Raw genomic sequence first — 144,179 nt, forward strand, 5'->3', positions numbered from 1 at the left:
TACCCGTATGTACTTCCTCTAGGACTTCTTCCTGCTACTGTGGTAGCACACATCGGAGTAACACCTCTGCCACCGTGCGGTAATAGAGCTTCCCCATAATGATCTCGAAATTCCTGCTTCTAATAGCCATACGTTTCCTCTGATGGCTGGTCAAGAAGGAAGGCATGTCGCCGCTGTCGAGAAAATGAAACATCTCCTCATACCATGTCCATGGAATGCTCAGAATGACCCTTACCTGACTCGGGACGGTAATATCTTCTGCAGCGACTCCTGTTAGAAACAGAGATGCATCCGAAAATTCATCAACGACCCCCGTCGCCGGCTCTCCAGAGTCTAGCCGGGATAGGTAGTCAGCCACCGCATGCTGAGCCCCTGGCCTGTGTATGACCTCAAAATCAAATTCCTGCAACAGAAGCACCCATCAGGCCAATCTTCCCATCAAATTTTGTTGCCTTACCAGATATAACAAAGCCGAATGGTCCACATGGAAGAAAAATTGTCGGCCCAACAGATAGTGCCGAAATTTCTTCACTGAATAAATCATCCCTAAACATTCCCTTTCCGTTACTGAATAATTTCTTTCTGCAGATGATAATCGTCTACTGGCATAATAGACCTGTCGAAACCATCCTTGACTTTGTTCCTGCATCAACACACTGCCAATAGCGCGATCCGAAGCATCCACGAACACATGAAAATCCTGTCCCCAATTTGGTGCCAGCATAATCGGAGCTTTGGAGAGCTGCAGTTTTAATCTTCGAAAAGCCAAATCACATTCCTGTGTCCATTCGAAATCTATAGCATGAGCTGCCTGAGTAATCGGGATTGCCAAATGCGCGACAAGCCGCAAATGCCTCCCATGCCATCGGGCTTGACCCAGGAAAATCTGGCACTGTTTCTGATTCCGCGGTGCAGGCGCTTCCATAATTGCGGCAATTTTATCCGGATCCACAGAAATGCCGTCTTTAGAGATGATATGCCCCAGGAGCCTGCCACTGTGAACAGCAAATGCACACTTCAAAGGATTCAAACTGAATTTTACCTCTCTGCATTTCGTAAGGCATAACCGTAATTGTTGCAAATGCTCCAATTGTGCTCCAAAAACACTGAGAGGAAAAGGATCTGGAACAGTAGCGGCATTCCATTTCCGGTAATCCACACAAATTCGGATTTGCTTATTTTTCTTTGGTACTACTGCAATTGGAGAAATCCATTCCGGATTATCAATAGGGGTAATAAAACCGACTTCCAACAGGCGATCAATTTCCAATTTAACTTGCTTTTCCACGTTCGGATTCATCCTGTATGAATGCTACTTCACAGGCACCGCATCCGGTTTCAGATTGATCGTATGCTGATAAAACTTAGGATCCAATCCCTGCATGCCCGCATATTCCCATGTGAAAACATCCTTAAACTCTGTCAGTAATTTGATCAAATCATCTCTAAAACTTGCTTCCAACTGCTTATTAATGTATATGGGCTACGACTCCGCTTGCTCCCCAAGAAAAACCTTCTCTAATTCATCTTCCTTAACCCTTGTAATTTTTTCCATTTGCGCCTCAAACGCTCGTTCTTGCTGAATCACGTCCTCCAGTGACTCAGGACTTGGAAGCACCTGTTGTTGGGGCTCCCCTATTCCTCCTGGAGTTCCTGAAACCCCCACCGAATGCCCTTTCGGAATCAGAGAAATATCCGCAAGATATAGAGAAACCAAATCCGGATTCGCTTTGAGAAATTGTTCCTCTTCATCCTCTTCTAATCCTTCCACCATATTAACTGTTTCTGCTATCACCGTCCATGCTGCCTGAGCTGGTTGTCAGCATGTTCCCAACATCACACGCACTTTTCTGTTACCCTTCTTTACTGTAAGCATATTTGCTTCCCAATTATGTTTTACCCTCGCTTGTCGTAACCAGGGTCTCCCCAAGATAATGTGATAATCCTGATTATGATCTTCAATATTCAAAACTACTAAGGAAACAGCAAAGGACAAGCCCGCTACATCCAAAACAATACATCGTTCTATGTTGCACTCTTCGCTGATCTGCCATGCGGACTACAAAGGGTGCAGGCTCCCAATCACTGAGAGCAAAACGCTCACACGCTGCTTGGGTGATAATGTTTACCCCCGCTCCTCCATCCAAGAGTACTTTGAGAAATTGTTCCTCTTCATCCTCTTCTAATCCTTCCACCATATTAACTGTTTCTGCTATCACCGTCCATGCTGCCTGAGCTGGTTGTCAGCATGTTCCCAACATCACACGCACTTTTCTGTTACCCTTCTTTACTGTAAGCATATTTGCTTCCCAATTATGTTTTACCCTCGCTTGTCGTAACCAGGGTCTCCCCAAGATAATGTGATAATCCTGATTATGATCTTCAATATTCAAAACTACTAAGGAAACAGCAAAGGACAAGCCCGCTACATCCAAAACAATACATCGTTCTATGTTGCACTCTTCGCTGATCTGCCATGCGGACTACAAAGGGTGCAGGCTCCCAATCACTGAGAGCAAAACGCTCACACGCTGCTTGGGTGATAATGTTTACCCCCGCTCCTCCATCCAAGAGTACCTTGTCAATGTATGTGCCATGGTGATGTGAGAACCTCTTTCCAAACTGAATTCCACTCCTCCTGTTCTTTAATATTACCCTTAATTCCAGCTTTCCCTTCCCTTATTTCTAGGCCTACAGTGGTTGGCATAGTCGATGGTCCAGCTGTCTTTACTGGTGGTGCGGATTGTGGCAACCAGGACACAGTCTTTTTCTGCACCTCTTCCTGAGCCGTCCAATCCGGAATTTTCACATCGGGAGTTGGAACCACATTTTTACCCGATCGCGTGATTAATGAAACCGCTGGGTCAGACTCCTCCAATCCTTCAATCTGAACCATAGCCACACTAGGCTGTTTCCCTGCAGCACGTTCCTGCTTTTTCCGATCGTATTCCATAGCTTCAATACACTCAGATCGCCAATGACCATCCCCCAAACAGAAAAGGCATGTCTTGGGGCGATTAGGATCTCGGCCACCTCTTCCGCGGCCTCGTCCTCCCCCTTGACCCCGTCCTCCTGCTTGACCTTGCAGAGGCGGCTCTGGTGTATGAGCATGAGCCATTGCCACAGTAGGCTCTTGTCCCTGCCCTATCTGTGGTTGTTGCCAGGTAGAAGAGTCCCCTCGTCTCCGACGACCCCGGCCATTGAAATAACATTCCACTGTATTATGAGTATTGGTCGTGCAAATCGCACACCACTTCTGATTCATTGCACATTCCTGAGCAGCATGGCCCGGATTCCGACATTGGGTACACCAGATTTCCTTCAGAATTTTAGCCACTGCAGCCGATTCCGTCATTCCGGAGGATACACCTTTCCCGTGAGCTGGGATTTTTTCCGTGGTGTCTCTTTCGATTCTTTTCCCGAATCGCTATTGCCTAAGTCCGAGGAATCAGATCCTGCGGATTCCGACTCCGAACTATCACTGCCACTATCCTGTGACTTCCGATGAGATTTCTTTCTATCTTTCTTCTTTGACTTCTTTGGATGTTCCGTATCCTCTAAAGCCTCTCCTGCTACTACAGCCCTAGCAATTACAGTATCCAGTGGAGTAGTTACCTTATCCATTGTCGCCATAGCTGTTCTGAGATCCTTGTTGAGCCCCCGCAAAAAATAGTCATTCAATACTTCCACTGCCGGTCTTTGTGCCTGAGGTACCCTCTGCAAAAGCATCCGAAATTTTGCAGCGTAATCCTCCACTGGCAATGACTTCTGCCGGAGCGTTCGAGGCTTCTCCAAATGTTGAGGGACTGTCTTTTCCGTTCGAAACCTTCATAGAAACGCTATGGATCCGTCAACATATGTCTGGAAATGATCATTAGGATATTCGGACAACCATTTTGCAGCTTTCCCTGAGAGTGTAGATTTAAATACTGGCTGTTGATGGAGAGAAATCACCACCCTAGGATGATTCAATCCATAAGCTTTATTGAATTGGCGTAAATGTGCATCCGGGTCTTCACTCGAAAAACCTTGAAACCGACTATACTTAATCTGAGGATGAGCCATCACTCCTTGCCCAACTGTTCCTCCTCCCCCCGGAAAAAGCTGACGAGCACTAGGAGGTGGGGACAATGGCGGAGATACTCCCGGGCTGCTTACCGGAGACGGTGGTGGAGCAACCTGTGTGGGTGAGGGTGAACGTACAACAGGAGGACATGATTGACTGCGCGGAGTACATCTCGCTCGCCGCAACCTCCTACCACGCACCGGGCTTGGTGATGGAGATACAGATTCCTCAATCTGCGATGAAGAAAAAACAAATTCATCTGAACCGCCTCTCCTCCGACGTCTTCCTACAATTGGAACCACAGGGTCAGGTGGACCCTGCGACCTAGTGCGCATGCATATTCATCACAGGCCGTTCATCACGCATCGTGGTCGCCAGATGTAATGGCTATTGCCCACACAACAGCAATAGGCATTACGGGAATGATTACCCGCAACTACATTATATAAACATCAACGCACAGAATGACAAGAGAAGGAAGTACAAAGTACACAGACATAGAACAAACCTTGCTTCATTCATCTGTAATCGAGACACAGAGTACAATAGATGATGCCACGAATATCATAGAGATTGGTTAAGTTACATCAAAAGACAAGTATGCCCCTCCATATACAACCGCTGCTACAGCGCAGATCGGGAACGGTGCACACACTCCTGTCCCATGATATCCTATGAAGAACTGCTGCTCCGGCCGCCGCATACCACATGACTCCTGACTCCTTATCCCCAGTGTCCAAACCTCCGCAAGACCGTAGGACCGCATGTGCGGCTAATGCCGTAACAGTGGGGAGATCATAGACCACATTGATCATAAAGAGATAATTGTGTACATGGAATGCCAACTCCAAAACAAAGTAGAAGAGTGTGAGTTGAATCCATGTGAGGATAATCTTCAAGAAGTGTTTGAGGATGTTGAAAAGCATTGGTATGACCCATGTATGTTAAGCATGGAGGAACCTATCATGCAAGAAGTCAAAGTTTTCACAAAATCAAACAGTAATCCATCAACCTTTGAGGTGGTACAATGTGAGGAGTTACAACCTTTCCAAAGGGGGGGCTTAGAAGGGGATGAAGAACATAGGAGAGTAGTAAAAAATAAAATCATAAAAGGAAACTGTCAGAAGGGTATCATTCTCTCCAATGGTGTTTTAGTGGGTGGCTCTTCATTCATGGGACAATCTCTTAGCAAGAAACTCCAAACTTTTGAAGCCCCAATCATCTTCACATTGGGTTTCAACTCTTGAAATTCAACTTCTCCTCTCTTTTCATATACCTTTCATCGGGGACACCATACCTTCTTAAGTGGAAGAGGACATGAATACTTGGTGATGAACAAATGTTTCCAAACCTTCTACATTTGGTTCTTTGGTGTATGGAGGTCACACATTGTGATGCTTCTGGTCTTCATCATAGATGAAAAACTTGTTGATTGCTACATGTGGATATTTCATCAATCAGTACCAAAATCTATTCTCTCCCAATGTGTTGGAAGCAATAGAAACCTTTGTCTATTATCTACTTATGTGGTAAACTATTTGCAATATCTTCCAATAGCAGTTGGAAGCATGGATCAAGATTTCCTAAATCATGAAGGTCATAGAATTTTTGACTTGATGAGCCTACCCAGGTTGAATAAATTTAATGAGCTACAATTCAGAAATTTGCTCATACAAGCTCTTGAAGATCGTAGCAGATACATCAACTTTACACAAGAGGAAGAGCAACCAATCTTTTATATCACATTCATAGTGATAGGTGCAATGCTAGACAACTATAAAATCTACAAGTTTCTTCAACCGAAATCAGTAAGTGATTGCATACCATACATCTCTCTTTGGAAAAGATATTTCAAGATCTTTGATCCTGGGGGGTGCTTATGGAAACTTTCTCAATTGAGGAGGTTTACTCAGTCACTTCATTACATCCTGCTATTGTCTCTGAGAACCTTTCATATCACACAAGGTTTTTTAATCATACAACAAAGGTTCTTCAAAGATGAGAGCAGACAAAGACAAACGTTACACAATCTACATGTTGTATAATTGGATAAATGGTACATAGATGTACCATTATCTAAGGGGGGGGGATAATGATAGCCGTTTTTCGGCTTTCCATAATTGCCATAGTAAGCTACCTCACCCTATCAAATCACTCAAACATTTTGGTTATCTCTACCATTTCACTGTACATAGGCATGTGTGAGTTAGGGGACTTTCCCCATATCTTCTTAAAAACCCTCAATTAACTAGTCACTGGGCTAGTTGAGCCAAAGAAAATAAAAAAAATAAAAAAATATAAGTATATTATGGCCCATTTGTGTGTAAATATTTTATTGTATATAGGGCCTAAATAAAATGATTTTTCATAATTATTTTGGTATTTATTTAAATATTTATACTTAGGTGTGTGTTATTTATGCTATGTACATTGACTCACCATTACCATATTTTTTCTTACCATTTTGCATACTCTTTATTCCATATAAAAATAATTTCATGCAAGCTTCTCTTATTTTTGGTGTAACTCCATCCCAACAAAAGTCCCAAAAAAAAAAACTAGTTCTATTTATGTGTATATTTTTTCACTATTGTGATTTTTTCCTTCTTACATCTATTCTCTATTACTCTCATAAATTAGACCACCAAAAATATTCATCTTTTTATGGTAGACTTATAATGAGAGAGATTTATTTTGACCCCTTTATATTTTTTCCACCTATATTATTTATATTTGACATGTACATATGTTTTTTTAGACCCCTCAATATTTGATTTTCTTAGTTGTACTATTCACTTATATCATGATTTCAACAATATCTTCAATTATAGACCTACCAAATAAGGTCAAGGGTATGTGGAATACATGCATGCACCATGGGCGGCTCACTCTTGGAGGTATTCAAAAGAATCATCCAAAGAAGGACCTCACAAGGACTTTGTGCAGTGGAAAAAAACAGTCGGTTTTGCTGAATTTTTAAAGATCACATGCTCCCTGAATTTGAAAAGGTGATACAAACAAATATTGTAGCTCGTGGACTGAACTTTCACCTCAAATTTTTTGGAGCTACGAGCTGTGAGCTATGATTTTATTGGTGGACCCCAGTTTGCCCATGCTATGCAGCCACACTCCCTCTTCCACTTTATCATTTTCCTCTTTCACACACACTTCTCCACTCATCATCCCCACCTCTCTTACCACTCCTCTCTACACCCTACTCACCTTCTTCTCAACCTTGAAGAATAAGAGAAACCATGGTGAACTCATGTCTCCTACACACACTTCCATTCCAAAATTGACCACCTAGTCTCATTTTTCCTCATCCATATTACCCATATCTATCAAAAAAACCACAAAATTCATCCTCTTCTCTTGAAAGACAGCATCATGGTGATTGATTACTCATGTTCACTTACCTTGGCTTCCAAGGAAGGTCAAGAGTGGAGAAAAAACGTACCGTCAAAGCTAGTGGAACGTCAACAAGCGTCAAAATTGACCCTACTCAAGACACTTGGAGCATCAACATTGTGAGAAATCCATGTTTTCTTATCTATTAAGGGTTTTTTCTTCCTTATTTGTATCCTAAATGGATACTCCCATTGTAAATATCCAATTCCATTTGTAAATCAATAAAAATACTAACTCTACTAATTTACTAACACTAACCTAGTATGAAAAGTCCTATCACCTCCACTTCTCTCCTCTCTCTCTTCTTCATCTATCCCCACCAACTTCTTGATAATTCCAAGCAAAAGAAATTAGATAAGTGATGAAAATCTAACCCAACCATGGTTAGAGGAGTAACCCTAGACCTCAAAATTGCTATAAAAGGAGGGTGTAGCTAGCACAAAAAGGGGGGAGCCATAAGCAAGAGCACTATGCTATAGCTTGAGAAGCCAAGCTCAACCTCTCTAAAAGGAGCTCTTGAGTGGAATCTCATTGTCTTATGCATGTACATGTGTTGTAATAGGGGTGATTAGCAAGGGAACTCTATGCCATTGTAAGAGAGAGAGTGTTCATTCAATTGAGAGTAGGAGATCTATCATTTCTCCTACTAGTGTAAGCCCAACATTTGTTGAATCAAGGAGGGTGGATTTGAACTAAGCTTGGATACTTTGTCTCTCTTCCAACGTGAAGTAATGGACAACAATGATGTGTAAGTGTCTTGGTGTTTTTTTTTTAAGTTCTTGATAGCTTGTCTCTGGGTGTTGTCATCAATTTAGCCATAAATCCCACATACTGTACGAGGGCGACAGGGTGGAGAGGACTCCCCTGGCCTTAAGACAGTGACTGGGGTGGCTTTTCTTGTGATGTGTTGTGGTGAAATTTACTCAAGCTATGTTGAACAAATACTAATCTCACTTTGATTGGTCATGACAGATTTGTAAGAAGGTATTAATGCAACAAGCACCCCCTCCCCTTTCTCTCTCTTTCTTACATATATAATTGTGTTTGCTTAATCATTGCCGATACATTTCAAAGCAGTCCGAGCACTCTCTCTCTCTCTCTCTCTCTCTCTCTCTCTCTCTCTCTCTCTCTCTCTCTCTCTCTCTCTCTCTCTCTCTCTCTCTCTCTCTCTCTCTCTCTCTACGCATCCTAGTTCGCATCCAAAACTAGGTGGTGCCCCAAATTTGTGTAGGGTTAGGTTGCGGGTTTGTGTGTGTGTTTGTTGTTTTTTTCCAACCCCAACCCAATTGAGCAGCACGGGAGCCTAGAAGAGTGCTTAGAGGCCACTCTTCTTGTTGCCCGCCCCGGACCGCCTCAGCATTTTATTTCGAGAGGTATAGCACCATCTGGTGACAGATGCACAGGATAGCCCTTATATTCCTAGCCTTTCCAGTTCCTTTTTAAGTAACCAAGTCGAACAAATTTCCTTAATTAAATTCACATCATCCTCCCTGAGTATAACCTTCTCATCCAACTATTGGCATCAGGACATACCTCGATTATGGCCGATTTCCAATAAGATATCGCGGGTACTTCACCCGGCCGGGCAAAAATAAAACAAACCCATTCATTCCTTATCCCTCGGGCATGAATGACATAGGTATAAAAACTTGCCGGTTACGCTACCCTAACCGAAAAGGGCCAATCTCCGACAAGTTCCCCAAGAGAATCCTCTCAATGGGCCGGCCTTTCAATCAAATTGACCCCCCAAGAAGATCCATCTTGGTTTCCGGTCATTTCCAGACAATCTTCAAAACTCCTAGTTAAATCTATGTTTTGCAATGGGCTATCCCTATCACCTCTCGAGATTCCTTTTTAACTCCTAGTTGGTAATTCCCAAGTTCATTCATTTATAAACCTTAATTCCTATTTTCATTAATGATCTACGAGCATAGTTTATTTAGAAAATACAAGCGAGTTTTTGCCATAGGCAGTTTGATGGTTAATGTCTCTTCGGAAAAGCCAACTTTTTAAGTTCAATCCCCGTTTTGTTGATTCCCAGGTTGTTACAATCCCTTGCCATCCATGGGGCATCTCCATGGAAGCTTGTAGAGTTTCCGGTTCAAACAACATGGAGATCAATTCCGCGAAGTTATCCCCTATCTCCCCCATCCCGTATTTGCAAACAAACTTGAAATTGAAAAACTTTAGAAATGCTCTTCAATACCAAAAATTGAACTACTTCTATCAAGTTTAGACAACTATTCTCTTATTATGGTGCCTAGCTTTCCATTTTAGGAAGTTAGAAGGTCATCCTATAATTTATGAGTTTTCGAGCTTTCCATTAAAGTTTAAACCTAAAATACAAGGTAGTCACTAAAGCTTACACCTAAATGAAAAGTTACCATTAATGCTTAGCTTAACTGTGCAAATCTACCTTTGAAACTTAACTTAATGATGCATAGATACTCTTAGCACTTAACCCTAATTGCGAGGTTTCCATTAAAGCTTAAACCTAAAATACAAGGTAGTCACTAAAGCTTACACTTAAGTGCAAAGTTACCATTAAAGCTTAGCTTACGAGAGCAAATCTAACTTTGAAGTTTAACTTTATGATGCATAAATACTCTTATCACTTAACCCTAATTGCAAGGTTTTCATTAAAGTTTAAACCTAAAAATGCAAGGTAATCACTAAAGATTACATCTAAATGCAAGGTTTCCATTAAAGCTTAGCTTACGTGAGCAAATCTACCCTTGAAGCTTAACTTTATGATGGGTAGATACTCTTATCATTTAACCCTAATAGCAAGGTTTCCATTAAAGCTTAAAACCTAAAAATGCAAGGTAATCTCTAAAGCTTACATCTAAGTGCAAAGCTACTAGTAAAGCTTAGCGTATGAGTGCAAATCTACCTTTGAAGCTTAACTTTATGATGCGTAGATACTCTTATCACTTAACCCTAATTGTAAGGTTTCCATTAAAGCTTAAAACTTAAAAATGCAAGGTAATCACTAAAGCTTACATCTAAGTGCAAAGTTACCATTAAAGCTTAGCTTACGAGTGCAAATCTACCTTTGAAGATTAACTTTATGATGCGTAGATACTCTTATCACTTAACCCTAATTGCAAGGTTTTCATTAAAGCTTAAAACCTAAAAATGCAAGGTAATCACTAAAGCTTACATCTAGGTGCAAAGTTACCATTAAATCTTAGCTTACGAGTGCAAATCTACCTTTGAAGCTTAACTTATGATGCGTAGATACTCTTATCACTTAACCCTAATTGCAAGGTTTCCATTAAAGCTTAAAATCTAAAAATGCAAGGTAATCACTAAAGCTTACATCTAAGTGCAAAGTTACGATTAAAGCTTAGCTTACGAGTGTAAATCTACCTTTGAAGCATAATTTAGTGATACATAACTACTATTAATACTTAACCTTAATTCCAGGGTTACCATTAAAGCTTAAACCTAAAATGATGCACATAAAGCTTCCTAGTATTAAAAACACATGGATTAATAAGCCTACTAGAAATGAAGATTACCTCCTCTAAGCAAGAGGGAAGTGGGGTTGAAGTCCTTCTTGAAGAGATATGAGGCTCAAGGAGGAAGGAAAGGGATTTAGGATGAAGAGGAAGGAGAGAGGAGCTTCTTCACAAAAACCCTCAAGGGTTTGGCCTTCAAGAGAGGGAGAGAGCAAGAGCAAGGTTTAATGGAAACCTTGATTTTTTTAGGCATAATCTTAAGCATGGCAAATGTGCAAGTAGTTCTCCCAGTTTTCGATCTAGATCAGTTCCCACGCGGATCTTCACGAAGAAGTATAAAAATAATCTTAATCTTTTTGGAAAAATATAGGGACGACGTAAATTCTTATCCAAAATATCCTTGTCTTTTCATTTTGGATTAAAGTCTCGTCCGCATGACTTCTTTGTCGATCTTGCTTCTTCTAAATTATTTCCTAGGCTGAAGAAGTTCTAAATGGCTCTAGGGTTTAGGGAGGGACCTTACACCAAATGCTTTCGCTAGGTCGATACGCGGTACTTACAATTCCTTAAGAGATATTGCTCCTAACACTGGATGGACACAAATGAATAGTTACTCATTAAATCTACATATCAAACGAGACTATTATCGATAAGCTAGTCAATTGGGCAAGTTACTAGAAGAGACATATGCCAATCACAAAGAGGTGAGTTAATGTAATACTGGACCCATTAAGAGATGGCAAGTAGTTTGGGCAATTCGTACAGATACCCATTAGGTATCAATGTAGATCTATAAAAGACGGGCATTTTTTTACATTCAGAGTGCATAGTGGGAGTCTTGAGTAATTTTCAAAGAGTTGACAACCAACTGATTACTTTGTCTTAAGGTGTGTCATACACATTATACTCTATGACTTATAATCAAGATCAGGTTTTAGCCATAACCATTGCTCATCTTCAGCAGCCAAGTGAGTCTACTAGGAGAACCACACTACTTCGTTATGAGTGTCTTTTATTCCCCCAATTAGGAACATCAGTTATGCAGATGAAGTGGTGGACATATCAGGACAGAGTGACGCAGGTGACCCTTTGGGGTCGAGAGCACTTCAGGAACAATATCCGTCTGGAGATGGTAATTGAAGCCATGGGCTTAGGGCCACAATGTTATTATGTGGAACATTCAATGAAGCGAGGGTCTTCAGAGCGGTTATACCTGCTAGCGCAGTTTCTTCCACACCATAAGACTTTAGAGAGAGACAGAGAGAGCACATGATATATGTGGTTCACCCAATGTGGGCTACGTCCATGGGAAAGCAGCCACTCGATGGCTTTAGTACTTCAAACAAGAAGTAGTTTACAAAGGGATTATACCCTTAATAGAGCTCCCACCTTGCTTCACTCTCACCACCTCACACCCACCTTATTGCATGAACTTCACACACTGAATGTGTGTAGAAATGGCCTCCTTCTATAGGCCAAAAGTGTTTCCCTCTCTCATGAGAGGCAGCCTTATGTAGCCGCCCTTGTGTAGACAAGTCCAAATCGGACCCTCCAATCCACCCATGTGTGGCCGCCCTTGAGAAGATAAGTCCACCTTTGAAATCGGCCGTCGGCCATCGGCCATTGACTTTCGGCCATCAGCCACCAGCCATTAACTACCGGCCAAATGATCAGCCATTTTTTGACCACTTTTCAACCACCATCCGATCATAATATTCTGGCAAATAGGAATATTCCAACTTTGCTCCTGACTGGCCGTGAAAATTTTGGTTTCCGGCGAGTGATTTTTTTTCAGGCACGATGGCTTCTCCTCATAATGGGGGCCTTACAAATGTGCATTTTTAATACAAAAATTTACAAGGGGTAAATCAGGCTTTATACTTAACAGTAATCTAGTTTCAAGTGGATATGTTTGGCCCAAACTTGAGATGTAAGATGTACAAAATTATGTCTACAAACTTATCAAGTTAAATACCCACGTAGTGAAGGATTATTCAGTATTGAGATACTCATCTTTTCTTAGCTATGAAGAGTTTGACTATGCAAAATTGTTTACAATGATGAGTTATAACCCCCAAAAATTTTGGTTCAATTAAAATTTTTTTGCTTACCCAAAATGCCAGTTTTTGAAGATGAAGAGAAGGTCCAAATTTTATCAAACTTCACCAATGGACCCTATTTGACATGCATGTGCAAAGTATACCCAAGTTAACCAAATTTTCTCACTTTTTATCCAAAAGCCCATATTGCAAATTTTCAAATTTGGTCCAAAATTTGCCCAAATTTACGAGAGTGATAGTCCTATGCTTGGTGAGTCCAATGATGTCTCTTGTGGTGAATTTGGATCTTGTTTCAAGCAATCCTCAATAGTTTTTGGTCTATTTGCATTTTCTGATTGGTTTGCTTTATTAGTCTCAGCCTTAAAGTCCAAATTATCCAAAATTTGGTATGCAGCATGTACACAACACATATAGGGAGTGTACAAAGTCAAAGTCAAGTTTTAGCCCAAAAGTCTAGTGTCGTGATACCAAAACATTAGTGTCAATTTTTAGATTTTTGAGCATTTATGGTTTTCATTCATTCAATTAGTGATTTAGCAACTCTATCTAGTATCAAATTTTCAAGAAAACTTCCACATCACACTTCAAAGCCACAAAATTGAAATTATTTCTAGGAAATATATCAAGGCTGGTTTTGAATGGATCTAGGGTTTGTTCATAGATTTAGTGGTCTATCTTACGTACCCTACTCCTATGAAAGTTAAAAAATGTGCAAGATTTGAAAAATAATAAAAACAACATGGATCACTCTTTGACTCAGCGAATATTGTCCCCACTCATCCAAGAGCTCAAAACATACCCCACTCGTCCATATCTGAATAAAGAGGTTTCCAGTATGTACCCCAGTCCTCAAAAATCCCTCACTACAATCAACAGAACCAACTACTACTGAGCTATGTGCTAAAAAGAAAATAAAGGTGACTACTCTACAATGATCTAGAAGAAGCTTTAAATAATGAATCTAAGTACATGGTTTTCTCTAGTTTTCTAGCAAGTACCCCGGTAGTCAAGAATCTCTCATCATGGTCAACAAAACCAGTTACTAAATTATGTGCTAAAAATAAAATAAGGGTGACTACTCTAGAGCAATTTAGAGGAAGCTCTGGATAATGAATCTAAGTACATGGGTACTCTAGAGTGATCTAGAGGAATCTCTCGAGATAATGAATCTAAGTACTTTCTCTAGTTCAAATACCTCAGTACTCAAAAATCCCTCAACACAGTCAACAAAACCAACTGCTAACTATGTGTTAAAAAGACAATAAAGCTGACTACTCTAGAGTGATCTAGAGGAAGCTCTAGATAATGAATCTAATTACATGGTTTTCTTTAGTTTAGATTGCGGCAACCCCAATAATAGTACCAAAGTTACGAGGTTTTCCAACTTCGCTAATCTTATTGTAGTAATAATGAGAACCTCATACAAAATTGTCAACCCAAGAGATGTGGGTGACTGAACAAGTGAACAACTAGTGTATAGAAAGTATGAGAGGACGTCAGGCTCTTAAAATCCCCCAATCACAACATGCTCCATTCAAATAATGATCTCAATACCCAAATTACTAAAAGTTGGTTTATAGTCGCTTCTCTAACTCGTACATTTCACCTTGCAAATGGTGTTTGATTGCAACCAAACTTGCCATGGAGATAGATAGGGACCACCCTAGAGTCTCAAATATATCACAAAAAATAACACCAAATAGTAGACCTAAATTTAGCAAGTTAATCTTGGTAACAGATACACCTTTATAGCTTTCTAATGTTAAGCTATATCCACAGCTACTCTCTGATTCACAAATGGGTACTTAAATCACAAGCTATAACTAAATAGCATAAGGAGGTCCACACCCAAAACACAAAAATAGAGTGAGTGGCTTACATTGATGGATAAAGGTTTCACCAAGAAACATGATATCACTCTTGGATTCAAAAACAAGCTTTGTGCAAGGGAGATATAAGCAAGAGAGCATGTAGGTAAACAAAAGTACACAACACGCTAAGTGCTCAATTCATTATCTCATAAACCTGTGTTTTATTTAAAAAATCTGGCCTTTATACTTTGACAATGGTCAAAATATGGTCATCTAGCTAATATGGATCATAGAACTAGTAAATTAAGTGCCTTGGGTAAATGAGTTACAAGCTAGAATCCATCATCCCCGATCTAATCCACGGAAGCCCACATCTACAACTAAAATAAAAGGACCAAGAAATTGTGCATGCTCCTCTCTCCACCCAACAACCTCCTCTTACAAGACTCTTAGCCTATCTTTAAATGACCCTTAAACATTACATGCCTAGTTGGCCTTTCTTAGGAGCCATGTCCCCCTTGGTCCTACCCTTGTCCTAACATTACTCCCCTCTTAAAATAGAGTTTTCATCCTCAAAAACATAAATGAAATTTTTTTACCTAAGAACTTTAATGTTTTCCAAATCTAAACCTCCATTAGGTCCACTTGTCCACTTGGCATATACCAAATCTGGTACTCATGCATGGATCTATGTGCTCATAGCAAAGTTTGAATGTTGTAAAATTAGATGATTGCTATCAAAATATCCTTTAAAGAGATTGTTCCTTTGGCCAAAAGGTACCTTGGCCTAGAGATCAAACTAATACTAGATCCCACCTCAAGCAAGATGCTCTAATTGGGAAAAACTTATTGCTCCTATGTCTCAACAAGAAATTCCTTTCAGAAACTAGAATGATTACATACTATTGTTGGTTAGTCAAGAAATTGGTTAGAATTTGGCCTTTTCTATGAAAATTAAAGAAAAATTGCACCTTGTGTCCAAGTCCACACGTGCATTTACTCTCCAAATGTTCTCCTAAAAGAAGAAGATCCTCTTGTGAAGTGCCTTTACTGAACTGAACAGGATCCCTAAAACTTTAACTCCACCATCTAATGGATGTTACATTGTGCTCAATCCTGGTTGCACAAGAATTGAACCTACATCCCTTTGCTTAAAAATGTGCCTTTATGGATGCACATTGCTTTAATTTGAGTAGCCAAAGGTGACCATAAATGAGATCGAGACTAGTATCAACCTTCATACTCATAGTGTTTTTGAATTAATTATGGTGATAAGAGAAACACAAGCTTAGTAGCACCTTCTATACTTGCTCGTAGGCATATATGCATCTTAGTATTTTGAAATAAGAATAAGGAAAATTTCCCAAAATACCTCTGTAATATGTGAAAAATCTCAAAATACCCTCAAATTTCAAAAATTCCAAAAATACCCTTGCATCATTTTGGGATGGCTTTGCCCCTATTTTTCATATTCTAATGTTTATGACAATGAAGATCTATTTTTAGCATCTTAGAAAATATTATTCACCAATGAGCTCACAAATAGAGCCATTTGTATTCAAAAATGAAGAATGATTTTATCAAAAGAGCCCTCAATACCATCTAAATCCTTGGTCTATTATCTTCTATTGAGGAGAACCAATCTTCCTATGAGGAGTTGAAGAAAAATTAAAGATTTATAGATGTTTGTGAGGCTAATTAGGGATATTTCTGAAATTTTGGCAAGTTTGAAGGGCGTTTTGGGAAATTTTGGCCAAATCTGAGGGGTTCATTGAGAATTTTTTAAATTTAAGGGGTATTTTGGAAATTTCCTTGAAATGAAGTGCATGTTAGCATGGTTTTCACGTAGAAAGTATTTAGTTCTTTTCTCGTGAGTCGTGAGCATAACATTATCCATAAGCATTGGAAAGTACGACTATGGATATGCAAGTTTGGATTTGGTGTTGGGCCCTAGTGTTTAGCAAAGGCTGATTTGGAGTGGCATGCACATTCATGATCTTAATAGCTTATAAAGCATTTCACACTCTATGTGTAATATCTTTATGAGATTAATTGTAGATCTATCAATCACTAATAGAGGTCATGGCTCGGTTTGGATACTTGTAGATCATCTCATTACAATTAACCAAGATGGTTGTTCCTAAAAATTATCAATTATCAGTAATAATACATGGAATTGTGATTCTCGTTTACCAGTCATTTTGGAGGACTGTTTGTAAATATGGTCATTAAAATCATATAGAGGGTGGTACCCTATGGTTCCACAACCAAAGGGTGTCAACATGGTTGCTCTAGAAGGACACCTATTCCACCATTATCCTTGGGGCCATTGGATACTTTTCATATGTATTATGTTATTCTCTTAATGGGCACCTTGGCCACCCTATGGTCTTAGTTCAATAAGGCACCAACAAACATAGAAGGCACCCTTTGTCCTTAGGATCTACATAATGCTAAGTAAATAAGCAAAGGAATTGTTTCACTAAATTATATTTTATGGTCCAAGCTCTTGAGATTGCAAGTATGCCTCCACAATCAGTTTTATGAAAAACAACTTGTAAACTGCAATCGCACATGCAACACTCGCACGGACCCAAACTGTAAAAGTTTTTTCATTCAAGTGAACTACCCAATGTGATCCCATTATTTATTTTGGATTTTAGGTATTTATTTTACTTATTTGTCAAAGTCTGGGTAGGGCAATTACTGAGGCTGCTATATAAGCAACCCTTTGCCTCCATTGTATACACATTCAGCTATTCATTGCCAAGGTTGATTGGTCTAGGAGACTCTCTCTCTCTCTCTCTCTCTCTCTCTCTCTCTCTCTCTCTCTCTCTCTCTCTCTCTCTCTCTCTCTCTCTCTCTCTCTCTCTCTCTCTCTCTCTCTCTCTCTCTGTCCCCTCGATCACTCTCCTTGGTCTCAACACTTCTACATCATTGACTTTGACATGATATCAGAGCCGTGTCGTGCTTGAAGAGCCTTGGTGGAAGAAGAGTAGCTTGGAGAAGAAGATCCAAACCCCCTCATCATTGGCGTTTCATTCCTAGCCATCGTCAATGTCCCCAGTGTTTTGGAATTCCACTCGCATCGTTGCCTATCTACATGTGTCAATTTCCCATCCCTCTATCTCCTGCAAGGTTTTGAAATGATGACTGCCCAGCCTTTTGGTGTCACCTTCTCAGCCATGTGAGCGTTTTGAAAATATTGTGCATGACCACAAGTCTCCAATATCATCAAATGATACTTCTTCTCTAAACCTGACTCCTTTCTTGTTAATAGGCTCAAACTTCAACCCATAGGTGGCTGCGTTAACCATTGAGATGGCATGGCTAGTAGCCATGTCCTCAACTAGCTTCTTCATCCAACCTTTGCCAAAGTTTGTCCCCAAGAGCTTACCTCTTTCACTTAAGTGAATCTTGCCATCTTTAAAGAAAACAAACTCCTTCATTAAAGCATCTACGAAACTTTCACAATCCCTCCTTCCAACTTGGATTGGTTGCTGCTCCTTCTAAGCTTGGCTTGACTGAGTTGGAAGTTTGATTTGAAGTTGTTGCTTTGGGTAGCCATATTTGCTTCGGCTTGGTTTCCATGATGGATTTCTTTACCCAAACTTGTCTAACTAGCTGTTCCCGACTTTTTGGTGAGTGCTTAGGCTTGATTGTAAGTTGTGGTTTGTGTGGTTCTTGTTGTACATTCCATATGTGATTTGTTTGTGCCAAGGGAACTTCTTTATACGTATGCATCCATGAAACTCCCAAAATGATTGTCATAGAAACCTCAAAAGTATTGGATGCTCAAAGTTTTAAAAAAATTGAAAGGGTGACACATCTTTAATATGTTAGAAAAACATCTTCAAGAAACTAATCAAGATCAAAAAATTAAAAAGGAACCTTTTTAAAATTGCAAACACATCCACAAAGTTCATTAATAGGTTTAAGCTTTGCACTTCAAAGCATTTACTCGTCTTGGATTTAACCACTAAATATACAATCCAATTTACGAACTTAAACAATTTTCATACATTATACACCATTGCTTTGCAATAAACCTTGATACAATGTTCTAATTACAATAAGACAAGCTCAAAAACTATACCAGTCCTAGCTGCCCTTTATTGAAACAAATTCAAGATATCTATTTTAATTTTATAAATCATCCAGAAGAGAAACAAAACCATAGTTCTGACCAAGATACACACACTTTCTATCTTTTAATAAAATCATGTTGCAATTGAAGAATTAGATCTTCGCGTAAACCAGTAAACAAATGCTTTATAAACCATGTGTGCTTTAATACTTGATTGTCTAGGCAAGTATTTGACATTTATAACAAATGCTGAATATACATTTAATCTAGCTATTTGCAATACAGAGATAACTATTTGAAATTCTTACACATCAATTCACAATAAAAGAATTTACACTCAACCTAAAATAAGAATTAAGATGATTATAAATCAGCTATTCACATTCTCATTTTATAATTTTACAGACAAAAAACTTTTATGGCTTTTTTAGCTCATTTTATTCTCACAAAAATATTAAAACCTTAATCACAAGTTAGGGAATCTATGTCCCTATCGTACATGACCCCTATGATTCCAAGGCAATAAGTTGGCATATCTTCTCCCATATCTTCTTTCATAAGTTTGGTTTAGAATCAACACACTGTGACCCTAAGATCTTTAACAAGATAGTTAGGCCAAAGGACTTTTTTTTTAAGACTCTGAAACAGTCTTTAGGTGAGCTAGAATAACCACCCTATAACGTGAAGGCCATAGGGTGTCATGTGATATATTATAAGGTGTCTCCATAAAGAGCCAAGTGATTTTCACCCAATGGCCCTAAGGTCGTAGGGTATCCCAAATGCTCATGTGCCCTTCTAGAGATTCTATATCATCACCCTATGGTCTTAAGGTTGTAGGGTAGTCCAAATGCTTTTGGGGGATCCTAAGGCCCTCTGGCCGTAAGGGGACATGTCTACAAAGAACTCTATGATCCTCAAGTCATAGGGTGTAATGGTAATTGATAATCATCTATTTATTTCAATTGACAAGTGGAAAAAGAGTTAGTAGCTAATGGATTATGCAAAAGGATATTACAATTTATTTATATTTGATTCAAGTGCTCCTTATGAGCTTTGGCCATTTATGACCGGCCGGTCGGTTTGTACTCATTTTGACCATTCAAGAAATCTATAAAGTAAATACGTGCAAGAGGGAAGTAGTCACTCTTGCATGGGGGGAGATTGCACCTAGTGCTTGTGTCTTCTTCTCCCCTCTCCTCTCTTCTCTCTCGCCGTGGCGCCATATCACTCTACTCTAGGAGGTGCGCCTGCTCGTGCTCTCTCGCTCTGTTTGGCTCTCTGTCTCTCTCTGTTCGCGTATATTGTCAATTATGTGCTTGTGGATGTGTCAGGTATGCAAATTTATCGGTTTTATGCCTTGCAACATGTCCCTTTTGGTATTTTGCAGGGCCATCGCGCATTACCATGCAGCAGCAGTATCAGAGCTAAGGCTACGTTCTTGGATTTTCCACAATCATGACTATCAATATTGTCATGACCAAAGATAAGTCATGCATACCTACACTTAATTCTTCTTGTTTAAAATTATATGCATGTGATTAATTATTATTAATCTACCAAGTTCACATGTGTGTTTGGATTATTTAGGAATCATAGAATTGTCATGGTGTTGTGATCAATTATAATAACAATTTACTTAGAGAGAAAGAGTTAGCTATTGTATTGCTTGCAGTAGTTAGATCTAGGACACTGGAAAGAATAAGAATAACAAGACCAAAATAATCTTAAGCAGCGACCCCAAGAGCAGTAGAAGAAGATTTACGTCATAGGAAAATATATGAGAGATCTCAAAGATCTAGCCGAAGCGGCCTTGATCTTGTAAGAGGCTAGACTCCAAATCTACTACACTAGGGTGATGTATGAGGAGAAGAGCAAAGATAAAAGAAAAATATGAGGAGCCCTGCCATATATGTTCAACAAGTCCCCAACTCAAGACCTCTCCCTCGAGGACGCTACATCGCAACTGATGGCTACGGGAAACCACCCTAAGACAAAGAGTTTATATATGCATGAAAAATGGTGACCCTTTGCTATTATCGTCAAATAGCTATGCGAAAAGTTATAGTCTTGGACAACAGCTTTCTCGATAGCAAAGTCATTGCAGTCGATGACCTCACAAACAGTGGCGCCATGCAATAGGTGGCCACGAACCTCAGCTAGAGAAATAGTCACTCTCTCTCTCTCTCTATCTATCTATCTTCTCATGTAACCCTCACTATCCACCAACCCCCTTGTCCATGTAGAGTGGAAGCAGCCCCTTCTTTTAAACTACAGCTTTTTCTCACAACCACCCCCTTTTTTATGGCCCTCCAGAGCCTTGCTTTTTGACTTTACTTTCCCCCAGACCCTGAGAGCGGCAAAGCCATGCTCTATCAGCCACCATGCAAACTTACTCTCTTTCGCTCTCCAGCAGTCATCAATCCCGCATTGACACTCCTTTTTTATGCCATTTTGACATAAAATAACCACCAACATGCACACACCCACCCAGACACACACACGCATGCAGTCAAAATCTCTATATCTCTCTCTCTCTCTCTCTCTCTCTCTCTCTCTCTCTCTCTCTCTCTCTCTCTCTCTCTCTCTCTCTCTCTCTCTCTGTGTGTCACGTTCACAAACCGCCCTCTACACCTGTGCCTACGCCAACCAACTCGTAGTTCACCATGTAGCAATTGAAAGCACCCCAACAAACTTGTAGCTCTTCATGCAGCAATCAAAAGCAACTCACGGCTTGCCCATAAAAAACACTTATTTTATTGTTATTCTATCTCTACTAATTTTGCCAGCATGCAGTGATCTTTCTCCCTTGTTTACAGTTGCAACACACACACATCTACATACGCACTCAGGCCAAACTATATCACACTCTCTCTTTCTTTGTGCCTGCAACAATCGTATGGCGTAACCTCTACCATTCACTTCACATTCAATTGCCCTTGTTGCTCAATCATAGGATCTTAGGTGAGCTGTTTGCTTGAGCTTACAAGGGAATTGCAACACACACACTCTCTCCCCATTGTATGCTGAATCTGACACCCACACAATAGTGAACGGCCCCCGACTACTTGCAGAAGCTTACATTGACGAAGATCTTTTACAGACTAATGCAATACTTCCTATAACCACCTCCCCAATCGTCATGAGATGCTCTTGTCAACGCTCGACAAGCAGACCTCTTTGTAGTGATTCGGTTGTGTCTGTGCTTCTAGCCGCCCCTTTTGTGGCCGCTATCGGCTACCTAGCTAGCCTACTTCCGGTTAAGCAGCTACAACAATTCCGTGACTCCGAAACAACTTTCTCATGGCCCTACATGACGTTCCGATTTTCATCCTACAGGATTACGCCATCAGCACTGACATCTGCTGGGGTATCAATGTCTGTCAATATTTTCCCAATGCCCGATCAACTACAGACTATTTGGTACCCAATACCCTACGTGCCTGGCATGAATACGTGGAAGGCCAACCAGAATTTTGTGGCCCTCCGAACTTCATCACACCCCACCTAGGCAACATCGAGTGGGCTAAAGAAAAACTTCGCACGGGGGAAATACACATCACAAATAAAATCATTTACATTAATGCATTCGACCTACTGCACTCACCGACGATCAAAACCACTTGGTCACGTAAAGTACTTACCCTCAACCAACAGTGGGGCTGCTTTCCCATTGTTATGTTTAAATTTTGGGACATTTTTGTCAAGAATAATGTATATCAGTCTTTTCATTCTGTACCACTTGACCACTTTCACAATGTATTTGGTAAAATTCTTTGTAATAACCCTCACCATAACCTCATCATGTATGATAATTACCACAAACCACGTATGTCTGCGGACTTTCAAGACATTTTCATTGGGAATCAATGGGATGACCAGTCACCCTATCTATCTGACCATCTATCGGAGGAAAGAGCTAAAATCCACACACGTGAACACGTGCCAGCTAAAAATCTTACCTTACATGCTGCTTAGTACGAAAACTATAAACCTTATTTTTTGCACCTTGAATATGGCCCGTGGCTATCTCAAGAACCACAACACACCCACACTTAATGGAAAGAGATGACTCCAATTGCTGCATGTTACAACTAGGAGGCAGACGTTCACCGTATCTATCGTGACAAATGTTACCATATACATGTGGTAGTGATGTGTGTGGACACACTCGGACTGCCGAGGCATTTTTCCCCTCTTTAGGAGGTTTTTTCCCTCGAGCATTATATATACGCCCATCACTCTAGGGCTATCTATCTTTCCATTGCACACTAGGTAACACACTCTCTATTGTATGCCTTGAGCTTCCTTTGTCTTCTCCAAGCTGTGTGAGTTTCTCTGCAACCCTAATTCCAACAATTGATATCAGAGCAGGTTACGTCCACCCGGGCTTAGTTGCCAGCTACTCCAGCACATGCTTGCTCACTTTCTCCGATTTCAGTGAGCTTTGGCAAGCGTTTGCAGGTCGACAAAATTTTTGGGAGAGCTCATAGAGTGCAGTCTGCTCAGATTTTTTATTCGAGCTCATTTCGGCCTCCGTTTTCACTACAGGCAGCCTGCATAGGCAATTTTGTCATTTTGTGCAAAATTTTTGCCAGTGCCATTTTCTGCATAACAAGTGCCTTACAGTCTTCTACGGTTTGTGCTATATAGCACGTGTTGTTCCCGCTCCGTTTCTCCTATTTTCGGGCAGTTTTCACATCAGGTGCAACATTTACCATGGCTGACAACAACATAGATGTCTTCAAGATGTTTGTTGTTGAGGATAGGTTGGATGGGGAAAATTACCCTATGTGGGCTTATATGGTGCAACACATTCTTGTGTCAAAGGACGTCTGGAATATTGTGCAGGGCATTGATGTACGTCCTGGTTCTGAGGATGTAGGCGATGTTGAGGATGTTGCAGATCTTGTTGCAAGGATTGCTGCTATTAGAGTTGTTTTCCCTACGGCAGAACAATCTTGTTGGGATGTAAAGGATGCGCAGGCTCATGCATTGATTGTGTTGTCTGTGAAGCGCACCATTGTTCCTCACATCCGTTCAGCAAAATCTGCAAAACAGGCTTGGGATATTTTGGTTGGTCTTTATGCAAGCCGCAATGAGGCTAAAATTTCTTTGCTGCGTAAAGAGCTGGAGTCGAAGATTATGCATGACGAAGATGATATGGACACTTTCCTTGCTACTATCAAAGATATCAATGAGCAACTTATTTCTGCAGGTGAAATTATTTCAAACAGTTCCCTTGTGCAGACTGTTCTTGATGCCTTACCAGATTCTTACCAGACTTTTGCTAGTACTTGGAGACTTATGACCCAAGGAAATCCAGAAGTTGTCAAGTTTGATGCATTATGCACATTGCTGTTGCAAGAGTCACTTTCCAGAAAAAACAGGACTAGACAACGTGCAGTTGAACAGGCTTTTATTGCTTCTCAAAGAAAGGGTGGTAACAGCAATGGAGCCACTTCTTATGGTTCTGCTGTGAGTGGCAAAACTTTTGTTCCTAATGCTTTTTCTGGCAGCAACTCGTCTGGAAATTATGGTGATAAGGGCAAAAAGAAGATGTGATGCCATTATTGTAAAGCTAATGATCACTTGATCAAGCAGTGTCCTAAGTTGAAGGCCAAAGAGGCTAAGAAGAAAGAGGGTGGTTCCACTACAAATGCTGATTCCACTACAAATGCAGCCATTGTTGAGTCTTCTGTGAAAGGAGACTGTGTTGTTGATGTTGATGCAGAATGGGCTTTTAGCTCAGAGTGCACTTACAATCCTGCTATCCATGAATGCTTGTCAGTTGCTGCAGATTCACATATGTGGTATTTTGATAGTGGTGCTACAAAGCACATTACCTCACATCGTGAATTGTTCACCTCTCTCGAGTCTGTCCCTCATGGGAATTTAGTCACTTGTGTCAACAATGCCTCTTATCCGGTTCAGGGACTTGGAAAGATCCGGTTCATAGTGCACTTACAATCTTGCTATTCATGATGCATGCTTGTCAGTTGCTGCAGATTCACATATGTAGTATTTTGATAGTGGTGCTACAAAGCACATTACCTCACATCGTGAATTGTTCACCTCTCTCGAGTCTGTCCCTCATGGGAATTTAGTCACTTGTGCCAACAATGCCTCTTATCCGATTCAGGGAGTTGGAAACATTGTGCTTACTGCTGCAAATGGCAGTTCCTTCACACTTGTTGATGTACTTTATGTACCTAGGATCAAGAAGAATCTCTTGTCTGTATCCGCACTTGCTAGACTTGGACTTGTAGTCAAATTTGTGGATGACGGATGTACAGTTCATGATCTCAGTTTTGGTTATGAAATTGTTGCATCTGGCCTTTTGTGTCGTGGGCTGTATAAGCTCACTTTGTATGACAAGTGTGGACAAAATTTTGCAAATGCAGTTGCGAATTCAAGGGCTATTTTAGATGCAAAACTTTCACATGCACATTTTGGTCATCTGAATTTTGCCAGTTTGCTGCGTTTACAGAAATTTGATATGGTTGCTTCTTTGCCGCCTCTATCAAACATGTTTGTGAAGGTTGTATTCTGGGTAAAATGCAGCGTTCTAAGTTTCCAAAGGATGGTTCAGTTAGGGCCACATGCAGGTTGAAGCTAGTGCATAGTGATGTTTGTGGGCCCATGTAGACTCCGTCCTTGGGCAATTACCTGTAATTCGTGACTTTCATTGATGATTACTCCAGGCATGCATGGGTATTTCCGCTTAAAGCGAAGTCCGAAGTTTTTATGTGCTTCAAACAATTTCTGGCTATGGCTGAAAATGTATCAAAATGTACTATGGGCACCCTCCGTTCCGATCGAGGGGGGGAGTATATGTCTCATGAATTTAATGCATTTCTGGCTAGTCGTGGGATAAAACACCGATGTAAAGTGCCTTATACACCTCAGCAAAATGGTGTTTCTGAGAAGAAAAACAGGTCACTTCCGGAAACGGCACGATGTATGGTCAATAGTCAAGCTTTGCCGCATTCTTTTTGGCTTGAGGCCATCATGTGTGCCACTTATGTACTAAACAGGTGTCCTACGAAAGCTTTGTAGTCTATTACTCCATATGAAGCATGGCATGATAGAAAGCCTCCTATTGAGCACATGCATGTTTTTGATTGTTTAGCATATGCTTTGGTGCCACAAACACAGCGAAGAAAATTGAATGATAAGGTTGTTAAATGTATTTTTGTTGGTTATAGTGCTGAAAGCAAAGGTTACAGGTTGTATCATCCGCAAACAAAACGTATTCTGGTTTCATGGGATGTAGTTTGTGGAAGATTGTGTTCAACCCTTGCTGTCATGTACTAGAGATAGTAATGTAAGCTCACAGGACATTTATGACAATTTGTTGCCTCTTTTCGGTGGTGGAAGTACGAATGTAAGTTCCAATGAGGCAAATGTACAGCCTATGGGGGTTTCTGAAAATGTTATACATCAGCCTATTACTGATGCAGATGGACATGATGTACTTGATGAGGAAAGGGCTGAAAATGAGCAAGCTAGAGGTATGCCAAAATGGTTGGTGCACACTTTGCGTGACAGTTAATTGAATGCATCTTTTTCTAGTCGTACTCGTTCAGGCTCTCGCCATGCATCTTATGCATCATATTGTTATGCTTTGGCTATGTCTAGCTTACATGATGTTGAGGAGCCTCTGTCTTTTGATGAAGCACAGAATTCAGAAAATTGGATGGCTACCATGCAATCAGAATATGATGCACTTATAGAAAATGACACATGGAGTTTATGTGATTTGCCTCCTGGCAAAAAGGCCATTGGTACGAAGTGGGTTTACAAGTTGAAACGCAAGCCGAATGGTGAGATCGATCGCCATAAGCCTTGACTTGTTGCAAAGGGTTATGCACAGCAAAAAGGCATAGATTATGAAGAGACCTTTGCTCCCACTTGTCGTATGACTACTGTGTGTTTTCTATCTGCATTGGCATCTCATTTTGGTTGGGATGTACATCAATCAGACATTGTTACTGCTTTCTTGAATGGTGATATATTTGAGGAAGTTTATGTAACGTAGCCTCACGGTTTTGTCAAGAAAGGACAAGAGGACAAAGTGTGCAAATGTAACAAGGCTTTGTATGGGTTAAAGCAATCTCCTCGTGCTTGGTATGAGAAAGCTGACACTCATTTGGTCAAACAAGGCTTTCATAATAGTCCAACAGAAAGCACATTGTATGTAAAGTGTGAGGGTGATGTACTTCTCATTGTGGTTCTTTATGTCGATGATTTGTTGATCACTGGACCAAATGAGAGACATATTCCTAAATTTAAGGCTGATTTAAACGCTACTTTCAAGATAAAAGATTTGGGGTTGTTGCATCATTACTTGGGTATACAGTTTAGGCAATCTGATGGTGGTATTGCCTTGTGTCAAAAAAGTTACATAGAGACATTGCTATGTAAGTTTGGACTTGAGGATTGCAAACCTATTGTCACTCCCATGGAAACAGGTTTGAAGTTGAGTCTACATGATGCTGGCAATCCTGCTGATGTCACTCTTTATCAAATTGTTGTTGGTTGCCTCATTTATGTTTGCAACACGAGGCTGGATATTCAGTTTGCAATCTCACAAGTCAGCAGATTTATGCATATCCCAGGGTCTAAGCATTGGCAGGCTGTCAAGAGGAGTTTTTGCTACCTTAGTGGCACTTTACATCTTGACTTGTTTTATCCCAAGGGGGGATCATTGCCGCCAGACTTACATGCTTTTTCGGACTCAGATTGGGCTGGTTGTTTTGACACGCGAGTGTCCACAAGTGGTTTTTGTTTCATGCTTGGCGGTTCATGTATATCATGGTTGAGCAAGAAGAAACCTATTGTGGACACTTTGAATTGTGAGTCTAAGTACAGGGCAGTCTTCACAACTACGGTTGAGTGTGTATGGCTCAGACGCCTTATGGCTGATTTGGGTGTTGGACAGGACACTGCCAACACTATCTACATTGACAGTCAGAGCACATTGGCAGTTGTGAGGAACCCAGTTTTTCATGCTCGCACAAAGCATATAGAGGTGCATTACCACTATGTCAGGGAGAGGCTCTCAGCAGGAGAGATCAGCTTGGCTTATGTGCCAACACAAGACAACCTTGCAGATCTTTTCACAAAGACATTGTCTCGTGAGAATCTTGAAGCTTTCTGCAGAGCTTTGGGCTTACTCCCCTTTGTGGGCTGATCGTGTCCTCAAGGCATGGCACTTCCCTTTACTCATGTGCCAGCTCTCGTTCACCGCATCACTCCAGGGGGGATTTGTTACCATATACATGTGGTAGTGATGTGTGTGAACACACTAGGACCGCCGGGGCATTTTTTCCCTCTTTAGGAGGTTTTTTCCCCCGAGCATTATATATACGCCCATCACTCTAGGGCTATCTATCTTTCCATTGCATACTAAGTAACACACTCTCTATTGTGTGCCTTGAGCTTCCTTCATCTTCTCCAAGCTGTGTGCGTTTCTCTGCAACCCTAATTCCAACAACAAAAAACCCATATAAATATTTCAATTGCAATTTTTATAGATTTTTTTATGACTATAGAATGATTGATTCTTTTTACCAAGTAGTTGAGTGTAAAGTTGTTGTCGTATTATGGTGAATGAATAACAAATAAATCACTTTTTTTTTTTAGTGGGATCACACTATCTATCTTGAACTTCTCTTGCAGTAATTTCAATTTAGTACCATTTTTCCTTGCAATTGAAAACAATTGTTCCTTTGCAATTTACCCTTCTCGTGGATCTCCTAGGTAACTTATTTATGGATGCACTAATCAGCATGGCCTTTCATAAACAATACATGCACTTACTTTATTAACAACATAATCAAGATAGGGGACAACTAATTTGTGCGATGACTAACCTTACCAACTCTCACTATCCTTTGTACTTTGTTTTAACAAGACTCATACATGAGCATTATTATTTTCATTCTAATGATTTTACTAGTCATTCCTACCTTCAAGGGATCTGTTTGAAATTTTTTGTAACTATATGGTTTTCTAATTTTGGTATAAAAAGTCTTAAACATCCTCCATGTGCAATCAAACTAAACATATGGTCTGTTATACAATGGTATCACTTGAAAGTCCATGTAGTACAGCTCTTCTTTTGTTATTTCATAGCCTCTTTTCAGCACAAATTTAACACATTTTGGATTTGTTAACTCTATTTTGGTCCGAGATTGATAGTTGCAGTTGTCTCCTATTTGTACCTCTCTCTACATGTGCACACTGGTGTATACATTTTCAAATACGGTCTATTATCCAGGTACGTGCCTCCAATACCTCCTTTCTCTTTTCAAGTTATTTGATAAGCTATGAACCTAACCACCTCTCATATCATGGCTTAAACTTTGTACTAAATGAAATTTTTATTAAGATACTCACATGAACTACGGTGTTTGCTATTCCACTATACCCCAGAGTGGTGTCAAACAGATAGTAAATATTTTTCTCTTTTATGTCTTGTCTAGTCCATTGGTCAAATTTGCCAATTTACGGAGTGTGTAAATGCTCATCCTGGTATAGATTCACTACTTTTAGGCAACACCGATTGTGCGTCCAGATCCGCCGATTTAGGCAGCACACTAATAAATAAGACATTTACTATTCCCAACAATATTAAGTAGTGTAGGTCCGCCAATTTAGACACAAGTGCCAATTCACTAATTTTGGCAGCACATCGGGTGTAGATACCGCCAATTTAGGCAACATCAATCACAAAATCATGTTGCAGTGGCTGGCCACCACTGTTCTTAGTATGATTTTGTTACTTGGATATACAAATTGAAGGATATTTGGATTTAAATTTGAAATGGGTATATGTTGGCAGCTATTCATATTTGGATATCGAATTGGTATACGATGCTTTCTTCTCGCGACAGTATTTATGAATTGGACTTGAGATTGATGAGGATTGATTATTGAATGATGAGTGTGACCAATGATATCTTAATTCATCGGGGTATGACATATATTGCTTATTCTAGTGGTATGGGACACTAGAATAGGTAGTATGTGGATGACGACAGGCATAAGCAATGTTGTTTTGTTTCATAATTTTTTCATTTTACTACATGCTATTTCTAACATAGAATACTAATTACTATTTTTGACAAGTATGTTTTGCAAACTTTTATCTTTGCATATGAGAATAGTTGCTTTCTAGCGGAGAGGTATGTAATGGTAATTGATAATCATTGATTTATTGCAGCTGATAGGTGGAAAAAGAGTTAGCAGCTAATGGATTATGCAAAAGGATATCACAATTTATGTATATTTGATTATTCAAGTGCTCCTTATGAGGTTTGGGCATTTATGATCGGCTGGCCAGTTTGTACTCACTTTGACCATTCAAGAAATCTATAAAGTAAATACGTGCAAGAGGAAAATGGTCACTCTTGCACGGGGGGAGATTGCACCCAATGCTTGTGTTTTCTTCTCCCCTCTCCTCTCTTCTCTCTCGCCGTGTCGATGTAGCACTCCACTCTAGGAGGTGCACCTGCACGTGCTTTCTCACTCTGTCTGGCTCTCTGCCTCTCTCTATTCGCGTATATCATTGATTATGTGCTCGTGGATGTGTCAGGTATGCAATTTTATGAGTTTTATGGCTTGCAGCGTGTTCCTTTTGGTATTTTGCAGAGCCACCACATTCTCCGTTTGTATCATAGGGTGTTCTAACCAAACCCTTAGACCATATATATGTAGGGTGCTATTTGCCTCAATACACTTATTGTGGAAAAAGTCAAACTCACAAGTTGACATTTTTCAAATAAAGTGAGAAAAAGAACAAACTAAATATCAATGTTTTGAACAACATGGGTGGATTTGAGATGGGAAAAATAAGACAAAATGATAAATATAATAATCTAAGAATTATGGGTGGCTAGCTTCACTTGTTTCCTGTAGACTTTCTAGAATGGCATCAGCACTTGCATCCAATGGTTCTTCAATTTCTTCTTCCTCTGATTCCTTGGCATTGACTATCTCTATGGTATCTACACTTGCCCACGTTCTAAGATCAAGGTCTTCATCCATTGTGGAATGACAAAGAGCTTCCAATTGCGTCATTTGATCAATGGTACATGCAATTGATACTACCTTTCTTTGTTGTTGTAGTGCCTCTTTAGTCCCATAGCCTAATGAGAAGATGTCTATTATTTGACCATCTTCTTTGACACAAATGCATTCGATTGCACTACGCAAAAAAAAAGATTTAGCCTTGGTCACAGCATCATACTCCTTGTCATTGATACAGAGAGAATACATTGGCTCCGACAATGACTCTTTAACACTAGAATAGTTGGTGTATTGCTCTCCTTGACTAAAGAATGCCCAAATCCAAAAAATAATTCACAAAGACCACATGTTTGGACGGTTTCTGATGCTATTAAGGAGCTCAAAGATAGAACATGCATTTCTTACCATCTAGGTTTTTCAAAAATTGCCTTCTCTAGGGAGGCAACATACTGATACTTGACTAAGTTAGTGATTACAAACTCTGATGGTTGATGTGCCACCCCACACACTCCATCAATTACTTTACCGAATTGGATAGCACTCCAACCACTAGATATGAGACTTTTGTATATTGTAACTATGATACAGACACCAACACAAATTGTAGAGATATTCTCACTATGAGGAAACTCAATGCCTTCCAAATTATTTCCAATGCACTTGATTGTCCATGGTAAAGTGAACTGCAAATTAGAAGTGTCATTCTTTTGTGCAATGATCCATTGCACATATCCCTTGGTGATTTTTGGATGTGGATTTTTCTCCTTTTCTTTTTGTCGCTCAATATTAAGTCATTGAGTTTAGTTCGTGAAGAGAGATTTGTAGATCTCATTTGTAATGTTAAAATGAGACTTACATTCTTCCCATGAGGTAACTGATGCTGATGGATCTAGCTCTTTAAACACCATCAACATTCAATCCACAAAAACCTTGGTCTGCTTTAAGTTCATTGCAAGTGTAGAGAGGTTGAACACATGTCTGCTTGATGTGGTTGCCTCAGTAAGCATATCTTCTCTTCTATCAACTCCTGTTGTAGTAACTTGACATCACTATCCTCTAAAACTTTTAGGAATATGAAGGTTGTTATACATGGTTGTTTCCCACGAGCAGCTGATGCCTCATGCTTCTCCAAGATGTTTATCCATTGGTCATAGATTTTGTCATCATACATGACCATCTGTCCTTCTCTATTGGCAAATGATTGATGGTCGAACGTGATGTTTGCCACATTTACAAAGGCCTTCAAAATAAAAATAAAAGAAAATAACTTTATTTCAAGACGTACCTGTAAAGAAAATGAGACTAGGGAAGTGAAACTTACATCCCAAGGTGCTCAAATCACATGATCGACTGGAACTCCTACCTTGAGTTTTCTTGGTTCATAGTAGGCAATCCACTGACTATGAGCATGCTTTAAGACCTCCACATAAAGTTGGTGCTTCAATGCTATTATTTTCTCAATGTTCTCCGTTTTGGATATTCAAACAATAACCTCTTTGGGAGCATCTACCACTATCCCTGCAGTTCTAAACTTGTAGAACTCTTGCCTAGAAGCATACTTAGTGCTCTTGTTGTGCTAAAAATCTCTAGCTGCTATGATGGAATGTTGGCTAGAAAGAATCCAATAGTGGTATGTAGCTAGCTTATCTCCATGCACTTCAACTGTTTGGAGAGGCATTTTTGTAATTGGATTATACAACATCAGGTTTACTAGAGTGGAGATTGTTGGTCTAGAGTACCCTGCAAACTGCTTCAAAAGGTGTTTCAGAGACATATCTAACAAGGGTCTACATTTGTAGGCTTCTGGTGCAAGGTTGCATTGGTCAATTGGGATCAATTAGGTAGATTGCCCAATTTTAAAATAGTGTGTAATTCCAACATATCCATCCATCCCACTCTTAAAAGTTTTTGCAACTTCTTTATCAAGATCTTTTTCTTTTGGTTGTACAATAGAGTTCAACACAACTAAGGAGGTTGACTCCACAACCACTGCCAGAGAGAAGCCTTCAATTGTGGGGGTTTTACGTTTACACTGGCATCTCCTGCTTGTTGAATCTGTAAGGGTATAATTGAAAGATCTTCCTGGGCCACATCTGTGTTGTTTTCTCCAAGTGAGGGATTCTCACTCTCCTTGAGAATCTTAGCTTGACTTACTTTACCTATATCGTCATTCTTCCGCTTCTTATTCTTCTTTGTGCTGCTCAATTTACCTAAATACTGAGTGGCTTTCTTGAATCCCTCAATATATATGTCTATAAAGTTCTCACATAGAGTGTCCTTTGTAAGCTCTACCCGCCTTGCTTTTGACATTGATAGTCCATCACAATCAAACTTCACCAAGCCTTGAGCAAAGGACACAGGCTCCAACAAGTAGGAATCACCATTGAGTAGCTTTACTCCAAGACATGGAGACATATCAAGATCTGAACACTCGTTCTTTATCTCCTTAACAACCCCACAATCTTTGAAGGGCGATTGCTCTTTATCTTGAAAGAGTAAATGGACCCTCTCATCACTTCCAACATTTGGTAAGTGAAAATGTAGATACCACAAACTTGGTGTTGACCCTGTTGCATCAACTAACTTTGACATTCTCTTAGGTTCCATTTTCTATAAAAATATTTCGTCAAGATGGATATTAACACACCCCTATGGGCCTAGGGCCATAGAGTCTCCTATATGTTATTGAGGAACCCTATGGCCCTAGGTCCAAAAGGTGCCAACAAAATGGTTCTACAAGCGCATTCAGATCACCCTATGGCCCTAGGATCATAGGATCTCTTATGAAATTAGAGGAACCTTGTGGCCATAGGGTACCAAAGTAGTAGCCCTTGAATGGCTTAAATTTCCCACTAGAGCCTCTACACTGGCACCCTATGGTCCTAGGTTCATAAGGTGTCCTCTAATCGCCTCAGAGTTGCTATGTCCATGGTGCCCATGTAGGTGTCCTTCAGTAGCCTAATTACCCTTTAGAGCTTCTACATTGGCACTCTATGACCCTAAAGCCACAGGGTGTACTCTAATCTATTAAGAGTTTCCATATACATGGTTCCTATATAGGTGTGGTTGAGTGGCATAAATGCCCCTAAAGAGATTCTACATTTGCTCAGTGTAAACTAGCTCGCATTCTTTGGCCATGCCCAATCCCCACACACCCCAGTTTAGAGGTGCACAGAGATCAGGACCATCATGTTATAATCTTGTCTTTATTGGCCAATGCCCATATTCATGGGTGCGACATATGTGCACACCCATGTTTACATGATAATGCATGTAGTAGACAAAACCCCATTGCCTTCTAACTTATTTCTAGACTATGACCTCTATCGTAAGCCTAGACTTACTAGAATTTCAAAAGCTGCATCTTAGCTTGGTTATATAGTATTACGCATACTGGGAATATATTATAGGTTTCCCTCTATTGTAAAGAGAGATCCTATGGGCCCGGGGCCATAGGGTTCTCATGGTGCACAATAGAGTGCCCTTTAGTATGATGTGAGATCCTGAGGATTTAGGGCCATAAGGTGCCAATGTATAAGGTCAAGGGCCATAGGTTGTTCCCCTCTATTCTAGTGAGAGATCCTATGGACCTAGGGCCACAGGGTGCCAATGCATAAGCTCAAGGGCCATAGGTTTCTCTCTATTGCAAATAGAGATCATATGGTCCTAGGGCCATAGGGCTATTGTAGTGCATATGTTGGTGCCCTAGAATGACCCAAATGCTCTTTGAGAGATTCTACATTGACCCCTAAGCCATCCTAAGGCCATAGGTTCCTCTCTAGTATGATGTGAGATCCTATGGCCCTAAGGCCACAGGGTACCAATGTATAAGTTCAAGGGCCCAAAGGATCTTTGAGAGATTCTACATTGACACCTAGACCCCCCTATGACCCTAGGGCCATAGAGTGCCCTTTTGTATGATGTGAGATCCTAAGGACTTAGGGCCATAAGGTGCCAATGTATTAAGTCAAGGGCCATATGTTATTTCCCTCTATTCTAGTGAGATATCCTATGGACCTAGGGCCACATGGTGCCAATGCATAAGCTCAAGGGCCATAGGTTGCTCTCTATTGCAAATAGAGATCCTTTGGTCCTAGGGCCATAGGGCTTTTGTAGTGCATATGTTGGTGCCCTTGAATGGCCCAAATTCTTATTGAGAGCTACCATATAGCATATTTAGGTTGCCTTTAATGGCCCAAACGCTCTTTGAGAGCTTCTACATTGACCCCTAGGCCATCCTCTAGCCTTAAGGTCATAGGTTCCTCTCTAGTATGATGAGAGATCCTATAGTCTTAGGGCCATAGGGTACCAATGTATAAGTTGAAGGGCCCAAAATCTCTTTAAGAGCTTCTACATTGACACCTAGTCCATGCTATGTCTCTATGGCCATGGAGTGCCCTTTAGTATGATGTGAGATCCTATGGACTTAGGGCCATAAGGTGCCAATGTATAAGGTCAAGGGCCATATGTTGTTTCCCTCTATTCCAGTGAGAGATCCTATGGATCTAGGGCCACAGAGTGCCAATGCATAAGCTCAAGGGCCATAGGTTGCTCTCTACTTTCAATAGAGATCTTTTGGTTCTAGGGATATAGGGCTATCATAGTGCATATGTTGGTGCCCTTGAATGGACCAAATGGTTTTTGAGAGCTACCGTAGTGCATATTTTGGTGCCCTTGAATGGCCCAAATGCTCTTTGAGAGCTTCTACATTGACCCTAGGCCACTCTCTAGCCTTAAGGCCATAGGTTCCTCTCTAGTATGATGTGAGACCCTATGGCCTTAGGGCCATAGAGTACCAATGTATAATCTCAAGGGCCCAAAGGCTCTTTGAGAGCTTCTACATTGACACATAGTCCACCCTATGGCCCTAGGGCCATAGAGTGTCCTTTAGTATGATGTGAGATCATATGGACTTAGGGCCATAAGGTGCCAATGTATAAGGTCAAGGGCCATATGTATTTTTTCTTTATTCCAATGAGAGATCGTATGGACCTAGGGCTATAGGGTGCTAATGCATAAGCTCAAGGGCCATAGGTTGCTCTGTATTGCAAATAGAGAGACTATTGTCCTAGGGCCATAGGGCTCCATAGTGCATATGTTGGTGCCCTTGAATGGCCCAAATACTCTTTGACAGCTTCTACATTGACCCCTAGGCCATCCTCTAGCCTTAAGGCTATACATTTCTCTCTTGTATGACTTGAGACCTACGGCCTTAGGGCCATAAGGTACCAATGTATAAGCTCAAGGGCCCAAAGGCTCTTTGAGAGCTTCTACATTGACACCTAGTCCATCCAATGGCCATAGGGCCATAGAGTGCCCTTTAGTATGATGTGAGATCCTGACTTAGGGCCATAAGGTTCCAATGTATAAGGTCAAGGTCCATAGGTTGTTTCCCTCTATTCCACTGAGAGATCCTATGGACCTAGGGCCACAAGGTGCCAATGCATAAGCTCAAGGGCCATACATTGCTCTCTATTGCAAATAGAGATCCTATGGTCCTAGGGCCATAGGGCTATGATAGTGCATATGTTGGTGCCCTTGAATGGGCCAAATGCTCTTTGAGAGCTTCTGCATTAACCCCAAGGCCATTCTCTACCTTAAGGCCATAGGTTCCTCTCTAGTATGATGTGAGACCATGTGGCCCTAGGGTATGAATGTATAAGCTCAAGGGCCCAAACTTCAAAGGCTCTTTGAGAGCTTCTATATTGACACACAGTCCACCTTATGGCCCTAGGGCCATAGAGTGCCGTTTAGTATGACGTGAGATCTTACGGTTGTGGAAGCTTTTGTTTTGTCTTGTTTTTGTGTTTAAGGAGTTGTGAATTTGACTTCCATTAGAACTTAATCAGAGTTCAATTAGAGTTTTCTGTTTTTTCTCTTTTTTGTGTTTAGAGTGAGGAGGATCTGAATCTAATTAGAACTTAATTAGAAAGTAATCAAAATGTAATTAGAAAAGAGTAATTAGAAAGTAACTAGAATGTAATTACCTTTGAGCTTGAGTGTCGGATTAGGAATGGACGAGCGATGGAGAGGAAGCTCGACGAAGCACGAGAGAGGGATTTGTGGAAGTAGAAGAGAGAAGTGGTGTAGGGAGATGACGACGGCACGGTGAAAATGACAATTTGCAGCAACAATGGCGACAACGACCGTGGTGATGGTCACGGTAGATCTGTGCATAAAAAAATTTACGATGACAACAACGACCGTTGTGCTAAAACTCACGGAATTGTGTACAAATCGATGACGATGGGTGGCGACGACAATGTTGTAGGAAGAGAGAGAGGGAAGCGGCAACGGTGATGGCATGGCATTGTGTGTGTAGGAAGAGAGAGAGGGCGATGGAGCTCTATGTGTGCAACAAGTTCTGTGCAAGAAAACGGGAGAGAGAAAGAGAGTAAGAGAGATGGAAAACGCACAAAAGTTGTGGCAGAGAGAGAAAGTGAGAGAGAGATTAGGTCAAATTTCAAATTTTGAAAGTAGGGCCTGCTCACACACCTAGGCCATGCCTCAGTCTACTATAATTAAAATTACTAGAGATCTAGGCACTTGCTCACAGTGGGACATAGCTCATAGGCTTTGAAACTCCGAGAGCTTCTTTTTTTTTTTTTTTTTTTGGGGGGGGGGGGGAAGTGTTTGGGTTTTTTAAAAGTTGGCAAAAGGTTTTGCTAGTGTCCTTATCTCGGTGCTTGATAGATCTATGTGTGTGTGCTTGCGATTAGTGTGTTGCATGACAGGATTAGTGTTGTGTGCATCTTGCAATCGTAGTGTGTGTGATTGGGTTGATTAGAGGTGAAGAGAAGTGGATATGGAGATTGCCTTTCATTGCGGCTTAGCTCCTCCATAGGCCGAGAAGCACACCTCACAGAGTTAACCATTTGTGTTGCCACCATTAGCTCACTAACCGTGTGAGTGTTTCCATGCCCTAGCCGGCGGGTAGCTCATCCCTCCGGATTGATAATTTTGTTGGTCATTGGAGCTATTGCAACAATGGGACCCCCAAAACTCTCTTCTATTCTTTGCAATTAATGATAATACGAGCCACGGGTACAGAAGCTTGAGTGGTTATCTTTGAAGGTAAAGAGGAGTGGCAACTAGGGCTTGAAGTGCGAAAGTACAACTAAAAATTTACACCTAAATATTTGTTAGAATGGCTGACAATAGTAAACAGAGTAAAATTAATGTTGATAGCTTTGATTGTGCTAATGAACAAGCTACTAATGATGCCCTTATGCTTGTTAATTACCTTGTTACTAGGCTTCAACAAGCCATGGGCAATCCATCCCTCCAAGGTGAAGTGCAACGATAGCTACGTACTCATGGGATTCTCCAAACTCCCCACCAAGAAGAGAGAGTACCTAGGAAGCTTCCTTGTGAGACTTCCAAAAGAGTCCTCTCTCCGATAAGGGAAGAAGAATAGGATCCGTACGAAGGGCTCAAAAATCTACTACTCGATGACGCATCTCCTTCCCAAAGGAGAACTCAAGATTCAACGGTAGAGCCCTCACTGAAAGAACGAGAAAGAAGTGAGTCTCGTGCCACCTCGGCGGAGATGGCTCCACGAAGACGGCGGGCAAAACACTCTCCAACACCTCCTAAACGGAGAAGACCATTGCACACTTCTCTACACCATAATTCAAAGAAGGACGAGAGAAAACAAGAGAAGAAAAAGGCTTCTTCATCCTCCTGCTCTTCTGAAGAAATTGATGGTGCAGACAAGGAAGAACAAGGGGGAAAAAAGTCGAGAAAGAGGTCACCCTCTTCTCCATCCTCCTCATACTCTTCCTCTTCTGAAGAAAGTGATAATGCAGCTCTTGAACCACCTAATAGAAGAGACCATAGGAAATCCTATGTCGTGTGGAAGAGGTCGTCCAAGCTCAGAAAGTTCAAAGAGGGAGGAAACAACATCTCTTTCCTTACATACGATGGCACCTTTGGTGCTATAGACAAAGTCTTGGCCTTCATCCAACAATTCAATGCGGCGTTTGGAGACGAGGGCTTCATGAAGTCCTCTAAGCTACGTCATGTAGCCATGCATTTATGGTGGTCTATCCTACGGGCAAACAATGAAGCTCCACAAACATGGAAAGCTTTAAGAGCTTCCATCATAAAGCAATCTTTGGATACCGATGCCAAAGACAAAGTACTCACGGAATGGCAAAGCTTGAAGCTCTCTCCCTACAAATCTATTCACAAATGTGTAGACAAGTTTTGGGACTTATATCTCAAAGCCACTATCTTCAAAAAGATGGATCTTGGAGAGAAAAAATAACAATTTTGTGCGGGTTTAACTGAAGATATGGCAGAGTATGTCAACTCTCAAAGTCCACGCACCATATCTACAGTCATACACCACACCATGGTGGCTTTACAAATCAATTTCCAACAAGGGGCTAAGAGAAATCTTAAGCTTACGAAAAATAGGGACCTTAACTAAGGGGAAGGACAATGTCCAAAAGTCTCCCAAAGGCAACACCAACAACAACAAAGCTAAGGAGAAGGAAGTTTATAAAGGTGAAAATAAACTCTCTCCTGAAGAGCTAGAGCGTTATCGGAAAGATAACCGTTGTTTCAAGTGCGGGGAGCAAGGGCATGCCTATCGTGCTTGCCCCCACAAGAATACATGTAATGAGCCTCCTAGAGCTACCTTGGTCAAAATTCAAGAAGAGGATACTCATCACAAAGGATCTCCTCTATGCCATGCTTGGGAAAAGGTAAGAGAACATGATGCTTTTATTCTCTTTGACCCTGGTTCTACTCACAATTTCATATCCACAGAATTGGCCACCAAGCTAGGCATCCAAGCCTATGAGGATGGGAGATGTCCTACCGGGCCGATGGTGCTTTCAAGGGGCAAGAAGCCTCAGTCACTCCCTTAGTTGGGATATTGAGGCTCCATGTCCAAAGCTATGTGGACAAGGAGGATTTCTTTATCTCTCCTCTCAAGCACGAGGATGTAATCCTAGGGGCACCATGGTTTGATCGCATGGCTGCCAATGTTAAATTCCCTGAAAGGCAAATTTACTTTAGGTTCAGGGAAAAAGATATGTACATAGATGCTAAGGAGTTGGGTAGTACCATAACTCTTGTACATAAGCAAGCCTTCAATAAGTCAATAAAGAGCTCTATTTCCGTGTACATGATTTTTGTTAAAGATCCTCAAAATGAATTTAATGCTTTACGAAAAAACATATAAATAATCAAAAGGAATTAGAGTTATCCAATTTCTTGAGGCAATGACGACCATGCAATTGAATTTCTTCCAAAAAGTTCATCGCCTGATAAACCTCCTTACATAGTTTCCCAAGCTGAACAAGAGGAGATTATGCAGCAAGTGCATGAGTTAGTTGAGAAAGGCTGGTTAGGCCTAGCTCATCTCCATTTTGTTCACCGATTTTATTAGTGCAAAAGAAAGACGGCACATATCGTATGTGTGTCGACTATAGAGCACTAAATAGGATCACTATCAAAAATAGGTTTCTCGTTCCACGTGTAGAAGACCTATTTGATAAGCTACAAGGGTCGACCTACTTTAGTAGGATTGACCTAAAAAGTGGCTACCATCAAATAAGGATAGTTGATCAAGACATTGTAAAGATTGCATTTTGCACTACGTTTGGTCTTTACGAGTACATTGTCATGCCTTTTGGCTTGACCAATGCACCAGCCACATTTAACTGCTTGATGGAGAAGCTATTTAGACCTCACCAAACCTTTACTAGAGTGTTCTTTGATGATATAATCATCTACTCTAATTTTATTAGACGAACACAAGCAACACCTCCAAGTAATATTTCAAGTTTTATGAGAGAATAAACTTTATATTAATCGAAAGAAAAGTGAATTTTTCTTACAAGAGATTCAGTATTTAGGTCACATTATCTCTCAAGATGGCATCCAAATGGATCCAGCAAAGCTAGAGGTAATAAAAGGATGGCTTAATCCAAGGACATGAACTAAGAAGCTTTATAGGTATGTGTGCATACTATAGACGCTTCATAGAAAAATTCTCACAAATCGCGGGACCATTACATGACCTAAAAAAGAAAAACGTTAGGTATATATGGGCCACCAAGGAGAACAATGCTTTCAAAAAGCTTAAAGAAAAGCTTATCTCTCAACCTGTGCTTACACTATTGGATCTCTCAAATCCATTTAGGTTCAATGCGACGCCTATGGTGATTGCCTTGGAGCTGTTTTGCTCCAAGAAGGGCACGCCATAGCCTATGAAAGTCAAAGGCTCGACCCTGTTGAGCAAGCTCTAGGCATATATGAGAAGAAACTCTTAGCAGTTCTACATGCTCTAGACTCGTGGAAGCACTATTTATTGGGGACTCCTTTCATTCTGCGGACTGATCACCAAAGTCTTAAGTACTTCATGACGCAGACCAAGCTCTGCGACAAACAAATGAGGTGGGAAAATTTCATTTCGCAATTTCATTTTCATATTGCTCACATTGCTGGCAAGCATAATCAAATAGCCGTTGCACTCTCAAGACGATCGAGAGTGAATGTGGTATCCATATGAACTCACAATGATCTATCTTCTATGATAGATGAGTATGCTATTGATCCCGATTTTAGAGATGTGACTTCAGCCCTTGCACTAGGGAACAAAGAAGGATCATTTACCCTACAAGATGGTTATCTTCTCTATGGCAATATACTATGCGTTACTAACTCACTACGTGAGAAAGTAATTTACGAATATCATGGTCCTCCTTATGCGGGGCACAAAGGGATTCAATCTACCCAAAAAGGGATAGAAACATATTTCTATTGGCCTACCATGAAAGCAAACATCTTTTAAAATGTGTGGTATGCCAAAAGACGAATTTTGATAGAGGGAAGCAACCTAGATTGCTTCAACCTTTGCCAATCGCTAATTCACCATGGGAGAGCATATCCATGGATTTTATCTTTGGATTGCCCAAGTCTATCCATGGGAATACAGGAATATGGACGATAGTAGACAGGTTAAGCAAACAAGCACATTTCATACCTGTCAAAAAGACTATCAAAGCCCATCAAATGGCAACCCTCTTTATATCACAAATCTTCAAGTACCACGGCTTGCCAAGGGATAGAGATCCTAGAATGACCAGTAATGTTTGGAAGGGTCTCTTTGAGAATTTAGGTACAAGGCTAAAATTCTCTTCGGCCTATCATCCCCAAACGGATGGCCAAAGTGAAATAGCTAGCCTAACCATTCTTGATCTACTAAAAGCTTATGTCACAGAAGTAGATCAAAAGTCCCAATGGGAAAAGTACTTACCCTTAGTGGAGTATGCTTACAATAACACTGTACATACTTCTACGGGAAAAGCACCTTTTTGAGGTGATAGAGGGAAGATCAAAAAGTCCCTTGCTACTCAAGGTACATGGGAAGATCTTCATTGTAGATGAGTATAGCCGAGACCTACAAGAATCTTTCCAAAAGATTAAGGATGCTATCGCTATCTCACAGCAAAGGCAAAAGGCTGTTCCTAATAAGCACAGAAAAGCTCAAGCCTTTAAACAAAATGATTGGGTCTTGCTTAAATTTCCCAAAGCTCGATTAAGGCACACAACGGGCAAGAATCCTACGGGACACCAAAAGTACTATGCTAAGTTAGCAAAAAGGTACTATGGTCCCTTCCAGATTCTTAGACCAATCAATGAGATGGCCTATCAACTCAAGTTGCCCAGTCATTGGCTAATACACATTGCTTTACACATGAGCCTATTGAAGCCTTACAAAGGAGAGCCACCCCATGAAGCAACCATTGAAGACCCACGAGAGATTGAGGACCAAGAAGAGGTGTTGCAACCCGAGTCCATTCTCCGACATGAAGACAAGGTATTGAGAGGCGGTAAGATTATCCGACGGTATCTTATTAAGTTTAAGAACTATCCTTTTGAAGATGCTAGATGGATGCAAGGCATACAATTAAAGGATAATCTAAACCTTGTCAATGCTTACAATGCTTCCCTAGAGTAAGCAAATGTAAAAATGTTTAGATAAACAAAGTTTTTGTCTTATAAGACTCTCTTTTTTTTTATTGTGCACAGATGTTAAGAAGTATGCATGCTTAGGATCAAATTTGCGGAGACAACATATCTTGAACTTCAAGTAGAGCTTGTCACTCTACTATGTAAGATTGATAGGACTGACGCGCAAAGATGCTTGCAGCAACTTAGGCTCTCAAGCACCAAATGGATTAGTCATCCATTCTAGAACGGTGTCGTAGGGTGAAATAGGGACCTCTACCCGCTAGAAAAAGGACTAATGACTAGGCCTTATTGTCTCTACCTCATAGTCGAGGACGACTATGATTTCAAGAGAGAGCTAATATCATAATAACTAATATCTAATTCTCCGAAATGATTTTCTCATGTTAAACTGATCATTTGGGGGAAGTACCAGGGGAGAAAAACCTAGAATATTGGTAAGGCTAGCAGATTGGTCATAGTAGGGATCCAAAGGAGGGAAAATAGGGATCCAAAGGGGGGCCATCGGCAAAAGAGCAATGTGCATGAATGGTGCTTCAAAGACCTTATGGTTTAGCCCTTAAAGACTTCCAAAATGCTAAGGTTCCAAAATTCAAAGGTAAAGTCCAAATGGTCAAGCTTAACACAATTGGATGCTTTTGTGAAGACCATAAAGTCTTCACATATCCCTAGATGGGAGGGGGCGAGCCCTAAAGGTAGGGGAAGAGAGAGAAGAGGTGAGAGAAAACACAAGCCCTAAAGGTAGGGGAAGAGAGAGAAGAGGTGAGAGAACACACACACACACACACACACACATACACACAAACTCAAGGCTTCCCTTTACACAAGGGCATAGTGGACACATGTTATATTCCTAGCCCAGTTGCCCCCAATTCCCATTAAAATATTATTGGGGGATGGCCATAGAGGTGGACCAATGAGAATTAGGCTAGAGTAAATTTAATCTAATCAATTTAAAAATTCTTGATAAAAGAACCAATAGAAATTAAGCTCCCTAGAAGACTATTGGATAGTCTACCAAGGGGTCTAATGAGCATTCAGCAGCCCAATTGCTTGCCTGATTCCTATCGGCCAGAAGACTAAGAGGTCCAATAAGAGTTTAATTGAATTATTTAAACACCTAAATCTCTCACAAAAGGGGAAAGGGGGACACGTGTCACAAGACTAGCAATTATGCTTCTAATTTATGATTGGCTAAGCTTTAAAGGGGCCAATGGGATGGCAGCATGAGGAAATAGCAAGAGGGGTCAACCAAGAGAGAGAGGGGGCTGATTTTGCAAAGGCATTATCACACACACACACACACAACTCATGTGTGGAGCAAAGAACTGTCTCTCCTTCTCCAAGCTTTAATGGAAAGCTCATCATCTTCTCCAAGCCTTTGAGAAGGGAGGCCTACACCAACAACTCTTGGCTTTGTGATGCAAATCCAACCAAGAGCCAAGCTTCAATGCATGCTCGTCTCCTCTACCATGCTAATTACTAAGCTATGCTAAGCTATTAAGAGTGATTATGTGAGGACAAATACTTCTTTCTCATAAGAATACTTTTTCTTCCTCTAGATCTACTCTCATACCCCGCTAGCTCTCACCATCTTCGAAGGTGTGTGAGGTCTTGCGTCTGAGACCGTGAGGGAATTGATGTTGTGTTTTTCAAGTGTGAGCTTGGTGCTTGAAGCTTCCATCTTCATTGCACCAGCAAGTTATTGAAGGAACACAAAGTATTGTATTGTAAAATGTCTCTCTTGATGGGGGAAACCTATAATACAAAGCCTTTTGGAGGGGGGACCGGCTCCATGTACATCCAGTCCTCAACTATTGTCAGTAGCTTAATTTCTCTATCTTTTTGAAGTATTGTTCATGCCTATCTAACGAGGTGTTATGCTTTTGTTGCTCTCTCCAACCAAGCACTCTTGCTATACTCATTAGGTATCTATTTTTAATGAAATGCTCACTATGTCTGTGTTATTTTCCGCTACACACAAGTTACTAGACCATTAAATGTTACAATGCCTACCTTCCCTTAGTGCGAAGGACACATTAGATAAGAATAATGCCTCGTACTCAATATTACTATGACGGTGGAATTTTAAAAATTTTAAAAAAGTTTCTTTCTATATAAAAAAACACCCGAAATCGTTTGTTGTCATGCCATTGGAACAACTGTGGCATTCGCATTCATCATTTCAAGAAGGGAAAAGATATGTCTGTGGTGGCATTTACCAATGTTGAACTAGTAAGAGTGGAGACTACCAGTGTACCCCAAGAAGATAAATCAGGTATCAGTGGTACTGGTACGGGGCGCGGCAAGTACCAAGGGGGTACTGGCTGGGTCCGGGGTCGTGGTAATTTCTAGAGTCGAAGTCTGAATTGCTATACTTGTGGTAAGTATGGGCATTTCGCGGTTTAGTGTCCAGAAACACTTGTTACTGCCGCTACTGAGGCGAAGGCCCCAGAACCAATTCCTGTACGAGAAGTTACACGCAACAAAGGGGTGGTTATTGAAGAAATCCTAGATAACCCAGCAAAACTAGTCACTCCTGAAAGTAGCAAACGGGCTCAGCAGAGAGAGGTGTGGAAGGCCAAGGATAAAGAAAAGGTGGTTGATGAATGGCAGGAGCAGAAATTGGCGACGAGAATCATAGAGGATTTAGCCTAGAAGCTGCCAGAGCAGCCATAGAATTATGATGCTCGGGTCATTCAGAAGATACCAGCCCAGTCTTCTGAGAAAGCACAACCAGAGTAGTCAAGGTTTGGAACACCTGAGACCATGTTGGCTGCAGTTCAGGGACTGATGGAAGAGTTAGGGACTGATAAGGGAGCTGAAAGCACTAGAACAAATGAATGGTATTGTGCAGATACTATCAATTCTTCAAGTTCTGATAACAACTTTGATCATGAGAGGGAGGAAATTCATGTCAAGATTTATGACAGAATTCAGAAACTCACGATGGAGTTAGAGGACATTAGAAAAACTTTACCTGAAGTAGCGAAATTCATCAGACAGTGAAGGTTGAGGCGGAAGCCAGAACTGTTGACTTGGCTGCTATTAGAGATGATGAAGTGCCGATGATCCAGGTAGATTATAAAGTTAGGAAACAGTGGGACCACTATCTGGTGTCATACTGGATGGAGGAGCAGGAGTAAACATCCTGGGGACACATCTTCAGCAAAGGATAAGAATTACAAATCTGAAACCCGCACCTTTCAAAGTTCAAATGGCGGATCATCGAGTAGTGCAGGCAGCTGGTATGATAGAGAGTATGCAGATAAGAGTGGGCAAAGAAAAGTTCAAAACTAGCTTCCTAGTATTAGATGTGCAAGGCGTGTATCGGATGCTACTGGGGCACCCATGGCTGCGAACGGCACAGGCTATTCACGACTATGCTAATCAGACTCTGAAAATACAAGGTGCCAGTAGCAGAATTCAAATTCAGACGAACAACACTAGGAGCTGGAGAAAGGAGCTGCGACCCGAAGAGCTTTGCCAGAACTATAAGGTGAAGAAAATTGAGAGAATGCTGGCAACAATGAATATTTTTCCATTAACTGAGATAGATCTCAACGCAGTGTTATTGGACAAAGATCAGGCTGAAAAGCAAAAGAAGCAATTTCCAAACCAGTTCACCGGGCAGAACTCTGGAGAACGGCCAGTTCAGCTGACTGGAAGGCCAGAAGAACCAGTTGATTCCAGTGCACCAGTGGGTTCTAAACAAGCACACTCTCAAGAAGTTACTGGAAATCAAAATAGCAGATCAAAGCTCAGGGGACCATCTTGGGATTACGCTGAGGAGTCAACCAAGAGAAAGGGTGGAGGGCCTAACTGGTTACTTCCAGATGATCAAGAAATAGAGGAATGGAATTTAGGTTCTGCGAAAAATCCTAGATTGATCAAGGTCAACAAATATATGAATCCTAAGATGAAAGAGAAGGCCCGACATATATTCCAGCAATACAAGGATGTGTTCGCATGGGAACATAATGATCTTAAAGGAGTAGATCCAGAGGTATGTCAACATCGAATACCATTGAAACCACATGCCAGACCAATATGGCTGCAACAATACCGAATGAATCCAAACTACACTAAGAAGGTCAAGGAAGAGATTGATAACCTTCTAAAGGTTGGGTTCATTACTGAAGTAGCTAGTAGTGACTGGTTGTTCCCTATTGTGGTGGTACCCAAGAAGAATGGATATCTTAGAGTGTGTGTGGATGATAGAAAGCTGAACGCTCAAAAAATTAAGGATCCCTTTCCATTACCCTTCACGAATATGTTGCTTGATGAAATTGTAGGATATGAGATGTATAGCTTTATGGATGGTTATAGTGGCTATAAGCAATTACAGATTGCTCTTGAGGACCGGAGTAAAACCACTTTTATTACTGAGTGGGGAGCATTTATGTATCTGGTGATGCCATTCGGTCTTTGCAATGCACCAACCACTTTTCAATTATGTATGATGGAAATATTCAGTGAATTTCTTCACCGATTCCTTGCCATATTTATGGATGACTTCACGGCATATTCAATAGAGGAGAAGCATTTACTTTTTCTTGAAATGGTTTTCTAGCGCTATCAGGAAAAGCAGATCTGTTTGAACCCATTCAAGTCTGTTTTCTTAGCCTAGAAAGGACAGCTACCGGGACATGTAGCGTCCAGGAATGGTATAGAAATGGCCAATGACAAGATCCAATGTGTCAACAGGCCAAGGCGCCTCAAAATGTGTTAGAGTTAAGCTCTTTCTTGGGATATATCAATTTTTATAGACGATTTGTGCATAAGTTTGTTTTCCAGGCATTACCGTTGTATGAACCTACAAAGAAGACTAGCAAGTTCAGTTGGACTTCTAAATGTGAGGAGAGTTTTCAGAATTTAAAAAATGCTATTATCAGTAAACCAGTCCTTCGACAACCAAATTGGGATGTCATTTTTCATGTACATGTCGATGCTTCAGGACTGGTGATGGGAGCAATACTGGCGCAGCCAGAAGGAAGAACTGATTATCCAGTATACTTTGCCAGTCGCAGGTTCAGTCAGGCTAAACAAGGGTATACAACTACTAAAAGAGAAGCCTTAGGGATGGTTTTCAATGCTACTAAATTCAGACATTATTTGCTGGGCAAGCTATTTCATTTTTATGTGGATCATCAGGCCTTATTATTTTTCATTAATAAAGTCATTATTCAAGGCAGACTGATACGATGGATGATGTTCCTGATGGACTTTGAATTTCGTATTTTCCATAAGCCCGGCAAAAATCATTGTGGTGTTGATTTCCTGTCGAGGAATACGGATGGTTACTCTGAGGTGTCTTTAAGAGATGAACCAGTGGATGCAGAAGTATTTTAGTTAACAACTACAAAATCAACTGATCTAGAGTTGTATGAGGTATATCAATTTCTTTCTAAGGGAGGATTCCCAGACAACTGGACTCAGAATCAGAAGAAGGCTCTGATTACTAAGAGTTTGAAGTTCACCATCATTGGAGGCTCACTTTACAGATTGGGAGTCGATGGGGTTCTTCACAGATATGTGCCTATGGAGGGAAGAATACAAGTTATTTCAAAGGCACATGATGGGGATTCTGGGGGAAATTTTTCTACTGATATTACTTCCAAAAAGATTCAGCATGCTGGATTGTGGTGGCAGACTTTAATAATCTGATGCATAAGCTTTTGTAAAACTTATGATGTATGCCAAAGAATGGACAGACCCACGACAACAGATATGACTCCTCTAACACCGATTCAACCACTGGGTATTTTTATGAAATGGGGTCTAGATTTTATGGGTCCCTTCAAGAAAATTAATCCAAGGAAGAATAGGTATATATTGATGGCCACTTGTTATGTGACCAAATGGGTAGAAGCTAAGGCTCTTCCCGACAACACGGCAAAATCCACTGCTATGTTTCTATTTGAAAATATTGTTTGATACGGATGTCCTGTGGAGATTGTGTCTGACAGGGTACGCACTTTATAAATGACACTATGGACATTCTCATGGATATGCTGTCAGTCAAGCATCAAAAATCAACACCATATTATCCTAGATGCAATGGGCAAGCCGAAAGCAGTAACAAGACTGTCAAGACTAGTATCACTAAGATTGTGCAAAAAGAGCCACATCAGTGGGATTTGAAACTTCAAACTGCTCTCTAGGAATATTGAACAGCTTATAAGGTCACTACGAGATTGACACCATTTAGAATGGTGTATGGCACTAAAGCTGTTGTGCCTATGGAATTTGTCATACCCAGTCTCAAGATGGCAGTTAAGTATGGGTTAGATTTTAATCACGATCTAAAACAGAGACTGGAGGAGTTAACACAGCTGGATGAGTTAAGGCAGAGGGCTATGCTGGAACAGGAAATTGTTCAGCAAAGAAGGAAACACCGACATGACAGACGAATCAAAGTCAAGGATTTTCAGAAAGGAGATTTGGTTCTGTTATATCAATCAAAACTAGGCCCTAAGAAACTGAACTTAAAGATAGCTTGGGCACGTCCATATGAAGTTGATTGGGTGTTCTCCAATGGCACAATAAGATTGAAAGATTTATCTGGATTACTGTTGCCAGGGGTATATAATGGGGCCAAAATCAAGCTCTATTATTCAGAAGACAGAGAGACTTCCAGGGATAAGGGTACTGGTAGTCTGGGAACTGAAGACCAAGAAATTCCAGAATCATCTATTTTAAGACTTTTTCATGTACAGCCAGTTCCAGAGCCAGTCAAAAGGTCAAAAAAGTCTCAGTACGACAAAACAATGTCAATACCAGAATCAGTAAAGTGTCAAAACCAATATCAATTTTTATGGGAAAAAGGGTCATTCGGACTATTAGTAGTAATCATTTCAAAGAAGATGGAGAGTATTAGCCAATGCATGTATGCCACTTCATTTGCGGTGCACAAAACTCTAGGAACGGTAAGTAGTGGAGCTTTTATGGCGCGAACGTGTATAACAGTAAGGCAAGTAGGCATTTTCCCTCATAAATCTCATGTGTGACATCTGCGTACAGTTATCAATTCTCCATCGCCGAGCTCTGAAGTTTCGTCATTGCAACCACAAACTTCTTCATCTAAGGAAACTATTGATTGTTGTCTATCTTTACCAACCACACCAGGATACGGGTTTGAAGATTCAAGTAAGTCCTCTTCTTCTTCTTATGTTGATTCATCGTCTTCACGGTGTATGGGTAGGAAGAAAATGTCGAAGAAGATGCAAGAAACTATAGAGGAAACCCAAGCACTTATTGATGCTCACAAAAAAATGCAGTGGTATGTGTTTATTGAGCAAGCCGAGGCATTACTCCGACTGTGGGATTTGCTTCCACTTATCCCTCACAGTAAAATGCAATGGTATGTGTTTACTGAGCAAGCCGAGGCATTACTCCAACTGTGGGATTTGCATGTGGTTGTGCAAGCCACAAGAATTGAGTTTGACACAGCTATCATTAGACAGGTTCTTGATTCCTTCAATGTTGATGAAGGAAGTGCTATGGTATATGGTAGGAAAGTGTTGGTAACACCGAAAAATATTGCTTTTGCATCCAAGATACCAAATGAGCCAAAGCCATCTGTGGCAACAACAAAACAGATTAGTGCAGCTCTGAAAGAAGATGATGCTGCCAAGAAGAAATGTAAAACCAGTGTGCAAGGGGTTCTAGTAGCGGGTCTGGACATTCCCGCTGCTTACCGCTTTGAAGCTATGAGTCTCAAAAACAACCCGACTTATGTGTCAGAAAAATTGTTTGCTATGCTACTGGCAAGAAGATTGGACGCCACAGTTTCAATAAATCTATGTCAGATTCTGTCACATAATGTGATTCAGCAGACTGCTAAGTTGAAGTCCCAAACTGTTTTCAAAGCTTGGTATGTTTGGCAGTTCCTTTACTAGGCAACTTCTCCAGACTCTCATGACTAGGTAAGGATGGCTTGGATCCAGAAGCCCTTTCCAGTAACTAACAATGTGGATTTATCATCAGATGAAGAAGCCCCAGATAACCAGTTAGCTCTCACTGGACAAAAGAGGAAGGCCACACAAGAGGAAGCTGGCAATTCTAAAAGACCAAAAACTACACTGGCCAAAAGCAGTGCTCTCCTTAAGCAACTAGAAAGTCAGGTCAAAACAGTGTCTATTGAAAAGACTCCAGCAGACCAAACTTCAGCTGACCAGCTAGACCAACCTCCACTCCAAACCACTGGTGGAACCAGCTAGCAAGTAGTGCAAAGATCAATGACCACCAGTGCAGGAAAAGACCGGTCAGACAAGACCAGTGCTGAGCAGCCGAAAAAGGGCCAGCACCTTCGAGTCCAATTGGTAAAGTTTCCATCCCTTACAGTGAAATGGCTTTGACTTTAACCAAGAAGGACCAATTACAACAGCTGCAGACTCATCCTCTCAAAGGATGCCTACTCCTGCACAAACCTGATTATGCTACACTACCATATATGGCTTGTATCACAGTTTATGAGCCAATTGCGTGTGACCCAGCAACGGTGAATGATGTTTGTTCAGTACTTATTCAGTCGTCCTGGAACACAATTGTTAATGCTATAGGACAAATGTTGGATGCCTCAGCGCCTAATGATGAATTGACCAAGTTAAAGGCCAAACTGAGGGAGACTGAGCAGCAAGTTGAGAAGTTGGAGCAGGATAGAGGAGCACAGTCCCTGCGGCACAGTGTCCTTGAAAAACAATCAGCTAGGACCATTCATAATTTAGAAAATAAGTTGTCAAAGATGGAGTCTGAGATGAGGATGCTTAAAGAAGAAAAGGCAGAGGCTGAGAGAGTTGCTGACGGATTCGAAACCATGCTGCGAATGAAGAGAGTTGATTTCAACTCATTGCTGACTAGCCACACTGCATTGAAAGACACTTTAACTGAAATATATATCTATAATAATTTGGATGAGATATTGAATCCAGAGGGAAATGTTGTTTTCAATATAGATAATCTGAGGGCGTTCATGGAAACAATGCAGAGTGATTTGCAGGATAAACTTTCTGAATACAACAGTGCTTTGGCAAATCAGGCTATCTTGGACTATATTGAACAACAGAATAACCTTGATGAGGATGATGATAAAGTAGCAGAGGAGGAAGAGAAGGAGGATGAACCAACAGAAAGGCATGATGATGATGACTCTCCTCCATCTCCACCTTCAGGATCTGGTGCTGGTGGAGTAGGGGCCACAGGGGGAAATCAACCCAATATAGACCAGTCAGACCCCAGTATAGGGGTCAACAGCCGGGTGATAAGCAGGCTAGAGATCAACAACCCAGCAACACTGGGAATTCACCAGTACACCAGTCACAACACAGTTCGGATGAGAAGGGGAAAGGTAAAGTTGTCACTGAGGTTTTGAAAGGTGATGAGCAACATTCGTTACAACTCATCACACTGAACAAGAGACTAAGACATCATCAAGCTCCTATAACTAGGATGTATCTGGAGGATGATGTTCTGCTTTCTGATCTTGAACGATTTCAGCGACTATATGTCGGCGCCAGACAAATGGTCCAACATTGGAAATCAAATGCTTTCCATGACCAGGAGGTGTGCCAACTGCCTAAGCATCCTAGCAGAATTCAATTGCTAGAGAGAGTACCTGAATGGGTACTAACCTCTAATGACAAACTAGCTAATCCACACTGGCAGTGGTAGTCTACTGCAGACTTTCATTCCCTAGCCATCGAATTAGAACTCCTGCTGGGGAACATGCCAACATATAAATGTATGAAAGAGGTCAGAAGTCAATTGAAAGAAGTTTTACTACAAATGCAAATTGCCAGGGGAGTTCTGGATCAAAGGGTACAAGCTATTATTGAAGATCAGGCTCACACCAGTAAGGGGCCTCAAACTCAAATGACAGTAGGGGAACAAGCAACTGCTCTCCGAAGACTGTTTCAGCTTGTCATAGTTACTAGAAAGATGATGTAGTAGGAGAACCAGGCTGTCCTCAATTTTTTGGAGTTTGTACCTGATTCCCCAGTCCTCCTGTATGCTTTACCAGCTAGAGAAGCTAAGCTGCCTAGGTTTTCCCCAGCACTGTATCCTCAACATCCAGAACCAGTAGATTGGCTCACATACTATAATATCACTGATGATCTTCAGGATTGGTATGAGCGATCCATTATAGAATGGAAAACCTGGCAAACACTACTCAATGATGCTCTTCAATTAAATGATCCTGGGGAACTAAAGGATGAGATGCAGAGGATCAAGCTGTGTATGGGACAATGGAAAATCCAGCTTAGAGGTCTTACCAAGATCACAAACCAGCTGCTGCAACTTATTGTGGAGTCCTCTAAAATCCATGAAAAGGATGTTACAGCTAAATCAAGCATGGGACCCAGTACAGAGAGATGGTTGAGACTCTCTTTGAAGCTACGTTTAAAACAAATCAGCCTCTTCCAGAAGGATGGATCCATACAGCTTCGCATCGTCATAAATTGACCAGAACTCGTTTGACAAAAGGCAAACGCACGCTCTATGATCCCGACACCAAAACCTATCATCCTCTCACGCCTTATGAATTAGAGATGAGCACATAAAGGCAGGATCAGCTTGAGCAGGAGGCCATTTATAGACTTATCCAGAAGGACAATGCTAGCAGTGGGACTTCTGAACACCAACACGATCGAAGGGCAAGAGGAAGCGGCTTCAGTGGAAGGATACTGTGTAGTTTCATCTCAGAATCCGATGGTGGATTTTTCAAGCCGTTCTCAGAATCAAACGGTGGATTTTTCCAACCAAATTCAGAATCAAACGGTGGATTTTCCAAGTAAGGTGCTAGAATTTCTTTGGCTGGGTACCCTTGGAATTACAACTATAGGGGTGTCAAGCACTCAACAAGCATGAAGTATGGTATAAAGCTATCAATACCAGGAGAGTTAGCAAATTCAGAGGAGTACTATCATGAGGAACATAGGCCAACTCATGAGGAACATCGGCCAACCCAGCAAGCAAGCAAAGAGGTTCCTCAACACCTAAGAAGAATCAGACGGTGGATTTTTTTCCAGAAATTTTGGAGTCATACCAAAATTCAAGAAAGGAGGGAAGGATGTAGACGGCGAAGACAGTCTCAACAGGCGGGAACTGTCTCCTAAAAGCCGAACAGTGGATCAATTAGTAATTACCACGATAGTTACCACGGTAGTTACCACAGTAACTTCGAGAGGCTATAAAGAGGACCCATTACATTGTAATTGGGCTGCTTGTCTTTTGACTTCTTACTCTTAGTCTCCGAAACTATTCGTGAGCTACAATCCCTTCACTTGTAATTCTACTCTGTAATCATTACTACAGTAGTCAATTGTGCTTCAGCCTGTTATACCTTGTACTCGTTCTTCATAAACTCTGAATCTGAATCTAAAACACTTTTCGAGTCATTTAGTCTGTTTCTCGTCCCAGTAGAGTATTCCAGTTCAGTTTCCATATTCTATTCCAATTTCACTGACTGAATTGACGGCTTACCAGTAGCTGTAAATTCTAACACTGGAATCAGCTATCTAAAGAGATTAGCTCCAATTCCATGGATCCATCTCAATGCTTGGCTATTTGAGGATTGCCTACAATCTCTCCCATTCTCCCTCATACACTCTAATGCATCTCTGCTCAGACAGTAGCCATTCCTCTATTGCTTAAGCTACCTCATGGCGCATTAGTCTGCCCTCATCATTACGAATTGTTTTCTTTCCAAGAAGACTTTCTCAAGATTGGGTTAATATCCCATTGAGCATGCAATGCTTTAGTGCTACCTAACTAACACTCAGTCATTCCTTGCTTGTCGAAGTCACCGAGTAAACCTCTTAAGGTCCTGACACTTGGGCAAAATTATGGGCGAGCACTCGATCTCGAAGGTCGAAAAATACCAATCCATCTTCAAGGCAACTCTTATGGCGGAAAAATATATGATTTTTAAAACCGTGGATTATTCATCCTCCTCCTAGGTGGACAACATTGTGGTTTTTTTACATTATTCATCCAGTTTCCCTTTTTAAGGAACTAAAATTATTAACTGGTTCATGTCACTTATTGATTAACACTATATCTTGATAAATTACTTAAGTAATTTCTCCTAACATAGAATGCAAAGTGTTAATAACCACTTTCACTCACACAGTGTATATACAATAACAGACGTGTCATTTTGTTTACTAGATTGCATAATACTTTGCATAAAAAGTAAAAGGCATCCTTTGGTCAATAAAGCATCGGTTATGCGTAACCCGGAGTACGAAATACAAGCTAAAATCTTTTATAAAAAAATACTCGTTTTTCAATTTTAAACTATGTGAGATAATAGTTTTCTTTTTCCAAACTCCGCTAAACACTATGCTTAACATGAGTATCTCCTGACCTTGAGGGATAGTTTTGTTCCCTGCTCTTTCCTTGGCTAAATATTGGGAGTTTTTTTTCAATAATAATAAATTTTTATGCCTTTTTTAACAAGCCTAGAGGATTTACCTCCATAAGCAAACATGGCTCTGGATATAACTTTTTGTCATTAGTGAACAGATTCAAATGCATGGATAAGAGGGACATGGACGACAATTGTTGGGTCCGTCCTATACCTGCATTCCATGACTAAACAAAAATGCTTATGATTTTTTTGTTTGCATGATTGCTGCAGGTAAGGATTCCGACTTCTTTTATCTTTGAATTCAAATGCTGCTCGACCACTCTTAGCAGGAAAACTTCTACTATTGCTACTTCATTTTAACTTCTTAGATGTAATAAAAACATCAAAATTCCATTTCAAATGTACAAAGTTTTGGGAAAAAAATGTATGTACTCACTTTCATTCATCTTTGTCAATTCTCTATTCGAATCGTGTGGTTCAAGTTGTGGATAAGGTATATAGTTTAATACACACACACACACACACACACACACACACACACACACACACACACACACACACACACACACACACACACACACACACACACACACACACACACACACACACACATGTATCACTATCTGCATTAATGGGTTTTTTAATTCAACCCCATACCCTTACACTCACTCTCACCTAAAAACTCTATCTTTGGTCAGCTGTTTGCCTTTTGAAACCCTACACCTAATCTTTGCCTTGGTAATTGCTGACCTTATGGTATGAACACACTCCTACAAACATCTGCTTTAAACCCCGAGAATTTCTTGGCAAATCTATTAACACTTAAACCCTCGGGCTGCCCTCTAACATATGCTATTTCTATAGTTCTCTCCCAGTTTCTTTGTGATGTAAGCTACCGCCTTGAGTTTAGGTTTTTGCTTCTCTCACCACTGTGGGAACCTCCACCAATTGGGGGCCTCTTATGAAAGCATCCCCTATGCCCTCCGTGGGATGGGGTCCCTTATTAGGCGTCCAATATTTGATTCCCTCTGGCTTGATTTCGGGATTGTGCAGTTAAAATACTTACCTGCCCTTAAGAAGGTGGGGTAATTATCTTGCTCATACCACCTCCCTTCACGCTCCTCCTGTGCTCCCTCTCTTCCCCCCCCACTGCCCACTGTGGGCACTTGCTCAAGTTCCTACCATGCCATTGCATGAGACCCTACCCTTCCCACCTCTCTCCCACTCCTTTGCTCCTAGTCTCTAAACCTTGCCGGCTTGATCGTGTAATATTTACTTGGGAGCATGAACCTGTTGAGTATGCGCCTTGCGGTGCAGAAAATTTTCAACCTCTAGATACTCACCCAATACACTCGACGTAACAAGGAGCAGGATTGCTTTGTCCCCCCCACCCAATCACCCGAGTGTAGTAGTACTCTTATTCCATTTCCCTCTTTAGTAAGACGTCTTGAGTTCAAGTCTTAGGGGTTTGAAAGTTCTCTTCTTCTAGCTGGTATGTTTGCTTAAACTACACGTGGCACATGAATTGGATTATGAAAATTAAATACAACCAAAGGGCTACTGTTTGTGAAGGCGTAAAAGCATTATTTCTGTAAGCGCTAGCTGCATATTTAGCCTACTTGTTGGCATCGTCATCATCAGATCAGATCCGGCCTTCTGCTCTGCCTACGTTGATCTCTGAAGGTGCAAGATGTTCAATCGGCTCTTTGGAAAACCCAAGCAGGAACCCACAACGCTCGCTACTCTTGATAAACTAAACGAGGTATCGTATCTCCTTGTGTGTGTGTGTGTGAGAGAGAGAGAGAGAGAGAGAGAGAGAGAGAGAGAGAGAGAGAGAGAGAGAGAGAGTGAGTGTGTTAGTCTTGTCTTTTTTGTAGATCAAGTACACCTCCTCTGGGCTACGAGTCGCTCAGTCTATTAGCAACTCTCTATCACCACTTGATTTAGTCTGTCTATTGGTGTGCTTAAGTTCTTCTTTACAATTGGGTAGTTTGGAGGCGCACTTTGTGTAGAACATTATGAGTAATGGTTTGGTCCTTTCTTGAAGCTTATACCTGGACGTTTTTGTTTAATAGTATTTATTAGTTTCTTTTAGCTTGACTTGACTGATGGAAAGGCCAAGATACACCTGATGCTTCTCATCCTCTAGACTAGCATGTGTGCCAAGAGCTTTGCCCCAGGCTGGCCACCCATTGCATTGTTGGCTGTCTGTGGGCTGTTGGTGGGACCTGCCCCTGCCCTTGATTGGCATTTTTGTGGTTTTGGTCAGATAATTGAGTTCCTTTAATAGGCTTCTCTCTAGGCCATTTCGGAGTTAGGCACATTTGTTGTATTATAAATCAGCCTTTACCATCTTGTCTCGATCAAAGTTGACGACATGGAGAGAGAGAGAGAGAGAGAGAGAGAGAGAGAGAGAGAGAGAGAGAGAGAGAGAGAGAGAGAGAGGAAATGTTATATTAAACGTCTTCAAAAGGCCAAGATGACCTATGAGACCAAACTGATACAATCTTCGTGGATCTAATACAATTTGTGGGTACAAAACAAAATGAAGTAAAATAAAAGCTAAAATGAACATCAATGTCCACGGATGTCCGGCATTGGGCGTTGTTCCAGGATGTACTTCATTGGTAGAGAGAGAGAGAGAGAGAGAGAGAGAGAGAGAGAGAGAGAGAGAGAGAGAGAGAGAGAGAGAGAGAGAGAGAGAGACTACTGATACTTGTGCTCGAGTTCGCTGGTCGACGATTATTCGTCCTAGGTCAGAGGGAGGCCTTGGCATTATTGATCCAGAATTACAGAGCCGCGCCCTTCTTACCAAGCTTATTGTTCGGGGTCTTTTTCCCGGCCAAGAACCTTGGAAGATGCTTCTTCAGGCCGCTCTTTGCACAGCGACTCCATGCCTCGGCACTAGAGATGGTCATACTTGGCATACAGGGTATCGTTTTCTCTTTACGGATGCCCCCTTGTTCACCAGCACTCTCTCACCCTTCATCCGCTCGCTCCTTCAGATTTGGGTTTCCATGCGACGGGCTATCATACTCTCACCTCCCTCATGTCGTGAGGAGATTGAGCGCCAGCCTCTCATTTGGAATGATGCAGTTCTTGATTCTTCGGTTAATCCACCCCGTCAGCTTGGAGAGAGGACTCACATTGATTGGGCTGCTTGGGACACTGGCCCTGCTACCTCTATGCGGTTGTTTCATGAGACACGTATGCTGGATGCAGATTTTGTGGCAGAACATTATGACATTGGTCGCGGGGTGACAGACAGACTGCTTGAGATTGACTCCGCCGTTCCTTCACAGTGGGACGCAGTCATGCACGGCACGGTTCAGATGCCTCCACATAGTGGCTGGGAAGGTCTCTTTGCTCAGAGCACTCTCTTATTAGTTCGTTTAGACACCATGCTGTTCACAGTTGATACTGACTACTCTCAGGGGATTCATGCTAGATTGACATATGATACCACCTCTCCGCACCTTGTCTACCCCGGCGCTCGATGGGAGGCCGTACGAGTAGTTGGATTCCGCGAGAAGCGTCGTTGTGTTGACCCCCGTTTCGCTTCCGCTGATGCCGCACTTTGGAGGCTTTGGGTGTGGGAGGGTCGTGCCCTATCTCAGCTTTATTGGGACCCAGGAGAGTGGCATTGGCCTCACTCTAACCCCACCGGTGCACCTGTATCATTCTTTGAGTACACTTTCAGAATTGGAAGATTAGCATTGATGAGACAGCACCCAGAGCAGCCCACTCGTATGCGTTTCTGGTTGCATTCAGGTCTTTCCCATGCCTATCTACAACAGTTTTGGTCAGCCATCTGGGATTTACATGCGGCTCGTCGTATTTCTTTTTTCATGTGGATGATTGCACATGCAGGACTTCCAGTTGGGACTTGGCTAGCTACTATGGGTCATGATCCATTATGTACTCGCTGTCCTTTGCGACTACATGAGTCACTTGCACACTGTCTTTGGTCATGCTCATCTTCTCATGTAGTGTGGCTAGCAGTTTGCTTTTTACTTAGCAGAGCCGGTGTTCAGCATGGATTTCTTACTTGGGGATCTGTCTCATGGTTGATGCCGATGCCCGTACCGCATCTTTTCTACGAGGGCTCAGACACAGATCCAGCTCTTATGCTTACCTCGGCTGGTTATCGGCGAGGGACTTTGGCTATGTTACCACAGATAGCTTGGCAGGGGGATCCTCAGACACGTGATGAAGTTTTTTCAGTCATCACTAGCATTACACTATGGAATGTTTGGAGAGCTCGTTGTCTTCACATTCTCAGTGCGGCTCCACAGCTCCTTCAGGATACCCTCACTGCCATTTGGCTGGACATCATTCACACCCTGATTTGGCAGTGGGATTCTTCCTCAGGTACATCTCGAGCAGCCGAGGCTCGTCGATTTGCCTTCCTTCGGCGTTGGGCCCGATCTCCACTCTTCTTCACACTTACAGGTGGCCAGATTACATGGCATTATCATTATGCCCCCCCTCGATGGTTTCTCCTCCACTCATCACACAGACCACCATGAGATTGTTCTAGTCGAGTTGTCACTATAGTGGCTCTCACCCTTACATTCAGCTTGTACACCCCACGTGATAGGCTATTTTGGCATCCGCTGGGGATTATATTGTACTTAGTAATATACAGCCCTGATTTTTTCAAAAAAGAGAGAGAGAGAGAGAGAGAGAGAGAGAGAGAGAGAGAGAGAGAGAGAGAGAGAGAGAGAGAGAGAGAGAGAGAGAGATTGATTGGGGTAGATGGGATGATGGTCCGACACTTTCTCTATGTCGCTGGTCAGATGCTTCCTTGGTTCGTGCAGAAGTACGGGATCACAAAGGGGTTTCTCCCGATATGAAAGAGATTGATGAGACTGATTGGCATGGCTACATTGGGAGACATAGTGACTTTCTCATCAGGGCTGGTGGGCGTTTTTTAACCCTAACGACGGCAACCTGATTGTTGCGGAGCATGGCACTTTAGTGTTTGACTTTGCTTGCACTGACCATCCTGGCAATCACATTAGATTGGTTTTTCAAGGTGAGATGCCTCTTGATCAGTGGCTGGATGCTCATTGATAGTGTGTTAGTGGTGGGGTCTTTAGAGGAGGGCTCTCGTGTTGCCCTTATTTGCACTACAGAGGAGGCACTGTTTTGGAGATTGTGGATATGGCAAGGAAAGTCCCTAGTTGTGTTGGACTCAGGAGTGTTGAAGAAGATCCTATTGCTATCCAAAAACATCTTTTTGAAGAAGAAGAAGGCTGAAAATGAAGTGACTTCCTTTTGGATCTAAAAGCTGCATGCATACTCCGCTTACGCAAAGGCATGGCAACTAAACTCCATTTGGAAACCCGAAACAATCTAGCAACGCTACACATCCTGAAATCTCCATCCTGTTCCCCTTGGTGAAGAAAGGTCGGGGTAATCAAGGGTAAAGTTGTAGACAAGGGTCCAAGGTGTTGCGAAATTGGCTTTATCTGACAGAAAAATAATTCTAAATGAATTATTGGATTTATAAGTGAGAGGGTTTTCTCGCTTGGAACACCAAGGAAAAATAATTCTAAATGAATTATTGGAATTTTAAGTGAGAGGGTTTTTCTCACTGGAGACATCCGAGTACAGAATATTCCTAGTGCGTCATTCAGAGTAATGACGGGAGCACTGTGAAAGGGAATATCTGTAAGCCCACCAGGAACGGGTACTTCTGATGCGTCACATCGGATGGGTGACAGGGAGCATCGGGAAGAAGTATCTGACCATCCGGGAACGGACATCTCTGATGTGTCATAGGATGGGTGACATAGAGCATCGTGAAGGAGATTGTACCGTAAGTTCGGTAGGAAAGGACTAGGTGATGGGTATTCCTGATGCGTCACAAGGTGGGTGACGGGTGCATCTGAAAGGGAATATCCATAGTCAAGAGGAAATTCTGAGGTGTGTTAGAATTGTGCACAAGGAGAAGCAAGCACTTGAATGAAGATGGGTTTAGAGGAAACTTTGAGGAAAAACAGATGCTTTCTGAGAAAGCGGGATTGCTTTTCGGGAAAGCAGATGCTTTCCCGCGAGGAAGTCTATGTCTGCATTGCAACTGTGCATGTGATTGCATCCAGGGACGCCTGGGAAGTACTGTGAAAGCATTGTTTTTAACTTATAAGGTTTTATTGAGTTTTTGGGCAGGTTCAGACTATTTTTAAAATAGGCCGACCGCCCACTTAATAAGTGGGCAACCATCTGATAAATAAGGCAACAGATCAGCCAACGTTTTCTCTCTCTTTTTCTGGCAAAACAGCGAAAAAACTTTTGGAAAAAAAAAAAAGCTGCCATCTCTACGCGAGCAGCCGTTCGTGCTCGTGGCTAGGAGCTATAAAAGCATCACATGCCCTCACTCAGGGGGGAAGACCAATCTTTGCAAGGAGGAGATGCTGAAAGAAGACGTTGCCGGTGATGCCCATGGCTGTCCCAAGTGTACCAGATGTCGCCAAGACCCAGTGCGCGAGTTCCCTCGCGAAGAAGTGCCTACGGAGCGTGTTTCCATCGCAAGAAGTTGGTGTTTTTCTCTGTTTTCAGCCCATAAACGTCGTAGACGGGGGCTGATTTACGAGAAGGAACTCGAGAACACACCTCGTCTGTGTGTAAGATTGGAAGAGAGGATTTTCTATGTAGAGATCTCTTCCGGGGAATTGTTTTTCGAGAACCGAGTTCCATTTCGAGCATTGAGACTTTGAAGGTAACGATTTTCATGTTATGATCTCTGAGTATTTGATTGCAGGTGTACTTCCTCTTCGTGAGGGAGTAGGAGCAGAGGAAGGCATGAGCCTCTGCACGAGAAAAGCGCTCTGAGGAACTAGAGCCAAATCAGCCCAAGGGTTTCGTACCCAAGTTTGGGAAGCAGATCCACGGATCGAAGAGAGGTAGACTCTCGAGATGTAATCCAGAAGTTGAAATTCCTAAGGGAAGGACTTCGTGTCCAGGAAACCGGAGTTAATCTGCAGGAAGAGGACTCTGGAAACAAAGTTAGAAAAGAGTTGCAAGGATGTCATGCCCTGAGTCTGGAAGGTGAGATCCAGAGGCGAGAACCTTGGTTCTCAAGGATTTGGAATAAGGAACGGAAGTTCCTTGGAATAGGGTTTTGCCCTAGGAATCGGAAGCTAAGGCTTCTAGGAACCATCAAGTCTTATTCTAGAACAACGTGGTAATACGTTCGGTTCAAGTGCTTGTATAGACTTCTCCTCAGTAATAAAGATACTATTACGGGGGGGGGGGACGAGCCCATCTTCTGGTCCCCAGTACTGTGTCGATCTTCTCACTCTCTCTCTCTCTCTCTATCTATTTCTCTCTATATCCTTTGGCTTCAGTAATAAGTGATAAAATCTATTTATCCGAATATATTTTATATTGTTATGCGCTCCCGTTTGTGATAGTGGTATCAGAGCATGGTCTCCTCTCTTTCTCTGTAAAGGAGGACGACTCTGGGAAAATACGGGAAGAAGCCATGACAAACCAAGAGAGAAGTAAGCAGGCGGAAACCTAAGTCCTGCAGGAAAAAGCTCGTAGAATTGGAATTTTTTTTCTCTCTGCAAGAAGTCGACACAAGACTTGGGATTCTCTGACAAGGCAACAAGAGCATGATGCTCAAGAACCTAGAGAATCCAAGGAGCGGAATGCTCGAGATCCTTCAGAATCCAGAAAATATTCATGAACATCAATCCAGAACCATAGCCAAGAAATCTCGTCATTTCGGGAAGGATATGAAGGTCTCTAGACCTAGGAACACTCCAGTCAAGTTTGATACTTTTGACGGATGGGAAGATGTCTTGAAAGCTATTGCTTTTATTAGACAGTTTGAAGTTGCCTTTGCAAACGGCAATTTCTGAGAAGTGTCGAAGGTGAGGCATGTGACCAAACACCTCAAGGGGATTGCAAGTACTTGGTGGTATACCAAAGCTCTGCAAGCAACTTACACGAAGACTTGGATTTAATTCAAGGCTGAATTTTTCAACAAATTTTTTTCCTCTACGCTTTGAGGAAGGCATCAAAGAAGATTGGATCAGTTTGCCCAATAGGATTACGAGCGAGACAAAGCAAGTAGTGGTTCACTCTTGCCAAGGTACCTGCACTCTCGACCCTCTCTGAGGGAGGAAAGATGAAGAAATTCAACAAAGGACTTTTGCCCGAATTTTGTAGGCGCATCTGCAAAATACTTTGCAGCAGATGGTAGAGTCAACAATAAAAGCTGAAAGTGTACACCTTAGTGTACAAAGAATCCAATCCCCGTAGTGGGACGGGAACCATTGAACACAGAAAGTTTGGAGTAAGGGAATTCAATCTAACTCCTGAGTTCTTGAATAGAAGACCCTCGAACTTTAAGTGAGAGGGCAGGTTTTCGATCAAAGTTACATCTTTGCGGAAATCATAAAGTGCATTGTGCTTGTTTGCTCTTTTGCACGAGGTATGGTTATGTCTAACCGAGACTACCTACTCTCGAGTGTTTATGAGAGCAGGATCAAATTGAAACATTGTTTTCTGATATGAATTGGTTTGCTTAACTAGCCGAAAGGTCGACTATTGATCTGGTATTCGGTAATTCTCGAACAGATTACCTGCTATTGTGGGTAGGAAATTATGAATGAACCATTCTGAGTTTTCCAGCAAAGAAAAGCTTTCATTAAGCTTGAATACTCTTTAAGCCCACACCCCCTACCCGGTAAGGGAAGATATGGTAGTGCTTTCGGCACAAGTGAATGAACACTCTCATTACGAGGGAAGGAACAAGCGACGACTACGGCCTGTGCTCGAGGAATCCAAGGATTGAAATCCTATGAGCGGGTTTTGCTCTAAGATCGAGCCAAGGGATCGTCAAGTTGAGTGTCTTCGCTCTAAGGATCTTACGAAGGGAAGGAAATTTCCCAGGTTCACCGAAACTCTAACACAGCTTAAGAATTATGTACACTTTTGAGTACATGGATAACACACGAAGATGCAGACCTATGCTTGGAACTGGACGAGAGTTTGTTATACTCTCTTGAGCGCCTTTTTGCGCGCAAGGATATTCCGACACGAGAATCTCTATTTGAGATGTGTTCGGTAGAAGGAATTTGAGTTTCTCTACGGAGAACAGGTTTTCTGATGATCGTTGATCATTGAGTACGCTATGTGCTTTTACCATTACAGAAGCAACTTTGGTTGCAGTATATGTTTCTCCATGAGCAGGTCAAGTAGCATTTACACGTTGTTGGAATAAATTCGAACTATTATGTTCGTAAGAATATAGCTCGCCAACCGTTTCAAAATGGTAAGAATTACATATGGGAGAACATCCCTGAGAATCAAAGAAGGTTCTCTCTATTGTGAACTGGGTTTGAACGTACGTTCAGAAAATGCTATGGCTAGAATCCTATCTGCCTGAGATTTTGCAAGGCGTCATTGATGCTCGCAAGGTGAATCATTTTTTATGATTCTGTAAGGAAGAGACTCTAATGGGCGTCGAGAAATCACTGCTGGTGGTAATAACTCGCAGGAGGAAAAGATTGGAAGGAAGTGCCGCCGTGCACAAAGAATCTTCGGATTGGAACCGTCCGCCTACGTTGAGCGACGGCCCGAAACAAGAACCTTCTTTAAGGTGATCGCAAACTTTGTTTGTGAAAGAAAGACATCGAGCTTAATGCTCTATGACTTGAGCATTCCCTATGTGGGAGGACACAAGAGGTTTAATACCCTCTAGACTAACAGCGCAGGATTATGCGCAAGGACAGATACCTAGATTGATTTCTAGGAGGATTATTCTTCTCGGATTGAGAAGGTGGATTTGAGTTAACAGACTCTCGAATGAGGAAATGTTCGATCTGTTGGAAAGACGCGAATGATGAGTTCTTCCACGGCTCGTAAGTTTGATGATTGGTGAAGGATATCCTCGAGGTACTAGAGGAAGGACATGAACCGGTAAGCTAAGTATTGAATTATTAAATTTTTGAATTTTTGTTTAATTTAATTTTTAAGTTCTCTTTTGAGAAGGACTAGCTCAACTCACCATTGAGCAAGATTTGGAATTTTTCCTATTTCTCCTTGGCAGTTCAGTTGGACCTCTATAGTTGAGGACAACTGTTTATAAGTGAGAGGGATGTTGCGAAATTGGCTTTATCTGACAGAAAAATAATTCTAAATGAATTATTGGATTTATAAGTGAGAGGGTTTTCTCGCTTGGAACACCAAGGAAAAATAATTCTAAATGAATTATTGGAATTTTAAGTGAGAGGGTTTTTCTCACTGGAGACATTCGAGTACAGAATATTCCTAGTGCGTCATTCAGAGTAATGACGGGAGCATTGTGAAAGGGAATATCTGTAAGGCCACCAGGAACGGGTACTTCTGATGCGTCCAATCGGATGGGTGATAGGGAGCATCGGGAAGAAGTATCTGACCATCCACGAACGGACATCTCTGATGCGTATAGGATGGGTGACATAGAGCATCGTGAAGGAGATTGTGCCGTAAGTTCGGTAGGAAAGGACTAGGTGATGGGTATTCCTGATGCGTCACAAGGTGGGTGACGGGTGCATCTGAAAGGGAATATCCATAGTCAGGAGGAAATTCCGAACTGTGTTGGAATTGTATACAAGGAAAAGCAAGCACTTGAATGAAGATGGGTTCAGAGGAAACTTTGAGGAAAAACAGATGCTTTCTGAGAAAGCGGGATTGCTTTTCGGGAAAGCAGATGCTTTCCCGCGAGGAAGTCTATGTCTGCATTGCAACTGTGCATGTGATTGCATCCAGGGACGCCTGGGAAGTACTGTGAAAGCATTGTTTTTAACTTATAAGGTTTTATTGAGTTTTTGGGCAGGTTCAGACTATTTTTAAAATACGCCGACCGCCCACTTAATAAGTGGGCAACCATTTGATAAATAAGGCAACAGATCAGCCAACGTTTTCTCTCTCTCTTTTTCTGGCAGAACAGCGAAAAAAAAAAAAAGAAAAGAAAAAAAACGGCCGCGATCTCTACGCGAGCAGCCGTTCGTGCTCGTGGCTAGGAGCTATAAAAGCATCACATGCCCTCACTCAAGGGGGAAGACCAATCTTTGCAAGGAGGAGATGCTGCAGCAGATTTCAGTCGTAAAGAAGACGTTGCCGGTGATGCCGATGGCTGCTCCAAGTGTACCAGATGTCGCCAAGACCCAATGCGCGAGTTCCCTTGCGAAGAAGTGCCTACGGAGCGTGTTTCCATCGCCAGAAGTTGGTGTTTTTCTGTGTTTTCAGCCCATAAACGTCGTAGACGGGGGCTGATTTACGAGAAGGAACCCGAGAACACACCTCGTCTGTGTGTAAGATTGGAAGAGAGGATTTTCTATGTAGAGATCTCTTCCGGGGAATTGTTTTTCGAGAACCGAGTTCCGTTTCGAGCATTGAGACTTTGAAGGTAACGATTTTCATGTTATGATCTCTGAGTATTTGATTGCAGGTGTACTTCCTCTTCGTGAGGGAGTAGGAGCAGAGGAAGGCATGAGCCTCTGCACGAGAAAGCGCTCTAAGGAACTAGAGCCAGATCAGCCCAAGGGTTTCGTACCCAAGTTTGGGAAGCAGATCCACGGATCGAAGAGAGGTAGACTCTCGAGATGTAATCCAGAAGTTGAAATTCCCAAGGGAAGGACTTCATGTCCAGGAAAGCGGAGTTAATCTGCAGGAAGAGGACTCTGGAAACAGAGTTAGAAAAGAGTTGTAGGGATGTCATGCCCTGAGTCTGGAAGGTGAGATCGAGAGGCGAGAACCTTGGTTCTCAAGGATTTGGAATAAGGAACGGAAGTTCCTTGGAATAGGGTTTTGCCCTAGGAATCGGAAGCTAAGGCTTCTAGGAACCATCAAGTCTTATTCTAGAACGAACGTGGTAATACGTTCGGTTCAAGTGCTTGTATAGACTTCTCCTCAGTAATAAAGAGACTATTAGGGGGGGGGACCAGCCCATCTTCTGGTCCCCAGTACTGTGTCGATCTTCTCACTCTCTCTCTCTCTCTATCTATTTCTCTCTATATCCTTTGGCTTCAGTAATAAGTGATAAAATCTATTTATCCGAATGTATTTTATATTGTTATGCGCTCCCGTTTGTGACACAAGGTCTCCACATACCCAAGTCTGCCCCAAATTGGACAAAAAACAGCAAGCTTTCTTCTCTCTTAATCAAGTCCAAAATGCAATGGATCAACCAATACTCAGGGCTCTGATACCATGTCAGAATAGGTAACAGAAGAGGAAATGAAGACAAGAACTGGCCTCTTATATGGTGGACACCTCGACTTCAATAAGATCTTCTGACACGAGAACACCTACAATGCCACATGCATGAACAAGGCAACTGTGGAGAGAGATCAATTGGGCCCCATTGGACGGGGTCCCATAAGTTGGTAGGAACTTCTTTTGCTTCTTTTTCTTATGCTTGGTTTAGGCTCCTTGGTCGGGATCTGCAGGTTAGCTCCGTTCTTCAATGGCTTGACACGTCAGCAGTTTGTGACATCCCTCCCTCTTGAGAGAAAGTAATTGCAAACGATTACAACATATTTGCAAAACAACTCAAGTTAGCTCAAAAATTTTCGAGGGTCATTCGGAGGGACAATTAGTTTTCTCATTCCAAATCAGAGCTCTTGATTTCTTGGGTCGTTGACTTGCCAGAAGAATCTCATCCAATAAGAGTCTCATTCCAGGTCGGAACTCTTGATATCTTGGGTCGTTGGTTTCCCAAAAGTATCTCATCCAATAAGGAATACTCAGTGGTTGGCACATCACAATGCAACACAAATGCTCACTTATGCATGTTACAAGACATAGAAACATAAAGTCATCGATGAACACTCCTCCTGCATAACCTAACAAGGTCTAGGCCGGGAGATATTCAACGACTCCCTCATCACTCCTCCCGCATAACCTAAAAAGGTTCAGGCCGGGAGATATAGAGGCCTTTTACAACCAAACGCCCCCCAACCCGCAGCCTGCGTCGTTTGGAGGTGCTGAGGGTAACCATTGCTCAGACTTCTTAATACTCCCCCTGTAAATAACCATCCAGGTCCGGGCCATGAGTTAAAACAACACTTTTCAAACATTCAATACTCCCCCCGTAAATAACCACAAGGGTCCGAGCCATGAGTTTGAACAAGCATTCTCAAACATCATTTCTCACTACTCCACCTGGGAGTTAAAAAAAAAAATCACCAATCATTGAAACCAGTATTAAACCAGATTCAAACAATTCAAATCGACACCAAGACAGGTTCATAACAAAACACCATCCATTTCAAACAAATTCCAAGTAGTATTCACCAAACAAGTTCTCAAACAAATTCCCCGACAAAATTCAAACTTAAAAAGCAATCTCGACATCAGTCGAGCTCGAAAAGTTGACTGACTTTCCATCCTGAAACCTGCTCGAAAAATTAGGGTTAGGTTTCTTCCATAAGGTTGTAGCCGACTGCAGCATGGTCCATAAGCTTTGGAATGGTTGAAACAAGCCTCGACAGACAGTGTTCCTGTGGCGGTGTTGGTAGCCCCAAGATATACCTCCAAGGTTATCAGTTTAAGTGGTAAGTGTCTGTTCCACCCAAGATGGTGGTGTCCTCTCTGGGAGTGTCGGAATCCCATATGCCATGAGCATGGCCATATCTCGTGTAAACTCCTCTGATAATCTTATTCTTCCTGTTTGGACAAGCAACTAAGTTGAGATCACATATTGTCAAGTTTGGTTCTTTGCTCTTCGTAGGTTTGTAGTAGTATTCATTTTTCGATTTCGTATTTAGCTTACCTGAGGACTTAAGAATGTGTTTCGTTAGAAGTTGTTGTGTGAAGTTTGATTTCTAGGATTAAGTTTTTAAGATGTCTTATCCTTTTTTTGCTTAAAGTTGAGTACTTGTTTTAAGCCAAATACGTTGCGTCAACTTATTTTACACATGTCTTTTTTAAAAACTTTTTTAAGTTAATAATGTTTTGTTTTATCTAGTTTTGTTTTGTAGCAAACAAAGTGATTTAGTTTGTTTGTTTTTGTTTTTCTTTTCTTTTCTTGTGTCCCTTGCTTTTATAGTTTTATGAGTGCTTTATTCCCTCTTATAATTCGTGAGTTCAGACTATTCTGAACTTATGAAGGTATACATCTCGTGTAAACTCCTCTGATGAGTGCATAGGTGTGTCCATAGAAAACCACGTCACCACCCCCTCTGGAGTGCGCAACCGCTGAATGATGGCTGGAATGAATGGATCTCCCGTCACAAGACGGGCACCACGTGCCGATAGAAAAGAACACACGGAACAGACTTTAAGCACTTCAATAACAGCTGAACTGAAAGAGAGAGACGACACGCGGTATGGAGTGGCGGAATTCCACCCCAGAGAGTATTGGCCCCAAACCTTGGCGCCCCTTTCGGTATTTCTTTATATTGCATCATCAAAGTACAAGCCGGTACTCCAGACTTTGCACCTTCTCCAGGAAGCATGCCAGAGAACGAGCCCTTAGCACATATTTAAAGGCTCTTGGCCTATGAAAAGCAGTTTACATGAAAAGCCTCAAACTCAAAAGCTTTTGGTCCAAAAACAATGCCAAAAAGCTGCCAGCGTAAATCACGAAATCCCGTACAACTGCCACGTTAGCACTGTCAGCGCGTTTTGCGAAAATCTGCCACATCAGCACTGTCAGCGGAAAATCCGAAAACTGCCACGTCATCAGTTGCTACGCATGTGTGCGGGTCCTGCTTTATTTTAATCCTTTATGTCACTTGGGGCCTCATCGGACGGGGTCCCGATAAGTTGGTAGGACTTCTTCTTCTGTTACTTGTTCTTCTTAGGGTTTAGGCCCCTTGGCCGGCATTTGCAAGTTGGCTCCATCCTTCAGGGCTTGGACACGTCAGCAGTTTGTGACATCTCCCAAGTATCGTACTCCCATAGATGATCAAGCCGATGTCGAAGATACCGTGTACTGCAGCAGTCATTGAGAGATTGCACGGACCACAAGGTGGTACCAAACGTACTGTACGTGGCGTATATGTACGGATTGTACGTTGTTCCGTATAGGAAAAAATTTTATGTACGTAAAAATACGTACTCTTGTAAAAAAACCGCAAAATACTAAATTTTCTAGGACTTTTCCAATATAAATCAAGAGAGAAGCCAACAACTTATAGAAACATTCAAAGACATGTTTTACAAGACAACCACATACTGTGTAACTACTGCAAGAGACTTAAAAGTTAAGACGACATTGATAATTGAACAAGAACATCAAAGTTCAAGAGTCAAATGAGATCTGAAATAACAATGAACACACCAATGCTGAAAACATCAAATGACAAAGTACCATAGGTGATAGCCTACAAGGCCCACGCCATAACAAAAGGCTCATCATCAATCATAAATGAAACCATCCTACTCAAAAAATTTGTCTATATAGTAGTAGAAAGCACTAAATAGCTAGCTCAAAGCTAGCCCATCATCCATGTGATGGCCCCATCCTAAAAAAAAATCATCAGATGCAGATGAAGACTCTGTTGAAGAGACCAAGTCCCCATCCGTCAGAACATTGCCCTCTTCGTCGTACTTTGGCTCTGCCATCACGGACACCTGTGCCACATGTAGATCATCCTCTATTGCCTCTATCGAAGCCTGAATGAGACGAACAGCCTCGTTTGCCCGTTTCTGAGAAGAACGAACAGGTAGCTTCCCTTTATGAATGCTCTCTCTTCGAGCACTATCTGGGTCTGGAGCATGCTCTGTAACAGACTTGGACACTCCAAGTCAAGAATCAACTGCGACAGCACCAAATAACCACTTCAAAACAATTCACAGATCACAATAGATTTGCACTGGCCCGACGGAGTTCCGTGCCTAGAGATATTGGCCCCAAAGACTGGCGCCCCTTTCGGTATTTCTTTTTATATTAATCAGTTCAAAGTACAAGAGAGTGGGTCAGGATTCACTCTCAAACTCTGCGTCTAGATGCTCTGAGAAGTGAGGCCCTCACCACTAATTTAAAGGTTACAAGGGATGCCCAAAAGCAGAGCCCCAAAAGCTTTTAAAATAAAAAGCATAAGAGCTCAAAAGCTCTTCTCTCTCAAGTTCTCCTTTTTTTTTTGTTAAAAACAAGCATTCTCTTCAAAAGCGAAATTCGCGTCACTCATCATTTTTTTTTTTTTAAAGATTTTTTTTCCCAGCCTCCATGATTTCCGAAAATTAGGGTTTTTGGCAAAAATTAGGGTTTGCAGGAATTTTAGGGTTTTTGGCAGAAATTAGGGTTTCTGCTGTCCGCCACGTCATCACTTTGTGACATACCCCCTCTTGAAAGCATTGTAATCGACCGCAATTACGCCTGCAAAACTGACAAAAGCCATAAATCGTGTTAGCAGACACTGACTGTTAGTACCTACGTACTAGGAACACACATCTAGAACATGTACAAAATCGATAGTCACATCACACGACATCACTAGACATCACATGACATTCAACATTCATTCGGATCTTAGACCATGATTTATTGGCAATGTAGCTAGCAATCACATCTAGGTCCAATCGGGACCTCATCGATGTCCGATTGACTAACCCCTATTGCAACCATGTCTATTCGAGATCAATCAGACCAAAATGCTGCAGTCATTTTGGCTATCAGTTCCTGCACTCACAAGAAGTCAAGAACAAATCAGTATCATTATCAGGAATTCCATTTCATAAAGTCATCCAGCAGAATACTGTCAGCTCTCAGTATCCCTGAAGCTCAAAGAGACATCAGTGACTTTAGTATCAAAATCAAGGCATCTGTTGACAAGGGAGCGGAGTGACTCCCCTCTTGTGCATCCCACTGCACCAGATCTCTGGCCAAGCTGAATTCTGGGTTCCATTTGGAGTAGACTATGCTAAACCAAAACATCGAGGTAAAGTTTCACAATCCGAGGAGTATCTGCTAGGTCCTCCTCCTCCATCCACTTCGCATCAAATGCAGGAAAGTTCTTGAACTTAACCAAGAACCGCCTTTGGACTTTACCTTTCTTCGTATCGTTATGTGCCAAAATCTGTTCAGGAACAAGGATCTCCTCGTTTTCTTCCACTTCGGGTTGCTCATCAGGCTCCCCATCATCAGGCACATCACCCTTAACAGGTTTCAAGAGATTCACATGCAATGCATTGTGAATCCTCCAAGTATCTGGCAGTTTCAATCGGAAGGAGACATCATTTATCTTGTCAGTGATCTGGAAAGGTCCGTAGTATCGCATACTAAGCTTTGGAAAAAGCCTCTCCTTTCCCTTTTTCTTTCAATGGCGTGCCTTCTCAAAACGTAAGAGCACCCAATCATCCTCCTTCAATTTCAAGTCGCGACGATGGCGATCCGCTGCCTTTTTCTGTCGTTCTTGAGACTCCTGCAAAGTCTCGCGAACCTTGGCAAAAGCCGTATCCAAATCTCACGAATATTCATCCGCTTCCAATATCTAATCTTTCGTGCTCAGGAAGGATGGAACCTTCGCAGCACTTTCAACAATCTCACATGGCATCTTCCCTATCGAAGAGTGTATCGTGTTATTGTAGGCAAATTCCACCAAAGGTAAGTTCTTTTCCCATTGAGTCTTCTGATCCGAGATACAAGACTTCAATAAATCTAAAACCACTGAATTGGCAATCTCAAATTGTCCGTCAGTCTGCAAGTGGAACGATGACGAGAATTGCAACCGCGTGCCAATGTTCTCCCAAATTGCCTTCCAAAACAAACTCATAAATCTGGGGTCTCTGTCTGAGACAATCGTCTCAGATGTGCCATGTAATCGGAAAATCATCGTGATCATTCTGTGTAATCGGGAGATCAAAAATGAAATCCATTTCAATACTTTCCCAGGGGCGGGTGGGTATGGGTAAAGGGTGTAACAATCCATGTGCCTTATGCCTGTCAAACTTGACCTTCTGGCATACTGCGCACAACTCTTCCGCATCCTTTTTGAGTCACGGCCAAAAGAAGTATCTCTCTACCCCTTTCATGGTGGTAGCAATGCCGCGGTGACCCGTAAAAGGTGGACAGTGGCATTCAGTCATAACCTTTTCCCTCAACGGCTGTGTAACGCACAACATAGTCTTTTTCATCAAGTAGCCTTCCCGAAAGGAGTATCCAGCTACTGTCTCTCCATCCCGTATCCGTGTGAAAATATCTGCAAAATCTGTATCTGTGGCATATTGATCGACCATATCCTCGAAGCTCCTATGATGTATCGCGGAAATAGCCAGAACCAACGGTTTCCGAGACAAAGTATCTGCCACTACATTCTTCTGTCCCTGCACATGGACAATCTGGAAGTGGAACTGTGACAAGATGTTCGCTCACCGCATTTGCTTTTCCGAAAGCTGCTTTTGTGACAAGAAGTAGCGCAAACTCTGATGGTCTGTAAAAACAGTAAAATCCGCTCCGAGTAGGTAATGCCGCCACTGAGTAAGAGCATGGGTAACCGCCAAAAGCTCTTTCTGATAAATCTGTGCTGTCATCTCCGGCCTAGAGAACAAACGGCTCTCGTAAGCTATGACATGGCCTTCTTGCATCAAGACCGTACCCAGACTACGACCACAAGCATCACAATATACTTCAAATGACTTCTGCAAGTCCGGCAAAGTCAAAACAGGTCCTGTAGTCAATTTCTCTTTCAATGTCCGAAAGGCAGTCACCTCTGTGGGTCCCCACGGAAAAGGTACTCCTTTCTGTGTCAAGGTATGCAAAGGGGAAGCAACCTCTGCAAACTTTCGTATGAACCGCCTGTAGTACGAACATAGTCCCAAGAAGCTTCTAACTTCATGGACATTCCTCAAATTGGGCCAATCACGGATAGTCTCTATCTTGGCCGGGTCCATTTGCACTCTTGCTACTGACACAATGTGTCCCAAAAAGTGTATCTCTGGTAGGAAAAATTCACTTTTCTTTGCATTAATCACTAACGTGTGATCTCGTAATGCCTGAAAGACTTGAAGCAGACGATCTCTGTGTTCTGCCTCATTCTTGGAGAAAACAATGATGTCGTCAAAGAAAGTGCCAACAAATAGCTTGTACTCTCGAAAAATTCTGTCCATCATCTGGTTAAATGTCGCAGGAGCATTGGTTAAGCCAAAAGGCATCACCAAAAACTCAAATAACCCAAAAGTCGTCCGAAAAGCTGTCTTGTAGACATCTCTTGGCGCTATCCTGATCTGATGATATCCACTCTTCAAGTCAATCCTGCTAAAGCACGAGGATCCCTGTAACCTGCCGAGTATATCATCGATCCTAGGAATTGAAAATCTGTTCTTGATGGTGATTTCGTTGAGAGTGTTATAATCGATGCACATTCTCCAAGATCCGTCTTTCTTCAAAACCAACAACACTGGAGAGCAATATGGTGAAGTACTAGGCTGGACAAGACCCTTTTCCAAGAGGTCTTTCACTGGATTCATAATCTCTTCATTCTGTGCTCGGCTCACACGGTAAGGTGGCCGGTTCGGTGACGTGCTTCCAGATATCAGATCAATGGTATGATCTTCAGGCCCTCTAAAAAAGCAATCGGCATGAGTGTGGAGAAAAATCTTGACGTTCTTTTGATCAAGTCAAAACATATTCAACCTTTATCCATCGCTCAGATCTCTCCCAAAAGAATGAGTAAGAAACTAAAGTTCATCAAGTACAATCTCTAAGCCCTTCATTTATCAAAGTCGCTTTCTCGGCCTGGTAGTCAACCACGGCGTAGTTCTTGTGGTACCAAGGGATCCTGAGTAGACGTCACTCGCGTGCTCTAAACACCCCTGTCATTGCAAACGAAGTTTGCCAATGCTCGGTGTAATGGCAACATCCCATCTGGGTGCCAGTCGAACTACCTCCGTCTGTGGCGTCAGTCTGTCGGGCGTAATTCCAAATCGAGCCGCCAATTCCAAGTGAAAAGAAGTTGGCCTTGGCTCCTTCAAAAGAGCTTCCTGATCCTTCACTTTGCCCCAAAAAGCGGCAAAGTTTGTACTTTCATTCAATAGATTTGGTATAGGTCCCACGCCATGTGGTACCAATTTTGCTTTTCTATCTACCTTTTCTGCCACGTTCCTCAGTTGCTCTCGAACTCTCAGGCCTGTCGTCGTCTTTATCATTCTGTTCTTTCTGTGCCTTTTTAGGGCACTTCGCGGAGATATGTCCTTGTTCCCCGCATCCAAAGCACTTCCCCTCTCTAATGAAGCGAGCTGTCTCCTCAGGAGTAAGCTTGGGTCGTGCATCCTTTTTCTCTGGGTTGCTCTTTTTCTTTCTACTTTCATTCCCAGAAGTCTGTTCGGCTCGTTGTGTCATGGCCTTATGTATGGGGTAGGTCAAACTGCCAGAGTGAATGGCAAAGCCCCGCTTCGCATGACTCATCAACTCCTAAATAGAAGCTGACTTCTATTCCAAGCAGTGATCTTTGATCTCTGTAGGTAGACCCAAGGTAAACCGCTCAATCTGTTCTCTGAACGAGATCTTCTTGAATGAAGAGGCGGGTACAAAAGAGCTCCAGAATCTTTCACAGTAAGCATTGATTGTATCCTTCTTGGTCATCCGAAGATGGTTCCAAGCAGCTCGTATATCTCATTCATATTCTTGCGTCAACCAAGAAGAAATAAAAAGCTTAAATTTCAGCCATTTAACTGGCGCAGCCTTGTTTAAAAGAAGCGTGGACCATCAAGTACGAGCATTCCTCTTAAAGTAAGAGGCAGCTCTCCGAATCTTGGAGTGCTCTGAATAGCGTCCTCCCGTGAAAGCGATGTCAAACTGCTGTATAAAAGACACAGCCTTCGAAGCATCTGAGTATCCTGAAAAAGTATCAAACTTGATCGAGTGGCCACCTTCCTTAAACTCTCGGACTTTCTTGCTTTTATCTTCGAGAAAGTCATACTGGTTTGCTTTGTAAAAATTCTTCTTGTTCGCATAGAAGTTTCCATCATTAGAATCTGAGCTGTCTGTAGATGAGTCCTCAGTAGAACTGTCAGTCTCTGGGCGAGATTTAGTCTTCTTTGCCTTTTTCTTACCCTTTCCGAAGCTTTGTTGTTAGGAAATAAGACGTAGCTAAATAGATAATTGAGTAGATTACTTAATGGAGAGAGACAGATTTATATACACGAGATTATAGAGTAGAGAGAGAGAGAGAGAGTACACACGATATACGTGGTTCACCCAATGTGGGCTACGTCCACGGGAAAGCAGCCACTCAATGGCTTTAGTACTTCAAAACAAGAAGTAGTTTACAAAGGGATTATACCCTTAATGGAGCTTCCACCTTGCTTCACTCTCACCACCTCACACTCACCTTGTTGCATCAACTTCACACTATGAAATGTGTGTAGAAATGGCCTCCTTTTATAGGCCAAAAGGGCTGCCCTCTCTTATGAGGGACAGCCATGTGTAGCCGCCCTTGTGCGAATAAGTCCAAATTGGACCCTCCAATCCGCCCATGTGTGGCCGCCCTTGAGAAGACAAGTCTGCTTTTGAATTCGGCCACTGGCCATTGGCCATTGACTTCCGACCACCGGCCATTGACTACCGGCCACTGGCCAACCGACCAGTTGTTTTCCGACCACTTTCCGGCCGTCGTCCGGCCATAATATTCCGGCGAAAAAAAAAGTCTCGGGGGCCTCTGCCCCCGAGGCCTTTAAAGTTGCCCTTGATTCTTGTCCGTGAAAATTTTGGTTTCCGGTGAGTGATTTTCCTTCACGCACAATGGCTTCTCCTCATAATGGGGGCCTTACAAATGTGCGCTTTTACCACAGAAAATTACAAGGGTAAATCAGGCTCCATACTTTACAATCTCCCACTTGGAGACTAATCTCCAAACCAAACCTGTGACTGCTTTCCATTTTGGCTTCTTATCCTTGAATGTCGATTGAAGATGAGCAAAAGCTCAACTTCTCCTTGTTGACCACCTTTGTAAACATGTCTGCAGGATTTTCACTTGTATGCACCTTTCCTAGCTTTAGTTGTCCCTCTTCCAAAAGAGTGCGTATGAAGTGATATCTCACCTCAATGTGCTTTGTCCTTGAATGAAAGGTTGAGTTCTTCGCAAGATGGATAGCGCTTTGGCTATCACTGTACAAGTCTTGTTTGAATCCAAGCTCTTCTAAGAATCTGTGAAGCCACAGAATTTCTTTGCTTGTCTCCGTCATTGCTACATACTCTGCTTCCGTGGTAGAAAGTGAAACCACTTTCTGCAGCTTTGAAGCCCAGCTTATTGCTGTGCCTCCAACCGTGAACACATAGCCAGTAGTGCTCCTTCGAGTATCTTTGTCACCTGCCATATCTGCATCATCATACCCTTCTAGAAAAATATCAGTTCCTCCAAAATACTAAGCATTTGTTGTTGTCCCTTTTAGATACCTAAGTATTCACTTCACAGCTTGCCAATGCTCTTTACCTGAGTTGTCCATGAACCTACTCACAACTCCCACTGCATGTGCAATGTCTGGCCTTGTCCAGACCATAGCATACATTAGAGAACCTACCGCTGCAGCATATGGAACTTTAGACATATAGGCTATCTCCTCTTGTGTCTTTGGACACATATCCTTCGTTAGTTTAAAATAACCAGCCAAAGGTGTAGAAACTGGTTTTGCATTTTGCATTGCAAACCTTTCTAGTACCTTCTTGATGTAATCTTCTTGAGATAGCTTTATTGTCTTCTTCGTCCTGTCCCTTGATATTTTCATACCAAGTATCCTCTTTGCAGCACCTAAATCTTTCATTGAAAAAGATTTGGATAGCTCCTCTTTTAGGTCTTTGATGTCCTGTATGTTAGCACTTGCAATCAACATGTCATCAACATACAACATTAGGATGATGAATTTCCCATCTCCCAAATTCTCCGTGTAGACGCAGTGATCCGAGTTGCATCTTGTGAATCCATGATCCAACATCCATCGATCAAACTTCAAGTACCATTGTCTTGATGCTTGCTTTAAACCATACAAGCTCTTCTTTAATCTGCAACCCATTTTCTTCTTACCTTTTACTTCATACCCCTTTGGTTGAAGCATGTAGATTTCCTCCTCTAAGTCACCGTGAGGGAATGCCGTATTTACATCCATTTGCTCGAGATTTAGATCATGAGCAACCACAAGGGTTAAGACAAGCCTAATTGAGTTCATTTTTACAACAGGAGAAAATATTTCATTGAAGTCAATACCTTTCTTTTGAGAAAAACCTTTTATCACAAGCCTAGACTTGTACCTTTTCTTCTCACCTTCTTCTTCCTTTAGCTTGTACACTCATTTGTTTTGAAGTGCCCGCTTACCTTTAGGCAACTCAACCAACTCCCATGTTTGGTTGCGATGTAGTGAGTCCATCTCCACTTGCATGCTCTTCGTCCATTCTTCTTTGGATTCATGTTGCATAGCTTCTTCATATGATTCCGGCTCTCCAGAATCTGAGATCAAGAGATGGTTGAAGGAAGGAACAAACCTTTCTGGAGGTCTACTTGCTCTTGTAGATCTTCGGGGAATAGGTTGAGGCTCCTCATTTGGTTGATGTTGTTGCACATTGTCACCGTTTGCAGTCCTTGAGTCTTCACCGTCCTCAAGCTCCATGTACTCATCACCTGTTTCTTTTGTTTGTTTTCTTTCCAAGTAATCTTTGTACATATTTTGTTCGTTAAAAATTACATCCCTACTCCTTAAGATTTTACCATCTTCAGGATTCCATAGGCGATACCCAAAGTCTCCTTCTCCATAGCCAATGAAGAAACACTTTTTGGACTTTGCATCTAACTTTGATCTTAGGCTTCTATCTATGTGCATGAAAGCCTCACACCCAAACACTTTGAGAAATGCATAATTTACCGGTTTACCTGTCCATGCCTCTTCTGGAACTCCCCCATCCAATGCCGTTGAGGGTGATCGATTGATTAAGTACACAGACGTACTTACAGCTTCCGCCCAAAGCTCAAGCGGTAGGCCTGCATGTAGCCGCATGCTTCGTGCTCGTTTCATGATTGTCCTGTTCATGCTTTCCGAAATCCCATTTTGTTGAGGTGTCCTTGGGGTTGTCCTTTGCCTCCGAATGCCATTGCTAGCACAAAAGCTTTGAAAAGCTTGGCTGCAATATTCGCCTCCATTGTCGGATCTGAGGCATTTAACCTTGGTACCTGTTTCATTCTCCACAAAGTCTTTCCACCTTTGAAATATGGAAAATACATCGGATTTATTCTTCATGACATAAACCCATGTTTTTCTAGTCGCATCGTTTATGAATGTTACATAGTACAATGAGCCACCAAGTGATGGTGTACTTGTAGGACCCCAAACATCAGAATGAACCAACTCAAGTTTTTTATTTTTTCTTTCATTTCCTGATTTTTGAAATTTTACCCTCTTTTGTTTACCATAAACACAATCTTCACAGAACTCTAAGTCCACTTCTTTCAAACTTGGTAGAAGCTTCTTTGTTTGAAGGATTTGCATTCCTTTGGCACTCATATGCCCAAGTCGGTAGTGCCACACCGCACTGTCAACTTCTGTAGTTGCTGCACAAGCTGAAGGTTGCGTGCTAACAGTACATAAGTAAAGTGTACCGACTTTTTCACCCTTGGCAACCACCAAAGATCCCTTTGAGATCTTCCACCGTTTGTTTCCGAATGCAATGTTGTGGCCTTCATCGTCCAATTGTCCTGTAGAGATCAAATTTTTGCGAAGAGAAGGAACATGCCTAATATCTTTAAGCTTCCATTCATTTCCGTTAGCAGTTTTGACAGAAACTGTACCTTTGCCGACAATCTCACAAGCTTCATCATCTCCCAAGTATACATACCCAAAATTACCTTTGGTGTAGTTTTGGAAATGTTGCTTGTGTGGTGTCGCATGGAATGAAGCCCCGGAATCTACTATCCAGGAATTAGACACATTGTCTAATGAGAGAATTAGAGCATCTTGTTCTACTTTACCTGCCACATTGGCCTCCGATGTTGGCTTGTTGTCTTGAGACTCTGTCTCCTTCTTCTTCTTGGACCAGCAATCCTTCTTGACGTGGCCCTTCTTGCCGCAGTTCCAACATTCAAGAACTGACTTTGTGCGTGACTTGCTCCGCCTTGAGCGATCACGACCCTTTTGGTTTTTGTACCTCTTCTTAAGCCTTCCTCTTGTTTCCACTGATAGTGCAGCACTTGATGATTCTCCAGTGCTTCTCCTTCGCATTTCCTCGCTTAGGAGAACACCCACAACATCATCAAACTTAAGAGTATTTGTGCCAGAGATAGAATTACTTACAGCCATCACAAGGCTGTCCCAACTATCCGGTAGAGATGATAGTATAAGGAGAGCTCGCACTTCGTCATCGAAATTGATTTTCACTGATCGAAGTTGACTTATGTTTGTGTTAAAGTCATTTAGGTGTTCTGCAACTGAACCATTCTCTGCCATCTTTAGATTGAACAAGCGCTTCATAAGAAATACCTTATTGGATGCCGATGGTTTCTCGTAGAAGTCGTCAAGTGACTTCATCAAGTCCTCCGTGGTCTTCATCTCCGAAACATTGAAGGCCACCGTTGACGCCAAGCTTAACCGGATTGTTCCCAGTGCCTTTCGATCAAGGACAATCCATGCTTCATCTGCCATTGTTGCGGGCTTCTTCGCAAGACCGCTTAGTGGCAAATAGAGGTCCTTCTGGTAGAGATAGTCTTCAATCTGCATCTTCCAATGTTGGTAGTTTTTGCCGTTGAACTTCTCAATCTTGAGCTTCCCTTCCTCTGCCATAACTCCCACTCAATTCAAGGAATCCTTTCCTTGAGATAATTTAGCTACGAGCAAACCTTGCTCTGATACCAGTTGTTAGGAAATAAGACGTAGCTAAATAGATAATTGAGTAGATTACTTAATGGAGAGAGACAGATTTATATACACGAGATTATAGAGTAGAGAGAGAGAGAGAGAGAGAGAGAGAGAGTACACACGATATACGTGGTTCACCCAATGTGGGCTACGTCCACGGGAAAGCAGTCACTCAATGGCTTTAGTACTTCAAAACAAGAAGTAGTTTACAAAGGGATTATACCCTTAATGGAGCTCCCGCCTTGATTCACTCTCACCACCTCACACTCACCTTGTTGCATCAACTTCACACTATGAAATATGTGTAGAAATGGCCTTCTTTTATAGGCCAAAAGGGCTGCCCTCTCTTATGAGAGACAGCCATGTGTAGCCGCCCTTGTGCGAATAAGTCCAAATCGGACCCTCCAATCCGCCCATGTGTGGCCGCCCTTGAGAAGACAAGTCCGCTTTTGAATTTGGCCACTGGCCACCGGCCATTGACTTCCGACCACCGGCCACCGGCCATTGACTTCCGACCACCGGCCATCGGTCATTGACTACCGGCCACCGGCCAACCGATCGGTTGTTTTCCGACCACTTTCCGGCCGCCGTCCGGCCATAATATTCCGGCGAAAAGAAAAGTCTTGGGGGCCTCTGCCCCCGAGGCCTTTAAAGTTGCCCTTGATTCTTGTCCGTGAAAATTTTGGTTTCCGGTCAGTGATTTTCTTTCACGCACGATGGCTTCTCCTCATAATGGGGGCCTTACAAATGTGCGCTTTTACCACAGAAAATTACAAGGGTAAATCAGGCTCCATACTTAACATTTGTTTCTTGCTTCATTTTTTTTGCTTTTTCTGTCTTCTTCGCTCGAGTCTGAAGAGCTAGAAGAACTGTCAGAAGAAGAAGAAGAACTGGGTAAGCCTTCAAACTTGGCACGCTCCTTCTGTTTCTTTGCGTTGTCGAATGTCGACCAACGACCCAAATATCTTGGGAAGTCAGTGCCTTTCTTCTGCTTTTTGCCGTGCTTTTTTGTCTTTCTTTTACACGTCGAAAAGCTGAGCAATCCGTGCATCAACCACGTTCTCCAGTTCCTTCTCCGTATATTTCCTGGAGGCAGAAGGTTTCTTGAGAGCGGGTTTCGGGAGTGGTGTTGTGGTTCTTTGCCACTCCATTTGTACCTCTTCCAAAGAGGTCTGGTTCATATATTTTGCCATCTTCGGGTCCTTGGCAAAACTTAGCATCATCTTCGTTGCATCGCCGATCAATTGACGACGCGTCATCTCTCTTTCCTCCGCTGGAGTAGGCCTAGGCGGGCCATACTCCGTGCCGGAATCTTCGTTGTGATCCTTGCCCGCATCTCCAGATGCAGAGAGAGTCGACTGATCATTGCCTGAAGCCATAGGTGCCACGGAAAAAAATTCGGGGATCGGATTTCTCGTAGAAGAGAAATTGGCCGTGCTCTGATACCACTGTAACAGACTTGGACACTCCAAGTCAAGAATCAACCGCGACAACACCAAATAACCACTTCAAAACAATTCACAGATCACAATAGATTTGCACTGGCCCGGCGGAGTTCCGTGCCTAGAGATATTGGCCCCAAAGACTGGCGCCCCTTTCGGTATTTCTTTTTATATTAATCAGTTCAAAGTACAAGAGAGTGGGTCGGGATTCACTCTCAGACTCTGCGTCCAGATGCTCTGAGAAGTGAGGGCCTCACCACTAATTTAAAGGTTACAAGGGAATGCCCAAAAGCAGAGCCCCAAAAGCTTTTAAAATAAAAAGCATAAGAGCTCAAAAGCTCTTCTCTCTCAAGTTCTCCTTTTTTTTTGGTTTAGAAAAATCATTTTCTTCAAAAGCGAAATTCGTGTCGCTCATTATTAAAAAAAAAGTAAATAAATAAAAAAAATCTCCCCAGCCTCCACGATTTCTGAAAATTAGGGTTTCTGGCAAAAATTAGGGTTTGCAGGAATTTTAGGGTTTCTGGCAGAAATTAGGGTTTCTGCTGTCCTCCACGTCATCACTTTGTGACATGCTCACGTAGAGGAATAGCCAAAGCTCGTGCGCGTGACCTCGTCACACGCCGATCAACAGTCTCCAACTCCCTGTGAAGCAGCCGAATAATCTCGTCCTGCTCATTTCTGATCTGCACCTCCACCTCCTCTATAGCACAAGGATCTGCCACCATCTTCACGCGTGTTGGGTCCGCCTGTTGAAAAATGAAAATAGAGGAAATATTATTTAGTATGTACTAAGTACTCAATGGCCGAGTGTATCATGATTCATGATTCAATCATTCATGTGAAAATTAATAGTAGACCTGCTTGGGTGTTACCAAAGCGTGGTAGGCTCGCACAAGCCTCATATTTGCTCGGCAATAGACTAACTTCTCTAGTTGAGAAGTGCTGAGACGATTGCGGATCTTCGTATGTATCAAGGATTAAGCGCTCCAGTTGCGCTCGCATGCACCAGCCAAGCAATCCTACAACAATGAGCATTGAGATTTAATATATGGCAATAGTAAGTACGAATTACATTGTACAAAAACTATAAGTCTCAAGATTCTCAATTACCTGTGCAAGTACTCGTAAAGCCAGATGTGTAAGCGTTGGAAGACCTCGTCTCCCATAATTTTGCCACCATGTAAGAGGAAACTTGGTAGCCTCTGGCCTCAACACCACAACTCTAGCAAAGGATGGTCCTAGATTGTTCATGAAGCTGATCATCTCTACATCAATCTCCAGCTGATCGTCAATGTCGTACATCATATTGATGTAATCATCCTTGAGCTTTAAGAGACTTTTCTCATGGAAAAGCTCTGGCGTCTTGTAGAAAGGATGAAGCAATGCAGCCATCCCATGAATGGGACGACTCATGAAAGTCCATCTCCTTTCTACAATGGCCATGATTTCATCTCGGCTGAGATTTTCAGCAATAAAACAAAGTTGAATTGGCAAATTCAAATGACAACTACTAGAAGATTTGCAATAGAAGCAATAATCGATTTCAAAAGACAAGTACTTACCAGCTCTGTGTCAGAGACACGCACTCTGTAATGTGTCTCTTCATCTCCATGAGGAGATGATAGACTAGGCCCAATGTAGAGCCCTCCATGTTTGTGACTCGAAGAAGCACATACACTGGCTGCAATGCCACTGTCAAACTCTGAACCTGTGTCCAAAAGGACTCATCGAGCACCCGTCGTCGTTGTATGTATTTAGTGGGCTCTGTCTGCGAGTGATGCATCAATCTCCACTTCAGGTCCACTACTGTCTGGAGAAGTGGATCCCTCAATTTGAAGAGTCTCTGTAGCACTAAATACATATAAGCAAATCTGGTCTTTGAGGGTCGCACCATATCAAGTGGACTGTGACTCCTGAAGATAGCTAAAGCTTGATGTTTCTTGCGGAAAAAAGTGGTTATCTTAGTGGCATCTGTAACAATAGGCAATACCCAAGGCAACTTGCCTATATCCTCCATAAGTAAGTCAAGACAATGCGCAGCACATGGAGTCCAAGAAATCCGAGGGTAAGTTGCCTTGACCATTTCACCCATAAGTTTACAATTTGAGGCATTGTACAACCTGTACCACATTCTCCTTCCCAATCTCATCAATAGCTTTCTTAATGTGCCCAAAGATAAACTCACCACTGATGCGCTCCCTGACCTTCCCTGCATCCACAGCGCGCAAGAAGTATGTGCCAAGACAAGACGACACAAGAATATTAATGATGTGCCGCCTACGAACATCACTCTAGCCATCTGATATGATGGTGCACCCAAACTGCTGCCAACCGGCCTTGACCGGGACCAAAGCCTTATCTATCAAAGCCTTCTGCTCATCAAGCATTGTAGTGCGCATCTTCTTATACTCCACCCCTGACCATGAATCTGTGTAACCAACATCAGCTATAGCCCGGACCATCCTCTTCCATTGCTCAGTCCTCAAAACATTGAAGGAGATGTTGCACTCAATGAGAGTGCGAGCAATCTCCATCTCAACCACCTTTTGACGCTCCTTCACCCAAGAAAGAGAGTTCACACACGAAGGCGAGGTGCTTTGCCTACGTGCATCCATATCACCTCGATCTTTCTCCTCCTGCACAACTCGAGCCCTCTTTCTACTAGAATCAGCAGTGGGATGATCCTCTTGAACCTCGGAAGATGAACCACCAAAATCCCCAATAAGAGCATCATGAAGAGCATCATGAAGAGCATCTTGTGTGTGTTGGCTACTTGTATTTTTTTTTGGTGTTGGTACTTCCGAAAAATTCTCCGCAATCAGCTTGTCCCTAATATCCTGTGGAACCTTTTTGCACCCTCCACAATTGTTGGTCGTGCCAATGCCTGTTAGGTGCTTGACGACACGAGAAATTGTACTCGTGAGCTGAAAATTACAGTACTTGCATTGCCATCGTCGAGTGCCGAAACCCGTTGGCCTGGAGTGTTGAAAATGCGGATGACATTGGTATGCTCCTTCTAGTAGGGGTTGCATGGCTTAGGCATGATGAATCTATCGCAAACAATAAGACAGACACGTCACACGAGTGAGAGAAAGAGACAGAGAGAGAGAGGGAGCTTGCAGGAGGAACTTGGAGAGAGAGAGAGAGAGAGAGAGAGAGAGAGAGAGAGAGAGAGAGAGAGAGAGAGAGAGAGACTTTACCTGCACTGTTTCTCTGCAATTTCTGTGTAGTGACTGGTGACTGGTTTTCTCTTACTGCTCAATGCTCCAGTGCCTTAAAAGTATGCCCCAAAAAATAATCGCCTAGGCCTTGCGAAACCCTCACGTTGGATAAGAGCTGGAAATTTTTTTATAAAAAAAGGCACCGTACGGATCGATCCGTACGGTACGGATCCGTACAGATCAACCGTATGGTACGGATTGGTTCCGGATGTACGTGTTGATCCTATTTTGACGGACCACCATTGCATGGTGTCCTAGCAGGAAGTAACTTCATCCTCTGTGAAAAACACAAGCCATGTGGCTGCTGTCCACCCAAAAACGCAACTGCGAGGTGATGAAAATGCTGCTGGCCAGCGATTTTCAGCGTGCTCCTACGCTCCCGGCAAGGTCCGCGAGCGGTGGAGAGGGTGTAGGGAGGGTTTATCTCTGTGTGCACAGCAGTCGGAGGGCTGGAAACAGAGAAAACAGCAGTGAATGCTGGCTGAAAACTGATGATATGAAGAGGAACAGGACGGGAAAGGCACCGGATGTCACAAACGGGAGTGCATAGCAATATAAAATATATTCGGATAAATAGAATTTATCACTTAATACTGAACCCAGAGGATATAGAGAGAAATAGATAGAGAGTGAGAAGATCGACTGTAAGGTGCAGCAGAAATGAATGTTGAACTTTGCTCAAGATGAGTGCTCCGAACTGTGCTCAAGGTTCCTTTTACTTACGGAAGGGAGAGCCTTCCGTTCCTTTAGTTAGAGAGTGCAATGGACACAAACAAAGTGGTGAACACTGTAAATGAAGGTGCTGAGACTGAGAGATAGAGAGAGAAGAGATTACGACACCAGAATGTTGTCAAACCCTCCTCCGAAGGCCTTACTCTCTATGGCGAGTCTACTATTGATTGCACAAATCTCTACAATGCTTGGACTTGTCGACGATGATGAGGGCGACGACGAGACGGGCTCAAATCTGTAAACGCTAATGGCTGAAATCTGCAAATCTTTATCTGCTGAATTTTGACTCTATGTCGGTGATGATGTCGATGGCGACGATGCGACGACGATGCGCTGAAAACGCAGATGCTGAAATCTACGTTTTCCGGGCTGAAACTGCAAACTACGCTGGATCTGACTGTGCGGCGAGGATCTGCTGCGAGAAGGTGAGATCTGCGAGGTTCGAGGGTCCTACTGTGATGTTTGACTGCCGAAAATTAAAAACGCTGGTCCTTCTTGAGCTCTTGTCGCGAAGAATCTTCAAAATGCTGGGAGGTTCTGCAAATGCAAAAAAGCTAGGGCTGATTCTTGTTCTGCTGAGAAATCTGCTAACGCTATGGCTGATTTGTGGTCTTGATGCCAAAAATGCTAGGGAGTCATGCTGTCTTGCTGCTGCCGGGGCTGATCTGCAAACCAAATCGCTAGGGCTCATTTGGGTAGAAAACACTAGGTCTTGTGTGTGTGTGTGTGGGGGGGGGGGGGGGGGGGGTCTTGCTGAGAAGTTGCCTAATGAACATAGGGTTCCTGCTGCCTCTTCTGCCAGAAAGTGCTAGCGCTAGGTTTCTTATGTACTTGCTTATGAGAATTGCCCTACCTAGTTCCCAACAAAAGTAACTTAAAAATAATACGTGAAAAATGTCAAAAGTAAGGAAAATAGGTCTATGCACTGTAAAAATGCTACTGATGGGTTCTGATGAATATCTGATGATCATGCTGTGTGCAACCAGAGGATATGCATCTAATCTAAGTGTCTAGACATGCACGGTCTGCGAACAGACTCACAAAAGTGCCAGAACACTTCCTAATCTAACTGAATTGAACCCATTTCATGAAGTAGCTTGTCCACGTGCACATAGGGTTAGATGTGTCATGTGACATGTAAGGTGCAGCAGAATGAATGTTGAACTTTGCTCAAGATGAGAACTCCGAACTGTGCTCAAGGGTTCCTTTTACTTACGGAAGGGAGAGCCTTCCGTTCCTTTAGTGAGAGAGTGCAATGGACACAAACAAAGTGGATGAACACTGTGAATGAAGGTACATGAGACTGAGAGATAGAGAGAGAAGAGAATACGACACCAGAATGTTGTCAAACCCTCCTCCGAAGGCCCCACTCTCTATGGCGAGAGCGGTCTACTATAGATTGCACAAATCTCTACAATGCTTTGGACTTGCCGACGATGTCGACGACGATGAGGATGACGACGAAACGGGCTGAAATCTGAAAATGCTAAGGGCTGAATTTGCAAATCTTTATCTGCGGAATTCTGATTCTATGTTGATGACGATGGCGATGACGACGATGCAAAAGGCTGGGGATCTGTGAATAACCAGTGGGTGTTGATCCTCTACGACCCTGGATCGACGAACAATTTCATCTCACTGGAAACTGCAGAACGCTTTGGCCTTACACCGGCTCAGCTTGGAACTCTGGTCACTTCTGGATCGGCATTGGAGGGGTTGACCACCAATGCAACTCCCGTGCAAGGGCAACTCAATCTTCGGATTGGTGAATACAAGGACCGCGAATGTTTTTTGATGGCACCTATCGAGGGATGTGATATCATCTTGGGCATGCCATGGCATTACCATATGCAACCGGTCCCAGATTATGTAGAAAAGACCCTCGCTTTTGAGCATGAGGGCAAGAACATTAAAATTTTTGCTGATGCAGGGAGCCTGCTTGCTAAATCTGTCAATAACAGTCCAGATACCATCGTGACCACTTTGTGTTCTCGCGAGATCAAAAATGAAATCCATTGCAATACTTTCCCAGGGGCGGGTGGGTATGGGCAAGGGCTGTAACAATCCCTGTGCTTTATGCCTGTCAAACTTGACCTTCTGGCATACCAAGCAACTGCGCACAAACTCGTCCACATCCTTCTCGAGTCTCTGCCAAAAGAAGTATCTCTCTACCCCTTTCAAGGTGGTAGCAATGCCGCGGTGACCCGTAAAAGGTGGACAGTGGCATTCGGTCATAACCTTTTCCCTCAACGGTTGTGTAACGCTTTCCCGGCCCGGTTACGGCCGTCCCCCGGCCTTAGGGCCCGTCCCCCCTGTCCCCTGTAACTATGTCACAGAGTGCCACATGGCACATTTTCCGACTTTGGGCATTCCCGGCTAAAAATATCTCAACTGGTGTGTCAGTTGACTTTGCAGCAGAGCAAGAAAATGTTCCCTTTGTCATTCCAGAGGTAATGACGTCAACACATTTTCAGGTCCCAAAATAGCAGTTTCCTAAATTGTAGGAGATGCTGCCATTGTATCTTTCTAGGTCATCCGACCCTCTTTGTACACTGCGGCCACATCCAGAACTGAAATGTAGCCTCTGTAGCGAAGGATTCCACTCTGGCTAGTCAATGACCCCACTTGGCTAACCATAGTTGTTGTCCAACCTTAGTGCTCTCTTGCCCTCAGGCCTGGACTCCCTCTGGACAGTTCCACACTAGCTATGCAATGCAGGGCAGTTAGATTTCCCGAGGGGTGTTTCCAAAAAGTGAAAGTAAATAGATAATAAGAAAGAAATCAACAAAAAGGATAGATAGTAGTCACACACTGGTGACATACCCCCCTCTTGAAATCTCAAACGTCCTCGTTTGCATCTATGTTGTACATGCTTACTGTCAACACTGATGTATTCAACACCTGTCGACACATATACGACATATACAAGCTCATTGTCAACCCTGGTGTATTCAACACCTCGTCGACTCATGTATTGCCTGCGTGTGAACCCTGTCCCCATGACATAGTGGTAGCTTCGCACTCTGCCATTGCTTTGAGTCACCAACTTTCCAATGACAAAATGGTAGCTGCACATTTTGCCACTGTCTTATAGTACACGTTGGATCCCGTAACACTTTCGAGCATACCCAAACCGACAGTGTAAGAATGCAGTTACACATGTACTCTTTAATAGAAGCAATCACTGTATCCTTGACAAACTGACAAGAAATACTCACTTCTATAGCACTAACCAAACTTTTGGACATTCCATAAGAGCAATTGCCAAACTGACAATCTGCACAGCTCTAACATTCATGTAACAGGTATTTCATTTGAGCTCACTTTAAATACCATGTACATCATTTGTTTCAGAAGCCATTGTCACACTGACAATCCATGTAGCTTTGAAACTCAAGGGGTCAAGGTAGGTTGCAAATCGAAGGCTTCCAGGTAAAGTGATAACACAGTTGGTGACTCTGCAAATTCACCTTCTTCCATCCACTTAGCATCCATTGGTGGATAGTTTCTGAACTTTACCAAGTAACGCCTAGCAACCTTGCCTTTCACTTTCCTTTCTTTGTGTGCCAAAATCTGTTCAGGGACCAAGATCTCGTCAAGTTTCTCGACTTCCGGCTGATCTTCAGCTGGCATATCTTCTGGCACATCACCCACATAGGGTCTGAGAAGACTCACATGAAACGCATTGTGAATCTTCCAACTGTCAGGCAATTTCAGCCTATATGCAACATCACTGATTATGTCGCATACTTGAAAAGGCCCATAGTAACGCATGTCGAGCTTTGGAAACAGTCTTTCCTTGCCCTTCATCTTCTTTAATCTTGCCTTTTCAAAGCGTAAAAGCACCCAATCACCAAGTGAATATACCACTTCACGACGGTGACGATCAACTGCTTTCTTTTGCTTTGCCTGAGTCTTTTCTAAGGCCACTTTGACCTTCTTGTACATTTCATCCATGTCCTTAACATACTTATCTGCTTCAAATATTTTGTCCTTTGTATGCAGTATGGGAGGAACTTTCTTGCCACCTTCAACTATCTCAAAAGGTGCCTTGCCAGTTGATGAATGCACTGTATTATTGTATGCATACGCCACCAATGGCAAATACTGCTCCCACTTTCCTTTATGCTCTGACACATAACACTTCAGCAGATCTAGGACAGTAGAATTTGCCTCTTCTGACTGCCCATCTGTTTGAGGATGAAATGACGAAGAGAATTTGAGCGTGGTGCCCATATTCTCAAATAAGCCTTTCCAGAACAAACTTGTCGTGCGTGGATCACGGTCGCTAACAATCGACTGTGGCATGCCATGATACTTGAAAATATTGCTGATAAACAAGCGTGCCATATGATCTGGCTTTATCTTCTTCCCGACAGGAATAAAATGAGCCTGTTTGCTGAATCTGCAAATAATGGTCCAAATACCATCGTTTCCTGTCTGCGTTCTCGGAAGATCAAAGATAAAATCCATAGCAATACTTTCCCATGGTTTATCTGGAATAGGTAGTGGTTGCAATAACCCTGGTGCCTTTTGCCTGTCAAACTTGACCTTTTGGCATAATAGGCATTCCCGCACAAAGGCATCCACATCTCTTCTCAATGTAGGCCAGTAGAAGAATGTCTCAACCGCTTTAACTGTAGCATCGATGCCACGATGCCCTGCATACGGTGGGACATGACTCTCTTCCATAACTTTGCGTCGCAATGGCTTTGTGACACACAATCTGCCATGCATCATCATGAACCCATCTTTGAGAAGATAGTGTTCATGACGTTGTCCTTGCATTAGCTTGTCGAAGACCCTTGCAAAATCTTCATCATTTTCATACTGTTCTCTCATATCATCAAGTGCATAATGATAAGGAATCGACACAGCTGAAATTTGTGGCTTCCTTGACAAGGCATCAGCCACAACGTTCTTCTTGCCTTCCACATGCACAATCTGAAAGTGGAACATGGACAAGATATTTGCCCATCGCATATGCTTCTCAGATAACTTTGTTTGTGTCAAAAAGTATCGCAAGGTCTGATTGTCCGTTTGGACAAGGAAATCTGCACCTAGCAGGTAGTGTTTCCAACTTAAGAGTGCATGAATCACAGCCAGTAACTCTTTCTCATAGACCTGCATGGTCATCTCTGGCCCTTGCAAAATTCTGCTCTCATAGGCTACTACCCTGTCATCTTGCATTAGCACTGCACCAATGCTACTACCACAGGCGTCACACTGGACCACAAATGACTTCCTAAGATCTGGCAACACAATGACTGGATCTGAAGTCATCTTTTCCTTTAAGAGATTAAAAGCTGAAATCTCTTTCTGTGTCCATCTAAAGGTGACTGCCTTCTTTTGAAGAGCATGTAAAGGTGAAGCAATCTCAACGAAATTTCGGATAAACCTTCTGTAATAGGAGCATAGTCCCAAGAAGCTTCGGACATCATGCACCGTCTTCAAATCTGGCCATGACTTGATCGCTTCAACTTTTGCAGGATCCATTCTGACACCATCCTTTGAGACAATGTGTCCCAGAAAGTGGATCTCTTCCAGAAAAAATTCACTTTTCTTTGCATTGATGAGCAACCTATGACTGCGTAACTCTTTGAACACAATGGCCAAGTGATGCCTATGCTCCTCTTCATTCTTTGAGTAGACTATCATGTCATCAAAGAATGTACCAACAAACTGCTGGTGTGGACGGAAAATTCTGTCCATCATCCTATTGAACGTAGCAGGATCATTTGTGAGACCAAAGGGCATCACTAAAAATTCGTAAAGGCCAAACGTCGTTCTAAAAGCAGTCTTGTGCACATCCTCTGATCTAATGCGGATCTGATGGTACCCACTCTTTAGATCTATCTTGCTAAACATAGCTGCTCCTTCTAATTTGTCCATAATATCATCAATTCTAGGTATAGGGAACCTATTCTTGATGGTATTCTTGTTCAGTGCACGGTAGTCGATGCACATACGCCATGAGCCATCCTTTTTCTGCACCAACAACACTGGAGAACAGAATGGAGATGAACTGGGCTGAATCAGCCCCTTTTCTAACAGCTCCTGTACTTGGCCCATTATCTCTTTCTGCTGAGCCGCACTAACCCTGTACGGAGGCTTATTTGGTGGGCTACTGCCTGGCACCAAATCTATCGCATGGTCCTCGGGTCTCTCTGGCGGTAATTGAGACGGTAATGAATCGGAAAAACAGTCACTATACTGTTGTAAAAACATTGACCTTTCTTTATCTAGCACAGATAAATTTGATTTATCACAATCTGACACTTCACGTGCAAAAACCAAGTACGCAGAAAGATGCTTTTTCATTACAGAAGTAATAGCAGAAGCTGATACAGTGGGAATAGACTCCCCTTTAAGCTTTACATCCAGAATGTGAGTCTTTCCCTTGCTCTGTACAGTGATCTTTTTGTTGTAGGCATCCATGATTCCCTGTACACGAAACAACCGAGGAATACCTAACAACACATCACATCCGTCCAGTGGCATGATGTAAAATTCTTCAGCATCTACATAGGACTGGATATGTAGGCGCAATTTTCCAATGATGGGTGTCACAGCCTCTGTATGGCCAGGACATGCCAAACCTGCCTTTGTTGTATACCCCATTTTTTCAGGTCTGATTCCCAACTTTGAAGCCAATTCTGGGGAGATAAAGTTGGCTTTGGCACCTGGATCAAAGAAGATAAGCACTGTTTGATCCCTGACCTTTCCCCATGCTCTGCAAAGCTCACTTGCATCTGAATTTGGCTTGTCGCCCACCATATCTGGCACTAGACCAGTCATGGTCTTCTTTCCTTTCTTGTCTTCCTTGTCATCAGAGTCAGCTGGTCTTTTCTTTGTAGGACAATTGTAAGCAATGTGGCCAGGCTGCTCACATATAAAGCATTTGTTCTCTGTCCTCAGGACCTTCTTTTGCTCTTCTGACTTGCGAGGAAAACATCTTTTCCATTTCTTTGTTGGCCCCTTTTCTGATTCAGCCGTAGCTTTATCTTTCCTTGCGTTGGCTGGCTCCTGAGTCCCTTTAGGAGCCTCATTGGGAATGTGCTTCTTGGCTGAATTTTTCTTGCCTGATCCTGCCTTGACGCCGGTGTTAAATTCACAATCTTCTCCCTTGAGCAAACCATTGCCAGTGTTTGCTACCTCGATGAGCTGCGTCAAAGTAGTGACTTTTGTCTTCGTACAGTACTTTCTCAATCCTTTAGGTAGGCCACAACAGTATTTTTCAATCTGTTCTGTCAATGGCACAAACCTATAGGAAGTTACTGGAAGTAAAGCTTTCCAAAACTTCCGATTGTAATCATCCAGATTTCTACAAGTGGCAGCATTAAGCTGGTGCCATTCTGTCATGACATCTGCTTCAAAGTCATCAGATAACCATGCTGCTGCAAAAATCTGCTTGAAGTAAATCCATGTGGACGTAGCTTGCCCTTGCAGCAATAAAGTTGTCCACCATTGTCCCGCATTCCCTGTCAAGAAAGTGGCTGCCTTGCGGACCTTTGAAGCCTCTGTAAAGTTTCCCCCTGCATAGGCCTTGTCAAACTGCTGGAGGAATGAGAGAGCCTTCTTCCTGTCATCAAACCCTGTAAAGGTCGTGAAAGACACACCTTTGCCACCTTCTTTGTACGGAGTTGGCCTCTCCAGCGGTGTTAAATTGTCATATGGAAGTGACTGAAACATGGGAACACTATTAGGGTTCATCTGTGTTCCTTGGCCGCTATTAACTTGACCTGGAAACGCCATATTTGGCTGCTGATTTGTAATTCCAGCCATACCAAAATTTGCCTGTGGCATCCCAAATTGGCCCTGAGTGCTCTGAAACCCTGGTAGCATGCCCGTGACACCATACATGGGGTTAGGCATCATCGTTTGAGCACCCCCAAACACTGTTCCTGGCGTGTAAAACTGATTTCCAGGTGCATGACCAGCCATGCTCTGGAATATCGATCCACCTCCAAAATAGCCAGGGTGTACTGAAGGTGGTGGGAAGACCTGTTGCATAGCCTGTAGGTTGCTTCCTTGTCCATTAGAACCAGCTATAGGCTGCTGAAAGGTGGCGGGCTGAACTGGTACAGCCTGAAAGACTGGCATCTCAGCCACCTGTTCTTGCACCTTAGGCACAGGTTGTGGAGACTGCATGTTCTCCGTCAAGTGTACAGGTGTTATTGACTGTGCGGTATGAATCACCTGTGCTCGAGCCTTAACAAGCTTTTGAATATGATCCAGTGACCCAACTTGCTGAGACGGAACAGGAGGTTGCAGAAAGGCTAAAAACCTCGGGTTCTGCATTACTTGTGTGAACATGGCCTGTTCAATCCAAAAAGGGCGGTAGGCTTTACTTTAAACCTTGATTTAGCTTTCACCCATTATTAGTCGTCTATTTTACCTGTACTTTCAAGACACAACAAAGGGGAGAGGGATACAGGCTGCTAGATTGCACCTATATGAGTAGACTGACACCAGATTGGCCCCTAACTTAGGCGCCCCTTTCGGTATTTCTTTATTGTTCAAGAGAGGGAATAAACGCTGTGGATCCCTACAAACTGCCCCGCACAAACTTGGCTGAATTTCAACTGTTCCGGCCTGATTTCGGCAGCATAACTGTACTAGGACCCTTCACAGTCAGTATTCCCACGCATTGACTGACTTTCCCGACGCATACGGGCACTTTGCAAAACCTGGCGAGAATCTGCAGCACGCTGAATTCTCTGTTTTCAGCCCTGAAAATGCGCCAGATCGCCTGTACAGCGGTCCTCTTGCGTCCCCGAACCTCTTGGGGGTATTAGGGTTTGTTTAGGGCCAAAACCCTAAACCTGCAAAAATACACAGCAGGCTGTAATTCACTGTTTCGGGCTCCGTTTCGCGTGCCGGTCGCATCCGTAGCAAGTCCTCGAGCTCCCGCACCTGTAGGGCTACTTGCCCTTTTGAATTGGACGAGATTTTTGGCGTGAAACCTCTCCGAATTCACCTGTACCTGCGGGGGGATTAGCCGCAAATGAAGAGCCCACTAGTGGGGCATAACATATTGCCAAAGGGGAGAGAGAGGGCAGTGCGTAGCGTGCAGGGCATCACTCCTGGCACCGCACTGTGCATAAGAGGGAAAGCAAGCACTCCATAGCTCTTAACCTGTGACAAATTCTGAAAATCAGCCTCCTCTCTCATTTTAGGCGCCCCCTCTCTGGCCAGGAGTAGCAGAATGATCACAGAGTGCCACATGGCACATTTTCCGACTTTGGGCATTCCCGGCTAAACATATCTCAACTGGTGCGTCAGTTGACTTTGCAGCAGAGCAAGAAAATGTTCCCTTTGTCATTCCAGAGGTAATGACGTCAACACATTTTCAGGTCCTTAAATAGTAGTTCCCTAAATTTTAGGAGATGCTGCCATTGTATCTTTCTAGGTCATCTGACCCTCTTTGTACACTGCGGCCACATCCAGAACTGAAATGTAGCCTCTGTAGCAAAGGATTCCACTTTGGCTAGTCAATGACCCCACTTGGCTAACCATAGTCCTTGTCTAACCTTAGTGCTCTCTTGCCCTCAGGCCTGGACTCCCTCTGGACAGTTCCACACTAGCTATGCAATGCAGGGCAGTTAAATTTCCTGAGGGGTGTTTCCAAAAAGTGAAAGTAAATAGATAATAAGAAAGAAATCAACAAAAAGGATAGATAGTAGTCACACGCTGGTGACAGCAATTCACAACGGAAATGCCCATGCTTGGTGCTCATACTTTCATGTGCTCTTTCTACAAATGTGTCATGCCAAGGAAGAGACATGGAATGTGACGTCCTTGAATGCATACTTTTCAGCTTTTCATGAACAATCCGCATAAATTCGTGCTCATCCATGAGTGAAACGTGCTCAATGTACAATATGTCATGCCTAGTAAAAGGGATCACATAAAGACGTTGACTAAAATACAGGAAACGATCACGAATGAAACACTCGAACAATGTGTGCGTATCAATCATGCGAACACATAATACTTCCTGTGAGGGTTCCTTGGACCTAGGCTCGAGAGCGAAGATTGCTTCTTCCTGAACGATCGAATCGTCCTGTGGGGTTTCTTTGGACCTCGACTTGAAAGCCAAAGATCGGTTCTTCGTGATTAATCGAATCTACAACGAGGTTAGCTTCGCTAGAAAAAGCATCCACTAACACATCCTCCTTGTGAACAATCACATCTTCTTCATGCAACTCATCATGCTTGTGAGAAATCACATCTTGATCATGCAAATCATCATGCTTGTCTTTATCATCTAAATCATCATGCTGATCATTGTCAATCAAATCATCATGCTGCTCACAATCATGCAAATCCTGTGTGTCATGCTTTGGAGAAAAAGAGACTGAGAGAGTCTCCTTCGCATGAATCCGTTCAATTTTGTCCTGCATATTAGCAATGAGAGATGGAGAATGAACAATGTCCTCTCCATGAATGACAATGGGAGAATCACTTTTGGCATTAAGAGTGAAAGTGTTAGCCTCCCAATCAATGAGAGGGTTAGCATCACGAAACCATCGAATGCCCAAAATCATATCACATCCTGAGAGAGGAGAGAGAACAAATCTTCTAGTGAAGGCAGCTTGTTGAATTGCAAACAACACATCAAGACACTTCTCCGTGATGAGAGCGTCCATATCGGGAACAAAGCCAGAGACCTCGATAGGAGATCTCTGATTAACTTCTAGGCGGGCTCTCTCAACAAGAGAGGGACTGATCACATCATGCATACTACCTGGGTCAAACAATATGACAAAACGTTGCCCCGTCATATGACCATAACATTTAATGAGAGAATCATCAATGGGAGGGTCATGAGAAACTTGGGGCACACTCATGTTATCATTAATTGCATTGACAGAGGAAGTGGGTTTTGTGGATTCTTTAGATTCATTCGATTCAAGCTTAGGACATGTTCTTTTTATGCGATCCTTAATGTGACAATGAAAACAACGACCTTCCTTAGAATAAGTGCTTTGCTCTTCCGATGTGATGTATTCTCCTACAATTCCTTGTGCTACCTTTTCATATGGAGTAAGCTTAGGTTTAGCAATTGTGTTAGCCTTACCCTTAGATTCATTGGAAGAAGTCTTTTTTGAGAGACTGTTGGAAGATTGGTTAGAAGAGTTACCATTCTTACCATTCTTACCGTTCTTACCGTGCTTACCATTCTTACCATTCTTACCGTTCTTACCGTGCTGAGGGTTTTGAGAAGTCTGCGAGGTACTTGTGGACGTCTTGTTCTCCTTAGGCCTTCCCTTGTTGTGCTTCATCTCTTGTGCGAGAACAATCGCTACCGCCTTGTTCAGATCGATTGGGTCCAAGACTTCTACATCAAACTTGATATAGTCGTCTAACCCAAAAAGGAAAGCCTCTTTGCGTTCATCATCCGACTTGCGTAATTGGGTACCTAGCTGCAAAACACGATCAGAAAAAGACATAACCGGCATACCATTTTGCTTGAGAGCGCGCCAATCGTCCTTCAATCGTGCGAGGTACTGAGGTGGCATAAACCGCGCCTTGAGTTTGTCTTGGAAATCAGCCCAATTGAAGGAAAAGGGCGTGAGTTCGTCGGCTTCCTCTAGGTGCGCGGCTAACCGTGCCTTTTGCCATGCGTGGTACCAATTAATGGCATCACCGGCAAGGTACATAGCTACCGTCAATACCTTGCTATTCCCCGTCTTCTTAGTTGTCGCAAAATAAGCATTAAATTGATGCAACCAAGAATGAATAACCGTAGCATCCATCTTACCATCATACTTACTGAAGCTCAACTTCTCTGTGACTAGATGGTTGGAATCCTCATCGTGGCTTGCGCCACTTGAGGAACTCCCATGATCTTTGGCTGGTTCGGATTTCGAGGCAAGTACTTGTCGAATGAACTCTCGAGTGCGTAGTTCTCTTTGAGCCTCTCGCTCGATCTCCAAGGCCACTCTTTGAGCGGCACGCTCGGCCTCCAAGGCCGCGTTTCGTGCTGCCCTTCCTCCTTTCTTTCTTTTCGTTCGTCGCGCTTGCGTTCTAAAGCAATGCGATTTGCTTCTTGTTGTGCGGCAATTCTTTCGTTGCGCTCGCGGTCCTTAGCTTCCTGTTGTTTTGCTTTGCTTGCTAGTTGTGCCAACGCAACTCGATTCGTTTCTTGTTGTGCCATCATGTCCAACATCGACTTGATCATCGCCTCCATAGAAGTTGGTACAACTCGTGGCGTAGATGGCGAAGGGGGAGGGTCAGAATAATCTCTTGGTGGGAAGAACTCTTCGTCGCCTCTCTCACGCTGATCACCTGTATGCGAAGTATCCATTCCGCTTTGGGTGACGACCATGCACTATGATCTTTGGTACTTAAGTTCACGAGGGTCTTGGGTTCTTGAGGGTCTTGAGGTTTTCTTTCGCTTGCAAACCATGTTTGAGAAGGATCTTCTCTTCACCCGAGTTCTACTCCTTTCCGCGGGTGCACCCCTTGGCGGCCTTGCGCTCACACCAAGGTTGCTTTTTCCCACCTCACGTCGATTGGCCGGCCGCCAAGTGCACGGTCCGCTCTCAATGAGTGAAAAGAGACACAAGGGGAGGCTGGACAAGCCCTTCTTTCCTGGGCTTCCTATCACTCTTCAAAAACACGATTAGGAATCGACGTGCCCAAGCGAACTTGGGTTCGTGCGACCACAACAAGCAAAAAAATTCTTGTGATTCTTGTGGTTCTTTCCTTGAGTGATATAGAACACTGCCAAAGCTCTGATACCAATGTTAGGTGCAGCGGAATGAATGTTGTTCTTTCTCAAGATGAGTGTTCCATATTTGCTCAAGGTTCCTTTTAGTTCTTATGGAAGGGAGAGCCTTCTGTTCTTAATGGAGAGTGCTATGATCACGAACAAAGTGAGTGGATACTGTGCGTGCAAGTGTATGAGACTGAGAGATAGAGAGAAGAGAGATACGACACCAGAGACGTTGTAAAACCCTCCTCCGAAGGCCCCACTCGTTGGCGAGAGTGGTCTATGATTGATTGCACAAACGTGTACAATGATGATCTGTGTGACATGAAATGTTTCGTGGTTTCGGTCGTTTCGGGGTTTCGAGGTTTTGAAACGTTTCGTTTCATAGCGTCAAAAACATGAAACAGGTTTCATAAACGACATTAAATTATATATTAATAAAATATGATAAATATGTATACATGTAGCACTCATGACTCTAGACTTTAATGTCCACGAGAGAGAGAGAGAGAGAGAGAGAGAGAGAGAGAGAGAGAGAGAGAGAGAGAGAGAGAGAGAGAGAGAGAGAGAGACGTGCTCACTGCTTAGAAGCGACTTCAAGCGAGCACGATCAAAGACGTTAAGTATTGATGAAAGTTAAAACATAGCCACTAGTTTCATGAATCATAACTGCTGCATCATTGATTCATTTAGCAAAGTACTTCTATTGAATGAAGTTTCTGGAAAAAAAGCCCCAATTTTAAACGTTTTATAAAAAATGCCTGTCCGTTTCATGCGTTTCGGCAAAATGTTTCATAGGTTTCGGGGTTTCGGGGTTTCATCTGCATGAAACGCGTTTTTATGTCACACTGATGATGATGCATGGATTGATGCAGATCTAGTCTATGTTGACGATGACAACCGGGACGGCGATGACGACAAAGGGGCTGAAAACTGAATGAAACTAACTGTTGTCCAAAAACGCTAACTGCTAATCTGCTGCGGGTGATTTGCTGATTTTTCGGGGCTGTTTTGGGCTGCTGGAAAACGCTGCAATAGCCTGATAAAAACGCTGATGACTGCTATGTTTTATGGCTGAAAACGCTGCTGTCCTGCTGCGATCTGATGCTGAAAACGCGAGGGAACAAGGCCTTCTGGCGATCATGAAAAACGCTAGGTGCAGGAGGGGGGACTGCGGTCAAGTATCTGCTGAAAACGCCAAGGCAAAAGGGGGCTGCTGGCGATGATGCAAAACGCTAGGTTATGGTGAGGGAAAAAGATGGTTCTTGCTAAGAGAGGGGAGGACCTGTTGCCAAAGGCCTGTTGTACTCCCGGCTCATCATTTAGTGCTAACTTTGGTTTGCTTATATATTTTCTTACCCAAATTGCCCTACCTACTTTTGTTGGAAAGTCACTTAAATTAATAAGTAAAAAATTGTCAAAAATAGGGAAAATAGGCTAAATGCAATGGAAAGTTCCCCTGACGGAATCTGATGGATTCTGATGGGAATACTGATGATCATGCTGTGTGCAACCAGAGGATATGCATCTATACTAAGTGACTGGGCATGCATGGTCTACGAATAGACTCACAAAAAGTGCCAGATCACTTCTAATCTAGATTGACTGGACTGACGGAAACCCTGTTATGGTGTAGCTTGTCCATGAACACATAGGGTTGGATGTGTCACATGACACAATGGCACAAATTTGTAAGAGGTGATTGGCAACTGTGCGGCCCAAAACTGTTTATTGTACTCTTCCAAATTCGCACACTGTTTAGCATTCAACTCGTGCCATTCTGTCCTCTCATCCACTTCAAAAGTGTTTGTCAGCCATGCAGGCGCAAAAAGCTGTTTGAATTGGATCCACGTTGTTGGGGCTTGACCCTGGTTCAACAATGCGGTCCACCATTGAAGCGCATTGCCTTTCAAGAAAGTGGCGGCCTTGCGTATCTTTGAAGATTCCGTGAAGTTTCCTCGAGCGTAAGCTGCATCAAACTGCTGTATGAAGGTCAAAGCCTTCAATTTGTTCTTCAGTTCCTCAGAAAGTTTCAAACTTCACTCCTTGCCCACCTTCCTTGTAATCCTTTGGCTGACTCAAAGGAGCCACATTATCCTAAACGCGCTATATGAGACAGAGGAGAAGGCAAGCTTTCCATTAAAGCTGTAGACCTGCACCACTACTCACACACACACACTGTAGGTCACTTATGAGGCAAAATCCAGCCCCAGCCTCAAAATGGGCGTCCCCTCTAGTTGAGGTGTCCTGCAGACTGCTCTCCTCCTGCCAAGTGTCCAGTTTGCCCCTTTGAGTTAATTCCCTAGTTCCCTCTCACTTATAAAGTTGTCTTTTGGAGTGGCCCAGATTTCATTTGGTGCACACAGGCTTCCATACTCGTCAGAATTCAGTGCTAATTGGCCCAACCAGTCCCATACTGACCGACCTAGACGCCTGATGCGAGAAACCTGTTCGGCTGTAGCCATTTCACACTGGCCATGCAATGTTCACTTGCACCTTTTCAAGGGTTCCGAGGAAGACAAGTAAAAATAAAGATAAATAAAAATATCTAGTACTTATTTACGGAAGGCAACAGGAAAAATACACCCCTTGGTGACAGAGCCAGTATCTGTTCAGGAACGAGAATCTCCTCGCTCTCTTCTACTTCCAAGTTGCTCCTCAAGCTCCTTGTCGACTGGCACCTCACTGTTAAAAGGTTTCAAGAGACTCACATGAAAAGCATTGTGAATCTTCCATGTATCTGGCAACTTTAGTTTGAAGGATACATCATAAATTCTCTTGAATCTGGAAAGGGCCATAGTACCGCATACTTAGCTTTGGAAAAAGCTGTGCCTTTCCCTTTCGTTTCCTTAGGCGTGTCTTCTCAAACCGTAAGAGCACACAATCATTTTCTATAAGTCGCGTCGATGTTAGATCTCGTGTGTACTGATCTGCTTCAAAAATCTTATCTTTGGTGCTTAAAAATGGTGAGACCTTCTTAGCACCCTCGCTTACTTCAAATAGCGCCTTCCCCGTTGATGAATGAACTGTGTTGTTTAGGCAAACGCCACCAAGGGCAAGTACTTTTCCCATTGAGTCTTCTGATCCAAAATATAAGACTTCAATAAATCAACAAAACCACTGAATTGGTTGTCTCAGATTGCCTTCGGGTGGAACGAGGACAAGAACTACAACCTCGTGCCAATGTTCTCCCAGATTGCCTTCGGGTGGAACGAGGACAAGAACTACAACCTCGTGCCAATGTTCTCCCAGATTGCCCTCCAAAACAAACTAGTAAATCGGGGATCTCTGTCCGAAACAATGGACTCAGGCATGCCATGTAATCGAAAAATCTGTGAGACAAACAGTCTTGCCAAGTGATCAGGCTTAATTGTCTTTTTTACCAGAATTTAGTGGGCTTGATTGCTGAATTTTTCGATGACTCCAAATGCCATCATGCCTTGGGAAGATAAAAAAGAAATCCATGGTAATGCTTTCCCAGGGACGCTAGGGCATGGGTAAAGGTTGTAGAAGTCTTGGTGCCTTATGCCTGTCAACAAACTTGACCTTTTGGCATACTGAGCAACTGCAAACAAACTCGTCCACATCCTTTTTGAGCCACAACCAGTAGAAGTAACGCTCAACACCCTTCAAGGTGGTATCTATGCCGCTGTGGCCCGAAAAAGGTGTACATTGGCACTCTGTCAAAACCTTTTCCCTCAAAGGCTGTGTAACACAACATCGTTTTCCGCATCAAATAGCCGTCCCGAATGGAATAGCCTGCAATTGTCTCCCCACTCTGTATCCAATGAAAGATGTTTGCAAAATCAGGATCAGTGGCATATGAGATCTACCATATCCTCGAAGCTTCTATGATGAATCGTGGAAATAGCCAGAACCAAGGGCTTGCGAGACAACGCATCTACCGCTAAATTCTTATGTCCCTGAACATAGACTATTTGGAATTGAAATTGTGAAAGAATGTTAGCCCATCTCATCTGCTTTTCCGAAACTTCTCTCGTAAGCTATAACATGGCCTTCTTGCATCAAGACTGCTCCCAAGCTGCGACCACAAGCATCACAGTAAGCTTCAAAGGGCTTCTGCAAGTCTGGCAAGGCCAATACTGGTCCCGTTGTCAACTTTTCCTTGAGAGTCTGAAAGGTTGCAGTCTCTGTCAGTCCCCAAGTAAAAGGAACCCCTTTTTGAGTCAGCACATGCAAAGGAAAAGCTATCTATGCAAATTTTCGAATAAACTGCCGATAGTATGAGCACAAGCCCAAAAAGCTTAGAGCTTCATGAACATTGTTCAAATCGGGCCAATTGCGAATGGTCTCAACTTTGGCCGGGTCCATCTTTACACCTTCCGCTAAGGTGATGTGTCCCAAGAAGTGTACCTTTGGCAAGAAGAACTCGCTCTTTATCGCATTTACAACCAATTTTATGTTTTTGCAGTGCCTAGAAAACGTATTATATATGGTGTCTGTGCTCTGCCTCACTCTTCAAGAAGACGATGATGTCGTCAAAGAAAGCGCCCACAAATGATCGGTTCTCTCTGAAAATCCTATCCATCATGCAGTTGAATGTAGCCGGAGCATTCGTAAGGCCAAATGGCATCACCAAATATTCGTACAAACCAAAAGTCGCCCTGAAAGTTGTCTGGTAGACGTCTCCAAGAGTAATTCGGATTCGATGATATCCACTTTTCAGATCAATTCTGCTAAAACAAGGGGACCCCTTAAGTCTGTCAAGTATATCATTGATCCTAGGGATAGGCGAGTCTGTTCTTGATGGTGATTTTATTGAGAGCTCTATAGTCAATGCACATTCTCCAAGATCCATCTTTCTTTAGTACTAGCAACACTGGTGAACAGAAAGGTGACTAGGTTGGATGAGACCGCTCCTTGGGATCTTCTGATTGTGGTCCTTGCCTTACAGGCCTTGGTGAATCTATGTCTTGAAATACCTATGTTTGCCATCTACATGACTTGATTTATTCATTTTTTCCAGACATTGGAGATGCTTGAAAAAAAGGAGAAAGTTCTGCAGAAAAAAATAGCATTGGAAGTAGAAAAAGCAAAGGAATACACCAAAGCAAAAAATAAAAGAGGTTTACCACCTGCCAACCAATCATGCAGTCAATGCTTTTCTTTTCATAGATACATTTGTCATAATGTGGTTGTGCAGCTGCCATTCAATGCCTCAAAAGGAAGAAGCTTTATGAGGTGCAAGTCGAACAGCTTGGAAACTTTCAGTTGCGAATACATGATCAGGTGATCTCATTTCTTACAATTACTTGGTCAAATGTTAAACTTACATGAGCTGGTAGGATGAACAGCTGAGCCTTGATGTTTCATCGTAATGGTTGGCTGCATCTCTGATTAAGGATTGTGTTTTTAGATGATCTTGTTGGAAGGTGCTAAAGCCACCACAGAAACAGTTGATGCATTGAGAACTGGTGCCTCTGCTATGAAAGCCATGCACAAATCTACGTAAGTACGATCGAGTCAGAACAGTAGTCCTTAAGGTTTCTTTCGGTTTTTTCGTCTTAGCATGGTGCCTTTGAAACTACAGGAACATCGATGATGTTGACAAGACAATGGATGAGATAAATGAACAGACCGAGAACATGAAACAGATTCAGGAGGCTTTGGCTACGCCTATAGGGGCTGCGGCTGATTTTGATGAGGTAAAAATGAAGATGTCTTTGGTATATGTGTGGATAAAGTGCGCAAACCCAACAATGGCTTATGGTCAGTGCTGCTGTATGTTGCAGGATGAGTTGGAGGCTGAATTGGAAGAGCTAGAAGAAGCTGAGCTTGAGGAACAATTGCTTCAACCGGCAACCACGGCTCCTGCACCCAAGCTACCATCCGTTCCAGCCCAAAGGCTACCCACACGACCTCAGAAGACTCCAGCACATACCAGTGCTGAAGATGATGAGTTGGCAGCCTTGCAGGCTGAGATGGCCTTGTAAAAAATTTGCTTCTGATGATTCTGGGCTTCTGATTGCCGTGTTGGGTTCTCAAAGGGTTAATTCTGCTAAATTGCTGTTGAGAACCCGATGTGTACATTTATGCACTGCTTTTAGGGGCTTGTCTCTAACCTGACACGTTCTCGTGATAATACATGGTGTTGCATCTTCATATATTGTACCTTTAGACACCTCTATATACTTGCCATTGCCAATGCCCAACAGTGATGGCAGGACATGCATTATTTTAGGGTTTATGTTTTTATCTTGTGTCGCAACATAATTTTCAAAGGCTGTAGTCATTGCAGTTGCTTTTGAAGATGGGTGTAGTCGACTCGGGTATTGCATGTTGGTAGTTGTTGCAAGCATGCTTTTGTAAAGAGGGATTGAAAAAATTCTTTAGAGTGTTATATTCAGAGTCAGCAATTCTTGGGTTTTGCCTTGATGTGTACAAACTATTCCATCCAATCATTTCAAAAGGTAAGGCTTTTTTTTTCCCTTTTTACTAAAAGATAAGCTTTTATGTTTTGCACAACTCTCTCTCTCTCTCTCTCTCTCTCTCTCTCTCTCTCTCTCTCCCACCAGATAGATCTTTAAGGGATAGTTTCCTACGATGTTAAAGCTTTATTCTTCACGTGTGTGTGCGTGTGCTAATAAAAAAGAGGAAAATGGTATAACCTTTCTATCACCCAAGTGTGGTAAATTGGTCGTCATTTTCCTCTTGAATAACAGGTCTTGAGTTCAACTCTCCTCGGCGGATAGATCTTTAAGGTCTCTTGGGATAGTTACCTACGACGTTAAAACTCTCTCTCTCTCTCTTTCTCTCTCTCTCTGCCATATACACACGTTCACACCAGCTTCGGGTCGAGATTGGTAGAGACGGTGAGTACCAGAAGAACATGGAGCCTAAGATAGAGTTGCACTACACATGCCATTGCCCAATTTACTATGAGATATGAGGTCGCTTTCACTGCCTGTTCGGAGAGGGCTTTGGATCACTCTCTAGAGTCATGGGGTATGCGGACCAGAGATGCCTGGGACTGTTCTTGCTTGAGCTCCGCAGACACAGAAAGAGCTTGATGAGAGGAGAGGCTAGCCAGTCTCAAAGGCGGATGACAGACTTCTTTAGAGTGGACATTGGGCAGTTGGAGGAGCAGCTACAACAAAAGAGCTCACATTCTCCTTACACCAGAGGCATGTCGATTGATCAAGCGATTGAGCTAGGGAGATCCATACGCCCATGATTGTGGAGGACTACACAACATCGATGGAGGTTGCATCAGGGGATTCGGGTCACTTTGGCTTGACATGCACGCCACCTGGTCAGACTATTGACCATGGAGGAGATTGATGAGATTTGCCTGACCGATGATGGATCTCCTGTGATTTAGCTATTTTGAGGATTGTACACCCTGCGCATCTTGTGTCAACCTTTGTATTTGCTCTTACCCATTATTATATACACACACAGAGACACCCGCGGTGTATTATATTAGCCCTCCCTCCCTCCCCCCCCTCTCATATCCTACGCAATTCCATTTCAGTACCTTCTCTTTTTATTTTTGGTACTCGGACATTGTATCATATTCACCGGGTTGTAACTTGTTGGTCTCATAGGTCATTTTGGCCTTATGAAAACGTTAATATAACATTTAATTTCATTTCAGCTCTGTGTGTGTGTGTGGGGGGGGGGGGGGGGGGGGGGGGCTTGGACGATGTTCCTCTAATTATGCTATCATTCTTCTGTATTGTATTGCAATTCAAACTGCGGAAAAATGTCGACATTTTATGAGAAGAAACGGGTTCTTAAAGATGCAAAAGGGGTCCCCATACGAGGATGATGACTACGAATGAGCACGGATGGGATGTAGTGGGCGCTCGAGAGATGTTGATGCCATTATTAGGAGTAAAATAATTGCGCAGGGAGGTGTTGCGTGTGGGTCATAAGTCCAATTTTGACTCCAATGGAGATATGCTTAGACTTGAAACATTGGAGAAGGCTATGGCCCATGGGTGATAGAGATGTCATTCCTCACAAAGACGAGTATGCATAGAGGTGGTGTTGCCCTCCTATTTAAGTAAGAGTTACAACTTCACATCTTAGCAGTGGGGTAAGATGAGAGGGGTCCACTTTATTTGGTCAAATTGGAAAAGGATTGTAGATATTTTATGTAGCTGTGTGTGTTATTTCTAGTTCTACACACCAAAGGAAGGTCCTCTCAAGAGAGAGAAGAGAGCATGGATTGGAAGTAGGAAAAGTTCTCCATTTGAGGTACTAGAATTAGACATTATACATGGGGCATGGAGGTGGGTACTTTTGGGAGGGAACTAATGACACAACCTAGATGTAGGGTATAGTACGGGACTGACATCAGCTCTAGAGGGTACAATTCATGGCTCACCATGATAGCATAGAGATACTACTTGCTAGGTAGTGTTTGGGAAAAATCAATTTTCCAAACATACAAAATTCCTTTCCTTGACTTTGTGAAGAGGAAATTTTAGAAAATTAGGTTATTTTTCGGGCTTTTACATTATTTTTCACCTTTTACCCTTGCCCTCAAGCGGCATTTATGAAAATGAAAACGCCACGATATTAAGCTGAGACACATTTTTCCAGAACACTGTCAATGCTAGGTTTGTGAACCAGAGTGGCCTATTGGCCAACTGCTGAAATGGCTGGGACTACATATTGGACGAGGCATTGGAATTTGGCAGGAGAAAACCAAGTGGGAGCCAAGCCTTTAATGTGGCCTTGTGCTTATCTAAGGAGATATTTTGTTCATTCTATATATGTCATACATTATGAGTTTCAAGTAAGTGATGTGAGTCTTGTCTTTGCACAGTGTCTACACAATCTAGACCTAGCACATATCCCAATACTATCTAGCCATGAAATTGTGTAAGTAACTTGTCGATTTTGTAAGTTGGTCTACTAGTAGCCTTGTCTAGGTCAAGCCGGTCGGCGGGTCTATCGTGTGCTGTCAGTCCACTACTTCAGCTCTTTGAGCTTCTAATCGCGCCTTGAGAGCCGTTCTCATCTCTAAGCTCTTTCTTGTTGAATATAACTTACAATTGCTTCAATAATCCTTTCTGTCTAGCAACTTCCCCAAGACTTGACCTCCTTGATTGATTGCCAAGGTAAGCACCATCTATGTAGCCTTTAGTACAAGGGCTAAATTCTTTGAGGGATTGAGCACATCACATGCCTTGCCGGACAGCATGAAGGAGCAAATAACCCTCTGTTGACGGGAGATGCAGAAGATGATAGTAGGCTTGGCTGGAAGAGGCAGCCCTTGAACTATCTCGGCAAGCAGCCATCGAAAAATTGCTCTACAGGTCACAAATATGCCAGCCATGCTCATCGCAAGAGAGGCTAGCTCGCATCTTGTCTGCTAGCTCTAGATTTCTTACAGCTGAAAGGCAGTAGCCTGTGTGTTCCTCTGTGATTCTGACTTACCTCAACATCTTCAGCTTCTGCTTGAGAGGCACCGCATACCTAGCTAGGTACGATTGGGCCGGCAGTCCCAATCATACCTAGCTAGGTATGGGGTGCCTCTCGAACAGAAGCTCATGATGTTATGCCGGCCCAATCGTACCTAGCTAGGTATGGGGTGCCTCTCGAACAGAAGCTCATGATGTTATGCATTGTATGAACAACACTGAAAAAGACTCTGTTTTGCTACATGAGAAATTTCTAATCTTCTTTTTTGCACATTACTCTTCCAGTTGTGCTACCACAACTTTTGCCTCCTTTGTCCCAACTTGTCCACTTGAAGAGAGACGATCTTCTTCATTTATTCTCTTATTCTTGTAAATCTCTATAAACTGAAGGTCTAGAGGTAGAGAGATATGTCCAAATTATAGAATTTTGACTTGAAATCCTCTAGTTCATCCCTTGGTACATACATACAAGCATGAAGTACATAGGTGGTTGTAGTACCTTTGGTTGGTGCATATTTGTGCTTTTTGGCTAAGTCTTACAACATTTGAACCTAAGGTTGCTATGCCAGAGTCCTCTTCAAGGAGCTCTGCAATATATTTTTTTGGTTGTGGCTATGGAGAAATTTGCATGAGCACTTCATTCCTCCTCCAAAAAGGGTCATATCAAAGAGATATTTGGCTTGCCCTCATGGTTCCTTCTTCTTTACACACCTTCGTATGTTTCAATTCAAACCTTATTTGTATTGCTTCTTCCTCTTCTTTTCCTCCCCCTTGTGTGCCAATTGCATCCCTTACCTCAGCTTGTGCCCGAGGGGTGTTCTTCAATTACATCATCAGAGAAGATGGTGCTGCTTTAAACTCCTCTGTTGTCATCAGCCATACCACATAAAGTGTTCACCTTTGCTCCAATTGGCATAGGCTTTGTGGGTATATCTTCCTCTAGCTTAACATACTCTTGTGTTTTTGTGGTCCCAAGCCTCGAGCCCCTTATTGTCCTATCTTTTACTTAGGCTTCCTTGAATGCTTGATGTTGTTGTACTTGCTTTTATGTACATTATTGTTGCTTTTTGGGGTCACTCAAAAATCCTTTTTGTGCCTTTGATTTACCATTTCCCTTCTCCTCCTCAAGAAATGGTGGAGGTGGCATGGACTGCTGGCTTGGAGGAGAGGGAGGTGATAAGAAGGGCTATGCAGTCATAATCATTATTGTCACTTGATTTATCTTCTTTTCCTTGCTTTCCTTATGTTTGTTGTTATTGTGAGGCTTTTCTTCCACTCGTTTCTTCTCGATGTACTATCAATTCACAAGAAGTTTTAGACAAATTCTTACAATAATTCTCACATTGTGACTTACACCAACATCATTAGCTTCTGTGACGGAGGCACTACATACCTAGCTAGGTACGATTGGGGGCAGAGGACCGCCGGCCCGGTGAGGTGGCCAGCGGTCCCCTGATTCCAATCGTACCTAGCTAGTATGCGGTGCCTCTCGAGCAGAAGCTCATGATGTTATGTATTGTATGAAAAACACTGAAAAGGACTCCGTTTTCCTACATGAGAAAATGTTTAAATCTTCTTGTGATTGCTGGTGGCCTACTCTCAGTTGCTCTTTTTCTTGCTTCCATTGGTGGGTGTCTTTATCTTCCTAAGCTTTGGCCATCTTTGTTGCCTTGATATGCTCATCTTCTGAGTGTTTGCAAGCTCAAGCTTTCCCTTTATCTTGCTTTGGGCATGCATAAGAGCCAAGTCCCACTTTGCATCAGTAAAATTAGTGGTATTTTGTTAGCTCTACTGCAATCTAATCACACTTGTTCTCGTCTCTATTAGTAATTTTAAGGAGACATGCTCCTTGATAGTTCCTTAACACAAGGGAAAATGTTGATATTTGAGGCTCTACTACTTTTAAGGAGGTTGTTCCAAAATTCTTTTGCATATTGTGTGATTGCAAATTAGCAAGACGTTTTGAATCTCACTAATTCTCTTGGTGCATAGGGCACAAGAAGATTTAGAAATTTTCTCATGTAGGAAAAGTCTTTTTCAGTGTTTTTCATAATGCATAACATCATGAGCTTCTGCTCGGGGGGCATTGCATACCTAGCTAGGTACGATTGGGGACAGGGGACCCCCGACCCCCCAATCGTACCTAGCTAGGTATGCAGTGCCTCCCGAGTAGAAGCTCATGATGTTGAGGGAAGTCACAATGTGAGAATTATTGTGAGAATCTTCCCAAAACTTCTCGTGGGGGGACCCGAATCTTAATACTTCCTCTTTTTCATGTGTTAGCTCTTCTTTAAGAAATTTGACGACCTTTTTTTTTTTTGGCAAAACTCACAATTGTGAGTGAATTATATTGATCATCCCAAAAATTACAAGATCTTGCCATGCTTGTGCTGAGCCATGACATCATCCAGAAACCATAATTACAACGGCTATCTAGGGAGCCACCCCTAACGACCGGCCCCCTTATCCTTGATACACAAGGTCAATTATAATGTTCTTCAAAGATCTTCTATTTTCTAATGGCCAAGATTTTCTCCCTTCCTAGGCATTCCATCTGCTGACAACAAGGCACAAGTAGTCCTAGACCAATCCTCCGAGTTTTGCTTGCGTCCGAGCGTCCATATTAGCACTTTGCTTTCTTGTATAATTTTTGTGAAGCTTGCCACCTCAGAACCTTCTCCAAACACACGGTGGCTCCTTGTTTGCCATACATTATGTAAGAAGAAGTACCTGACGATTTGAGTGCTGATGAGGAGGGTAGGACTACCTAAATTCTTACCTCCAAGGAATAAATCAGTCTTGAGTAAACCAATTTTCCATGTTCTTTGGACCCACTTGCATATTTTCTCTACGAGGCCTTTAATAGTTGGGCATTCCATGAATAGGTGGGCCAAATCTTCACTAGCCAACCTGCACCCCAAGCATCGATCTGTCCCAATCCCTCTCTCCTGAATCTTCACCCCTGTCAGTAGAGCACCCCAAATTACCTTCCATAAAAATACCTTCATGTGCTGTGGAATCTTTGGCTTCCAAATGTTCTCCAATACTTGCTCCCACCTTTCCTCCGGCCATTGTTTTTTCCATATCTTGTTAAGGGGTCTAGACCAATTCTTCTTATGCATCATTGTATGATAAATGCCTTTAGGATGGGGTTTCCATAAGAGACTGCTTCCGGGCCATTTCTAGGCATTCCAGTCAAACTCTGAATCACAGATTGGCATCACTACATTCTCAAGCTCTTTCATCACTTTGTTGACAAGCAATACCTCCAAGCTATTAAGTTGGTACTGGGTAACCAGAAGGTCAATGGTTTTCCAGTTCTTGCTGTCACTGTAACAAAAGTGCCCAAGTCGATTCAGACTGTTATTATACAGTGTCCTGGCCGTTTCTATCCAATAGGGATTTTGTGGCAGATCTACAACTTTGGAAAGCCAGGGGGACCAATGCAAAATGGAGTTCTTGAAGTATCTGGTTTCTTCCCTCCACTTTGAGACTCTTGCTGCTCTGTTGCATTTTCTTACCAATTCCCCTGAGCCGTCTCTTAGGGTAGACCGTGTCGGGGCTAATAGTTTGTCATGAACCTCTACCCCTCTCCACTTTCCACCTTTCGAGCCAAGTTTAGCTGCTTCTATCATATCTCTGATCATGATAGCCCAATCTTGATCTTGTTAGCCAAGGAAACAACAAATTTGGTGCAGCAAGCTTCTGCATGGGCCACATGGTTGAGAATTTCGAGGCCTCCTTGATTCACGGTCGAGCGACTAAGTCCCAACAGGCCCATTGCCATGGCTTGGAGGATTTTGTGTTGTTTTTCCATAAAAACCTTTTTACTCGTTTTAAGAACTCTTTCTAGTGACACTTAGCCATCTTGAGAAGCGGGCTAGTGAAGGCAATATAAGGGAGCATAAAGGCATTAATCACTTTTACCTGACTTGGGAATGGGAGAAGAGCATACTCCCACCTACTCATTTTTGTTTTGGTTTTTTCAAGCACCCACTCAAATCTTTGCTTGTGAGTTACGTCTACCCCCAAGGGGGCTCCCAGATGTCTGAAAATATTCCCTTTTGTGACAATCTCTCCCCACCAGTCAGAAGGGTCAAATGAGTCATTTTTCAACAGGGAGATCAACCTTGACTTCTCTATATTACATTGGGACCTTGAAGCTACTGAGAATATTTGTACAATCTCCAGAGCTTTCGTGATGACCTGGGGGCACGCCTTCAAGAAGAGGAGATAATCGTCTACAAATTGTTTTGCTAGTAGTTGGCTATTTCCAAACAAAGCCAGGCCTTGCAACTCCCCTCGTTCCTCACTAGCTTCGAGCGTCGTCATGAAAGGATATGATCCTATGGAAGTCTTAATGGGGTTAAACCTAGGGGTCTTTTAAACTTCATTGATGTACTATGCTCTTTAGCAGACCATCCCCATCTGGATCCCCAATTCCCGTCTTTTGGATCCCTGTTGAGACCGGTCTAGCATTCTTTGCAATATCCAACATTTGCTCCCCCCTGGTATATTCCTATATTACATGATTAGTTTAATATGAGAAAATCATTTGGGTTGTGTTTGATTCTTGTTTTAGTAAATAGTGGGACAAAAATTTGTGCTAGAGATTGAAGGCCGTGACTACTCCTAGTTTTGAACCATGTTCAAGCCTTGCCCTCAAAGGTAATTTCAAAACCCTCATATTGTGTGAAAATCATAGACTTTCTCATCTATGATTATTTAACAAAATCTTGCTAAGTGATCAAGAGGATCTCCTCACCCATCATATCGTTTTGGCCTTTTTTCAAAGCCAACCGATCTTACTTTCCTTGTGTTAGTGTCTACCATCCCCCATCCTAGATTTTCAAACCAACTTGGATCAAATTGTGTCCCATTTGGTCATCTTGTCTATCCTATTTTTTGTTGTTGTTTATTCCATTGACCCTATTATTTGGAATGAAATCCCCAATCTCATGCATCAAATTAGATGTATGCATTGGTTGGGATGGATGCACATGAGGCGGATGACCACTCATTAGAGATCCATAAGACAAACTTTGAGGCATGGCTTTATGTGAAAGATATATTCTTTTGTTTGCTGTCAAACCCATTCTTAGAAGTGTTGCCAGATTTCTTATTGTTTGCATATTTAGGATATCCCTTAGTTGAGTTGAGAACCTTGGTGGTGGATCATTTGAAATATTTGAGGTTCGCTCGATAATCTCAAGATAGTCCTTGACTAGATCACTTTGCCCTAGTGCTAGTAACCCCTTTTTGCCCCTTGTCAAGTCGTTGGTTAGTCAAGTCTTTATGCCCTCAAGGCATGGGATGCCAATTACGGACACCCGAAAATTCCTATTGCACATAATATTTTTTTCTAGCTATACCTGACTCAATTTGGAGTTGTGTGTCAAAATTTGGAGCTGAACTTCACTTGAAATAACACTCAAAACAATTTCAAAACCAAAAAATAGGAGCTAGTTGTGCTTCTAGTTGTTAAGAAATATGACGTAGCTAAGTAGATAATTGATAGCTTACTTAATGGAGAGAGACGTCTCGCACTTCTTGGAAAGGTGGTTGAAAAAAGAATTACTTGCAAGCTTATATAGCATGATACATGCCACATTGAAATCTTGCATACATGATGCCATTGAACTAGAGGATAACTATTAGATCTATGGGAAAGATGCCCAAGGATAAGATATAAAGAGTGGTAAGCTTGAGGTTGCTATGCCTATGCAATTGGGCCCAACATTGAATTCCATTATGGAAGAGTACAAAGAAGCATTGAAGAGAATAAATGAATTGATAGCTAGTCTTCAAAGACAAATGCATTTGTAAATTAGACAAGAGACTCCTCATGAATAGCTGATGAATCAAAAGAAACACCTTAAGTGGTGTGCGATAGAGGACGCGTGAACAAACCATGAAACACACGAGTGTTTCTATGGGTCAAATAACAATGGAAATAAAGAGACGCAAGGACAAAAACATCCCTTACTTGGTGGAAATTAAATTTCCCTTGAATGGATGCAACCTACGAGTAGTTCTTCCATGCCAGTTTATGGAGGTTGGTATATGAAGCCACCTATGGTAGAATCAACCTATTATTTTCCCACAAAAGTGCTCACAAAAGTGGATCCAATTTAGTTTGATGCAAATAGGCCTCAATCAAAACAAAGAATAGTGGATTGTCATAATTATGGAGCAAATGATTGTTTGAATATCGAGTGTCTATAGCTAGATCAAACTTATTCCCTCCTACTATATATTGTTAGGATTGTGGTAAGAAAGGGCACTAATTTCGAGAGGATTTTTCAAGAATTCGAACAACAAAAACAAAAATGGCATTAAACATGGTAGATGAAATCCCATCAACCTCATTAGAGGGTGAACTAATACTGCAGTGAAAGTTGTGACAACTCAAGTGACGCTATAGAAACAAATGATACTAACATTTTTTATCAAAGCAAGAAGTCATCTCAATTAAGGAGAAGTCGAAGGCATAGAATATCATGAAGAAAGCAAAAGAAAAGAGCTATCACAAGACTGGACTTTTGCTCATAAAGGGTGGATTTTTCACTCTATTATTGTGTGCTTATAATTATAAGAATCAAACACAAAGACAAGCCTCCTCACTAATTTTTAACTCATTTGGAGTGTCTAATCACAAGATAAGCCAATTTTAAAGTCTTGTCATTCTCTTCTAGGACTTTACACCAACTTTTAATGCTCCATATCACCAAAGAATTTAGTATTGTGATACTCAGCAATTGTGTCATTTTTCACTTTTGACAAGTTTTGTGCACTTCCCTATGCATGTAGACATGTTGTGCATCACTAAGCTAAGTTTTAAAGTTGGATATGTTGCTCTAAATTGCCAAAAATTCTCCTGCTATGGAAAAATTGTAACGCTAAAAATTTTGCTTTAACACTTGGTAATTTCAAAAAGCATGACTAGCAACAAAGAAGCAAAGGATAGCAGGCCTAGAACCATTTTAATAAATATAGTTTTGATGCTCCTTAGCTAAAGACAAGAAGCTTGCAAACCAATTTATAGATAGCCATGCCATAGGATGACAAGGGCTAGGATGGGGGGAATGTTAGCTTGTGCGCTCCTTGCCGCACTGTCGAAGCAAGGGACTTGCCAATACACCGTATGCGAGCCACAAACGGCTCCAAGCACACAACAAGCCTAAACTAGCAAGCTCAAGAAAACAAAGGGTGTGTCACTCACCGCTCTACGCTCGCCTTCGTGGTGGATTCCTCGCCGCGATGAAGAAGAAGCTGCAGTCGTGCCGCGCTCAACCGCTTCGCCGCCGTCGTGCCTTCGTAATGCTCGATTGCACACACACTCTCCCTCTCTCTCTCTCTCTCACACACACACACAAGGAGGTGAAGAAGAAGAAGATGGAGATGGAGCAAGAGCACTCTTCAATTGCACAAATGAGAGAATGAGTAAAAATTAGGTTTAGTTGGCTTTTATAGGAGCTCACCCCATTCACACTTGGGCGCCCATGCTTAACCAACTAATCCCTTGAATGTCCAAGTTAAAGTGCGCCTCTCATCGGCGATCACTCTACCTTTCCCTATTGGTCCGACAAGCCCGGTACCTGACTCTACCAAATACATAATACGCGTCCATCGTAGGTGATGGGTGTCCGTGTGCCGTGAGGGTTAACATGCCCCCCTTCCTGATGTAGATTCCGTCCTCGGAAGCTATTGAGTTGAAGCTGGGTCGTCGAGGTGGAAGAGCATTTGAGATGAATGTCCTTAGCCTTCTTCAGTCACTGCAAAATCAAACAACATTGGCACAGTAATTGCATTCTCTTAAAAAGCATATGCAGTTTTAGGTAGACACATTGATTGGAAAAAGAATTTCAAACAATTTGTTAGCAATGAACATTAAATTTCAATGTAATCAAATGCATAAACAGATGTAAAGGTAAAAAATTAAACAAGTCTGGGGTCACTAATTTGACGGTCGAAAAGCACTAGAGATCAAATATTAATACCATGGGTAAGCTTCTTAATTTTTTGTGGTCAATTAAGTTGTTTAATCGCGAGAGCCAAGTATTCATGTTCAAGGGCTGACTAGAGGCTATATCTAGAAAACCTTGTAGTTAAGCTACCATAAAAGGAATTTCTCATGAAATCATCGCCTGACTGATTACTTTTTCTTTGACCCCCCAAGGTCTTTTCACAGTGATTCAATTATGATGTGTGTGCTTATTTTGTATGCCTTGGGTTTTTTGCTTTTCAAGGAAAAGCGCCCACACTGGGAACCTCTAGGGCTCTAGTACCATAGGCAATACATGTGAGTGAAGTACCAAATCAAGCTAAGATTTCTCTTCCAGCGTAAAATTTTACATTGTGGCACTTTGATTTTTTGTTTGTTCATTTTCATCATTTTAATTTTGTAACTTTGGGAGGTCATATAACACTGTTACATTCCCCAGGCTCATCACATTAGTAAACTCCCTTTATAATACTTAAGCTAAAGGTCAATAGGGTTAAGCCCACTAGAAAGCCCTAGTACATTTCATACAATGCTGCTTAAATCGGATTAAGAACCTAAGTAACCATTGATTATTAGGAAGGTATTCCCCATGGTATTAAGAGAAGATTTCTAATACCTAGCTTGGTCAAACTAGCTTAGTCGGACTGCTTGATTTTTACACCTAAACAAGTGATTATGACAAAAGATTGCATTGAATTAAATGTTGGATACTAAGCCAATGCGCTGAATAGTATGCTACCAATCACAATCAAAGCAGACAAACATGGATGCAAAAAGGATAAGGGCAATGCTAATGGACAAGAAACACCTGTTTGTATTGATGGTCGCGCTTGATATGAAGTGTGAAAGAGAGAAAGGTTCCATGAAGGTCCAAATCCTATCAATAGCAACACGCTCCTGTACACACTAGGAAACAAAAGGAATACCTCCAGGAGGCACATCAGTGGGAAAAATTAAAACTCCTAAAAAACAAACTCAAAACACAATCTAGACCCCTAACCTACCTATCTGTCACCCCTTTTAGAATCAAGGAAAGAGGATATTATATAAACCGGGTGGCCACCCTAAGGCTAGGCCTCTATCCTCATCATCTAGATAAATAAAATCGTTGTCCGTGAGGCCATAGTCTTCCTCGGTCTCTATTAGTTCCTCTTCATCATCCTCTTGTGCAAGCATGCTAATCAAGAACCTCGTGATGCGTGGATACTCATCTTGTGCAAAAGAATAAGCATGTGCCATTGGAGACACATTCGCCACTGGGTAGGGATCACTAGTTAGCCATAGACGTATCAGCCATTCTAACTCCTCAAAATTTCTCTCACATGCAAGGCTCTCTATCAAATCCCATTCGCAAGAAAGTATAGGGTAGCATACGTAGAACACTTGTTGAAAAGACAAGGGGTACCTTTCATCAAAAATAGAAGTGCATGCCTCTGGTGAAGTAGCCATTTCTGACAAGACAGATAGATTTGGTTAGGCCTTTAAAACATAAGAGTTGTTTTTGTGTGTTGCTTGAGTTGACACGGTGAATTTGGACTTATATGTAAGATCTGATAGGGTGCTCTCTCATTGCTAGGCGCTCTTGCTCTTTACTATTTTTGTTTTTTTGTGAGTATAAGGCTATATATATACATTCCCTAAGATCGGAGATTAAGAGGTCAGGGAAAAAGGTTCAGAGGGAAACAAGTGAATGATGACTGTCAGCAAACACTTCCCCCTTCCTTGGGTAGATCATACCGTTTGAAATGAGCTTGTCACCCTTTGAAACCAATTGTTCCAGTTGGTAATAGGTGAGGATTTTTGCCAGTAGTTTGCTATTACCCTAGGTGCCTCGTCAAGTTGCAAGGGTGGTAAGGTACTCTCCCAGGATCGAACTTGAAGTGGTTCATTAGGTGATTCTTGAACACTGGGAGGTGTGGATTCTTTTGTAGCTTCATAGAGGTCCACTACTATAGATGGAGGCTGTGTAGAAGCTTTTACCTCTATGGATGTATTACATGAGGAGCTAGAAGCTTCATGGGACTCCCCCCTTCCTGAGCTAAGTGGAACAAATCATTCTTTCTTTGGTACCCAAACTAGCTCGGGAGCAGGTGTGTAGCATTCTGTGATTTTTTTCTTTCCATGATCATTGATTCGTTTTGGAGCTACGGGATTGGGCTCACTTGGGTCAGGTGATAGGTAAGAGCACAATCTACGTTTGGGCACCCAGATTTGATCATTTCCTTGATAGTAGCCTTGGGCTTCCAATAGTCGTTTAGGGATCCATCGCAACATTTTCTTACTTTTCTTGGAGCGAGTGGTACATTTCTTACAAGGCTTCTGTTTTTTAGCACTAGCTATGGTCGCTAAAGAAGCTTTAGGGACCCACTTGTATGTTTTCTTCGTTACCTTAGGATGAGTCTTGTCGGAAGCGATATGCATTGCTTGTAGCATATTTAAGGGTATACGCATTTCATCCCCCTCAGGTGTTACCCAGGTCGTCCCCCTATTTCCCCAAGTGTCTATGGTTGATGCTAGGTGGACCCAATCCACATTGTCTGATTCCGTCATACCAGGTAGGATATCCATATAAGGAGAATCTTGGCCAATGTTTGTATCCTTCTTACAAGTGTAACAATATTGTAGTGGGGTCGAGTGAACTGTGGTGTCAGAGCGATGATCAATAATGGTTTTACTCCCTAAGGGGTGTACCTTACCAGTCACCAAATCCACTCTAAGGACAGAGTCTTGGAATTGCAAATAGACATGATTTTTAGACCAATCGTGAACCATTTGTGCTTCCCTCATGAATGGTCGTCCTAAAATCATTTCATATGACATAAGGTGTTTAGAGAAATCCATTACAATGAACGTATGTCGTACCTTGTGTCCTAGAACTTTGATCTTAAGATCCTTGAGCATCCCCATAGGTTTGGCTATGGTACCATTTGCCATCTTTACCACAATGTTAGTAACACTGAGGCGGGGTTTTCCCATGGATTCCCAACAATCTTTTGTAACGATGCTAACTCCCGCACCACCATCAAGAATTCCCTTTATAGTTAATCCCTTGGTAGTGATGGGTAGGGTCGCATTAGACTCGTCGCCTTCAAAATACTGCCCTAATTCGTTAATGGGTACCTCGATCACAGACTCGTGTCCATCTAAGTCAAGTGATTGCACATGATTTTCCTCATCAATCATAATCGAGTCAGGCCTATTTGGTTGCGCAAACTGCGGTAATCCCGTTCGTAGCTCTCCGTTAAGGAATGCTCGAAGTGCAAGGAATAACTCAGGATCTCCATACAACTTTGCTATGATCGTGGTTCGGACCTCAGAAGACATGAAGTCCACTAGTTTGGCAACATTCATTGGCGTTTTGCAGGGTGTAGGTCCTTGACTAGGAACTGGTGAGGATGGAATCTCATATTCCTCAATGGGATCAGGTATTCCTTCGTTAAACATCCTTTCCAACAAGAAGGGTGTATGCTCACTTTCTGATGTCCTGTCCTCACTCCCTTCTTGGATGATACTAGATATGGCTAACGGTCTATGGTTCATGTGGGGTGGATGAACTTGCGTGGGAAACACTGTGTCATGAATTTTGACCTGCATGGGTTCTGGTTCTAGTTTCCTTTGAGTCTCCTCCACTAAACCTCTTAGATGTTTCACCTGCTTAATCTCGTCTACAGGGTTTGGGTACGTCCCAATATTCTTTTTACGATTCTTCCCTTTTTGCCCCTGCGGTTTATCTTGGGGGTCTTGGATTGGATTTGGAAACACTTGTGGTGTTTTCAGAGGCTCTTTATGGTTTTCTCTTATTCGGTTTTCATTTGGTTCCATGTTACGGTTTTCTTTGTCGGTCTTTCCCTTTGTGGTATTGGTTCTAGTCTCCATTGTCTCGACTGAATCTGAATCATCCTCGAGGTCATTCATATACACGGGGTCATCTCCTGTTCCTATGTTTGTTTTGGAACTTGGCTTTGAATTTTCCGTATTCTGCGACTTCTTCCTTCGTGTCTTCTTTTTCTTTGCTTGGATAACTGACGCGGTATCTCTCTCTTCGAGGATATGTCCTGGCCCTTGAAGCATGGACCGTGTAATCGCATAAGCAGGTGCAACGGGTGGCATTGGCGATGTCACACTAGCAATTTCGACCAAATTCAGGGGTGTGATTTTAGGTGCATTTGGGTTATAGGGGCATTGGGCAATCAAGTGATCTATGCCACAACGATTACATGTGAGTATTGGCATTGCAGACGTGCTCCCTTGATTCACTTGCATCTGTGCAGCATTCTTTTGCAGCCTAATAGGGCACTCCGCTACTCGATGTGGTCCACCACACTCGTAGCATTGAAGAGGTGGCCTCCTAGCCTGGGTGTTGATATTTTGACCTCTGGATGCGAGAGCAGCAGCTTGATAAACCGGCTTGACTTGTCCCCAACAATCTTCCATGTAGTATATAGGACATTCTTCCAATGTATCAAGTCCGTAGGCAATACTAGTGTCTATTTCCTCCTCACAACCATCTGCATAAGCATTAGATGGCTCGCAACCCACTTGGTTCATAGGGGCGACTCTTGGATGCGGGGACTGCGGTCCTAGCACAGGAGGTGGTAATGGTGTAGCTTGTACAACATTTTGAGATCTAGGGACCATGTGTTGCGGTAGTTGCTCAACAGGTGGAGTAGGCATCAATACAGGAGCTCGAGGCGCATCCGTCCAGGCTACAGGTGGTCTATTTGCCATCATACGTTTGATCATTAAACAATCCTTAGCTTGGTGACCATACCTACCACATGCGTTGCAAGTTCCATTAAATTTTACTCTAAACGTAGGGCACTCACTAGTGCTATGTGGACCTAAGCAAATGGAACACCATTGTTGCTCCCTTCTTGGATACATGTGACTATTTTGAGGGGGTCGATTATCCTTAAGAGACTCTTGGATTGCCTTGGTGAGGTATGTCAAGAATGTCTCAAATACCTTTGGCTCATTGGCAATGGGCTTTGCAGTCATGGGTTCATACTCAATGGCTTGTGAGCTAGTGGATCTCGTGTCAGTAGACACCCTCATGCCTGCTATCATCAAGTTGTCCTCTAATTGGATTGCATTGGCAGTGACATCTTCCCAGGTTGTGATACCTCTAATCACTAGTCCATTATAGATTCCTTCATTCCTCAACCCTCGAATGAATCGATCAAGCAGTTGGTTATTGTTGAAGCGATCATTTACAGGGCAGCGAGAGTTTAAGTGCTTTAGACGACTAATGAAGTCCCTTACTGACTCTCCTTCCTTACGTTCGGCCTTCTGTAGCTGAGATGCTACACCCCAAAGCACACCTTCTCGTATGTACTCCTTTAGAAACAACCTTCGAAGGGTAGGGTAGATTGTTTTCTCGTCCACCCTTAGGGTCCTATACCAATCTCCAGCCTTCCCACTTAATGTCAAGCTTAAGGCATTGCACTTATGTAGTTCGTTGTGTTCCCCTAAGGAATCACATACTTGTTCAAACACTTCAATGTGTTTCCTAGCATCTTCATCCCCATTGAATTTTTGCGTGAGTTTGGCAATTTGTACTGCCTTACTTCTAGGCTCTCTATCAGATGCATGATGCATATTTTCCGCAATAGATCGACCTATGGTTTGAGCAAACACTGCCAAGTCACCTATGTGAGGAGGCAGGGCCGGTGGAGGTACTCTTGGAATCATATGTGGGAGAGGAACGGGTACCGGTCTTGGCATATGTGTGGATGATGCAGGATATGGAACATAACCGGGCATAGGTCCACTCGGATAAGAGCTAGGGAGCGGCACTCGAGGAGCATAAGCAAGTGGTACAATTGGAGGTGTGGGGGCCATGTGTGCATAAGGGGCTAGAGGCACATACGGTCGAGGCCCCATATTAGGTACTACGACACCAGGTAGTGGCAATGCGCTAACCGTAGATGTCATCGGTACATTCTCTGTCAGGCTTATCCCTGGAGTGAGCACTGTGTTTTCCTTGATAGAGGGTTGAGCCAAGTTAGGGAAGCTAAAGTTTTCGCTCGGAGGCTCAGATTGCATAGAGACACCAGGTGAAATGACGTAAGATGGGTCCATGGGGCTCATTAGAGGAGTCTCCATTTGTGATAGAGTAGGCTGTTGAGCCTTGCTCGTATCCAGAAATCTCATGGGGCCAGTTGAGAGTATATTTACCCCTCGGTTTTGCCTTTCTGATTGAATAATGCCATGGATAACATTACAGATCATTTTCTGATGATCTTCGATGCTCGTGGCACTAGAGTTGGATTGTACAATCTCTATCCATCCTACATGGTAGGCGTGGCCAGAGTGTAGATCCGTCAACACCTCAGTGTGGAGGTCGTATGTCCAATGATCATTAATGAACAATCCTTCTAGAGTCGACGTGTTAACGGTTTCTTGTGAGGTAGAAGCAATGTTGCTCCCCATGGTTTTACTTGTCACCAACGGTACTCTAGAGGGAACTTCTGAAGGAGGCAGCTCAACAGGGCCTTCTTGGTAAGAATTTGGTAGGATATCCACATGGACACTCTTTGGGGGTGTGGGGTCCATGTGCGATGTGAAAGGAGAGTCCACTTCCCCACCCCCTTCGTGTGCTTCATTTGCCTCAGGTTCCGAGCGAGTAGCTCTACCTAATGTTTCCATGAAACAGCTAAACATACTAGTACTAGGCTGTGGAGCTTCGGGAGGTGCATGGCCTTCTCTCTTAGTGTTTTGGGTAGGGTATGCTTCCATGATTTCTGAGTCGGAGGAGGAATCACTAGCGGCTATTTTAGGGTCTTGGGTGGTGCTACCTTGTGTCCCCGCTGAGGGTCTAGAGCTTATCGTGGATGGGTAATGGGTGTCCGTATGAACAGAGGCACCCTCAATATGCTCGTGTTCTAGCACCCGCCCAGAGCGTAAGTGCATGTGCTTTTGATACCCTAAGGTGTCAAAAAGCTGCTCTAGGAGGCCTTGTGACTAGTTTTTAGAGTGTTTTTTGTTTGTTTTTTTGCTAGATTTTTTAGAGCGTGTCGTGGAATGGGCTTTGTGATAGCTCAAAACGAGCGTATCGGTCAGAGGGTCGTGCCGTGCTTTACAGCACTCCGTTTGGTCACTCTATGCCCTCGGAATCCCTAAAACTGTCAATTTCCAGTAGGGAACTAGGCCCAAACTAGAAAGTCTAAGGGTGCAAGTGGGAAGAGAAAGGAGGAGAGTGGAGGACTTGTCCCACATGCTCTCATTCTCTCTTGAGGGAGTAGGGTATATATATAAGAGTGAGTCTAGTATATATCATAAGAGTGAGGACTGAGGCCTGGGCTTGGGCTTGGGCTTGGGCTTGGGAAACCGATCCCGATCTATCTTTTATACAAACCAACCCGTCCATTTTAAGAGTCACGTTTTTTATTTTTGAAAAATATCGCCGCCCACTCGCTCGCGTTTTTAATTTCCGGATTTTTTTTATTTTTTTTTTTCAAAATTATTTTTTTTTCTCAAAAAACTTTTTTTTTTCAGATTTTTTTTAAATTTTTTTTTTCTGTTGATGCAGAAAATACAGAAATTGAAAAAAACGCAGAAATGCAAAAATTGCAGAAAATGCGGAAAAAACGCAGAAATTGTAGAAAATGCAGAAAAAACGCAGAAATTGTAGAAAATGCAGAAAAAACGCAGAAATTGCAGAAAATGCAGAAAAAACGCAGAAATTGCAGAAAATGCAGCAAAAACGCAGAAATTGCAGAAATTGAAAACGCCGAACTTGAAAATGCAAAAATTGCAGAAATTAAAAAAACACAGACAATAGCAGAAATTGAAATTTGACAGCAATTGCAGAAAACGCAAAAAACAGAAATCTCCACACACCCCTTCCCCGCCTTTCCTATGATAGAAATTGCACCACAAGGAAGCGTAAAGTGCTAACCGAGCTTAGTGTAGGGCATATCCCCGGCAACGGCGCCAAAAATGTGCGCTCCTTGCCGCACTGTCGAAGCAAGGGACTTGCCAATACACCGTATGCGAGCCACAAACGGCTCCAAGCACACAACAAGCCTAAACTAGCAAGCTCAAGAAAACAAAGGGTGTGTCACTCACCGCTCTACGCTCGCCTTCGTGGTGGATTCCTCGCCGCGATGAAGAAGAAGCTGCAGTCGTGCCGCGCTCAACCGCTTCGCCGCCGTCGTGCCTTCGTAATGCTCGATCGCACACACACTCTCCCTCTCTCTCTCTCTCTCACACACACACACAAGGAGGTGAAGAAGAAGAAGATGGAGATGGAGCAAGAGCACTCTTCAATTGCACAAATGAGAGAATGAGTAAAAATTAGGTTTAGTTGGCTTTTATAGGAGCTCACCCCATTCACACTTGGGCGCCCATGCTTAACCAACTAATCCCTTGAATGTCCAAGTTAAAGTGCGCCTCTCATCGGCGATCACTCTACCTTTCCCTATTGGTCCGACAAGCCCGGTACCTGACTCTACCAAATACATAATACGCGTCCATCGTAGGTGATGGGTGTCCGTGTGCCGTGAGGGTTAACATAGCTATTAAGCTAACCCATGCCACTGAAAGAGAAAACGCATGCCATTGAAAGCGAACTTCTACATAGTACTTATTATTTTAATGTTGTATATGTGAGATTCTATTGATCAGATTTGAGCCTTGTGCACTCCCCTATGCTTTTAAACATGTTGTGAATCACTAATCTAAGTTTTAAGACTGGATATCTTGCTCTAAATTGCCAAAAGTTCTTCCACTATGGAAAATGTCTAGCTTAAATTTTTTTTCTTTGACACTTGGTAATTTTCGATAGCATGACCAGTAGGAACACACCTAAAAAGAAAAAGATAGAAGGTCTAGAACCATTGCATCTAAAACAGAGTTTTGATTATCCGCAATCAAAGATAAGAAGGCCACAAATGATAGCCATGTCATGGGATGACATGGGATGACATGGGATAGGAAGGGGGAAATGCTAGTGTTTAAGCTAACATATGTCACTGAAAGCAAAAATGCATGCCATTGCAAGGGGAATTTTACAATTGTCATTAAATTTATTGTTGTATATGTGAGCCTCTTTTGATCAGATCGGGGTCAACAGCTTCCAACTTCCAAAATCATTTACTGAGGGCAGCTATAAGTTTACTAATTTTATGAGACATATTGGTGAGAGGACCACATTTTGACCATTGGCAAAGTATAAAGGCCAAATTTTGTAACTAAAACACAAGTTTTATGAGATAATGAAGTGAGTGTTGAGCGTGCTAATGTACTTTTGTCTACTACCTACATGCTCTCTTTGCTTGCATCTCCCTCACACAAAGTGTGTTTTCAAATTCAAGAGCAACATCACGTTTCCAAGTGAAAGCTCTACACATCAATTAAGTCACTAATTGTATTTTCATGTTTTGGTCAAGGCCCTATGCATGCCGTTTTTAGTCATAACTTGTGATTTAAGTATCCTTGAAAAGTAGCTATGCATAGAGCTTAACACTATCAAGCTACAAGGTGTATTAATTGCCAACATCAATGCGCTAAATTTAAACCTACTATAAAGTATCATTTTTGCATTTGGCATCCGTTGTTTGAGGCCATAGCATGGTCCTAAAATGTCTTGTCTATCTTCATGGAAAGTTTGGTTGCAATCAACCATCATTTTCTAGGTGAAATGTATGCGTTACACTAGCAACTATAGATTATCTTTCAGTGATTTGGGTATCACTTGAGATTTGTATTTGATTGAAGCATATTTTGGTAGGGTTTTTCAAGAATGTGACACCCTCTTGTAGTCTCCATGTATTTATCAGGTTGACTACGTTCCTTGGAATGACAATTTTGTTTTAGGTTTGTTATTAGTGCAATAAGATTAGCAGAGTTGGGGAACATTGTAACATTTGGCACCATTGTTGAGGTTGAGTTTGAGGCAACCTAAATTAAAGAAAACCATGTACTTAGATTGACTATCTAGAGCTTCCTCTAGATCACTCTAGACTAAAGATTCATTATCAAACATTCCTCTCAATGGGGACACAAGGCTGAAAATTGTTTTGAAAAAAAAATGGCAAAAATTGCATTTGGCAATGCTCGGCTAAGAGGTCTTCCCCTCATTTTTCACGTTAACAAACCTAGATGGATCAAAAAATCTAACTGATCGCATACTTCCCACTTTGATAAGTCTAAGCTTTATCACATCATTAATGGCTTCTTGATAATTGCTTGGTACATTTTGGTGGCCATTGCTATAATCAAAGCCTTGGTATTCCAATGGGATTTTCTTGGTCACCCCTTATGTGCAACCTATACCTAGCCTTCTTTAAATATAAATGGTTTCTTGAAACCATGAATTAAAAAAATTACAACAGCAAACTTTTCCTTTTTAATCATACCTATAAATACATGGATGATATCCTTAGCCTTAATAATAGAACCTTTTTCAATGAAATCACGTTAATATATCCAAATTGCCTTAAAATCGAGCCAACATATGGAAATGGTTTTGCTACTTCTTCAAAGTTCTTTTCCACATCTATACAATTCTTGAACTTCTCAATTTTGCTACACAATCCTTGTAATGGTAACTTTGATCTATGCTTCACTTGGAAGAGGGACAAACTAAAAATCTTTACTGTAGAATTTATCAAAAAGATGAGTAGTTGGCCACATAAAGCAACACTAAACACGTGTCTTAGTTTACTCTATATGATCTTAAATTCTTCTTCTGACTGCATATTGGCATGGAAAGATATTAATCATCTCCTTCACAAAATTTTCCTCAATGGTTTAAAGAGAAATGACCTAATTAATGCTATCACTAATGCTATCTCACTTAATAACTGGCCTAACCTAAGAATTAATTCTTCTAACCTCATCACATTAATCACGCAATAGGTCCATATGCAATGGGCCTACTATCGACCCATTGTGTATGGTACCTAGGATAGGGCTGGTGTACACACACACACACACACACACACACACACAAGTACTTATATAGCTAGCATTTAACCAAATACAAAAGCCGACTCTTTTCTAGGATACCTTCAAACCATGATCAAACCTTCAACACTAACTAGTTCACAGGCACTACAGAATCGCTGTTGAAAACATCACAACCTATGATAATTAGCAGTAACTGAGCTTGTGTAATTATTTTTTAAAGAGACCCATAAATATTACATTCAAATACCCCAAAATAAACCCCCTAGGCTTACTCTAACTATCATATGGCTCGGCATTACCAAAAAAACCAGGAAAAATCCTTCCTTTCTTCCCTGGGGAGTCCACTATGTAAAAATTTCATATAGCACGTGCAAACAAGAGGTATTTAAAAAATCCCTTGCCTGTATATTTTCAAGTATTATATGTACCCCTTATGTATATATTTTTGTTAAAAAACTAGCCCTTATGTATGAAACTTTTCACTTTCTCAATTAAAAAACCCTTTATGTAAGTACTTTTTTTTGTAAATTTACCTAATTATAAATCCCTTATTTTTTTCACACGTGCTATCTTACATATTTTCTGGTGGACGCCCTGGAATTTCTTCCCCCCTATGGACACCCACCCATAATACAGAGCTTGAAGAACGTGGAATTCAGGTCTCTTAACATTTGCCCGACCTTTCACACACTCTCCTCCTTGTCTCTACTATAGCACACCTCGTACTCAGGGAAACCCCGCGCCAAATCTTACTCTCTCTCTCTCTCTCTCTCTCTCTCTCTCTCTCTCAACCCCCACTATACAAGCAAGGGTGGTCGTAGCTGCTTCTTGGAAACCTGCACCTACTGAGTACTTGGATCGTGGGGCTTTTACCACCTTGGGAAAGTTTGAAGAACCAAACCCTGCAGCACTATATAAGAGGTGAGGGTGCTTTGGCCCCTCAATTAGTCTGTGGTGTATTTCTCTTTGTGGTGTTTGTGAAAGAGAGGAGTGAGTGCATAGATGCGTAGTGTACATTCATGGAGGTGGTTGAAATACCGTCTCAGTTCGGTGTTTACCTTTTGATGGAATCTGGTTGACATATTGTGTGGGTTTTTTTGGTACATAGCTCATGATTTAAATGATCTAGTTACTTTGACTGCTTATTTTTTTTGGTCTGTAAGCTTTGCATAAGCGTTTCACTACATATAGGAATTAGTTGATTGCTTTACTTCACAAAGATCCTCAGAGATAAGAGGTTGTCGTCTGGCTTGACTTAGGAACATCATAAACGGGTGGGGTGTCCTGCCTCGAACGCATACTGTTCATAATAGTGGTTGGAAATCACGGTCGAATGATTTGGATTAACGGTGTTATTCTATACAAAATACGTTTGCATGGTGTTTGCTTCCTTTGACATGATATATGTCGTACTGATGCCTATTAAACCAGTTCTCTCGGACTTGATTATTACTGTGTTAGGAAGTTTGTATTATGGTTAGTAAGTTATGGTGGTTTTGGGTAAAACCTCATTACACCTTGGTTTGATTTAATAGGAACCTCTGCGTAAACAATATACTGATAAAGCTAGTTTTCTAATGAAAATTATGGCGCATTATGTCACTGGTTATTGTCGTGATTCTGGTAAAACTCTACTGTAAACACTACTACCTAAAAATTGTTTTTTAGAGAAATGATGGGGTGGTATAATACACCCTTGACACCCACAGGTAAGGGAATGGTATATTGGGTAATACTAACCCCAAAGGGTGACTGTTTTTTATCCTTTGTGGATTTTTTAATGCATAGCTTGGAGTAACCTTTGTTCCAGCTGATATAGAGTTCATATCAGGATACCAACATAAAGAAGGGTGCCATTTTTTATGTTGATAATTGGGGCACAACAATTTTTTAACTTTGTTAAGGCTAAGATGATTGGATTTAGTATGTTTTCTTCTCATTTGGCATACAAACTGAGGTATGATGGATTCTGTAAGCCCAAGTGGGCATGTGAAATTTGGTTTTGCTTCATAACATAGCCAAGTTTGATACCTTTAACTACAATATAATTTTTTGTTGTTGAGAGATATCTGAAGCGTTTTTTATTTGGATACCTTATGGCTTCATGGTACTTTAAAAAGCTATAGGAGTTGGAGCTTGACAAATCTGGCAAAGTAAATCTGATATTGAAAGATTGATGAGATGATATGGGGATTAAGGCACTTGGATTAGAAGGGGTGCTGGCCTTTTGATCAGAATGATATGTATGCTAATATCTATTTAAGGTCTAATAAAAATGAGAATATATAGAAAACATACTTATAAGTACTTTTATAAACCTTTGGGATATACTTTTTTACCCAAAAAAAATCAAAGAACTGGAATACAAACACTTTGGATAGTGGTTTTAAGTTTAAAAAGTTGTACATTGGAAATGGATAACAAGTGATGTAGTCCATTGACACCTATAAAACACATCCAATGCTAACATATTTGTTGTCTTGTTTGGATGGATGCAGGTGAGGACTCTATCCTTTCTTGGAAATTTTTGGGCTTAAAGCAAATGTCTGTCCATGATTGCACTTGCTCCTACTACTTGGGAAGTACTTCTTTAATGAGTCATTATCATTGTATACAAGAATGACTCTTCATTCTCATAAGCCATGTACAAAGATAATTCTAAGACTGAGTTGTTTTCGTACTAATCATTGGTTTTTCTCTAAAGCCAGCTATCATTTGAATATTTAAGTTCATTTATGTCTTATTATTTAAGTAAAACAGCTACACAAACGTCCTATACATAAGGTTTTTCCATTCTTTTTGGAAAACCCAAGACGCTGGCTTTAGAAACTAGCTTGAATCTTAGTTCTAAGTTGGACCTGTTGCCTATAATTCCTTGATTGGTTGGTTGGTGTTAGTGGGTCCTTCATAGGCTAATGTTCTGGATACCTGCTCATGCCTACTATAGTCTCTGACTTTGCCGGCTTAAGCATTGCAGGCCCAACCTACAGGACTAATTATATGTTTCCTTTTATGATCACAAACATTTTAAATTGACAGCTCGCATGTGAGTAAACTACGACCCGGAGAAGCATACAAGGATTTTAGAACAAATTAGGTTTTACCTAAAGGACCATTCTCCAAAAAAAATCCCTAGCTATTAGAACTAAACCTTTTCTGGCTAGACATGCCAAAAGTTGTGTTACATACTACCATAAGTAATCCATGGCTTACTAATAATTTTGTCTATTGCAGACCCTTGCTCTCTTGTAAGGCCCGGAACTATCTTCTGAGCCCCTCTCTGTGGCAACCTCTCTTGTCCTCAGATGTATTGGTAGTTCGGATGCTTCTCAATTAATATATGATTCAGTTCTTACCTCAGATAAAAACCTATCTATCTTACACATGCTGTCTTTTAATGGTTGGGTCAAGATTCTGTGCTACCCTGGACAAGGACTCCAAAGATGGGGTTAATATGATTTTCCATTACATAGGCCAATTACTTATACTTTTTGTACAATATCAGCAAGAGCTAGCCCTATTTTCTTCTTCTGGGGCTGAATTATCATCTCCTTCACAAATTTTGCCTCAATGGTTTCAATAGAAATGATCTTATAATGCTATCACTAATGCTATCTCACTTAATAATTGGCCTAACCTAAGAATTAATTCTTCTAACTTCATCACTTTAATCACCCATATGCAATGGGCCTATTGTCAACCCATTGTGTATGGTGCCTAGGATAGGGTTGGTACACACAAACACAACACACACACCACACACACACACACAATATATTGGACAATTACCACAATCAACCCATGGTATCAAAGCACATGCATGCACAAAATATAGCACTATTTGTTTTTTAGAAAGGACACAAATATTGATGACATGACACCAGAGATATACTGATCTTTTAAACATGGCACATGCAACTACGTTAATAACAGAGGACTGATGGACAAAATTGAAAGTAAAGTATGGCTCCAAGCAGTACACAATTGAAATTTGTAATAAATAAACAAGCTGGACGGTTTTTTTCCGGCTTGGAACAGTTTTTTTGTATTTTTTATGCTTTAGTGGAAGACAACACAAAAATGTACAAACTTTTGAGTAAATAAAATCCTCGTTTGCGCAGTAACAATTGAAATTTTAAAATGGCAGGGTATTTTTAATCGGTGGACATAATAGCTCAAAAGAAAAAAACTTGGAAATTTCGAGTTAATGTACAGTATGCGGTTTTTCAAAATTTAAAAGGAAGTCTTGCGATAAAATTCCAAATGGGACAGCTTGCCCTAAGTAAATCGTAAAATTAAGTACCTTTTTATTTTTTCCATAGTTTCAATGATATTGTAGCCTTTTTTTAATGTGATAATCTGGTAGGTCAAGCTAAAAATTAAGGCATACCAAGTGAGTGGTGCAACTTGCCCAGAATAAACAAAAGAGGCCAGTAAGTAGCAGTAAAGGCCCTAAATCCCTACTGTGGATATATATTGGCTTGTGCAGAAGCTTTGAAACGCAAGGTAAACCTTTTCTGTAGCGCATGCACTAGGGCTCACCTTGAGCGTCTAATTTGCGCACTTTGTGCTATCGCAAAGTACTAGGTACACCTTATGATGCTGATAAGCAATACAATATAGTTATCTAAGTGCTAGCAATATAATACAACTATTTAACGCTAACAATAGCCTGCAATTGCGTATAGAAAACAACAAACGCAAGGCTTCTATGCACCTAGCATACGGATACACCATCAGAAGGGGGGGCGGGGTTTTGCTACTTGTTGCGCAAAATCAAACCACCTAATGTTCCTTTGGAGGTTTTTCTTGAATGTAAAGATTTCCCTTTAAAGCTTACTAAGTGGTATAAATATGTATTAAGGTATGAAATATTTTGTATGACAACCTCCTGTGAGGGCATAAGTCAATGATTACAACTGGTTTTTTTAAAAAAAAAGAAAGATATGACAAACAAAATGCTGTCAAAATTTTCACAAATTAAAGACAGTTATAAAGAAATGGGCTTGAAAGGTAACTGCATATACCATAGAAGGAGGGATTCATACACAAGTATTTGGGGCAACAATCAGGTATAGTACATAAGAATATTAACCACATGTATGTAAATATTGATGGCAAATAGGGATACACGTAGGCGGCGAGGATGAGCATCACTCGGGACATTTTTAAGCTACAACAGATTCAGGACAAGCTCATGACTGCACATAATGGGCAAAAGAAAACCAAGCCAATAGAAATTAGGACCCTATCTATAAAACATGTAAACCCATAAAATATCTTTCAAAGACCGCAATAGACCTTACTTACATAGAAGAGCAAAAGAAAACATAATATATGTTTAGGAGTAAGGTTGGGTTTTGGGGTGTGATATAAATAACAAGCAGTGGGGATTGCTTGATATACCTGTTATCCATTTAGTACAAATTAATTCTAATTAATTATACTTGTGGTTGGTTGGCAGGTAAAGATCCCTGCTCTCACCTGGTAGGAGTTCCGGCTTACAACTCCTACTTTGTCATGTATCAAAGTATCTTGTAATGAATTTTAAATATCAAGAAATTATTCTTTGTTTTGTTCTTTACACAATATGCTTTTGCAAACAGTATTTAAGTCTCTCAGTATATGATTCCGTATGATGGGATTTTAAATTCAAACACACACACACACACACACACACACACACACACACACACACACATGTATCACTTTCTACATTAATGGGTTTTTAAACCCAACCCCATAACCTTACACTCACTCTCACGTAAAAAACTCTATCTCTGGTCAGTTGTTTGCCACTTGAAACCTACACCTAATCTTTGCCTTGGCTAATTGTAGACCTTATGGTATGAACACAGTCATACAAACATCTGATTTCAACCCTGAGCATTTCTTGGAAAATCTATTAACGCTTAAACTCTGGGCCTGCCCTCTAGCATATGCTATTCCTATAGTTCTCTCCGAGTTTCTTTGTGATGTAACCTAGCCCTTTGTGTTTAGGTCTTTGCTTCTCTCACCACTGTGGGAACCTCCACCCATTGGGGGCCTCTTATGAAAGCATCCCCTACGCCCTTTGTGGGATGGGGGTCCCTTATTAGGCACCCATTATTTTATTCCCTCTAGCTTGATTTTGGGACATTGTAGTTAAAAAACTTACCTGTCCCTAGGAAGGTGGGGTAATTATCTTGCTCGTACTGCCTCCCTTCACACTCCTCATGTGCTCACTCTCTTCCCCCCCTACTGCCCACTGTGGGCACTTGCTCAAGTTCCTACCATGCCATTACATGAGATGCTACCCTTCCCGCCTCTCTCCCACTCCTTTGATCCTATTCTCTAAACCTTGGCGGCTTGCTCGTGTAATTATTTTCCTGCTAGGAACATGAACTTGTTGAGTATGTTGATATGATGGGAGTCGCCTTGCGGTGTAAGAATTGTTCAACCTCTGGATATCGCTATATATTGAGGTGAGGGTTGCTTTGGCCCCTCACTTAGCCCTATTTGTGTGTTGTGTGTATGTGAAAGAGAGGAGTGAGGGCTGTGTTGTTGACTCTGGAAGTTATGGAGGTGGTCAAACATGACAATGCATCTCAGGTCAGTGCTCTACCTGGTTTGGGTTACTTACACGTGGGTTTTGTTTTTGGCATCCTGTTCTGATCCACTTCTCTGTGCATTCACTCTGGAGGGTTTGTTTTTTATATAAAACATAGATTGGCAGGCATTTATGGTTGCATCATACTTGCTAAAGTTTTGTAGTCGGGCTTGTCTGGCTTACTACGACTGGCCTATTGGTTTTTTTTGCAGCACTTTACATTTACTTTGAACTTATTAAAATTTTGGGTTACTAAACTTATCTACCGAGCATTTTCATCCTACTTGCTTAAGCAGAGTGTTGGAACTTGTCGTGGCTTTAGTTGATCACATCCTGCACATAGCCAACTTCTTTTTCTATTGCACTCCGACCCAGGTTTTGGCTCACTATTGAGCACACATATATTCATTTCTGTTTTTTCTTTAAAGAGTATAAATGACATATCCTAATGGCTAATTCTGTAGATACATCCTTTTTATGTTTTGTTTTTGTTATGGAGGGATATGTTATTACAGATTGATTGGCTAGGTGGGCCTTTTTTTTTTGTAAATGAGAAGGGATAAATTGGGCTTGTGTGTATATTATTTTTTCAAAAAAAAGTTGTATTGGATTTGCCTAGAGATTGATTGAGCAAGATAAAGCTTCTTCTCTGGGCATGGTTGTATTGTGCCTATTTATTTCTTAGGAATATTTCGACTAAATATCTCAAGTTGGAACAATTGTTTTGTTTTTCATAAAAATGCTATTGTGTTGACATAAGATTGTCAAATGACTTTAAAAGGCTTTCTCAAGTTGTTTCTCTAGGAATGGTGGTACTAACCTGTTCTTTCATCTTAAAAGGGTTCTGTACTTTGTTATGAGTCAAGTAACCTATATTGAGTATACTTTTTGGGAGGATTACAACATTGGTACCTATTTCTACAAGATTCAGTATGGCTTTCAAGAGCTTAATGAGACTACGTAACATGCAAATCTTGAAAAAACCTTTTTACCAAGGCTACATAGAACAAATATGGACTCAAAAATTTGGATTAGAAGGGGTAGTGGTCTTTTGATTAGAACCAAGTCTAAGTAAATAGATATTAAGGTTAAAAAGAAGAAGATTGGGGGATCATAGTAACCTTATTTATAACCTATATACTCTCTTGAATCATAAAGGAGTGATGAACTTTTTGATTGCAAGTTCAAATTGAACAATAACTTTTAAAAAAAACACACCAAAAAATGAATCATTGGATTTATAGTCACAAAGATAAACTAAAACCATTCCATTAGTTCAAATATATTTGGATAGTTGCTCTAAGTTTAAAAATGTTGTAAATTGGACATGGATAACTACTAATAGGGTCCATCGACACCTGTAATACGTATTCAAGGCTAACGTATTTGTTGTCTTATTTGCATGGATGTAGGTGAGGACTCTATCCTTTAATATACCTGACTCTCGCCACAATATAGAATAGTCATTACAGATTACCCCATGTACAAAAACACTAAAATGAGAAATCATTCTCATATCTATGTATAGAAATAATTCAAAGAATGAGTTGTTTTCCTGCTACTCCTTGTCCCTTGTCTAAAGCCAACTATCTTTTGAACTATTATGTTCTTTTGTGTATACGTGTTAATTTAAAATAGCAACACACACACACACACACACACACACACACACACACACACACTCTTGTAAAAGAGAAGGACAGACACATTCCTTCTTGGTCTGGAAGATAAGGAAGCTCTCAGCTCAAACACTCTTGACATTTACACCAATCGCTCTCAACTTTGATATCGGCTTCCGAAACTTCAAGCATCACTCAACTTCAACATCGGCTCCAGCAACTTTGAGCATCTTTCAACTTCAACAACATCATCTTCGATGACTTTGAGTATTTTTCAACTTCAACAACATTGAATTCATCAACAAGACTCCATCCTAGATTCTCAAAGGGAGACACGCCTAAACTCTCCATTGGATTCAACACACATACACACTCTCTAGCATAGGAGAGAGCAAGATGGAGAGGGATCTTGTCGGCAGTGAGAGGCAAGTTATACCTTGCCATTAGCAATGATTTTATGATTTCACATGTGTTTTGAGCTCTACATGCATATTGCCATATATGTCTTTGGCTATGATGTATGATATCTATGTTTGATCTTTGCTCTGGCCTAGTTGGCTATCATTGGTCTTGATAGGTTATAGCTTTGTTGAAGATAGATGTTTACAGGCATTATATCAATGATTTTGGTTTTAGTTGGAGCTATATGCATATGGTTTAACACACAATTAGAACTTTGAGAGTGCTTGTGCTCATTTGCGAGCGGGGATTTCTTGCAGGGAGTTGAGTTTAGTACATTCTTTATCTTTTCTTGCACACTTATTAGAACTTTTTTGTGTTTATTCTACATCCTATAATAACTTAATGACATGTGTACATTGTGTTGTAGACACTACCTATGTACACCATTGTGGATTCTATTCTAGCTTAATTTGGCAATCCTGATCATTTTTAAAACTCGATAAGAAAGAGCCCTTTTTGAGACTGTAACTAATCATTGCGTCTACATACCCTTTTTTTGTGAGGGTCATGTGTGAGGTTTTTTGAAGCTGAACACTGGGTTCTTGGTTACCCAATGTAAGTGGATTAGGTTGATGTTGGCAAACCACCGCGATTGAACGATGTAGCCTAGCGAGAACTCAAACCAACATAATTATGTCAATCCGAGGATGTAGCCGACCGGACTAACGCATGGAAACGTCGAATGCAAGCCCGAACGACAATGGACTGAGAGAGAGGTGTCACTCTCAAGCAAGGAAGCAACTAAGTGAAAAATACCTAAGTCTGTTGTGCAAACTAACTAACACTCAAATGGTCATGGAGGTGTCAAACGAACTCCAAATGACATGAAACTTGAGATTGGGGGTCTCTAAGATATAGGAAATAGGTTTCCAACATCAAAACTTGCAAACATCACAGTCAGGTAGGTAAGAAACCTTAACTATTTCCACCTCTCACCTTTACCAAAAATGACAAATGAGGGGTTGTTTGGCTCCCCCTAAGGCCTACTTACCTCTGTCCATGCTTAGTTTCACTTAAAACACAATCAACAACTCAAAACAAGAAATTAAACACACTAGGAAACCTAGAGCCAAAATCGCTCATTGCGTCGCAACACACACACACACACACACACACACACACACACACACACACACACAGTGGGACGGGTTTCTAACCTCACTCCTATCTTATTGCAGACATAGCGAGAACCATGAATATAATTGTCAATCCATGGGACGATGGTGACTCAGCTAGTGCATAGAGGCTACAAGAGGTTGTCAATCTCTTGGAAAACAACAGACAACTCGCATCTAACTCAAGCTACACTCAAATGACAGAAAGTGTTATGAGCACATATAGAGCTAGAAGAGAGCAAGAGGAGGCACTCACAATGTACAAGAACTTGGATTTGATGATAAGCTTAATATTGAATATAAGACTTAATAATTTATTAAGAGAGCTAGATACAAGACTTGGATTACATGACTTGAGTACAAGACAAGGCTTGATTGCAAGGACAAGACTCGAACATAAGCACTAGAAGAGGGATTTCCTCATAGGAGGCTCACAACTGGTGTTGGCAAGACTGAGGGGCTTGTGGCCCAAGACCCCTATTTATACTAGTGCTTGAGGAGGTTAGAACTTTCTAGGTTCTTCTTGAGGAGGTTAGAATCTTCTAGAACCTTCTTGATCCTTCTAGTTCTTCTAGAACCTTCTAGATCCTTCTTCAACCTTCTAGAGATTTCTAGAAACTTCTAGATTCTTCTGGAATCTTCTCCAAGCTTCTAAAACCTTCTAGAATCTCCTTGATACGTTTAGAACCTTCTAGAATCTTTTAGATCCTTCTAGAATCTTCTAGAGCCTTCCAGTGATGATGTAGGCAATGACATAGATGATGAAATCAATGATGATGCGTGCGATGACACAAGCAATGATGCAGGCGATGACATAGACGATGATGCAGATGATGACACAAGCGATGACATCAATGATGATGTAGGTGATGTCATAACCGATGATGCCATCTTCTAGAGTCTTCCAAAACTTTCTTCCAAGATCTTCCAAGAATTTCCAGAATCTCCTTAGTGATTTCCTATAGGAAACTCAAGAAGACCCACTCTCAAGCCTCCATGACAGAAAGCACCAAAAGCTAGTGGCTAATCGGCAAACAAATCATAACCGTTATAGCATCAAACGACATCCAAACGTTACGAAACTTCTAGGACATGTTTACAAGACCTAAGCACACATGCTTATCATCTCAAATATTACTTTAGGTCAAGTGCAAGAATCACGATTATTAATAGCAGTGAGTTTTTGACCTAGTCGTTTTTGACCCAGAATGCATATAAATGCTTAGCAATGATGCCCCAATACCCCACCTCTACTTATTTTATGATTTTTAAGCTTAAATTCCTACTTATGATGAAATTAGGCCGTGGGTTGGCGATGCCAAAAGCTACGGATTACCATGAAATGCTTACGTCAACGCATAGAGCTCTTACCTATGGTTGCAACACAATAGACCACACTGCAATGTGACAACCAGGAAGGGAGTAAGAAGCGTGAGAAGGAGAGAAGTGAGTACTGTTAGCTTACGGTGTGTTCTATTATCCAAAAACTTACAAAATTGGCTTGTATAACTTAACCAAGGTTTCTGCATTCAAAACTAATAATCTGGGAGCTCTAACTAAAGATAGGTCGATACAATCTGGAAGATTGTAGCCCCGGTTCATCAATTACACTGTTTATCTGAGAAGTAGGAGTTACAAAATTCCCAATTTATCAAAATAATAAGTGTTTTTATAATAAAAGCTCCAAAAAATGTTATCCGAGTTAGCTTGCTGCTAACATTCCCCCCTCCTTGACTGTGTCATCCCTTGATACAGATTCATCCACTGAAGTAGTCTTCGAATTGACGGCTGGAGAGGCAATCTTTAAGACATGTAGGATTTTTTTATATCTAATTCGTCTTTCTTTGTCCGTGACTTGCAAAAATTGCATGGTGAGTCTATTTTTAAGTTCGATAGCTGAATAGCCAACAAATCTTGATGTAAGGTTGTTGATCACTGGCCCAAATATCTTCGTCCGCCATGTGAAGAAACCTGTATAGAATGCCTCTTCAAATACCAACATATTGCTTGATGGCAGAAACATACATCTGGCGTAGAAGAAGTAGAAGACTTCTTCTGAAGGCTATCCACTTAAATCATAGCATAGACCTTTGTTACCTTCGAGGAAATACATCCATGGTGCTCCGGCTTGCTCAGGATCTTGAAAAGTTTGAATGCAGGTGAGCAGCATTCTGCAGATCGTATAAAGCATTGCACATGAGAGGTCAAGGAGGCTCTTGAAAAAGGTCATGCATGGCACCCGTTAGGGTTTTCACCATGTATTCTTCCGTTGCTGGTCCCTGCTCTGGAGCTGGTAGTCGTGGGTAATTTAGCCATGTTGGCCTCTTCTTCTTCAATGCATCATGTGCCTGCCATGTCCTTACTCTTGGTACATGAGAGAATTTAGGGTCCTTTTGTAGGGTTGCAGGTGCTCTTGTGAACAGCATTAGGTCTCTAGAGTTTTTGTTCAACCAGTTCCTTCTCCATTTGGGGTGGATATCATCTAAGCCTTCTACCTGCATATCCTTGTAAAGTCTTTCCTTAACCTGCAGTAGCTCCACCTTTATCAATGGGTAGGACAATGATTGCTGATTCCATTGAGCATTGATTTGGTTGGGAGTGAGTTGAGTTACATTTGCAGTGGAGAACTCTCAACTCCCAATCCATTGCTGCTTTCCATTCAGCATCTGCTTCTTGGACAATATTCTCTTTTAGTGCATCTTCTTCAGCTCTAGAAAGCTAGATCGTTGGCACTTGCTCGGCTTTAGTGATTGGTTCTTGGAAATCTGACTCTCCTGCTAGCCCTTCTGCTGATGGTTGTGTTTCCATATCAGCAAAAGAAACTGATGGTATGTCGATGGTTGGCAGTTCAGAGGTTCTTGCCTCATCCTGAGTTTTTGTTTGGCCTCCTCTCTTAGCAGCTAATTGACTCTCTTCAATTCTTCTACTTCCTAGAGAAATTGCTCTTCTCTTTGAACCCGCATCAATGCAAGGTCTCGTCTTTGCATTTGTTCCAGCTTTAGCTCCCAGCTTTAGCTCAAGTTCAAGGTCCTTGTTCCTCTTTTCTAAAGTCTTGTAGACTTCATATATTCCCTTGATTGAGGCTACAACGGGGTTTTCTCTTATCTGTCTTAGAAATGCCGCTTGATCATTGATCCGCTTCTCAAAGTACTGCAAAGAGATATTAGCTACATCGAGCTGCACTTGGATCTTTTGTACTAACAGAGTAGTGGTTAAAAGTTCATTGGTTACTTTTGTCAGTTGTTGATCTTTGCTTTTGCATGCATCGGATAACTTTGTCAGGAGCTCTCCCAGCTCTTCCATCTCTTTCTATTGTTTCTCCTTTGCAATCTCGTGTATTGCTGCTTCATTTTTCAGCTTTTAATCTGTCTTTGAAAACCGTTGTATTGTTTTCTTCGAGCCGTTCTTTAGACAAGTAGGTTGCTTTTGCTGTCTTCACTGAGCTTGGATCTAATTGGTACAGTGGCAACTCCTGCAGGTTATCTTTCTGGGACACCCTTTTCTTTTGCCTTCTTAGCCGCCTGCATTGCTCTTGTTTAGTGAATATAGTGTCAAAGTTAGAAAATTCTGCAAATTCCACTCTGAAATGCCTTGAGCCTGAGTTGTTGGCAAATGATGTCCATTTTTCTTCAGATCAATTTTGGAGCATGCATAGATGCATAAAGACATGTAGCGATCAAAATCATGTAGTTGAGGCAAAAATTACAACAAAAGTGAATAATTGTGATTATTAACAGCTGGGGATTTTTTCCAACTTTTTGCATTTTTGACATCATAGGCTTGAAACATAAGGCATTTAGGTACTCTGAGTGAAGTGTGGGCTCATTTGAGTGCAGTAGATGGAAATGGTGCTAGATTTAGGCTTTTAGACTTTGAAACAGTAAAAAGAGATTTTGAGTTTTTGAGATCCAAACTTGATTAGTGGGCTTGGGACATCATGTTCTTTGGTCCCATAAGGTCAAAGTTGCAAATTGCATCCATTTTGGCAAAAAAGTAAATAATCGCGATGATTATTAACTTTTAAATCAATTTATACTTTTTTTGTTGCAATTTGGTTCTAGGCACGATGTAGAGTCTGTGTGTGAGATATAGGGTGATTTGGATCAAAAAATGTGACAGTTAACTCAAAAATTGGATTGAGAAGATTTTGGTGTGTTCTTTTGATAATTATAGAGTTTTTTTTAATCATTTTGGCTCATACTTGACATGTGGATGTAATAGATGTGTACAAGTGATAGGTGAAGTGAAAAAATGAAATTCAAGCCAAACAAGCATAAAAGTAAATAATCGCAATTATTTACTGCAATCACTTCTTTTACAAGAATTGACAATTTGATGACCTAAACATCTTTAATACATCTAAAACAAGTCCTAAAATAAATTTGGTAAAGTTCGGTTGTGTCAGCATCACTTTGTTCTCTTGTCGACTCTGAACCCACCGATTTTTGTGACTACTTGGCATGTAGAGTTGGTTAGTCACTTTTGAAGCTATGGACTTGTCCGCTACATAGTCTTGAAGCTACTCATCCAATTTTGGCCCATTCCATTCGGAGTCAGTTTGACTTCATATGCCAAATTGGACGCTTTGTAGCCTTCGAGCTGTTTTTTGCTATTTGAGAGCTTGCCTTGACTATTTCCATGAAACCATGTAGGTTTATTGTATATAGACCTCGTCTATAAGCTGCCCGTGGAATCAGAATCCAATTCTGGCGTATGGCAAAAAACTAGATTATTTACTTGGGACCTCCTTCACCCCTTCTCAAGATCCTTAGCTACCCTTAGTGTCGGCAATAGAAATTCTATCGACATTATGGCATCAAGACCATAAACAAGGGTAAAGGGTGTAGCATTTAAAGCTATCTTAAATGAAACTCTATAAGCCCATAGAGCGGCATGGAGATTCATTTCCCAATCAGTCCGTCTTGAACTAACCACTTTAGTTAATACCGAGCTAAGAATTTTATTCGTGTGCTCAGCTTGTCTGTTTGCTTGTGGATGATAGGGAGCCAATTTGTTATGGATGACCATAAATTCATTAAGCAGATACTCAATTACGTCATTGAGGAAATGAGTTCCCCTATCACTGACAATTTCTATTGGCAGTCCATATCTTGTGAACACATTCTCATACAAGAATGTGGCTGTGGTTCTGGCATCATTTTTTTGGGTTGCCTTAGCCTCTGTCCATTTGGTCAAATAGTCCTGATATATTGAGCTTGGGTTCTATAAGCCGGTGGTTGTATTGGCCCGACAAAATCTATTGAGTAGCGTTAAATGGTAACCTTGCATTTGCACTACATTTCTACTCAAATGTATATATTTTTTATCAAAGTTTTAACCTAGTGTTCATTCTCTCTTTTCGCAATAGCCTTTTTCCATACAAACACCTTACCCTTCTTAGATCTTTATGCATTTACATCATATTTCTCTCTTCATGCTAAATGTAAATAGTAAACTTAATTCTACTCTCCTAGTTTTTTACTGTATATTCTTTTAACTAATTACCTTCACTAATTGAAATAGCTATCTACATCCCATAATTTGTAAATAAATAATTTATGGGCACTTATCTTACCCATCTTCTCTCAAGGGTAGGGTTAACCTTGTAGGCCTTCCCTTCCCCACCACTATGTGACCCAAGTCTTGGATCATTTACTTGTGTTGGTCAACAAACCTTAAATATAATGTATATCCCCAATAAATCAAACTTTATTGGAGCCTACCTCATTTGTTTAAGGTGGATTCCCTTTTGAAAAAAGCATGCTACACCTTGGATGCATGCTAAAGGGCCCCCTACAAGGAGACTTGGTTCAAAAGGTGTTTTGGATGCATCTTGAACGCCTTAGCTCGTGGGTATACTTGAGGAACACTCCAAAATCAGCTTAAACACTTTGAGAAGGTCAACTTTGCCTTTTACTGCACCCAATTCTGAGTTACAGGCTGAAAGTTATGGTGAAAACAAGGTGCTGTGGACACTGTTACTGCAGGTCAAAGTTACAATCAGGTAAACCACAAAGGTGAAAAGTTTTCTTGACTTTTCCAACATTCTAAAATACCAATGGGGAGTTAAAAACCACTTGCATGTGGAGGGGTCGGCTCAAGATGCTTCCAGAGACACAACAAACAGGATGGGGACACTCTGCAGGAGCCACTGGAGGGACATCATGGTGGGGCCCACATACATTATCAACCCTCATGGAGCCTCCACGACCTAAAAGGCTATTTTTAATGAAAAAATAAGTCCCTTATTTGCATAATTTAAGGAATGGTCAAAAGGGAGCCTAACTATGGTTAATTACCTACCCTAGTCAAGTTTAACCTAACCCAAGGTCTTGTACAGCTATAAAAAGGCCTTTGGCAATCACAAAAATACACACACCTACTCCATTGCTGCAAATAAGCTCCTCTAAGGTTAGGGAAGCCCTAATCTCTCTCTCCTCTTGTCTCCCTATCCATTTCCTAAGCTCGCTATCATAAGCGGCACCATAGAGAGAGCATCAATATGCTATTGCTACCATTCTCTTACAAACATTTCTCTTATCATACTCATCCCTAAATAAAGATTGTAGATTTTATATGAGAGCAAGGATATCAAGTTCAATGATCTATCTCATGGTTTGATCAACAAATTGTTGCAATTGGGGTGTCGTCGTCACACTTTTGCTCTAAACGCATGGAAAATTGGTAAGCCTATCTTGGCAGCTTCTCATATTTTGTGCTCATTGGGTTGCTTGTTTGTTGAGAAATTTTTTGTGCACCATGGTGTCTATTTACTTGGCTTCTCTCCTTATGTTGTGTGTAAGTAAGTCTTGGGGCTGCATAGATGGAGAAGAGCTCTCTATGCATGCCGCCTTATGTGTTTAAGTAGTCTCTTCTTTTGGGAAAGGAAAGGAGT

At 42.0% G+C, this 144,179-nt stretch overlaps 1 protein-coding gene across 1 annotated transcript; it reads left to right on the plus strand.

Moving 5' to 3' along the window:
- The first annotated feature begins 56,863 nt into the window (after positions 1-56,863).
- Positions 56,864-105,546, plus strand: LOC147455281 (vacuolar protein sorting-associated protein 32 homolog 2-like). The gene is made up of 6 exons (XM_086514098.1): positions 56,864-57,052; positions 104,173-104,272; positions 104,350-104,435; positions 104,563-104,654; positions 104,737-104,851; positions 104,939-105,546. Exons 1-6 carry the CDS (start codon positions 56,981-56,983, stop codon positions 105,137-105,139), a joined length of 666 nt encoding a protein of 221 aa, XP_086370224.1. The 5' UTR covers positions 56,864-56,980; the 3' UTR covers positions 105,140-105,546.
- The last annotated feature ends 38,633 nt before the right edge of the window (positions 105,547-144,179 follow it).

The sequence above is a fragment of the Adiantum capillus-veneris genome, chromosome 6, assembly GCF_014529385.1.
Source record: "Adiantum capillus-veneris isolate H3 chromosome 6, ASM1452938v2, whole genome shotgun sequence".
Taxonomy (NCBI): Eukaryota; Viridiplantae; Streptophyta; class Polypodiopsida; order Polypodiales; family Pteridaceae; genus Adiantum; species Adiantum capillus-veneris.

What these genes read in the sequence shown, in the direction of transcription:
- LOC147455281 (XM_086514098.1), top strand. Translation starts at nt 56,981, where the DNA reads ATGTTCAATCGGCTCTTTGGAAAACCCAAGCAGGAACCCACAACGCTC. An exon ending in CTCTTGATAAACTAAACGAG is followed by an intron (nt 57,053 to 104,172) that starts GTATCGTATCTC and finishes CATTTTTTCCAG; the next exon opens with ACATTGGAGATGCTTGAAAA. An exon ending in CTGCGGCTGATTTTGATGAG is followed by an intron (nt 104,852 to 104,938) that starts GTAAAAATGAAG and finishes TGTATGTTGCAG; the next exon opens with GATGAGTTGGAGGCTGAATT.